Below are 109,140 nucleotides of genomic sequence, written 5' to 3' on the forward strand. Positions count from 1 at the left end.
AAAAAAGTCAAAACTAACTCCAGTGTTAGTTAGAACTACTGTAGTTTAGCAGCACATGTAAAAATTAATTATGAAGATGAGGCCCTTTGGGATAAGTTCCATGACTTGGAGCCAGTAAAGAAAGAGCTAAACTTTTCTATCAGAAAAAAGAAATTTGAGAATTAAAGGAATAAAGACAAGTAAGTTAGCAAGGTAAGAGGGCACAGGGACTGCAATTCTGCCGTGAGTTATAAGGCCTTCTGGAGGTGGGGTGACTTTTTCTTCTTTTTATTTTTTTTTTAGAGACAGGGCCTTGTTCTGTCTTCCAGTCTAGAGTGTAGTGATGTAATCATGGCAGCCTCAAACTCCTGGTCTCAAGGGATCCTCCTGCCTCAGCTTCCCAAGTAGCTGGGACTATGTGTGCACACCACCATGCCCAGCTGGGGTGCCTTTTTTCTAAATGTGCACAAAGGCACCTTATGGACCAGCTGTGACCCTGAGAGGGACCTGGTACAAGAACTACAGTTTAAATGAAAGAGACACAGGATGGCTTCTCCATAAAACCAGTGGATCAGACATTTTTAAGTTCAGAAATGTTAAAATCCAATGAAGGTCAGTTTGTGTTACAATGTTATCCTCTCTGTGGCTGCCTTCCTTCAATGATAATACAGTGTGGATAAGTGGTGTTTCCGAGAGAAAAGACTGATATCGTCTTTAGTGAGAGGACGAGGTGGGAAAAAAAGAGAGGAGAGACGCTGAGCAGTGGAGCGATAGCATTGCTGGAAGCAAGACCTCCGAATCAGAGGACGCCCAGAAAAAATTGAGCCCCAGAGTATCCCCCAAGAAGCTGGGGATGGGCATTTGAGCCAAACGTTATTTGAATTTCAAAGGACTTGGGACATCTATGAAGCCGATATATGTATTATACACATATAAATATCATTTTAAATCATTTGCTGACGTGAGTTCTGAGAGGTTAACTGATTTGCTCAGGGGAAAAACAGCACATCCATAATTGGACAGCGGCTCTTGGAACTTCTGCTTTCTTCCATGAGAGAGTAACAGGCACTATATTTGCTATCCTGACTTAAAACATTTTTTAACTGGAAAAAGTATCCGAAACAATTTCAGACAGCACTGGTCAGTGACCCCTGAAAGGAAGTGGCAGAGCTGAGCCTCCCAGCTGTCTTCACCTACTTCCTGGAGAAAGTTTCCAGGCAGCAGCACACAGAGTGGGGGAAGTAAGTGGAGCCCTGAGGTCTCTGAGTTAAGGAGACAAAACTGAGAATTTGAGAAAACCTAAGTGGCTAGAATTTGCAGAACTGAGCTCTGGGGAGAGAGATGGAGAGAGAGAAAGTGTGTCTGCACCAAAGATTGGAAGAGCCTTCCCCTCAAGTGTTCAGCTGAGTTCTGATCAGCTCATGCTTGTAAGAAAACTAACAAATCCAGGGGAAAACCACCAAAAAAGAGTAGTTGGAATGATTGCCAAAGCTCACCTACAGGGCTGGTAATAGTGTATGTTCTCAAAAACCTGAGTAGAGAAATCTCACAATCAGGGCAACCACAGAATACTCAGAAGGGTATTGCCTCAATATTGGGATCAAGTTAGGCTGGGCACACTGGCTGACACTTGTCATCCAGCACTCTGGGAGGCCAAGGCATGTGAAATTCCTGAGCTCTGGGGTTGAAGACCAGCCTGAGCAAGAGCAAGACACTGTCTCTGCTAAAAATAGAAAAACTAGCCAGATGTTGTAGTCGGTGCCTATAGTCCCAGCTACTCAGGAGGCTGAGGCAAGAGGATCTCTTGAGCCTAAGATTTTGAGGTTGCTGTGAGCTATGATGCCACCACAGCACTCTACCTAGGGCAACAGAGTGAGACTCTGTCTCCAAAAAAACAAGGGGATCAAATTAACCTTAAATTGAAGGCTGTTCTTGTCCCACCAAGCAATGCTTAAAAGCAAGCCTCAAGTGAATCGGATTATTTCCAAGTTACTTAACTGAGGTGCATCAAAACAAAACAAAAGTATCCAGCATTAAGGTTAAAATAAAAAATATTTGGCATCCAACCAAACTATGCAAAGAAGTGGGAAAATATAATAGATATTGAGTAGCAAAATCAACCAATAGAAACATATCCAGAAATGAAATAGATGATGCAATTAGTATGAAAGAACATTATAAATATGCTCTATATGTTTGAAATGGTAGAAGCTATTATAAATATGCTCTATATGTCTGAAATGGTAGAAGAAGGTACTTTTTTTTTTTTTTTTGTAAAGACACAGTTTCACTCTATCAGCCTCAGTAGAGTGCCATGACGTCACACAGCTCACAGCAACCTCTAACTCCTGGGCTTAGGCTATTCTCTTGCCTCAGCCTCCTGAGGAGCTGGGACTACAGGCACCTGCCACAATGCTTGGCTATTTTTTTTTTTTTGTAGAGACAGAGTTTCACTTTATTGCCCTCGGTAGAGTGCTGTGGCATCACACAGCTCACGCAACCTCCAACTCCAGGGCTTAGGCGATTCTCCTGCCTCAGCCTCCCCAGCAGCTGGGACTACAGGCGCCCGCCACAACGCCCGGCTATTTTTTGTTGCAGTTTGGCCGGGGCTGGGCCTTGAACCCGCCACCCTCGGCATATGGAGCCGGCGCCCTGCTCACTGAGCCACAGACACCACCCAATGCCTGGCTATTTTTTTTTTTGTTGCAGTTTGGCTGGGGCCGGGTTTGAACCCTCCATCCTCAGTATATGGGGTTGGTGCCCTGCCCACTGAGCCACAGGCACCGCCCAAGGCACATTATTTAGAAACATGAAAGATATTTTTAAAAATACCCAAATTGGGCTCAGCATTTGTAGCTCAAGCGGCTAAGGCTCCAGCCACATACACCAGAGCTGGTGGGTTTGAATCCAGCCCAGGCCTGCCAAACAACAATGACAACTATAACCAAAAAATAGCCAGGTGTTGTGGCGGGCGCCTGTAGCCCCAGCTATTTGGGAGGCTGAGGCAAGAGAATCGTTTAAGTCCAGGAGTTGGAGGTTGCTGTGAGCAGTGATGCCAGGCACTCTACCCAGGGTGACAGCTTGAGGCTCTGTCTCAAAAAAAAAAAAAAATCCAAATTGAACCTTTTTTTTTTTTTTTTTTTGAGACAGGGTCTCACTCTGTCTCCCGAACTAAAGGTACAGTGGTGTTAGTTATAGCTCACTGCAGCCTGGACTCAAGCCATCCTTCTGCCTCAACCTCCTCAATAGCTGGGACTACAGATGCCTGCCACAACACCTGGCTGATTTTTCTGTATTGGTAGAGACATGGTCTCGCTTTGCTCAGGCTGGTCTTGAACTCCTAACTTCAAGAGATCATCCTGCCTTTGCCCCCAAGACTGCCAGGTGTGAGCCCTGCTCTTGGCCAGCAGTAGATTTCTCTCTCTTTTTTTTTTTTTTTTGAGACAGAGTCTTACTTTGTCACCCTCAGTAGAGGGCATGGCATCATAGCCCACAGAAACCTCAAATTCCTGGGCTCAAGTGAAACTCTTGCCTCAGCATCCTGAATAGCTGGGATTATAGGCACCCACCAAATACCAGGCTATTTTTAGAGATGGAGTCTCGCTCTTGCTCGGGCTGGTCTTGAACTCCTGAGCTCAAGGAATCCACCTGCCTCAGCCTCCCAGAGTGCTGGGATTATAGGTGTGAGCTACTGAGCCCATCCTGGCAATAGATTTTTCAACAGCTCATGTACTTTATGCTAAGGATGAGCATGGTATGGTTGAGGGGAATGTTCTATAAGTATCAATTAGGTACCATTGGTTGATAGTGTTCAGATCTGTTTGTCTACTTGTCTCAATTACCGAGAGTGGTGTTGAAATCTCTCTGATTTTAGATTTGTCTATTTCTCCTTATGGTTCTGTCAGTTTTCACTTCATGTGTTTCAAAACTCTGTTGCTAAGTACATAAACATTTAGAATTATGTCTTCTTAAGGAATTGACTCCGTTTTCCCTTATGAAATGAATCTCTTTATCCTTGTTAATATTCTGTGATCTGAAATCTATGTTGTCTGATACTGATAAAGCCCCTGCAGCTTTCTTTTGATTAGTGCTACTGTAGCATGTTTTCCCATCCTTTTCTTGTAACCAGTCTGTGTCTTTGTATTTGAAATGTCTTACTTGTGGTATCGTATACAGTAGAACACACAAAACATTTGTCAAAACACACAATTTTCTGGGCCATAAAACAAGTTAAATACATATTAAAAGTTTCAGCAAAGGCCAGGTGTAGTGGCTCACACCTGTAATCCTAGCACTGTAGGAGGCCAATGAGGGCAGATTGCCCTGAACTCACAGGTTCAAGACCAGCCTAAGTCAGAGCCAGACCCCATCTCTAAAAATAGCCAGGCACTGTGGCGGGCACCTCTAGTCACAGCTACTTGGGAGGCTGAGGCAAGAGAAGTGGTTAAGCCCAAAAGTTTGAGGTTGCTGTGAGCTGTGACACCACAGCCCTCTACTGAGGGCAACAAAGTGAGACTCTGTCTCAAAAAAAAAAAAAGGAAAATGGTATGAAGTATGTTCTGTGACCACGATAAAATTAAATTGGAAGTCAACAAATGTTTTTTAAAAATGCCCAAATATTTGGAAACCAAGAACCTACTTTCCAATAACCTATGGGTCAAAAAAGAAATCAGAAGAAAATCATATTTATTTATTTATTTATCTGTCTTGATCTTTAAAATCAAAGAGAAATTAGAACACACAGCTCCTTAATCTACATTTTAATTCAGTAAAATAATCTCACCTGTCAAATGCTGACTTTCATACTTCTTTAAATCCCTTGTATTTTTTCTGTACAATTATCGTACAGAAGAAATCTTGTCATGACATCTTCAGGGTTTAATATACATATTTTATTTCTGAAAGTCTGATTTCTGTTCCTAGTAAGGAGCATTGTTTGCTAATGAGTGACCTTTGAAATAGTTGCAGAAGTAGTAAAACCTAATTCAAACTAGCTTATGTAAAAAGGAGGATTTGTTGGTGGGATCCTGGAATAGCTCATGGAATTGAGAATGCCAGTTTCCTATCGCTGCTGTACCAAATTACCACAAACTTAGTGCCTTAAAACAATACAAATTTATGATCTTTCAGTTTTGAAAGTTAGAAGTCTAAAATCAAGGGGCAAAAATCAAGCTGTTGACAAGGCTGCATTCCTTCTGGAGGCGATAAGGGATAATCTGTTTCCCTGGCTTTTCCAGCGTCTAAAGGCTAGCCGCATGCTCTGGCTCATGGCCCACTTGTGTCGTCAGAGCCAGCAGTGTTGGGCCACGCCTTTCTACGCTGCCCTCTCTCTGTTCTCCTTTACCTCCTTCTTCCATCTATCTATAAGGACCTCTGTGATGGCTGGGCATGGTGGATCACGCCTGTAATCCCAGCACTCTGGGGGACCAAGGAGGGTGGATTGCTTGAGTTCAAGACCAGCTTGAGCAAGAGACCTCCATTTCTATTAACAATAGAAAAAAAAAAAACCTAGCCGAGTGTTATCGTGGGCACCTGTAGTCCCAGCTACTCGTGAGACTGAGGCAAGAGGATCGCTTGAGCCCAAGAGTTTGAGGTTGCTGTGAGCTATGATGATACACTCTAACCCATAGTGACGGAGTAAAACTCTGCCTCAAAAAAGAAAAAAGGACTCCTGTGGTTATATCGGGCTCACGGGCACTATCCATCTCAAGGTCAGCTTACTAGCAAATTTAATTTCATCTGCAAATTTAAATCCCCTTTGCCATGTTAGGAACATATTTATAGGTTCCAGGGATTAGGACACAGATTTCTAGGGACCATTGTTGCCTGTCATACCATATAAACTGTTAGGAATGCACTACTGCAATGCCATCTGTAATGAGGACAGGAAACTTGTGTTGCAAAGAGAAGCTTGAGACAACTTTGCTGGAAAATGAACTTTATATCCCCAGGGTGCCTAGAGCTGTAGAAATAAGTGAGTTTATGAGCACTTCTAGACCCTTTGGTAGGAACACTTAAACATCAGGTCCATTTATCCTGAGATTGTATTATTGCCAGCAAGTTTAATTTCTACAAAGGATTTGCAGAATATGCTCATGCTATTTCTTGTCCCTCGTGCATTTATTTTTTATTTTTTTGAGACAGAGTTTCACTATGTTGCCTTTGGTAGAATGCCATGGTGTCATAGCTCATCGCCACCTCCAACTCCTGGGCTCAGGTGATTCTCTTGCCTCAGCCTCCTAAATAGCCGGAACAACAGGTGCCTGCCACAATACTTGGCTAGTTGTTTTTTAGAAATGGGGGTCTTACTCTTGCTCAGGCTGGTCTCAAACTCCTGACCTCCAGCAATCCACCTGTCTCGGCCTCTCAGAGTGCTAGGGTTACAGACATGAGCCACCGCACCTGCCTGCAATTTATGGGACAATAAAATAATAAGCCAAGTGATACAAAAACACTTATCCATTAAATGTGTTAGTGGAAGCCACTTTTGCATTTGCATTTAATTATGTGGCCTTGTTGAACTACCCAGCCAGTGCCATAGTTCTTTGGTCCACTTAGCAGAAGCTCCAATATAATCTCACGACATCTGTGGTTTAATGGAGGCTACTCATTCTTCTTGTTCTGGGGGACTGGATTAGACAACTGAGATCATGTACAGTTTATCTTTCCAAGTAAAGATCTCACCTCCCAATTCCTACCCTTTTCATATAACAGGAAATAGGGAGAGATCTTCTGCTACTAGTTACTATTCTTAGGGTCATTCTAGGAATTCTAATTTTCCCCCAAATTACCTGATATCTAGCTTTTCAATCTCAAAACCGGTCACACAGGGCGGCGCCTGTGGCTCAGTCGGTAAGGCGCCAGACCCATATACCGAGGGTGGCGGGTTCAAACCCAGCCCCGGCCAAAATGCAACCAAAAAATAGCTGGGCGTTGTGGAGGGCGCCTGTAGTCCCAGCTGCTCAGGAGGCTGAGGCAAGGGAATCGCTTAAGCCCAGGAGTTGGAGGTTGCTGTGAGCTGTGTGAGGCCACGGCACTCTACCGAGGGCCATAAAGTGAGACTCTGTCTCTACAAAAAAAAAAAAAAAAAACCGGTCACACATGTTCAATAGTAGCTCAGGCATTTTGCTAGTAACAAGTCTTCCATTCTACCTAAAGTCCTGTCATTATTTTTGATCAGCTTATTCCCAGTGACCTTTGCCTACACTCAACATTGGCCACTTTCTTCCTTGGTCATGTCCTAGATCTTGCTGTCACTGGGAACTGCTATTCCTCTGGAATAATAGATTCCAACTTCTTACTTCCTGGCCACAGCATTTGATTCTCCCTGTTCTCTCACTCACTCTTCCAGCTCCCAATCTAGTTCAGCTGCTGTAATAAACAAATTAAAACCTCAGTGTTTACATTAGTCAATCATTGCTATGTGGTACATCACCCTAAAATTATTGGTTTAATACAACAGTCATTCATCATGAAGCACAGATTGGTCAGCTGGAGTCTGGCTAATGTAGATTGGGTTTGTGGTGATGGCACAAGAATGAATGAAGTGGAAGCACAAACAATGTCTTAAGGCCCAGGTAGACTGTTACTTCCACTAACATATGGCCAAGGGCAATGTCAAGGGGCCAGGAAGTACACTCGGCTCACAGTGAGGCCATACATGGTAAGAGTGTGGATGCAGAGAGAGTTGAAGAACTGGGGCCAATAATTCCACCTACCACACGTGCTTTGCACAGTAAGTGTTGTTTGCTCCTTCATTTCACAGTCCAGTGTGGTCAGTGAAGGAACTCTGCTCTGCCTAGTCACTCAGTATCCCAGACTCCTTCTACTGGGTGGCTTTCCCACCTCTTGGCTTCTTGATTCTCTGCATTCAGCTGGCAAATGTGGAAAGACAGAGTGTGTAGGATCACTGTGGTAGGCTGAACAATAGCCCTCAAAAAAGTCCACATCCTGACCTGCTCATCTTCAGAATCTGGGAATGTTATTTTACATTGCAAAGGGACTTTGATGAAATTAAGGTTCATGAGATGAGGAGATTACCCTGATTATCCTGTGGTGGGGGGTAATCACTAGCATCTTTATAAGAGAGCCACAAGAAAGCAGGAAAATGTTAAGTAGGAGATGTGAAGGTTGCAGACCTTGGAGTGATGCAAGGAAGGGGTTATGAGCTGAGGAATGCAGGAGGCTGGAGGGGCTAGGATTCTACAGAAGGAACCAGCTCTTGCCAATGCCCTAATTTTTTTATTTTTTTGAGTCTTGCTCTGTTGCCCAGGCTAAAGTGTGGTGGCATCAGCCTAGCTCACAGCAACCTCAAACTTCTGGTTTCAAGTGATCCTCCTGCCTCAGCCTCCTTAGTAGCTGGGACTGTAAGCACCACCATACGCCCGGCTAGGATTTCGCTCCTGCTCAGGCTGGTCTAGAACTCCCAAGCTCAAGGTATCTTCCTGCCTCCTGCTTCCCACAGTTTACATACTAGGATTATAAGCGTGAGCCACCTCACTTGGCCATGACTTTAGCTCTGTAAAACTGATTTCAGAATTCTGGCCTCCAGAAGCAAGAGAATAAATCTGTGTTGCTTTAAGTTACTAAGATTGTGAAATTTTTTTACAAAATCAATAGGAAACTAATATAATCACATAAGGTTTTTCGGGGGCCAATGTGTGCCCATTATATTCAGTCATATTCCACTGCATTTAGTCACACAGCCACTGTGTGGGGAGTGGGAAGATAGTCTCTCTGTGTGGTCAGGAAAAAAGAAAAAGAAGGTTGGAGAACATTGGGCCAGTCTCCTGCACAGTCCTCCACGAAGGCTTCCAGTCTGTGGGTCCTACCACCAGACTGACCATCTTTCAGGTCCTCAAGGACACCACACCCTACCCCACACCAGGCCTTTGTAATTACTGTGGTCTCTGCTTTTCAGTGAGTTCTGTAGCAGGTGTTGGCAATTTTCACTGGAATTTCTGAAATTCTCCTATACTAAGTTTACATAAGTTCCCTGTTCAATTGGATGCAAAAGGAGGAAAGAAATACGTCTAATAATTTGATCTTCAGTGTATGCTTTTAAAATGAAGATACACATGTTCTGTCTGACTTTCCCTTTTAGAAACTGCAAGGCAAAGGAAATTGTGTAAATAGCAAGGTCAGGAACGTGACTGAAAAATGTGGTTGTAGGATATGAAAGAATAAATAATTCAATACATTTTCTGAATCATAAAGCAGAAAGAATCCTCAAGATGTCCATTTGTCCAAATCTCTGCTTCTGAGAAGCCCCAATCTGAAATCATCCCTGGTGGGTGAAGGTGGGAGTTTGGGAGCAAGGGAGACAGGAATTTGGGCAGGAAGGAGAGGAGACAGGAATGGGGGCAGGAAGTCTGATCTGTTCTAAGATCTCTAGGCATGCGAAGGTTGTATAGACTTTTTCTTTCTTTCTTTTTCTTTTTTGTAGAGACAGAGTCTCACCTTATCGCCCTTGGTAGAGTGCCATGGTGTCACACAGCTCACAGCAACCTCCAACTCCAGGGCCCAGGCGATTCTCCTGCCTCAGCCTCCCAAGTAGCTGGGACCACAGGCGCTCGCCACAACGCCCGGCTATTTTTTTTTGTTGCAGTTTGGCCGGGGCCAGGCCTGAACCCACCACCCTCGGTATATGGGTCCGGCACCCTACTCACTGAGCCACAGGCGCCGCCCTGTAAAGACTTTTTCAAAGTACTGTCTGAGTCCTAAGAAGGTCTCTACATAAACAAAATATAATATTTGCTAAGATTTTTACCCATGCAAGACCTTCTGGCACCCAACTTAGCTGTCTTCTGACTTACAGGAAGGACTGACTGTTGGGGAAACTTCTGGGCCTCAATCATATCCCAGGGAAAGCTAAACCTCAAGATTTGTCTCTTTCTGACTGTGTTGAGCCACCAGATTAGTTGGCAAGGGGGCAGCCCTTCAGGCAACTAATTTCAGAGTCCTAAAATGGGAAATAGGGCAAGAGCCTTTCCCAACCATCAGCACGTGTCGCAAAGTGTTTGCTGCCCCCATTTGCTCCAGACCTAATGTCTGAAAAGAGGAAAGAAATAAAGCTGGCATGGTATCTCATAACCGTAATTCTATAATTCTAGCCCTTTGGGAGGCCACATTGGAAGGATTGCTTGAGGTCAGGAGTTCGAGAGCAGCCTGAGCAAAAGTGAGACTCTGTCTCTACAAAAAACAGAAAAAATTAAAAAATTAGCTGGACATGGTGGTAGGTGCCTTTAGTCCTAACTATTCAGAAGGTTAAAGCAGGAAGGTCACTTGAACCCAGGAGTTTGAGGTTGCAGTGAGTTACTGATGATACCACTGCACTCTTGCCGGGGGACAGAGAAAGACCCTAAAAAATAAAAAAATCAAGATCTTCATGTCCAGTCATGCCCTCCTTCTATCTCACTTCCCCCCTTTTCCCCCTCAGTCCTTCAAGGCTGAAGGGAGATAGTAATGCTGTCTCCTTCACTCCAGCCTTTTGGCAGGGTCTCAGGGGTAGGCAGGAATATCTTGTTTACATTTTCGGGAGCTCAATATTCTCACTAGTCCACCAGCCAAATGTCCTGCAAAAACAGGCCAAGTGACTGCTCTCTCTTGTTGTGGGCCAGTTAGGCTCTCAGCCCAGAGAAGCTAGAGAACAGAATTTAGGAAAGTGTTTACATTTATTATTTCAATTTTTACAAAACAAGTTCCATTTCACTAAGAAGTGGCAAAGCAAGGACTCACATCCAGTTTGTCTGACTCAAGTCTTTGCATTGGAAGAAGTCATTCTTTAACTTTCCTGCCCAAGGTCAGCCTTGATTTGTAGTCCTCAGTTTTTTTACTGTGTTTTATTGTAATTAATTAAGACTGTTTGTTGAGGGCCCATTAAGGACTCCTTACTGCTCTACTGCTAAGGTGGACTTATTCCTGCTCTCAAGGAGATTTAAATCCATTTCTGCTAGCCCTGCCCTTCAGCGTCATCTCCACCTTCTTTTTTTTTTTTTTTTTTTTTGAGACAGAGTCTCACTTTGTCACCCTCGGTTGAGTGCCATGCTATTAGCTGGAAACTTGAAAACTTGCTCGCAGAGATGAAATATTTAGCTGCTTCTGCTTCACAAAGTATTTTGCTGAGTTGTCAATGTATTTTTCAGTTTTAATATTTTATCTTTTATTTTCTTTTTTTTTTTGTAGAGACAGAGTCTCACTTTACCGCCCTTGGTAGAGTGCCATGACGTCACAGGACTCACAGCAACCTCTATCTCTTGGGCTTATGCGATTCTCTTGCCTCAGCCTCCCGAGCAGCTGGGACTACAGGCGCCCGCCACAACGCCCTGCTATTTTTTGGTTGCAGTTTGGCCGGGACTGGGTTTGAACCCGCCACCCTCAGTATATGGGGCCGGTGCCCTACTCACTGAGCCACAGGCGCCACCCAATATTTTATCTTTTCTCACTTCTCCGACCAAACAATCATATTTATCTTTATGTTGGGTTTGATAGTGTTGACGCAAATTGTATTCTTTGAACACAGACACTATATTCTGGCATATCAAACACACAGCTCTTTCCTTGTACTGCATGAAAAAGTAACCATAAGTCCACTGTTCTTTGAATATCCTACACTCCCACTCAATTTTTCTTTCTTGATATCATTGTTTCCTAGGGATTCCAAATTGCTATTAGTAAAATACCCATATATATGTACAGTGCTCCAAAAACAATATACCAGCAATAACTTTGTCCACACAGAGATATATAGATTGCACTGCCCATCAATGCAGTCTGATCAGTGCCAATCAATGCAGCCTTGCCAGTCTCACCAGTGCCCATATTGGTGGAAGTCAGCTTTTACCTCAGGCTCACACTGGTGTGGTGCAGGAACTGGCATGATTACAGAGACAGTTCCTCACCATCTTTCCAGTTCACACTACCCTGTGCAAACCACATTGTGATCTGTGAACCCGCACCGGAATCTGATTGCATGGGTCTTCTCACTCAAATTCCACTGCAGGAAAAAAGAAGGCATGTATTTTTTTCTTCTGAATGTAATGCAAATTCAGCCATACAAGTATATAGTTGAACTCGCTCTGCTCAGAGATCGCAACAGTGTGAACCAGGGCTTACACAGCACACAACATACAACATCATACACAACTAAATAGCAATCAGAATATAAATGCACTTACTGTCAACTAAATTGGGTTTTGTACTCCTCAGCTGTCTGCAGAGCCAGATTAAGTTCCCGTGGGGCCCTAGGCAGATCACCAGTTTGGGGCTCCCATGCGATAACACTGAGCACTGACCATTTGCATTAACACTGACCGCTGACCATTTGTGATAACACTGAACGCTGACAATTTGCGTTAATACTGAGCGCTGACCATTTGCATTACCACTGAGCACTTACAATTATCATTACCACTGAGCACTGACTATTTGCATTACCTCTGAGTGCTGACCATTTGCTTTACCTCTAAGCACTGTCAATTTTCATTAGCACTGAGCACTGTCTATTTGCGTTATCACTGTGATGCAACCCCCCTAGAAACTGCCTCCAACCAACTAACCAACTTTTAAAAAAGAGGCTCTCCTAACTTCAAAAAAAAAAGGTGCCCCCATACGCAAAAAAAAAGACCTCTTAACTTCAGAAAAAAAAAAGGCCTTACTTAACCTCAAAAAACAAGGCCCTACTGGGCAGCTCCTGTGGCTCAAGGAGTAGGGTGCTGGCCCCATATACCGGAGGTGGTGGGTTCAAACCCAGCCCCGACCAAAAAAAGGCCCTACTAACTGCAAAATAAAAAAGAATCGACCTCCTAACTTCAAAAAAAGAAATCCTGATTGTTCTTACTTTGGTCCTCAGGCAGCAGCAGGCTCTGCACAGGCAAGCTCGACTCGTCTGATGACATCCGAGACTGAGAGGAGGAGTCGAGAGACAGAGAGAAGGAGAGGAGTCAGAGAGTGCAGCACACATTCCACACATACACACTGCAGCCTGGGATGAGTCGGCCACTAAGCAGGACAGGCAGCTGTGGCAAAAACACGCAGCAGGCCAGATAAATGTCCTTGGTGGGCCACATGTGGCCCGCGGGCCGTAGTTTAAGGACCCTTGCTCTAGGGCAAACGTCCTGTACTATTTTGTGCTGTGGATGCCTGAATCCTTTCTCAGATTAATAATAACATTATTAATGTTATTACAGTAAATTAATGTTATTGCAATAATAACATGATTATTATTATTGAGACAGAGTCTTACTCTGTAGCCCTCAGCTCACGTAACCTCCAACTCCTGGGGTTAAGCGATTCTTTTGCCTTAGCCTCCCTAGTAGCTGGGACTACAGGCACCTGCCACAACACCTGACTATTTTATTTTTATTTTATTTTATTTTATTTTTAGAGACAGAGTCTCAGTTTGTTGCCCTCAGTAGAGTGCTGTAGCGTCACAGCTCACAGGAGCCTCCATTTCTTGGGCTTAGGTGATTCTCTTGTCTCAGCCTCCCAAGTGGCTGGGACTACAGGTGCCCACCACAATACCTGGCTATTTTTTTGTTGCAGTTTGGCCAGGGCCAGGTTTGAACCAGCCATGCTCAGTATATGGGGCCGGCGCCTGACTCATTGAGCCACAGGCGTGGCCCACCTGGCTATTTTATGTTGTTGTTGTTGTTTAGCAGGCTCAGCCGGGTTTGAAAAAGCCAGTCTCAGTGTATGTGGCCGGCGCCCTAACCACTGAACTACAGGCACCGAGCCAGAATAATTATTTTTTTTAAACAAACTTTTTTTTTTTTTTTTGAGACAAAGACTCAAGCTGTCTCCATGGGTTAGAGTGCTGTACCATCACAGCTCGCAGCAACCTCCAACTCCTGGTCTCAAGCAATTCTCCTGCCTCTGCCTCCCAAGTAGCTGGAACCACAGGCACCCACCACAACGCCTGGCTATTTTTTGGTTGCAGCCATCATTGTTGTTTGGTGGGCCCAGGCTGGATTCAAACCCACCAGCTCAGGTGTATGTGGCTGGCACCTTAGCCACTTGAGCCACAGGTGCCGAGACTAAACAAACTTTTCATTTTGTAGTAATTTTAGATTTACAGAAAAGTTATAAAGTCTAGCCTGGGTAATGGAGTGAGATTCTATCTCAGAAAAAAATAAATAAATCTATTCTGCCTGTGCTCTATCAATGGAATGACAAAGCCTGGGTGACAGCACATCTGTTTATAGCAGGGGTCCTCAAACTACAGCCCATAGGCCACATGTGGCCCGCTGAGGACATTTATCTGGCCCGCCAGGTGTTTTTGCCACAGCTGCCTGTCTTGCTTAGCAGCCAACTAGTCCCGGGCTGCTGGGTGTTTTTGCTGCCCTGCCTGTCCTGCTTAGCAGCCCACTCGTCCCGGGCTGCAGTGCGCATGTGTGGAATGTGCACCAACTCTCTGACTCCACTCCTTCTCTCTGTCTCTCCCCGCAGGGTGTTTTTGCCATCCTGCTTAGCAGCCCACAGTGCACATGTGTGGAATGTGCCCCACACTCTCCGACTCCCCTCCTTCACTCTGTCTCTCCACTCCTCTCAGTCTCTGGTGTAATTGGAGGAGTGACCAGGTTGCCTGTGCAGAGCCTGCTGCTGCCTAAGGACCGAGGTAAGAACAAGTTAGGATTTATTTTTTTCGAAGTTAGGAGGTCTATTTTTTTTTTTTATTTTGCAGTTAGTAGGGCCTTTTTTTTGTGGTTAAGGGGGGCCTTTTTTTCTGAAGTTAGGAGGTCCTTTTTTTTTTTGCATATAGGGGCACCTTTTTTTTTAAGTTTTTTTTTTTTTTGTGGTTTTTGGCCGGGGCTGGGTTTGAACCCGCCACCTCCGGCATATGGGACCGGCACCCTACTCCTTGAGCCACAGGCGCCACCCTTTTTTTTAAGTTTTTAAAAGAGCCTTTTTTTTTTTTAAGTTAGGAGAGCCTTTTTTTTAAGTTGGTTAGTTGGTTGGGGGCAGTTTCTAGGGGTGTTGCATCACGGTGATGACGCAAATAGTCAGTGCTCAGTGCTAATGCAAATTGTCAGTCCTCAGAGGTAATGCAAATGTTCAGAGCTCAGAGGTAATGCAAATAGTCAGTGCTCAGTGGTAATGATAATTGTAAGTGCTCAGTGTTAATGCAAATTGTTAGTGCTCAGTATTAATGCAAATTGTCAGTGTTCAGTATTATCGCAAATGGTCAGCAGTCAGTGTTAATGCAAATGGTCAGTGCTCAGTGTTATCACATGGGGGCCCCAAACTGGTGATCTGCCTAGGGCCCCATGGGAACTTAATCCAGCTCTGCAGACAGCCGAGGAGTAGAAAACCCAATTTAACTGACAGTAAGTGCATTTATATTCTGATTGCTATTTAGTTGTGTATGATGTTGTATGTTGTGTGCTGTGTAAGCCCTGGTTCACACTGTTGCAATCTCTGAGCAGTGCAAGTTCAGCCATATGCTTGTATAGCTGAACTTGCATTAGATTCGGAAGAAAAAAGGCATACATGCCTTCTGTTTTCCTGCAGTGGAATCTAATCACATGGGTCTTCTCACCCAAGCTATCAGATTCCTGTGCGAGTTCACAGATGGCAATGCGGTTTGCACAGGGTAGTGAAAACTGGAAAGGTGGTGGAGGAACCAGCTCTGTAATCATGCCTCTTCCCACACTGCACCAGTGTGAGCCTGAGGTAAAAGTGGAGTTCCACCATATGAGCACTGGCGAGGCTGAAATGATGTGGACTGGCAAGGCTGCGTTGATGGACACTGATCAGACTGCATTGATTGGCACTGATCAGACTGCATTGATGGGCAGTGCAGTCTATATGTCTCTGTGTGGGCAAAGTTATTGCTGGTATATTGTTTTTGGAGCACTGTATATATATATTGGTATTTTACTAATAGCAATTTGGAATCCCTAGGAAACAATGATATCAAGAAAGAGAAAAATTGACTAGGAGTGTAGGATATTCAAAGAACAGTAGACTTATGATTACTTTTTCATGCAGTACAAGGAAAGAGCTGTGTGTTTGATATGCCAGAATATAGTGTTCAAAGAATACAATTTACGTCGACACTATCCAGCTCAACATAAAGATAAATATGATTGTTTGGTCGGAGAAGTGAGAAAAGATAAAATAGTAAAACTGAAATATACATTGACAACTCAGCAAAATACTTCTGTGAAGCAGAAACAGCTAAATACTTCATCACTGCGAGCAAGTGTTCAACTTGCTAAGCTAATAGCATGCACAGTCAGACCATTCGTGGAGGGAGAATCTGTTAAAGAATACCTTATTTCTGTTGCCAAAGAGATGTGTCCAGAGAAAGCTGATTTATTTAGTGTGGTGAGTCTTTCAGGACCCTCAATTACACAAAGGATTGAAGAAATGGGAGACAATTTGCATCAGCATTTGCAAAACTCTGCAAAAAACTTTCCTATTTTTCCTTGGCACTTGACGAAAGTAATGATGTTCGTGCTTCTGCACAACTTGTAATTTTTATTCGTGGGATGAATGACTATTTTGAAGTCACAGAAGAGCTTGCTGCACTGCAAAGAATCAAAGGAACAACTACAGGAGAGGATTTTTATGAAAAGTTTTGCCAAATAGTTTGGAGCTGGTCTGGGCAAAACTAGCCAGCGTGACAACTGATGGTGCTCCTAGCATGGTGGGGTCTAAGAAAGGAGTAATTGCTCACATTAACCAAGAGATGGACAAATATAACCATTCTCATCCAATAGCCATACACTGCCTCATCCACCACCAACAAGTGCTGTGTAGTAAATCACTGAACTGGGACTCTATTATGAAAACTATGGTATCTTGTGTTAACTTCATTAGAGCTAATGCACTAAACCACAGACAATTTCATGAATTTCTGTCTGAGCTAAATGTTTCCTGTGAAGATGTTCCGTACCACACAGAAGTCTGTTGGCTGAGTCAAGGGAGAGTTTTGAAACATTTCTATGACTTACTTCCACAGATTACAGCTTTTCTGCTTTCAAAAAACAAAGAAGTACCAGAGCTCAATGATACAGAACGAAAATGGCACCTTGCCTTTCTGACAGAAGTAACAGAGCTACTCAACAGTTTCAATGTGCAACTTCAAGAAAGGAGAAGCGCATCTGTGATATGCAATCACATGTGAAAGCATTTGAAGTAAAATTAGGCCTCCTCATCAAACAAATGAAGGAGGAAAATTTCTGCCATCTTCCCCAAACTCAAAATCTGTTAGCAGAAAATCCATTGGTTGCATTCCCAAATAAAACGTGTGAATTCACTGGAAAAGTTGCAAAAGGAGTTCCAATTTATATTTAAAGAGCTTCATCTCCATGAACAGGACATACAGCTTTTCCATAACCCATTTTTTATTGACATTGAAAATGTGGATACAATTTACCAAATGGAACTGGCTGAACTGAAGAATTGTGACTCTCTGAAAGATGCATTCAAGTCAAGCAGCCTTCCTAATTTCTATGCATCTCTCCCCTCTGAGACATATCCTAATTTCAGGAACCATGCACTCAAAATGTCAACCATCTTTGGCAGCACTTATGTCTGTGAATGGACTTTTTCCAGAATGAAACATCTGAAATCTCCAACCAGATCTAGACTAACTGATGCATACTTGCATCACTTGTTACGACTAGCAGTGACAAATATGGAACCGGACATTGACCATCTCATTAGCTAAAAGCAGGCCCATAGTTCCCATTGAAATACTGGTAAGTTTTGGACAGAACCTGTGGCTCAGTCAGTGGGGTGCCGGCCCCATATACGGAGGGTGGCGGGTTCAGGCCCGGCCCCGGCCGAACTGCAAAAACAAAACAAACAAACAAACAAAAAATAGCCGGGTGTTGTGGCGGGCGCCTGTAGTCCCAGCTACTTGGGAGGCTGAGGCAAGAGAATCGCTCAAGCCCAAGAGTTGGAGGTTGCTGTGAGCTATGTGATGCCATGGCACTCTACCTAGGGCCATAAAGTGAAACTCTGTCTCTACAAAAAAAAAAAAAAAAAAGAAATACTGGTAAGTTTGTTGATTTAACTATAATTGTTCTTCATTTTAAATATTGTATTTGTTTCCATTTTGTTTTTTTACTTCAAGATAAGATATGTGCAGTGTGCATAGGAATTTATTCATAGTTTTTTTTTTTTTAACTATAGTCTAGCCCTCCAAAGGTCTGAGGGACAGTGAACTGACGCCCTGTTTAAAAAGTTTGAGGACCCCTGGTTTATAGTATGGTTTACTGAATATTTTATGTCCACTATTGAAACCTACTGCTCAGAAATAAAATTTTATTTTAAAATATTACTGTTCCTAGGATTAGATGCAACTGTGAGGAAAATAAAATATTACTGCTCTGTGACAATGCCTCTAGTCACCCAAGAGCTCTGATGGAGATTAATATTATTTTCATCTTGCTAACACAACATCCATTCTGAAGTCTATGAATCAAGGCGTAATTTTGACTTTCAAGTCTTATTATTTCAGAAATGCATCTCATAAGGCTATAGCTACCACAGATAATGATTCCTTTAAGGATTCTGGGAAAAGTTAGTTAAAACCTGGAAAGGATCCACCATTCTAGATGCTGTTGAGAACATTTGTGATTCATTTGTTGTGTTAATCAACATTAACAAGAGTTTGGGTCAGGTGTGGTGGCTCATGCCTGTAATTCCAGCACTTTGAGAAGCTAAAATGGGAGGATTGCTTGAGGCCAGGAGTTTGAGACCAGTCTGGGCAACATAGTGAGATTTTTCTTTCTACAAAAAATAGAAGAATAACTGGGTGTGCTGGCGTGTGCACGTAGTCTCACCTACTTGAGAGGCTGAGGCGGGAGGAATGATTGAGCCCAGGAATTTGAGGTTGTAGTGAGCTGTGATGATGCCACTACACTTCAACTTGGGTAACAGAATGGCACTCTGTCTCAAAAAAAAAAAAAAAAAAAATTGCCTTGGCTCAGTGCCCAGAGCTCAGTAGTTAGGGTGCTGGCCACCCGGTGTTGGCAGGTTTGAACACAGCCCAGGCCTGCTAAAACAAAAATGACAACTGCAACAAAAACTAGCCAGGCCTTGTGGTGCACCTGTGGTCCCAGCTACTTGGGAGGCTGAGGCAAGAGAACTGCTTAAGCCCAAGAGTTTGAGGTTGCTGTGAGCTGTGACACCACAGCACACTATCGAGGGCAACATAGTGAGACTCTGTCTCAAAAAAAATAAATAAATAAATAAATAGAAATTATAGTGCATGATTCAGTGTTTTCCAATAGCTTCACAAAGTTCTGCAATCCTCAGCACTTTCTAATTCCAGAACATTTTCACCACCCTGTATCCATTAGCAGTCACTCCCTATTTCTTTCACTCCAGCCCCTGACAACCACTGTTTACTTTTAATGGCATAGATGGGTGAAGGGACGATTTTCAATTGATTTCTGATCTTTCTCTTAAAAAAAAAGCATCAGGGCTCGGCGCCTGTGGCTCAAGTGGCTAAGGCGCCAGCCATATACACCTGAGCTGGCGGGTTCAAATCCAGCCCGGGCCCGCCAAACAACAATGACGGCTGCAACTAAAAAATAGCTGGGCATTGTGGTGGCTGCCTGTAGTCCCAGCTACTTGGGAGGTGGAGACAGGAGACTTGCTTGAGCCCAGGAGTTTGAGGTTGCTGTGAGCTATGATGCCACAGCACTGTACCCAGGGCAACAGCTTGAGGCTCTGTCTCAAAAAAAAAAAAAAAAAAAGCATCAGTTGGCCAGGCCTGGTGGCTCACACCTGTAATGCTAGCACTCTGGGAAGACAAGGTAGGTAAATTGCTTGAGCTCAGAGTTCCAGACCAGCCTGAGCAAAATCAAGACCCCTGTCTCTACTAAAAATAGAAAAACTAGCCAGGTGGTGTGGTGGGCACCTGTAGTCCCAGCTCCTCAGGAAGCTGAGGCAGAGGATGGCTTGAGCTCAAGTTTGAGGTTGCTGTGAGCTATGACCCCAGGGCACTCTACCCACTCTGTCCCTAAAAAAATAAAAATAAAAAAACATAAAGCAGGCAGCACCTCTAGCTCAGTGGGTAGGGCACCGGCCCCATATACTGAGGGTGGTGAGTTCGAACCCAGCCGAACTGCAACAAAAAATAGCCAGGCGTTGTGGCGGGTGCCTGTAGTCCCAGCTACTCCGGAGGCTAAGGCAAGAGAATTGCCTAAGTCCTGGAGTTGGAGGTTGCTGTGAGCTGTGATGCCATAGCACTCTGCTAAGGGCGACATAGTAAAACTCTGTCCCCAAAATAAATAAATAAAATAAAATAATATAGCTGATCAGGTGTGGTGGGTCACACCTGTAATCCTAACACTGTGGGAGGCCGAGGAAAGAGGATCCCTGAGCTCAGGAGTTTGAGACCAGCCTGAGCAAGAGCGAGACCCCATCTCCACTAAAAATAGAAAAACTAGGGCGGCGCCTGTGGCTCAGTGAGCAGGGCGCCGGCCCCATATACCGAGGGTGGCGGGTTCAAACCCAGCCCCGGCCAAACTGCAACCAAAAAATAGCCGGGCATTGTGGCGGGTGCCTGTAGTCCCAGCTGCTCGGGAGGCTGAGGCAAGAGAATCGTGTAAGCCCAAGAGTTAGAGGTTGCTGTGAGCCGTGTGACGCCACGGCACTCTACCCGAGGGCGGTACAGTGAGACTCTGTCTCTACAAAAAAAAAAAAAAAAATACAAAAACTAGCCAGGTGTCAGGGCAAGTGCCTGTAGTCTTAGCTACTCGGGAAGTTGAGGGAGAACGATTACTTGAACCCAGAAGTTGGAGGTTGCTGTGAGGGTTGTTGGTTCATTAATCAAAGTCCTTAACTTTCGGGACGGTGCCTGTGGCTCAAGGAGTAGGGCGCCGGTCCCATACGCCGGAGGTGGCGGGTTCAAACCCAGCCCCGGCCAAAAAAACCCCACACAGTCCTTAACTTTCAACCCAGAAAGTTTCTGGGCATGGTGGCTTATATCTATAAGGCTAGCACTTTGGGAGGCTGAGGTAGGTGGATTGCTTAAACTCAAGAGTTTGAGACCAGCCTGAGCAAGATCTAGATCCATGTACTAAGAACAGAAAAGGTAGCTCGGCACCCATAGCTCAGTGAGTAGGGCGCCAGCCACATACACGGAAGCTGGCAAGTTCAAGCCCGGCCCAGGCCTGCTGAACAACAACTACAACCAAAAAATAGCTGGATGTTGTGGCAGTGCCTGTAGGCCCAGCTACTCGGGAGGCTGAGGCAAGAGAATTGCTTAAGTCCAAGAGTTTGAGGTTGCTGTGAGCTATGAGGTCACGGCACTCTACCCAGGATGACACAGTGAGACTCTGTCTCAAAATAAAGGAATAGAAAAGCTAGACCAGCATTGGTGGGCGCCTGTAGTCCCAGCTACTTGGGAGGCTGAGGCAAGAGGATCACTTGAGAGCAAGAGTTTGAGGTTGCTGTGAGTTATGATGATGCCATGACATTCTACCCAGGGCAACAGAATGAGACTATCTCGACAACAACAACAAAAATAGTGTATATTTATGTAAACGTGGGATGGGCAAGATCTTTCCTGGCATTATCACTACAATAATAATCATGAAAAAAATAATAATCCTGAAAGAGACTGATGGATGGAACTGCATTAAATTTAGAAAGTTGTGCATGTGAGCAACTGAGTAAAGAAGAGGACAGGGAGAGCAAAAGGTCCTACCCAGTGCAATAAGGCACCAAAAGAAGAAAAAGAAAGAGAAGGAGGAAGGGGTGGTGGAGGAGGAAGCTGTAGATCAAGAATTAAGAAAGGGGGCGGCGCCTGTGGCTCAGTGAGCAGGGCGCCGGCCGCATATACTGAGGGTGGCGGATTCAAACCCAGCCCCGGCCAAACTGCAACAAAAAAATAGACGGGCGTTGTGGCGGGCGCCTGTGGTCCCAGCTGAGGCAGGAGAATCGTCTAAGCCCAGGAGTTGGAGGTTGCTGTGAGCTGTGTGACGCCATGGCACTCTACCGAGGGCAATAGAGTGAAACTCTGTCTCTACAAAAAAAAAAAAGAATAAAGAAAGGAAACTGTTATTATTTACAGATGATATAATTTTACCCATGGAAAACCCTGAAGACTATGGATTAATGATTAGAATTGATTAATTAATTTATCAAGATCACTTGATAGAAGTTTAAGGTACAAAAATCAGTTGTATTTATTTTATTTATTATTTTTTATTAAATCATAGCTGTGTACATTAATGCGATCATGGGGCACCATACACTGGTTTTTAGTTGTGTTTATATGTATGTATTTATACGGTAAAAATATGTTTTGGTGAAATCTTCTTTGATCAGAACATGATAAAAGGAAAAAAATAAACACTTTTCTTTTACAACTAATTAAATCCTTAAAGATTTCATACCTTAAAAGTTCTTCTCGAAAAAATCTTGATTTTTGACAAATGTTCAAGCAAATACTATTTTTTATTTTCAAAATTTAATAGTAATTCCCTCATTATTCTTTGAAATTTTACTCCCTTCTTAATCTTCCAATACATTTGTTTTGAAAGGCACTATTGAGAAAGGATTCGCAATCATAACATTTTACTTTCGTGCACTTAAATCTATCAAGTAATCAGACTGTGATTCAATTAAATTTGTTCATGACATTTGTATAGAAGTAGATAATTTCATAGAAATCAAAACATGATGAAGGGCGGTGCCTGTGGCTCAGTGAGTAGGGCCCCGGCCCCATATGCCGAGGGTGGCGGGTTCAAACCCAGCCCCGGCCAAACTGCAACAAAAATAGCCGGGTGTTGTGGTGGGCGCCTGTAGTCCCAGCTGCTTGGGAGACTGAGGCAAGAGAATCACGTAAGCCCAAGAGTTAGAGGTTGCTGTGAGCCGTGTGACGCCACGGCACTCTACCCCAGGGCGGTACAGTGAAACTCTGTCTCTACAAAAAAAAAAAAACATGATGAAAACTTGATTATTTGGTTAAAGTCATTTGAGGAGTGGATCAGCTATAATATCTTCTTTATTTCTTTTATAAGTAGTAGATCTGTAATGTGAGCTTATTTTAATTCCTTTCTTTTGAAATTCCTTAACTTTTATAACTTGGCTTTTTGATAGGCCTTAGTATAGGTTACTGATAATTCCTTTTTATCATTCACAAATATAGCTTGAGAACTTTGGTCAGAAAGGTAAGCTAAGGTATTAATTAACAACTTAATTAGGTTGTTAACTACAAACTAGGGTTCAAGTTCTCTACCTAGGTGAGTTTTCAGTTCTGAATGATTGCTTTGGTAATTACCCTATGTCTTTGTTGATAATTTTAGTACCTATATTTCACATCCTTTTTTTTTTCTTTTTTTTGGGGGGGAGGAGGGTTTTTTTTTTGTTTTTGAGACACAGTCTCACTATGTCGCCCTTGGTAGAGTGCTGTGGCATTACAGCTTACAGCAACCTCAAACTCTTGGGCTTAAGTGATTCTCTTGCCTCAACTTCCCGAGCTGGGACTACAGGCTCCCGCCACAATACCTGGCTATTTTTCTGTTGCAGCTGTCATTGTTACTTAACTGGCCCAGGCTGGGTTCAAACCCTCCAGCCTCGGTGTATGTGGCTGGTGTGGTAATCCCTATGCTACAGGTGCTGAGGCTTTTTTTTTTTTGAGATAGAGTCTCACTATGTCACCATGGGTAGAATGCCGTGGCATCAGAGCTCATAGCAACCTCAAACTCTTGGGCTTAAGTGATTCTCTTGCCGCAGCCTCCCAAGTAGCTGGGACTACAGGCGCCCACCACAACTCCCGGCTATATTTTGGTTATAGTTATCATTGGTGTTTGGCAGGCCCAGGCTGGATTCAGCGTATGTGGCTGGCACCCTAGCCACTGAGCTACAGGTGCCAAGCCTCTTTTTTTCATAAGTAGTGATTTTAAAGGTTTGGCAGTGTTGCTGGACTTTGTTAAAATTTAAAGCTGTAGGTTAATGATAGGAGGTATTTGAGGTAGATCTATGTGGAACAGCTCAACCTTTGTCCACAACCCTCTTATCAGGTGTATGCAATCCCCTCCCCCTCATTAATTGTAACTCAACTCCTTCTCTCCACCTAGGGAGTGTTTAACCTTCAATCTAAAATCCAACCATTATTGATTTGAAATATTGGCACGTTTTATCAGTAACAAATTACTGGAGCATTCCTCTTGACACTTAATCATACTACCCTGGCACGCATTATGCCTCATGACTCCTAGTAAAAAAAAAACTTCTAAAGGAGTCATTACAATGCAATGGGAAACAAGAAACAAAAGACAAAAATAAAGTTCCTCTCCCCACCCTTGTTGAAGGAGTAGCCTTTGTTAACTACTAGCCTTTCTCTGCCTCAGTTCTTATTACATACAAAATGAAAGCTTCAAGAGGTTCTTGTGAAAATATTGGTAAGTTTAATGGGAAGTGCCTGTGGTTCAAAGGAGTAGGGCGCCGGCCCCATGTGCTGGAGGTGGTGGATTCAAACCCAGCCCGGCCAAAAACCGAAAAACTAAAAAAGAAAAAATATTGGTACGTTTAAAATTATTGTCTTGAGAGCTGAAGTTCAATCAGATAGGATGGAGGGCCTAGAGAAACAGAGAGGGATTAAAATGTGGAGAGTCTGGAATTATAGGCTGAGGAGTTGGATCATGATGTAAGGAGGCTTGCTAAGATTATTGAACATAATCATCAATATCTGTATCTTAGTTGGAAAGCAGGCAGCAGGGTAGAGAATAGAGGAGAGAGATGGAAAAGGTCCAGACAAGAGATGTTGATGGTAATTGCTGTGAAAGTTGGAAAAACGGGATTAATTCAAGAGGTAAGGAAGAGAGTCCGTTGTAGAAGCGATAGGATTTGGCTAGATGTGAGAACTGAGGAAAGTATTCAATGGAATTAGCTCTTGTGGTCTCAAGAGCTGAAGATGCTGCGCAATTAACTGAATGGAAGCACAAGAACTGCGTGTGTGAGAGAGAAATAGGTAAAGTGGGGCAGGGAATAAAGAATGATTTTGTGGCTCAATGGGTGGGGCGCCGGCCCCATATACCGAGGGTGGCGGGTTCAAACCTAGCCCCAGCCAAACTGCAACAAAAAAATAGCTGGGTGTTGTGGCGGGCGCCTGTAGTCCCAGCTGCTTGGGAGACTGAGGCAGGAGAATCGCCTGGGCCCAGAGTTGAATGTTGCTGTGAGCTGTGATGCAACAGCACTCTAACGAGGGCGACAAAGTAAGACTCTGTATGTACAAAAAAAAAAAGAAAGAAAAGAAAAAAGAATGATTTTATCTTGTTTGAAATGCCTGAGGATCACACCTGTGTGATGCTTTCCAGCTGCACACTTAGGAGTAGTTCTGGGGAAATTTCTTCCAACGAAGGAAAGAAATACTCTTGTAATGAGAACAGCTCAATCATTTTTATAGTGCTCAACCATCAGCGCCCCAAAACCTGAGGTAGTTATTAGTTACTACCTTGCCAGCAATAAAAGCTTGATTACAGCCCCTGATGGCTTATTGCGGGAAGGCCTTTGGTTCCTCCAACTTCCATAGACAAAGTGATAATAATTGTGATTAATTATTGTGTGGCACAATACAAAGACTAGATGATGCATAGTGGTTTCCAGATGGCGCCTGCAAGGGAACTGGACAGCTCCTCCAATGGCCTTATAGGCCCTTTACAGATCAGGGCCTGTCAGCCTTGAGCTGCCCCCAGCCCTGTGGGTCTGGGTTTGGGCTTTAGTGTACTTCCTTTCTCAGCGCTATGACCTTGAGCATAAGCCTCACCGTCTTTCTTCCTGGCTCACCGACCCGGACCCCCAGCGCCGAGCAGGGGGCGGGGCTGCTCCGAGGCCTGGTGCCGCCCTCTGCCGGCGGCCCCGCCCCTCCCGCCGCCGCCAGCTCCCTCTGACTGGTAGTGCGACGCGCGCCTGCGCTGGCCCTCGCCTCGGAGCAGCCATGATGGTGGGTGTTCTCCGCAGGGCCGAACTCCGGGCGCGCGGTGGGGGCGGCGGGCGCGGGGCGGACGCGGGGACCGCGCGGACCTGGCACTAATGTTTTCCTTTGTGTCTCCCCCATTCCATCCTCTCCCCCGGCGCGCCGGGCCCGTGGACCCCGCAGGAAGGCCTGGACGACGGCCCCGACTTCCTCTCAGAGGAGGACCGCGGAGTAAGTTCTCTCTCCTCCTTACTCGCTGGACCCTCCCAACCCCCCGCCTCGGCCCGCGGGTGTGGTATGGGGAGGGGTCCACCCCGCCCGAGAGGCGCTCCCTCGGTGTCGTCCGCCTTTCGGTTTCTTTGCCACCCCGCGCCCCGCCCTCCTGCAGCGCGTCCTCTCTGGGGGCCGTTTCGATTTCTAGAGGACCCGGGCCGCTTTCACGTCCTTCGCTCTAGGCCCTTCTGTGGACCTACTCCCCGGCCTGGGGCGTAGTGCAGGTTGGGATGTGGAAACGGAGGCGGGAGCTGGAACGCCCCCCACCCTCGCCACTTGGAGCTAGGAAAACCCATTCTCAGACCTTCCAGGCGGCACCTTCAATTTTCTCCCGGTGTGGACCTCAGGAACTCGCTCTCTTTCTCACACACACACATACAGTACGGGCTTATTCTCAGTTACCCTTTGGCAGGAATTTTTACGGTCGTCGAATAGCAGCTCCTCTGTAGTGACCTGCCAGATTTGGCAAAGTGCTGGTAGCCCAGGATACCTTTAACTTTTTTCTTTTCTTTTTTTTTTTTTTTGGTTTTTGGCCGGGGCTGGGTTTGAACTCGCCATCTCCGGCATATGGGACCGGCGCCCTACTCCTTGAGCCACAGGCACCGCCCCAACTTTTTTCTAATATATTAAAAAAAAATGTCTTTTACAGAGTTTCCTTGATGTTTTTTTGCCCTTAGCTTTTTTGAGGGTGATGACAATAACCGTATTTGATGCATGTATACATTGTGCAATGAGTACCACAGTCAAGCTAACATATCCATGCCCCAGCCCAAGTCACCTTTCTGTAAGAACACTTGAGATCTACTCATAGCACATTTCAAGTATACGATATATTTTTGTTTTGTTTTGAGACAGAGTCTTAAGCTGGTGCCCTGTGCAGAGTGCTGTGGCCTCATAGCTCACAGCAACCTCCAACTCCTGCACTCATGTGATTCTCTTGCCTCAGTTTTTCTATTTTTAGTAGAAACAGGGGTCTCGCTTTTGCTCAGGCTGGCCTCAAACTCATGAGCTCAAGCAATCCACCCATCTCAGTGTCCCAGAGTGCTAGGTTTACAGGCATGAGCCACTGCACCGGGCCTAGTACACATTATTATTAAATTTAATCACTATGCCATACATCACCTCTCCAGAATTTACTCATTTTTTTTTTTTGTTTGAGACAGAGTCTCACTATGTTGCCCTCTGTAGAGTGCTGTAGCATCATAGCTCACAGCAATCTCAAACTATTGGGCTCAAGCCATTCTCTTGCCTCAGCTTTCCTAGTAGCTGGGACTACAGGCACTGGCCACAGTGCCCAGCATTTTAGAGATGGGGTCTTGCACTTGGGCTTGCTGGTCTCAAACTGCTTGCCTGAGCCTCCCAGAATTGCTAGGATTACAGGTGTGAGCCACCACTTCAGGCCCAGAATTTACTCATCTTAAAACTGAAAGTTTGTAATCCCCAAATTCCAGTAACTCTTTTTCTACCCTTGATGTTATTTGAGGTTGGTTGCATTCCACTTCAGAAAGGACCTTCAGGTCTCTGATCCTCCCTTTTTCACCCCCGCTCCACCCCCAGTTGCTTCTGCCCCACGTCTACTCAATAGCAGTAATATAGTGCCTTGTACATGTGAGCACTTTTTTTTTTTTTTTTTTTTAAGAGACAGAGTCTCACTTTATGGCCCTCAGTAGAGTGCCATGGCCTCACACAGCTCACAGCAACCTCCAACTCCTGGGCTTAAGCGATTCTCTTGCTTCAGCCTCCCAAGTAGCTGGGACTACAGGCACCCGCCACAACACCCGGCTATACATGTGAGCACTTGAAAAATATTGATACAAGATAATGGTTGCTCAGCAAGAATCCATGGTTCCTTAACATTTAATGTCCCATGTTTTAGTGTTCTGTTTTGCTTTTTGTTATCCATCTTAGATAATAGGAGACACATTTGTTAGTGGATGATGGGTGATAAAATATTGTAAGGTCTTTGTTTTTTCTTTGAGACAGAGTCTCACTATGTTGCCCTCAGTAGAGTGCTATGACATCACAGCTCACAGCAAACTCAACCTCTTGGACTTAAGTGATTCTCTTGCCTCAGCCTCCCAAGTAGCTGGGACTACAGGCGCCCACCACAACGCCCGGTTATTTTTTGTTGTTGTAGTTGGCATTGTTGTTTGGCAAACCTGGGCTGGTTTCGAATTCGCTAGCCCTGGTTTATGTGGCTGGCTCCCTATCTGCTAAGCTACAGGCACCTACCCAATATTGTTAAGTTTTATTGCTGTGTGTTATAAGAGATGTAGTAGTAGGGCCAGGTGAGTGGCTCATGCCAGAGTAATCCTATCACTCTGGGAGGCAGAGGTGGGTGGATTGCCTGAGCTCACAGGTTCAAGACCAGCCTGAGCAAGTGTGATACCCTATCTCAAAAAAAAGAAAAAAAAGCCAGGCATTGTGGCAGGCACCTATAGTCCCAGTTACTAGGGAGGCTGAGCCCATGAGTTTGAGATTATGTGTGCTATGTGTGCCATGAGTTTGGGATTATGTGTGCCACGGCACTCTACTCAGAGCAATAAAGTAAAGTGAGACTCTGTTTCAAAAAAAAAAAACAGAGATGAAGTAGTATGAACTGATGACCTTTTTAAAGTTTTAAGTAATAAGAAAAATGCAGGGTGGGCTAAGTGGCCCACGCCCGTAATCCCAGCACTCTGGGAGGCCGAGGCGGGTGGATTGCCTGAGCTCATGAGTTTGAGACCAACCTGAGCAAGAGTGAGACCCTGTCTGTAAAAAAAATAGCTGGATGTTGTGGCAGGCGCCTGTAGTCTCAGCTATTCCGGAGGCTGAGGTAAGAGAATTGCTTAAACCTAAGAGTTTGAGATTGCTATGAGCTGTGACACCATGGCACTCTATGGAGGACAACTCTTTTTGGACCCTGTCTCAAAAAAAAAAGAAGAAAAAATGTCAGGATAAATATGTGTACATGTCCAGTTCTTTAATTTTGTCTTAAGGAACTGGGTGATAATTACAGTAGTAATTATAGCTAAATACTGTGTTAAGCCCCACATAGGCATCATTTCAATACTTTTCATCATTCTTTTGAACCATGGGTGTCCAACATGGCCAGCTCCCATGCTAATTTTGTGAGGACTTTTTTGCTTTATCAGATATCACGAAAAGTATGCATGGACCTTTTTTTCCCTAATCAGCTTTTGTTAGTGTTTGTATATTTACTTTTTGGCCTGAGTCTTCCAATGTGCAGCAGAAAAGAGGTTGAATAAGAGAAGGTGGTTCCTTTAGTATGCCTGTTTTTTTTTTTTTTTTGTAGAGACAAGAGTCTCACTTTATGGCCCTCGGTAGAGTGCCGTGGCCTCACACAGCTCACAGCAACCTCCAACTCCTGGGCTTCAGCGATTCTTTTGCCTCAGCCTCCCGAGTAGCTGGGACTACAGGCGCCTGCCACAACGCCCGGCTATTTTTTGGTTGCAGTTCAGCCGGGGCCGGGTTTGAACCCGCCACTCTCGGTATATGGGGCCGGCGCCTTACCGACTGAGCCACAGGCGCCGCCCAGTATGCCTGTTTTTTCATATGAGAAATCTGAACCTCAGAGAAAGTAAGTAGTCTGTGAGGGGGATAGCTGGATTTTAAACCAAGCACACAGACCAGAGTCACTGTGTATGTGTTTCTCAAAGTATCCTTGAAAGGCTTGCATTAAAATCACCTGGGCTATTTGTAAAAACAAGTTTCTGGATTCCGCACCCTTAGTATATCAGAATCTCTTAGGGTGAAAAAAGGGCAGATAACTGCTTTTCTTTCCTTCTTTTCTTTTTTTCTCTCTTCTGAGACAGGGTCTTGCTCTGTCTACTGGACTAGAGTTCAGTGACATTATCATAGCTCAAGGCAACTTCAAACTTCTGGGTTAAAGATCCTCCTCGCCTCAGCCTCTCTAGTGGCTGGGACTATCAGAATGTGCCACGGCGCCTGGTTAATTTTTGTATTTTTTTGTGGAGATGAGGTCTCTTGCTCAGGCTAGCTTAAACTCTTGGCCTCAAGCAGTCCACCCTCCTTAACCTCCCAAAGTGCTAGGACTACAGAGATGAGCCACCATACCCAGCCATAACTGCCTCACCCCATCACTACCATGATGCCATGGTAGAGTGCCATGGCATCACAACTTACAGCAACTTCTAACTCTTAGGCTCAAGCGATTCTCTTGCCTGAGTTTTTCTATTTTTAGTAGAGACGGAGGTCTTGCTCTTGCTCAGTCTGGTCTCAGACTTGTGAGCTCAAGCAGTTCACTCATCTCAGCCTCCCAGAGTGCTAGGATTACAGGCATGAGCCACTGCGCCTGGTCTCATAATTGCTTTTTTTTTTTTTTTTTAACAAATACTCAAGAAGTTTCTGGTATTCACAGAAGTTTGATTACACTGAAGAAAGTTATCTTGCTATTTCCTCAGTTCAAGAACAGGAATATCTAGCTGTTTTAAATTTCCTTAGATTGTGTTTGTCCTGATGGAATTAGATTGCCACAATTAGCAACTTTAGGCATTACACTTTTAAAAAGTACTTAGATCATCTTGTTCAGCCTTTTAAGAAAGAGAGTCTTTTTTTTTGCAGTTTTTGGCCTGGGCTGTGTTTGAACCTGCCACCTCTGGTATATGGGGCCAGTGCCCTACTCCTTGAGCCACAGGCACCGCCCTAAGAAAGAGAGTCTTGATAGAGAAAATGCATAAAGTGCATATTTGATATGAGTTGCAAAGAGGATATCATAGATTCAAAAATAATACGAGTATTTCATTCCAAGCAGCAAATAAGCAAAATTAAAGTTACTGTTTTAAAATAAGTCTTCAAACAGCATTACATTTTCATAATGATATTTGGATCAGAACAAAGCTTAGAGTCTTAGGAAAAATACTGTTTTGTGAGAAACAGGCTTTAAGACTATACAGTATTGAAAATTACTGGCCACATTTTGATCTCTTCAGCCCCACTTCTACAATAATAGGTTTTTCTCTCCCTAAAAAAGGATAGTAATGTATTATTCAGTAAACAAATGAGCCCTTTGAACTGGACATATTTTGCTTTGATGTGCTTGTTAAATAAGAATAGTAGGGCAGCAGCTCAGTGAGTAGGGTGCTGGCACCATATACAGAGGGTGGTGGGTTCAAACCTGGCCCAGCCAAACTGCAACAAAAAAATAGCCAGGTGTTGTGGCGGGCACCTGTAGTCCCAGCTACTCGGGAGGCTGAGGCAAGAGAATTGCCTAAGTCCAAGAGCTGGAGGTTGCTGTGAGCTGTGACGACGCCAGGCCACTCTATTGAGGGCGACAAAGTGAGACTCTGTCTCTTAAAAAAAAAAGAGCAGTGCATGCCAGAGTGATGTCATAATTCTTTCTTAGCATTTAATTTCAATTCTAAATAATATGTTTATTGTTTCTAAAGTGATGGTAGGTGGAGTAACTACACCTTCTCTTGCACTCAGCCTTGCTCTTCCGTGTATATTCCTTATCTTCATTAATAACATCATTTTCCATTTGTGTAGGCAAGAAACTTCTGAATCATATCCTGCATCTTAATAGCAGAACAGTCACTGAGGCCAGTTAATTCACCTTGGAAATGTTGTCTAACGTGGGGTGGGGAACCTTTTCATGTTGGAAGGCCATATTAATTTTGCTCTAATCAGCCCAGGTGTGGTGGCTCACACCTGTAATCGTAGCACTCTCAGAGGCTGAGGCGGGAGGATCACTTGAGCTAAGTAGTTTAAGACCAGCCTGAGCAAAGGCCAGACCCCATTTCTACTAAAAATAGAAAAACGACCTGGGTATTGTGGCAGGAGACTGAGGCAGGAGGACTGCTTGAGCTTAGGAGTTTGAGGTTGCTGTGAACTAGGCTGAGGCTACAGCAACTCTTAACTCAAGTGACAGAGTGAGACTTTGTCTTTAAAAAAAAGAGCAGAGAACGTCTGAATCTTTTAATATTTTTTCTAATCTGTGCAGGAGGTGCACCATACATAACACTCACTACATTTTCCAAATTCAGTCCAACTTCATGACATTTATCTTCTTTTCTTTCTTTCTTTTTTTTTTAATAACATTTATCTTGAAAGTTGTCAAAGATATCTATTCTTTGGGTTCTGTTTGCAAGAGTACCCAAAGCAACTGAATCTTCTGTTATCTGAATGAAGTATAAAACCTGTGCTGAGTCAGTAGTATCAGTTGACTTATCCAAAGTTAGTGAATAATATATATTTTTCTTTTGAAGTGTTGCATGAAGTTGCTCTGTTAAGTTGAAGGTTGATTTATGCTGCTGATCAGTTATAGTTCTCCTTGAAAAGAGGCAGTTGTTAGTACTTTGAAATGTTAACAGGGTCTGAACATCCTACATCTTTAACAATGCTTTCGTTTACAATTTCTACATTACTGAATGGCTTCCTTTTTTTCCTGAGCATATAAGCTGCTTTATAAGTTGCTTCAGTGGCATTATTTCCAGGTCTTATTGCTGCTTCAAAGAATTGTCTTTGCTGTTGCTTTTTAGCTTTTAACTTCTGCAATAGAACCTTTTGTACTTCTCCCTCTTATTTAAAGTATTTGTGGTCCTTATGAGTGTTATAATGCTGATGAGCTTTGAATTTCTTTAATGTTGATATTGCAGTATCATAAAGCAAGCAAATCATCTTTAACAGAAACAAAATAATATTGAAATTCTCAATCCTCCTTAAAATACTTAACATATCTGATTTCTTCCATTAGCTTTCTCTTGGTCTTCTGGTCTTCTTTGACATGTCTGAGCTCATCAGACAGAATTAAAGAATACTATCGAACTGGGTGACTGTTCATAAATTCCACTTCAAACAGAAACACAGTGCACCGTCGTCAAAACTTGATACCAGACTGGTGTATTTGACCATCAGTATTTGCCATCCAACTTCCTGTGGTAGTGGCACCAGTCAGGCAGGGGAAGTGAGAACTACATCATGAGTGTAGCAGCCATTAGTTTAGCCCTTATGGCTTACTAATGTTCAAATTGTGCCTGTCCATCTGGGAGGATTATTTCATTGAAACTTACTTTATTCTTTGGTATTTTGATACATTCACTTCAAAAATAAAATTTAGAAGACAAAAATGTATTAATAAAAGTAAAAAGGATTTGTTCTGTAAAATTTGGCTTTGATCAAAAGGCCACATGTAAGGGCCTAGAAGGCCACAGGTTACCTACCCCGTCTAACCCATCTTTGAGTTACTTGGCCCCAGTTAAGGTCCTTGCTTCTTCTTGCCTGTTTTGTAGCAGAATCTGTCATTAGTTTCTGTCTTTAGTTTTCCTGCTTCCCAATCCAACCTTCACATTACTTATATTAATAATTAAAATGTAATTGGAAGTATGGCCTTCAAGGTCCTTAAGAAGGGCCTTTTGACTAAATTCAAATTTTATGAAACAAAGTATTAAAAGGGGTGCTACAGAGAAAGATGGAATTTTTCTTCCCTCATTTGGTACTTAAACAAGTGGAAGAGGGATAAAAGGGGACAGTCTTGAAATCAGAAGGCCACAGTTTCACCACCCCAAAAGGACTTACTTGGATCTCATTTTTTGGGGAGGGGGAGTAAGGTTCAAACTTCTTAGCATTCAACAGTGCTCTTAGCTGTTTCTGCTGGCTTCATTTGTCAGTCTACATGTCCCCTCCCCAGGTACTCTCCTCTACGTGCACATTAATGTGTGCTTTATACATGCATTTCAGTGTTGTAGAGTGCTTTTCTTCCTTAGCTTTTCTTTCAAGGCTCAGCTCAGATGTTTGCATTTTGTTTTGTACCTACAAGGCATTTAGCTTAAACATATTCTACCTTTATGGATAGCTGCTTTCATATAAAATGTGGCATACTTTGTGTTGGCTGAGGATACAAAGATGAGTGATATAGTTCCTGCTCTGTGTGGCCTGAGGCCACTCTGAGGGAGATGGAGTTATAATCCCCTTGTGATTAACTGCCATGGAAGTATAGAGTAGAGAGTTTTAACTGGGGGGTGGGGGGAAGGCCAGTAGGAAAGACAAAGTAATAGTTACTTACACAGCATTTACTGCATGCCAGGGACTTTTCATATGTTAAGTCAGGCCATACAACCAGAAGGAGTTGCAGCTAAACAGATGCAGCTCTAGGACCTTGGATGTCACTCAGCTTGCCAGGAAATAGGATGACATGTGTTGGTAAGGTGGTTCCACTTGGAGCGCCTATTCTTATTGGAGCAAGGGTCGCAAAGGTGTATGTCGAGTATACACCACATAATGATAAAGACTCCAGGCAGTGGGAAGTGCTGAGGGATTTCAAGCTGGGTAAGACATATGCCTAAATAAAATGAACTTTATAGGCTTGGCGCCCATAGCACAGTGGTTATAGCGCCAGCCACGTACACCCAGGCTGGCGGGTTCAAATCCAGCCTGGCCAGCTAAACAACAATGACAACAACAACAACAAAATAGCCAGGCGTTGTGGCGGGCGCCTATAGTCCCAGCTACTTGGGAGGCTGAGGCAAGAGAATCGCGTAAGCCCAAGAGTTGGAGGTTGCTGTGAGCTGTGACACCACAGCACTTTACCCAGGGCAACAGCTTGAGACTCTGCCTTAAATAAATAAATTAATTAATTAATAAAAATAAAATGAGCTTTGTAGATTATTGGAATGTGGAGGGTGGATTGATGCTTCCTTGAAGTAGCAACGAAAATAATTTTATGGTTGGGGGTCACCACAACATGAGGAACTGCATTAAAGGGTCGCGGCATTAGGAAGATTGAGAACCACTGATTTAAAGTATAGTAGATGGTGCAATGACAAAAATGAGGAAGGGATAGGCATTTGGGGGCAGGGATGGGATGATGGATGGTTTGAGCTGCAATTTTAGGGTGCCTGGGAAAGGCCTTCCTGAGAAAGACTTGAAGAAAAGTGAGCCATGCAGGTAGATTTTGGGGGCAGAATACACCTGGCAGAGGGCGCGGTAGGTACAAAGACTCCCGAGGTACCAGCATGAATGTGGGTTCAAGGAACAATGCGGAGCCCATATGGCAGGACTGCAGTGAGCCAGAGGACAGTAGATTAGTCAGAGAGATGATGTCAGATGGAGTTTTTACAGTGTATGGTGGGCCACTGTGAGGTCTTTGGCTTTTCTCCAAGTGAAAACCCGTTAGATTTTTGAGTAGAGGAAAGTTTACTAGTTTAATGAGATCATAGAGGTGGCTCTGTAGGGAATAGATTTAATTGGGGCAAGGGAAGAAACAAGACCAGTTGTGAGGGTATTGAAATAAAGTTATTTTCTTTCTTTTCTTATTTCCTCCTTCCTCTTTTTCCTATATACCCATCCATCTCTATACATTTACTTTTCTGGCAAATATAAACAACTGATTTTTTTTTTTTTTTTCTTATAGAGACAGAGTCTCACTCCATGGCCCTCGGTAGAGTGCCGTGGCCTCACACAGCTGACAGCAACCTCCAACTTCCTGGGCTTAAGCGATTCTCCTGCCCCAGCCTCCCGAGTAGCTGGGACTACAGGCGCCCGCCACAACGCCCGGCTATCTTTTGGTTGCAGTTCGGCCGGGGCCGGGCTTGAACCCGCCACCCTCGGTATATGGGGCTGGCGCCTTACTGACTGAGCCACAGGCGCTGCCCAACAACTGATTTTTTTTTTTAGGAATGTTCTAAGCTAGATCCTTTATGGTAAACTAGTCAGCTTAGTAACTAGTAGCGAATGTCTTCTTTTGTAAGTATATATGGTGAATTTAACTACCAGAAGCAGGTTAGGGTCATTAAATTATTTTTCTTTTTTTTTTTTTTTTTTTTGCAGTTTTTGGCTGGGGCTGGGTTTGAACAAGCCACCTCCAGCATATGGGGCCAGTGCCCTGCTTCGTTGAGCCACAGGCGCTGCCCTTATTTTTCTACTAGTAATGGTATTTGTATTGCTGAATTCACATTCTGTATCTTAGCCTTTCTCTTGCCCAGTGACACAAATATTTAACCTAGTTAGTCTCTAACAAAGTACAAAGTTCACTGGCCCAGATAAAGATTAAACCACTGAATATAATCTAGTTAGAAATTTTCTTAAACTGAACTTAGTGATTACAGAAAGTTAATTAAATTTTGTGGGTGGTGCCTGTAGCTCAGTGGGTAGTGCGCCAGCCTTTTACACTTGGCTGGAGGGTTTGAACCCAGCCTGGGCCAGCTAAAACAACAATGACAACTGCAACAACAACAAAAATAGCTGGGCATTGTGGTGGCACCTGCAGTCCCAGCTACTTGGGAGGCTGAGGCAAGAGAATCACTTAAGCCCAAGAGCTTGAGGTTGCTGTGAGCTGTGATGCCACGGCACTCTACCCAGGGCAATACAGTGAGACTGTCTTAAAAAAAAAAAAAAGTTATAATCAAAAAAGTCAATTACTATTGCTGTAATCTTAGCACTCTGGGAGGCTGAGGCAAGACAGTTGTTTAAACTTAGGAGTTCAAGACCAGCATGAGCAAGAGTGATACCATGACTCTACTAAAAGTAGAGGCAAGATGTTTGGTGCCTATGGTCCTAGCTACATAGGAGGGTGAGGCAGGAGGAACGCTTGAACCCAGGAATTTGAGGTTGCTATGTGCTAGGTTCAAAAACTGTATGATAAATGTACTAGTTTCCTATGGCTGCTGTAAGACATTAACTTGGTAGCATAAAACAACAGAAATTTATTTTCTCAAGTTCTCGAGGCCAGAAGTCGGAAATCAGGATCCTTGAGTTGGAATCAAGGTGTCAGCTGGCAGAGCCATGACTGCCTTCAGAGGCTCTAAGGAAGAATTCCTTGCCTCTTCCAGCTTTTTAGTGACTGACAGCAATGCTTGGTTTGTGGTTGTATTGTTTTAATGTCTGCTGCCATAGTCACATTGTCTTCTCATTATTAGAATATTTTGTCTGTGTCAGATTTTTGCCTTTTATAAAGATACAAATGTTTGGGCTCAGTGCCCGTAGCTCAGTGATTAGGGCCCGGCCACAATGAGGCTGGTGTGTTCAAGCCTGGCCCAGGCCTACTGAACAACAATGACAACTGCAACAAAAAAATAGCTGGGTGCTTGTAGGCCCAGCTACTTGGGAGGCTGAGCCAAGAGAATCACTTAAGCCCAAGAGTTTGAGGTTGCTGTGAGCTGTGAGGCCACAGCACCCTACCAAGGGTGACATAGAGAGACTGTCTCCAAAAAAAAAAAAGAGATGTTTGCATTTAAGGCCTACCTCAATAACCCATCCCAAAAATCTTTAATTGAAGCACATCTACAAAGTCCTGTTTTGCCATATATGGTAATTTACAGGTTCCAGGGATTTGGATGTAGGTATCTTTTGGAGAGCCGTTATTTGGCTGACCACAATAAACATCTTAAAAGCAGCCTGAATCTGCTGAATGAAGAGAAAAAAAGAAACATTTCTTGAACTAGGATTAAGGTAGGGAATTGGAAGAGGTAGGAAGGACAATATGAAGACATGATAAGACTAAATAGAAGCAAGAAAACCAAAGAAATATTCTTTAGTGTTTCCAATATTGCAAAAGCAATGAGATAGTGGGAAAATGAAAAGTTTTGAAACCTTTGTTATTTAAGGCCATTGTTAATTTCCTTTTTTAATCTTACAGTGTGCTACATGTAACATTGAGCACAATAAACATTTTAAGTTATTTTTATTTATAACCAGCCTGTACAACATAGCAAGACCCTGTATCTACAAAAAAAAACAGAAAAATTACCAAGCCTGATGGCATGTGCCTACTCAGGAGGGTGAGGCAAGAGGATCGCTTGAGCCCAGCACTATGATAACACCACTGCACTGTAGGCCAGGCAACAGAATGATATTCTGTCTTTAAAAAAAAAAAAAATTTTATGTGTAAGTTTAGGGTATATATGTTTAAAAATATGTTGCTGATTGAAATTTAATATGAACTTATTAGTAAAATTTTTGTTGAAGGCCATCATATGTATTATACCAAAGTAAAGTGATCAATTAATTGATTTTTTTGAATCTTTGGTTGTATTTTATGTAATGTGTTTATTTTCTTAACTTTTCTTTTTTGAGACAGTCTCACTTTGTCGCCCTCTGTAGAGTACCAGACTCACAACAACCTCAAACTGTTGGGCTCAAGTGATTCTCTTGCCTCAGCCTCCTGAGTAGCTGTGACTACAGGTGCCCACACATCATCTGCCTATTTTTAGAGATGAGGTCTTGCTCTGGCTTAGGCTGGTCTCAAACCTGTGAGCTCAAGCAGTCCACCTACGTTGGCCTCCCAAGTGCTAGGAGTGTTTATTTTTTTTAAAGCATGTTTATTCAATTGAGAACCATTACAAAAGAAAATGGATGTAAGTGAACATTTTTATTACTAGTAAAGTTAACCCTATTTAATAAGAAACTGTAAAATTGTTTGATGCCACAAGATTTCACAAGGCTTTTCTCCTATTTATGAAAGTACTACATGCATATAATGGAGAATAAGAGAATATATAAAGAAAATTCATTATTTTTCACATTTTGGTATATTTCCTATAAGTCTTGTGTATTTTTTTTTTGGTTGTTTGTAGAGACAGAGTCTCACTTTATGGCCCTCGGTAGAGTGCTGTGGCCTCACACAGCCCACAGTAACCTCCAACTCCTGGGCTTAAGCGATTCTCCTGCCTCAGTCTCCCAAGCAGCTGGGACCACAGGCGCCCACCACAACGCCCGGCCTTTTTTTTTTTTTTTTTTTTTTTTTTTTGTGGAGACAGAGTCTCACTTTATGGCCCTCAGTAGAGTGCCGTGGCTTCACACAGCTCACAGCAACCTCCAACTCCTGGGCTTAAGCGATTCTCTTGCCTCAGCCTCCCGAGTAGCTGGGACTACAGGCGCCCGCCACAACGCCCGGCTATTTTTTGGTTGCAGTTTGGCCGGGGCCGGGTTTGAACCCGTCACCCTCGGTATATGGGGCCAGCGCCTTACCGACTGAGCCACAGGTGCCGCCCCGGCCATTTTTTTTTGGTTGTAGTTTGGCCGGGGCTGGGCTTGAACCTGCCACCCTCGGTACATGGGGCCAGCGCCCTACCGACTGAGCCACAGGCGCCGCCCAAGTCTTGTGTATATTTTTAAACATGTAATTGAGATCACTGAGTATAAACAGTTTTGCTTCTGGCATTTTTTTCATTTATATTGTAATTAAAATTTGAAGTACTCATGAATAGGTGAGATTTCCAAAGTCCTGGATTTACAACTAGAGTACTATATTTGCAACAGGCCAATTGGATTTTAAATATTTTATATTTTTGTAGCTGGCTAAGACTTTATCTGTTGGCGTATTTGACTCTTGTAAGTCTTCAAATTACCTATTTTTCAATAGTTATTGCTTGGGAAAAAATACGCGGGAGTGGGACATAATCCTGGCACTTTGGGAGGCCAAGGTAGGAGGACTGCTTGAGGTCAGGAGTTTAAGCTATATAGTAAGACCCCATTGTACAAAAAAACTTGAAATTAGCTGGTCATGGTATCATGCGCCTGTAGTCCTGCCAGGAGAATAGCTTGAGCTGTGGAGTTGGAGGTTGCAGGGAGCAGTGACTGTGCCACTATGCTCCACTATGGATGACAGAGCAAGACCCTGTCTCAAAAAAAAAAAAAAAAAAAAAGGATGAAATTTAAAAATTATAAGTGGAAAAGTCTTCTCATAGATAAGTAAGTGGAAGCACTAAATAGGGAACATATCTAGTTCTTCACTGTATTGTAGCTTGTAGGGTTATTTGAGTATTTACTATATTAATATTTTTCTTAGTAATTTATATATATGTAACATATTTAGCTATATTCGATAGTTTCACTGTATATTCCTGAATTGAAAGAAGCAATAGAGATAAAATTATTGCTCAAAATTCTTTTTCTTTTTTTTTTTTTTTTTAGAGATAGGGTCTTACTCTGTTGCCTGGGCTAGAGTGCAGCAGTGCTATCATCACAGCTCACTGCAACCTCAAATTCCTGGGCTCAAGTGATCACCTGCATCATCTTCCTGAGTAACTGAGACAACAGGCATGTCCTACCAGTCTGGGGCTAATTTTTAAATTTTTTGTGCTAGGATTATAGGCATGATCCACCATGCCTAAGACTCATTTCTTAATTTTAGAACATTGAGCTTTAATGGACCATCTTCTTAGAAGATAGTTTTCATTTTGGATGGAACTATAATGAATCATGGTTAGCTCTGTGACTTATATAAAGCAAGAGTATAATTGAATGGGGTAGAATGAAAATTGGTTATGATATTAGCATAAAAAGCACCTGCACTAAAAAATATATATGGTGATTAAGTTAATTGGACTACTTTTTTTTTTTTTTAGAAACAGAGTTTCACTTTGAAGTCCTTGGTAGAGTGCAATGGTGTCACAGCTCACAGCAACCTCTAGCTCTTGGGCTTAGGCGAGTAAGTGGGACTACAGCGAGTAACTGGAACTATAGGTGCCTGCCACAATGCCCAGCTATTTTTTTAGTTGCAGTTTGGCTGGGGCTGGATTTGAGCCCGCCACCCTTGGTATATGGGGCCAGTACCCTATTCAGTGAGCCACAGGTGCTGCCCCGGACTACCTTTTAACACTTGAGTCTTTTGTTGGTTTGGTTTGATTTTTGCATTGTCTTATTGGGTAGAAGAAGGAAATTATATAAAAGCATACAAAATTTTTATTAGGATATTTTCTTTTTCTAGCTTAAAGCGATAAATGTGGATCTTCAAAGTGATGCTGCTCTGCAGGTGGATATTTCTGATGCTCTTAGTGAGAGAGACAAAGTAAAATTCACTGTTCACACAAAGGTAAATGTGATTTTGTGCTTTGTATTATTTTAACAATTTCTTGTGCTAATGTTACATATGTAATAATATGTTGAGTGGGACTTAGGTTTTGAATATAATTAGAAAGAGACTATATTTTAGTTTATAATTCACTGCTATGGTTTTTCTTCTGGGGTTTGTTTGTTTGAGACAGAGCCTCAAGAGTAGAGTGCTGTGGCATCACAGCTCACAGCAACCTTCAACTCGGGGGCTCAAGCGATTTTCCTGCCTCTGCCTCCCAAGTAGCTGAGACTACAGGCATTCGCCACAATGCCCGGCTGTTTTTTGCTTGCAGCTGACATTGTTTGGCGGGCCCAGGCTGGATTCGAACCCGCCAGCTCAGGTGTATGTGGCTGGTGCCTTAGCCGCTTGAGCCACAGACACCGAGCCTGTTTTTTTTTTTTTTTTTTTTTTTGAGACAGAGTCTCATTTTGTCACCCTGGGCAGAGTACCATGGCATCATAGTTCAACAGCAACCTCACACTCCTGGGCTCTAGTGATTCTCTTGTCTCAGCCTCCTGAGTAGCTGGGATTACAGGTGCCCACCATGGTACCCAGCTATTTTTAGAGTCTTGATCTCGCTGTAGCTCAGGCTGGTATCGAGCTTGTGAGCTCAGGCATTCCCCCTGCCTCAGCTTCTCAAGAGTGTTGAGATTAAGGCATGAGCCACCATGCCGGGCCTGTTTTTTGTTTTTTGGGTTTTCCTTCTTTTTTCTTTTTTGACAGAGCCTCACTCTGTCACCCCAGGCTAGAGTGCCCTGGTATTAGCCTAACTCACAGCAACCTCAAACTCCTGAGCTCAAGCAGTCCTACTTCAGCCTGCCTACTAGCTGGGCCTACAAGCATCCACTACAATACCTGGCTAATTTTTCTATTTTTAGTAGAGACAGGGTCTCACTCTTGCTTGGGCTGGTCTGAAACTCCTGGCCTCAAGCAGTCCTCGGGCTTCACCTTCCCAAAGTGCTACGATGACAGGTGTGAACTATCGTGCCCACCTATTTTAACTGCTATTTTACCAAAAAAAGTTTTAGAGAAGTGTATTTTTAAAATTAATATTATGGGGTGTGTCTTTTTGGATTTTTGCTTTTTTTTTTCTTTGCAGTTTTTGGCCAGGGCTGGGTTTGGGTTTGAACCTGCCACCTCTGGCATGTGGGGCCAACGCCCTACTTCTTTGAGCCACAGGTGCCACGCTGGATTTTTGCTTTTTTTGAAATGGAGTTTTGCTCTGTCACCCAGGCTAGAGTCTAGTGTCATCATCATACCAACCTCAAATGTCCAGGTTCAAGCATCTTTCTTGTTTCAGACACCCACGAAGCTAGAACTACAGTTGTGTGCCATCATGCCTAGCTAGTTTTTCTATTTTTTTTTTTTTTTTTTGTTGGTAGAGACAGAGTCTCGCTCTGTCACCCTTGGTAGAGTGCCATAGCATCACACAGCTCACAGCAACCTCCAATTCCTGGGCTTAGGCGATTCTCTGGCCTCAGCCTCCTGAGTAGCTGGGACTACAGGCACCCGCCACAGTGCCTGACTATTTTTTTTTTTTGTAGAGACAGCGTCTTACTGTACCGCCCTCGAGTAGAGTGCAGTGACGTCACAGCTCATAGCAACCTCTAACTCTTGGGCTTACGCGATTCTCTTGCCTCAGCCTCCCAAGCAGCTGGGACTACAGGCGCCCACCACAATGCCCAGCTATTTTTTTGTTGCAGTTTGGCAGGGGCTGGGTTTGAGCCCGCCACCCTCGGCATATGGGGCCGGTGCCCTACTCACTGAGCCACAGGCACCGCCCCTAGTTTTTCTATTTTTTTGTGGAAATGAAGTCTTGCCCAGGCTGGTCTCAGACTCTTGGCTTCAAGCAATCTTCCTGCCTCGACCTCCCAAAGGTGTGTACTGCCAGGCCAATATTTTGAGAATTAATCATAGAAGCTAGACATGCTACAAATTTAATTTTCTCTAGATTATCTTTTACCATTTTTGTTGTTTTCAATTTTTCTGTGTTCTTTCTATTGGTCAGATGACTATTTTACAAATTATTCTATTTTTTTTTTTTTTTTTTGAGACAGAGCCTCAAGCTGTTGCCCTGGGTAGAGTGCTGTGGCATCATAGCTCACAGTAACCTCAAACTCCTGGGCTCAAGCGAGTCTCCTGTCTCCATGTCCCAAGTAGCTGGGACTGCAGGCGCCCGCCACAACGCCTGGCTATTTTTTGGTTGCAGCCGTCATTGTTGTTTGGCGGGCTGGGCTGGATTTGAACCCTCCAGCTCAGGTGTACGTGGCTGGTGCCTTAGCTGCTTGAGCCACAGGCGCTGAGCCTTACAAATTATTCTTACTAGATCTCAGTTCTTAACGCACATTTTCAGATTGCATGTATATTTTCCTTTGAATAGTTGAATTTGAAATATGTTAATAAGAAAATTTTTTAGTATGGTAACAGCAGGGCTGGGTGCGGTGGCTCACACCTATACTCGGGGAGGCCGAGGCGGGTGGATTGCCTGTGCACGAGCAAGACCTCCGTCTCTAAAACTAGCTGGACGTTGTAGCAGGTACCTATAGTCCCAGCTACTTGAGAGGCTGAGGCAAGAGAATTGCTTGAGCCCAAGAGTCTGAGGTTGCTGTAAGCTATGATACCATAGCACTCAAACGGGGATGAAGAAGTGAGACTCTTCAAAAGAAAAAAGTAGTGGTAGCAGTACAATATAAGTCTGTTAACCATCTTTGCCACAATCTGAGGACAATTTTATCTGGGTATCTCAGTGTTCAATAATAGACTTTAAAGACACTGTATGGTTTTTCATATAAGACTGATTTTTTTTTTTTGTTTTTTTGAGACAGGGCCTCAAGCTATGGCCCTGTGTAGAGTGCAATGGCATCATAGCTCACAGCAACCTCCAACTCCTGAGTTCAAGCGATTCTCCTGCCTCAGTCTCCAAAGTAGCTGGTACTACAGGTGACTGCCACAGCACCCAGCCATTTTTTTTTGGTTGCAGCCATCATTGTTTGGTGGGCCTGGGCTGGACTTGAACCCTCCAGCTCAGGTGTATGTGGCTGGCGCCTGAGCCGCTTGAGCCATAGGCGCCAAGCCATAAGACTGATTTTTTAAAAATAAGAAATAAAATGTTTATTGAAAGCTTTTTAAGCTCAGCGCCTGTAGCTCAGCGGCTAGGGTGCCAGCCACATACACCAGAGCTGGTGGGTTCGAATCCAGCCAGGCCTGCCAAACAACATTGACAACTACAACCAAAAATAGCCGGGGCTTGGGGTCTGTAGCTCAGTGGCTAGGGCGCCAGTAGCTGTAGCTGGCGGGTTCTAATCCAGCCCGGGCTTGCCAAACAGCAATGACAACTACAACCAAAAAATAGCTGGGCGTTATAGTGGGCACCTATAGTCCCAGCTACTTAGGAGGCTGAGGCAGGAGAATTGCGTAAGCCCAAGAGTTTGAGGTTGCTGTTAGCTGTGATGCCACGGCACTGTACCCAGGGTGACAGCTTGAGACTATCTCAAAAAATAAAAGAGAGTGGCACCTGTGGCTCAGTTGGTAGGCACCGACCCCATATACTGAGGGTGGCAGGTTCAAACCTGGCCCTGGCAGGACTGCAACAAAAAAAATAGCCAGGCGTTCTGGCAGGCATCTGTAGTCCCAGCTGCTGGGGAGGCTGAGGCAGGAGAATCGCCTAGGCCCAGGAGTTGGAGGTTGCTGTGAGCAGTGTGACGCCACAGCACTGTAGCAAGGGCGATAAAGTGAGACTCTGTCTCTAAAAAAAAAAAGCTTTTTAGCGTAACTTTGAATTTTATTCAAGACAATCTCTATCTTTGCAGAGTTCATTGCCAAATTTTAAACAAAACGAATTTTCTGTTGTTCGACAACATGAGGAATTCATCTGGCTTCACGATTCCTTTGTTGAAAATGAAGACTATGCAGGCTATATTGTAAGTATCAAGATTGCATTTCAATCTCAATTACTAGGAGAGTTTTAGATAATTACATGTTGAATCTTGTTTAGGAGTTTTAGTGAACTGATGTGATTTTTAAAAAAATTTCTGGTTATAGGGCGGCGCCTGTGGCTCAAGGAGTAGGGCGCCGGTCCCATATGCCGGAGGTGGTGGGTTCAAACCCAGCCCCGGCCAAAAAAAAAAAAAAAAAAAATTTCTGGTTATAAAACATTTTGGCTGCCACCTTTTATCCTAAGTTGTTTTTCATGTAGTGGGGACATGTTATATTCCCTAATTTAAACTTAAATTTTTCCTGTTCAGAGTTGAAATGGGCTTGTCTTAAGGATTAAGGCAGTGGTTCTCAACCTACGGGTTGTGACCCACAGGAACTGCATTAAAGGGCCACAGCATTAGGAAGGTTAAGAACCACTGGATTAAGGGGACATTACAAATCATACTAGTCTTTTTTTTTTTTTTAATCATACTAGTTTTGAACCCTTAGGTTGACCAATACTTAAAGTTGGAATGTCTCTTAAGAGGTTATCTAAATATGCACTAGCTGTTGCAGTCAAGAATAGATGGTCATCCTGTGTTATTGTTGGCCACATTCAAATTTCTGAAATTTAGGGCTTTTTTATAATCTAGAAGAAACTTCCAGATAAAATTCAGTTTCTTGGGTGGCGCCTGTGGCTCAGTGGGTAGGGCACTGGCCCCATATCCCAAGGGTGGCAGGTTCGGCCCCGGCCCCCTAAAAAAAAAAAAAAAAAAAAAAAATTCAGTTTCTTTGGCCGGTTGCCTGTGGCTCAGTGAGTAGGGCCCCAGCCCCATATACCAAGGGTAGTGGGTTCAAACCCGGCCCCGGCCAAACTGTAACAAAAAATAGCCAGGTGTTGTGGTGGCTGCCTATAGTCCCAGCGACTCGGGAGGTTGAGACAAGACAATTGCCTAAGCTTGAGAGCTGGAGGTTGCTGTGAGTTGTGACACCATGGCACTATACCAAGGGTGACAAAGTGAGACTCTGTCTCTAAAAAAAAAAAAAAATTCTGTTTGATTTCCTTGAAATTGCCATGGCCTAATTCCATCTCCATCCTGTGACTGCCACTCCTTTTCAGCCATTTGTTTCTTTTTCTTTCTATAGCTTAGATTTTGGTGAATGACTGGTAGTGCATTCTTTTTTTCTTAGGTTGTCTTCTTGTCTGATGGTACTTTCTTTTCTTTTCTTTTTTTTTTTTTTTTTTGAGACAGTCTCAAGCTGTTGCCCTGGGTAGAGTGCTCTGGCATCATCATAGTTCACAGCAGCTTCCAACTCTTGGGCTCAATTGATCCTCTTGCCTCAGTTTCTTTTCTATTTGTAGTAGAGACGAGGGTCTCGTTTTTTACTCAGGCTGGTCTTGAAGTCATGAGTTCAAGCAATCCATCTGCCTCAGCCTCCCAGAGTGCTGGGATTACAGGCATGAGCCACCTTGCCTGGCTTGATTGGTGGTACTTTCTATTTATTACTTTCTCCTTCCATAGGCTGAACAATCCTTGAAAAGTAAGACCATGTCTTAATTATCAGTGATTGTGTGCCGAACTGTACTTGATGCTCTCTGACCCTATTGCTGTATGTGATGTAACCTTTTTCTTAGATTCATTCTTTTTTTTTTTGAGATAGAGTCTCACTATGTTGCCCTGGGTAGAGTGCTGTGGCGTCACAGCTCACAGCAACCTTCAACTCTTGGGCTTAAGCGATTCTCTTGCCTCAACCTCCTGAGTAGTTGGGACTACAGGCACCCGCCACAACGCCTGGCTATTTTTTGGTTGTAGTTGTCATTGTTGTTTAGTGGGCCGGGCCCAAACCTGCCACCTTAGGTATATGTGGCCTGCACCCTACTCACTGAGCTATGAGTGCCGAGCCTTGAGACAGAGTCTTACTATGTCTCCCTCAGTAGAGTGCTGTCATGTTACAGCTCACAGCAACCTCCAACTCTTGGGCTTAAGCGATTCTCTTGCCTCTGCCTCCCTAGTAGCTGGGTCTACAGGTGCTCGCCACAATGCCCAGCTATTTTTTGATTGTAGTTGTCATTGTTGTTTGGCAGGCCCGGGTTGGGTTCCAACCCGCTATCTCCGGTGTCTATGGCTAGCACCCTAGCTGCTGTAGGTGCCAAGCCCAATAGTTCTTTTTTTTTTGCTGTTGAGACAGAGTCTCATTTTGTCATCCTTGGTAGAGTGCTATGGCATCATAGCTCACAGCAACCTCAAACTCTTGGGCTCAAGTGATTCTGTTTGTCTTGGGCTCCCAAGTGGCTGGGATTACAGGCACCTGACATAACACCCAGCTATTTCGTAGAGTGGGGTCTCGCTCTTGCTCAGGTCCTTAATAATTCTTAAAGGCCCTAGGCCCTTCTTTTTTTTTTTTTTTGGAGACAGAGTCTCATTGTGACACCCTTGGTAGAGTGCCATGGTGTCATAGCTCACAGCAGCCTCAAACTCTTGGGCTCAAGTGATCCTCTTGCCTCAGCCTCCTAAGTAGCTAGGACTGCTGGTGCTTGCCACAGCACCTGGCTATTTTTAAGAGATAGAGTCTTGCTGTAGCTCAGGCAGGTCTCAAATTCCTACGCTCAGACAATCCACCCGCCTTGGCCTCCCAGAGTGCTAGGCATGAGCCACCACACATTGCCCCATCCTAGGCCCTTCTTCTTAAGATTATTTATTTATTTGTGATAGTGTCTTACTTTGTCACCCTGGGTAGAGTGCTGTGACAGCGTAGCTCACAGCAACTTAAACTATTGGGCTTAAGCGATCTTCTTGCCTCAGCCTCCTGAGTAGTTGGGACTAAAGGCACCTGTCACAATGCCTGGCTAGTTTTCTTTTATTTTTTAGTAGAGACAGGGTCTTGCTCTTGCTTAGGCTGGTCTGGAACTCCTGAGCTCAGGCAATCCACCTGCCTCTGCCTCCCAGAAGGATTATTTTTTCTTTTTCTTTTTTGTGTTTTTAAGACAGAGTCTCACTTTGCTGCCCTGGGTAGAGTGCCATGGCATCATAGCTCACAGCAACCTCAAACTCTTGGGCTCAAGTGATTGTCTTCTGTCAGCCTCCCAAGTAGCTGAGCCTGCAGATGCCTGCCACAACACCCGCCAGTTTTTAGAGACAAGGTCTTACACTTGCTCAGGCTGGTCTGGAACTTGTGAACTCAGGCAGTCCATCTGCCTCGGCCTCCCAGAGTGCTAGGATTACAAGCATGAGACACTGTGCCCAGCCAGGATTGCTTTTTCTTATATTTATTTCTTGAATTCTGTATCTCTTCTAGATCTTATGTTCTTTGTTTTTTTTTTTGTTTTGTTTTTTTTTTATGGGGCCGGCGCCTTACCGACTGAGTCACAGGTGCCGCCCCCCTTTTTTTTTTCTTTTTTTGTAGAGACAGAGTCTCACTGTACTGCCCTCCGTAGAGTGCCGTGGCATCACACGGCTCACAGCAACCTCTACTCTTGGGCTTACGCGATTCTCTTGCCTCAGCCTCCCGAGTTGCTGGGACTACAGATGCCCGCCACAACGCCCGGCTATTTTTTTGTCTCAGTTTGGCCGGGGCTGGGTTTGAACCCGCCACCCTCGGCATATGGGGCCAGCACCCTACTCACTGAGCCACAGGCGCTGCCCTGAGACACAGGCGCCGCCCTAGATCTTATGTTCTTATTTAAGGTAAGTGTTTGCTTACTTATTCCCTGACTGGATGAGTAGAATGAAGTTAGTCATTAATTCATGTCTTGTTCCCAAAGTAGTTCTGTTTTGGGTACATTCCTCTAATCTAGGACCCTTTTAACATCCTTTGCTGGATCATATTCTTAGTATTCATTAAAGGAAAAAAAAATACAGTAGCATAAAGCTATTATGAATTCATTAATTTTTCTTTTCTTTTTTTTTGTTTTTTGAGATAGTGTTTCACTCTGTCACCCAGGATGGAGTACAGTGATACAATCATAGACCACTGCAACCTCAAACTCCTGGGCTCAAGGGATCTTCCTGCCTAAGCCTCACTGAGTAGATGGGATTATGGACATGCACTACCACACCTGGCTAATTTTTTTTTTTTTTTTAATTTTTCTGTAGAGATTAGGTCTTGTTATGTTGCCCAGGCTGCTCTTAAACTGCTAGCCTCAAGCAGTGTTCCCACCTCAGCCTCTTAAATTATAATGATTACAAGTGTGAATACCCATGTCAGGCCCTGAATTCATTAATTAAAAAAAATTTGTCTTTAATCGTATTATTTGCATATAAAACTTATGAAAAATGATATGTGCGTTTGCTATACATATTCAGTCTATAATCAGAGCTTAGTGTACATACAAATTTGAGGACTCTAGGTTGCCACGTGGGAGTCTATAGATTGAAGTTTGAGAACTGCTGTTCTAATACCAGAAATGAGTGCTGTGCTGTATTTCTTCTTTGGTGTGAAAGGACCTTAATTTTTAGAACTAGTCAAGTTCTCTACTCAGAATTTGGGTGTTCTGGGTGCTCAGCTCATTCAGGATACTTTTAGCTTTCCCAGACACAGTTTTTTATGGTGACAGTAATACAGTGCTTCAGGAAATCAAATAATCCCTTAAAATTAATTATTTGGTTCTGTTATAGATCCCACCAGCACCACCAAGACCTGATTTTGATGCTTCAAGGGAAAAACTACAGAAGCTTGGAGAAGGAGAAGGATCGATGACAAAAGAAGAATTCACAAAGATGAAGCAGGAACTGGAAGCGTACGTGATTTTTTTTGTTGTTGCTTTTGTTAATTGTACTATTTTAATGCTTTTTTTTTTTTTTTTTTTGTGCTCTCTGATATCCCATCATTTTAATCGTTTTACCATAGGGACCCTTTCTGGAAGATACAGGTTTATGTCACACAACCAGTGTTAATGATCATGATCAGAGCCTACAGGAAAATTATAGAATAATTATCTCCCTTGTAAAACAGGGTTTAAAGCTTATTTTAAAAAAGCTTATAAAAAAAAATAGAAATGGAGGGCAGTGCCTGTGGCTCAAAGGACTAGGGCGCTGGCCCCATATACCAGAGGTGGCAGGTTCAAACCCAGCCCCAGCCAAAAACTGCAAAAAAAAAGTTAGAAATGGAACATGATTTTTCTTTTTATTTTTTTATTTTTTTTTAATTTGGCCGGGGCTGGGTTTGAACCCACCACCTCCGGCATATGGGACCGGCGCCCTACCCGCTGAGCCACAGGTGCCGCCCTGGAACATTATTTTTAAAAATAGAATGTAAATTTTTTTTTTTAATTTACAAGTAACCTAGTTCACTTGTTATCAACATGTACATACTACTAAAACATCTATTTCTTATAGGAAAAATGTGCTGAGCAATCCCTTGCATACATTGTTTCCTTTAAAAAGTGTGTATAGGGGGTGGCGCCTGTGGTTCAGTGAGTAGGGCGCTGGCCCCATATACCGAGGGTGGTAGGTTTGAACCTGGCCCCGGCCAAACTGCAACAACAACAAAAATAGCCGGGTGTTGTGGCGGGCGCCTGTAGTCCCAGCTACTTGGGAGGCTGAGGCAAGAGAATCACCTGAGCCCAAGAGCTGGAGGTTGCTATGAGCTGTGACGCCACGGCACTCCACCGAGAGTGACAAAGTTGAGACTCTGTCTCTAAAAGAAAAAAAAAAAGTAAGTTTGTGTAGGGGCAGCGCCTATGGCTCAGTGAGTAGGGCACCGGCCCCATATACCAAGGGTAGTGGGTTCGAACCCAGCCCCAGCCGGACTGCAACAAAAAATAGCTGGACATTGTAGCGGATGCCTGTAGTCCCAGCTACTTGGGAGGCTGAGGCAGGAGAATTGCCTAAGCCCAAGAACTGGAGGTTGCTATGAGCTGTGAAGCCACAGCACTCTACCAAGGGTGACAAAGTAAGACCCTGTCTCTAAAAAAAATTTTTTTTAATTTAGTAAGTGTGTGTATACAGTATAAATTATCACAGTTTTTCCAGGGGTTTAATACACTTCTTATAAGTATATGTGAAACTAATAGTTCTAATGAAAAATGGCTTTTAACTATTCTGCAGTTACTTTGCTCCCATATTCTTTTCCTTTTGGCCAGAAGCCATAGGCAGAAAAAAGAAAAGGAGGAAGTTACATACAGGTTGAGATTCCTAATCCAAAATGCTTGGGAATGTGTATTTCAGATTTCAGCTTTTTAGGAGTAGTCAGAATATTTGCATTGTACCAACTGAATATCCCTAATCCAAAAATTTGAAATCCAGAATGATCTAATGAGCGTTTCCTTTGAGTATCATATTTGGTGCTTAAAATTCAGATTTTGGAACATTTTGGATTTTCAGATTGGGGATACTCAACCTGTATTTCCTTTTAGCATATTTGCTAAAAATACAGAATCTTTACCCTTTTACTAAACAATTGAAGTAAATTTGGATTTGCTATGTGTTGTTTCTGTATATTTTGAAACTTGTACAAGGAAATAATTTTCCTTGCATTATCATCACCTCCATCACTCTTTTTCTGGTCATTTCTTCCCTTCATACATTTCCTTTTCTTTCACTTAGTTTTCCAACGTATATTCACACTGCTGTAGACTCCTCTTCAGAATACTAAACACTTGAAAAGATAAATTAGATAAGCAGGTCTCCTTTGTCAAAGTATATGGTGACAGGTATTTTAAGAATTTTGTCAGTTCTGAGTATAAGCAGTAGTCTAATAGCAGACATACATACTCAAAAGTTTTTAAGACTGAAAACTGGAAATTAGCAGAACACATAAATATTGAAGAATCTATGATTTTCCAGTGGCCCTGATCATGATTCTTTTGTGGTCTGGTTAGGGGTTGGATAACAGAGAACCTTGGGTTTATTCTACTGCTACCTCCATCCTCTGCATCCTTCTTTTTTGTCTTCACTGAATGACTACCCTCACTGAGATCAAACTTCTCCCAACATTGGTCCTGCTGGTTTGCTGGTATGTAAAACTTATCCTTCTTGCACATAGTTGAAGCAAGAATATCAAGTCTTTTCCTTGAGTGTTTTTTTTTTAAACTGATGTGTACATGTGCTACTATATGGTTACTGTGATTTAAAGATTGTAGTAAAATATCTTAAACACATTTCTTCAGGTCAGTGGCAAAAATCAATCTCTTCAGAGTGGGTTTCTTGTGTGTTTTGGGAGCAATTAGACGGAAGCAATTATTAACATTGAAAATATTTTTACTGAGTTATGGCTTTAAATATTTTTTTTGTAGTAAGGTGTTTACAAGCAGTAATTATGTAGTAATTGAATATTAAGGTTCTATCAAATAATTTGTAGTATACTTACTCTGGAGCTAAAAGCGAACACCCCTTTAGTAACCTTTAACATCAACTCGCATAGTAAGAAAAGTTTACAGAACTTAAAAATATTAACATTTAGATACAGTAAATCTTATTAACTGGCATGAGGTCTTTTTTCAGAGTTGAGTTTTATATATTTCATTAATAGTTCAACTAAAACCTTTGTTTACATGAATTATATCTTTTTATCTCTAATTTTGCATTTGGAATAATCCAAAGTATATTTGCTAAAAAAAAATTTGTTGCAGATGACTTTATAGTTGATGGAATTTTTTACCTTTAATTTTGTGTATTGTTTCTAGTGAATATTTGGCAATATTCAAGAAGACAGTTGCAATGCATGAAGTGTTCCTATGTCGAGTGGCAGCACATCCTATTTTGAGAAAAGATTTAAATTTCCATGTCTTCTTGGAATATAATCAAGATGTGAGTATTGATTAAAATAGTGATCAGTGTTTCATTTTAGAGATATTGTAAAAGGCAGGGAGTAGTTAGAAAAGGCTTAATGTTCATGTTTTTCAAGGCAGTTTAAAGTGACACTTTTTCAGTAATAATGCATTATTCAGTTAAACTTGAGTAGATTAATTTTTGGAATAATGGTAAATCGTGTTACTTCTTGGGATGTTGATTTTTTTCATCCTTAATTGTGAACTTCTCAGGACATAGGATTTATCAAATTGATTAATGTTTCTTTTTTGAGACAGTGTCTCACTTTGTCGCCCTCAGTAGAGTGCTGTGGTATCACAGCTCACAGCAACCTCCAACTCTTGGGCTTAGGTGATAGGCCTCCCCAGTAGCTGGGACTACAGGCACTCGCCAGAACGCCCGGCTACTTTTTGTTGCAGTTTGGCCGGGGCCGGGTTCGAACCCACCACCCTCAGTATATGGGGCTGGTGCTCTACTCACTGAGCCACAGGCGCCGTCCTGATTAATGTTTCTTAGGTTTGAGTTTGGAGTCTTCTGAAGCCTTATGGAAGAATGCTAGAGAGGTGCTTAACCTAAAAAAATTCCTGATTACTTAGGGCAAATCATTGGCTCTACATTTGTTTAACTGACCTTTAGTACTGATTGCTCCTAATTTTCCTCCCTTCCTTCCTACATACTTATTTACAGTCACACAGAGATTGAAGTATGAGCTTTAAAATTCTTCATTCGTAGTGCTGGCAAAGATTTTTTTTTTTTTTTTTTGAGACAGTCTCACTATGTCGCCCTCACTATGGCATCACAGCTCACAGCAACCTCAGACTCCTGGGCTTAAGCGATTCCCTTGCCTCAGCCTCCCAACTAGCTGGGACTACAGGTGCCTGCCATAATGCCCGGCTATTTTTTTGTTGCAGTTGTTGTTTAGGTGGCCCTCAGCATTGTTTAGTTTGAACCCTCCATTCTCGGTGTACATGGCCAGCCCTGTAACCATTGTGCTACGGGTGCCGAGCCAGCAAAGATTTTTTTTAATGGATAGCTGATACAGTTCTTGGGACCCATATTTGGATGACAAACTATGTTAGCAGAAAACAGTTATAGCATAATCCCTACTTACAAGTTAACATCAGGAACAAGAATTTGGTGCAGGGGCAGTGCCTGTGGCTCAAAGGAGTAAGGCGCCAGCCCCATATGCCGGAGGTCGTGGGTTCAAACCCAGCCCCGGCCAAAAACTGCAAAAAAAAAAAAAAAAGAATTTGGTGCAGGCCAGGTACCTGTAATCCCTGCACTTTGGGAGACTGAGGTGGGCAGATTGCTGAAATTCACGAGTTAAAGACCAGCTTGAGCTAGAGTGTGACCCCCATCTCTAAAAATAGCCGGGCGTTATGGTGGGCGCCTGTAGTCCCAGCTAGTTGGGAGGCTGAGGCAAGAGAATTGCTTGAACCTGAGAGTTAGAGGTTGCTGTGACACCAGGGCACTCTACTGGGGGCAACAAAGTGAGATTCTGACTCAAAAAAAAAAAAAAAAAGAATTTGATGTATATAAATTTACTTTTCTGGTTTAGTTTTAGTAGATATATTGATTAATGATCCTTCAGTCTTAATAGAGAGGACGCAGTTTTTTTTTCTTCCTTTGACAACAGAGCTTAGACACAATTTTTTAAATAAAAGGGTATGAAGTAACTCAAGGTCATGGAAATACAGCACTTTTTAATCACAGGTACTTTCTTTTTTTTTTTTGAAACAGAATCTCAAGCTATCACCCTAGGTAGAGTGCTGTGGCATCGTAGCTCACAGCAATCTTAGACTCTTGGGCTCAAGAGATTCTCTTGCCTCAACCTCCCGAGTAGCTGGGACTATAGGCGCTTACCACAACGCCTGGCTACTTTTTTGTTGGCAGTTATCATTGTTGTTTTAGCTAGCCTCAATGTATGTGGCTGGTGCACTACCTACTGAGCTATAGGCGTCACCCAAATCACAGGTACTTTCACAGTGATATGTAACCTTAGTAGTAGGTTGGTAGAGCAGCATAAATAAGCAGTGAGACGTAGTAAAATCCATCAAGCTGGGTCACTAGAGCTAGAGTAGCCTCACTCTCCAAGTATTCTATCCCACTGTCATAGCCCTTGGTACTAAGGGATATTTACTGAAGTTAAATATCTATATTTTAAAAATTAGTTTGTAGGGGCAGTGCCTATGGCTCAAAGGAGTAGGGTGCTGGCCGCACATGCCAGAGGTGGCGGGTTAAAATCCAGCCCCGGCTAAAAACTGCAAAAAAAAAAATTTAGTTTACATATTTCTTATCTATCTCTCTCCTCTAAAATGTAAGGTCTGTGAGAGTAATACTTTAACTTTTTACCATTGTTATTTTCACTATCTTAGAGCAATGCCTAGCAATTGGATGTAAAATAAATATTTGTTTATTTTAGTAAATAAAAGGTTATTAAATGTTTAAATCAGTTTTATAAATAGCTTTCAGATATCTTAGGATTTCTTAAATTTTCTCCCAATAAAGTAGATCTATTTAGGGTTCTTCCGAACAAACAAACATATGCTTAGTGGAGATAAAGATGATGATGCATTATAATAGGGCTTTTAGTATCAGCACATGGTGTTTTGGAAAAAGCCTCAAAAGATCATGTGAAAGTTTGGGTGTCTTATGAGGGTCTGCTGCTACTTCATAAGTGGTATCTTCTTATCCCTTCCTCAGTTGGCAGAGGAGGAAAGTAGGAGATAATAAGCTCCCTTGGACCTCTTTTATAAACGGACTAATCCACACCCCCACCTTTTTTTTTTTTTTTTTGGAGACAGGGTATTGCTCTGCCACCTGGCCTGGAGTACAATGGTGTTATCATACCTTACCACAACTGCAAATTCTTGGCCCTCAAGCCATCCTCCCAACTCATCCTCCCAAGTAGCTGGAAATACAGGAGCACACTACCATTCCTGGCTGACCTGTCTAGTTTTTTGTAGAAGTGGGGGGTCTTGCTATATTGCTCAAGCTGGTTTCAAACTCCAGGCATGAGCCACCATGCCTGGCCTTTTTTTAATTTAAAAATAATTTTTTTGACTGGGTCTTGTTCTATCGCCCAGGCTGGAGTGCAGTGCCATGATCATAGCTCACTGTCACCTCAAATTCCTGGGCTCAAATGATCCTCCTGCCCTTATCCTTCTGAACAGCTAGGACTACATGTGCACACCAGCACCCCTGGCTAATTTTTTTATTTTAACTTTTTTAGAAACTAAAGTTTTGCTTTGTTGCTCAGGCTGGTCTCAAACTCTTGGCCTCGAGTGATCCTTCTCAAATGAACCACCACTCCAGGCTACTAATCACATTTATGAAGTCACCACTGTATGACCTAATGACCTCCCCAAAGGTCCTACCCTTTTTTTTTTTTTTTTTTTTTGAGATAGTCTCAAGCTGTCGCCCTGGGTAGAGTGCCATGGCGTCACAACCTCCAACTCTTGGGCTTAAGCAATTCTCTTGTCTCAGCCTCCCAAGTAGCTGGGATTACAGGTGCTCACCACAATGCCCAGCTAGTTTTTGATTGTAGTTGTCATTGTTGTTTTGGTGGGCCCGGGCTTGATTCAAACCCGCCAGCTCCAGTATGTGGCTGGTGCCTTATCTGCTTGAGCTACAGGTGCCAAGCCTCTTTTCTATTGTTTTTTTTCTTTTTTTTTAAGACAAAGTCTCAAGCTGTTGCCCTGGTTTGAGTGCTGTGGTGTCATAACTCACAGCAACCTTCAACTCCTGGGTTCAGGTGATCCTCTTGACTCAGTTTTAATATTTTTAGTAAAGACAAGGTCTCGCTTTTTGCTCATGCTGGTCTCCAACTTGTGAGCTGAAGCAATCCACCTGCCTCCGCCTCCTAGAGTGCTAGGATTACAGGTAAGAGCCACCACACCCAGCCCACCCTTTTCTTTTTTGAGAGACAGGGTCTCTCTCTTTTGATCAGGCTGGAGTGCAGTGGTTATTCACAGGCATAATCATACTGCACTGCAGACATGAACTCTTGGCCCCAGGTGATCCTCCCATCTCAGCCTCCTGAGTAGCTGAGACTATAGGCATGAGCCATCATGCCCAGGTTAGGCCTCATCTCTTAATACCATCACCTTCAGGGTTAGGTTTCAACATTAGAATTCTGGAGAACACATACATTCAGAAGGTAACAGGTAATGATGGAGATGGGTGAGTCATTTACATAAAGGTGGGCATTGCAGGCATGGCAAGAGATAAAGGGATTAGATGGGATGAGAGAGTCAATTTATTGTTACTAAATACCTCTTTTATGTCCTAGAGTTAGAAAATCATTGATACACATGATAAAATTGCCACTTACATTATATTTAAAAACTGGGCCTTTTTTTTTCTTTTTCAGACGGAGTCTTGGTCTGTTGCCCAGGCTAGGATTAGAATGCAATGGTATCATCATAGCTCACTGCATTCTAACCTGCACTCAACCTCAAACTCCTGGGCTCAATCAATTCTCCTGCCTCAGCCTCCTGAGTATCTGGGATCTACCACCATACCTGGCTAATTTTTTCTGTTTTTAGTAGAGGTGGGATCTCTCTCTTGCTGTGGCTGGTCTGAAACTCCTGGCCTCAAGAAGTCTTCCCGCCTCAGGCTCCCAGAGTGCTGGGATTACGAGCATAAGCTGGGTCCAAAAACTGGGATCCTTTTGAGTTTGACTGCCATTTAAATACCAAAGGAGGCAGTACTTTCCATTTGTAACTAAAAAAAAAAAAAAGCTAACTTAAATTATTTTTCTTTCAGTTGAGTGTGCGAGGAAAAAATAAAAAAGAAAAGCTTGAAGATTTTTTTAAAAACATGGTTAAATCAGCAGATGGAGTGATTGTTTCAGGAGTAAAGGTAAGATTTCATGCAATTAACAGTGGTATTAGTTGAGAATTTACTACTTTTAAAAAGGAAATAAATTGAGATTTTTGTGCAGAATTAGAGTAAAAGAGAAGTTTAAACAGTAGAATCCTTAGCCCATGGGAAACTATGCCTCTTGCCCTGGGTTCCTCTCTCTAGACAACTCCTCCGAGGGGTGAGAAGTTTATAGTTTGTGGGTATTTGCTCACCTGAAACCCATGCCCAATCCCTCCAAACTGTTATGTTCCAAGTACCTAGAACCAGTTCCCTACCCAACTCCCAAGCCTTTCAAATCCTGTGTAGACATCTTCCCTGAGTTTATGCCATTTGTGTAACACGTTGGGGGCAGGGAACCATGGTGTAACTGGGTAGAAAAGACAGGACAGATCATCAGCGTGTAGGATGTGCAGTCCTCCTATGTGCAACAGCTGCCTCTGTTTGCCACCATCTCTTCCCTTGTTTGCCTTGCAAATATGAGGGGCAGACTCCAGATTTGGAGTTAGAAGATTTCAGTTAAGGTTTGGTATTGTCTCAAGGTAGCTACATGTCCTTGGAAAAAATCACTTTGTTTTTCTCAACCTCAGTTTTTCCATTTTAAAAATGGGGTTAATACTATCTAGCTCACAGGATTGTTGGAAAGATAAGATTGAATGCGATAATATGTGTGGAAAAGCTTAGAAAGGCAATTATTTATTTACCTAAATAATACTTAAAACTTAATGTTCTAAAAATGGTAGAATTGATTTATTGAAGACTTACCTTTAACATGAAAAAAAGTTAATATTACATTGTTAAGCAAACAACAAGATAAAGAGTGTTGTTTTGTTATCATTGCCTGCTTTTATAGATACATCTGTAGTAAAACTTTAGGGTACTATTTATTTGATTCATAGGCTGATTTTTTCAGAGACAAGTCAGTCGATAGGTTGGCAATGCATGTGCTGTGCTGTGGCTGCTTCACCATAGGGACTCAGTTCACTTCCATTTTGATGTTGCTTATGCATTAATATTAAGCATTTTTCTTAGCTGTTAAATGTAAACCACCAAGTCAATTGTGACTTTGATAATTTTATTAGTAAAGTAATAATTTAAAAAAAAAATTGGCTTGGTGTCTATGGCTCAAGCGGCCAAGGCACTAGCCACATACACCTGAGCTGGCGGGTTCGAATCCAAACTGGGCCCGCCAAACAACAATGACGGCTGCAACCAAAAAATAGCCGGGCATTGTGGCGTGCGCCTGTAGTCTCAGCTACTTGGGAGGCAGAGGCAGGAGAATCTCTTGAGCTCAGGAGTTGGAGGTTGCTGTAGCCATGATGCCACAGCACTCTAACCAGGGCGAGAGCTTGAGACTCTGTCTCAAAAAAAAAAAAAAAAAAGAATTTATCAATTTTATTTATGGAAAAGCCAAAAAAATAAAAAGAAGAATGTAAAGAAGTTTATTCTAAACCAAGTATGTGTGACCAGCCCAGAGCACATGGCCTCAAGAGAAAATGTTCCCCATAAAGTAATAACAGTTTTAGCCGAGTGCAGTGGCTCATACCTGGGAGGTTGAGGCAATCCTGAGCAGCCTGAGCAAGAGGGAGACCCCATCTCTACTAAAGACAGAAAAATTATCCAGGCATGGTCCCATTTACTTAGGAGGTTGGGACAAGGGGATTGCTTGAGCCCAAGAGTTTGAGGTTGTTGTGAGCTCATGCCACTCTACAGGACAAGAGTGAGACTCTGTCTCAATCTATCAATAAAGTGATAACATGTTCAAACATTTATAATGGGTTCATCGATCGGTAGCCCACAATTTGTTACTTAATCTTCATAACAGTCCTGCAAGTTAGATAGTTTTATTCCCATATTTACAGTTAAGAAGACGTACATATACTTACAAAATTTAAATGACATTTTGTCAGTACTAACTCTTGCTGGTGTTCTCTTGTTCCAGTTACATCATGTCACCTGATGCTTTTTCAATGGATTGTTACTAGTTTATTTTATTTTATTTTAATTTTTTTTAGAGACAGAGTCTCCCTTGACAAAGAGTGCCGTGGTGTCACAGTTCACAGTAACCTTCAGCTCTTGGGCTTAGCCAGTTCTCTTGCCTCAGCCTCCCGAGTAGCTGGGACTACAGGTGCCTGCCACAATGCCCGGCTATTTTTTGTTGCAGTTTGGCCAGGGCTGGGTTCAAACCCGCCACCCTCAGTATTGGGGCCAGCGCCCTACCCACTGAGCCACAGGTGCTGCCCTGTTACTAGTTTAAAAGGAAAAAAAGTACTGTTTATTCTTTTTTTTAGTCCCAACATTGATAAAGGCAAATAATTTTTATTTTTAATGTATATCTGGCCTTGTTCTAGCTCTCAGCTGGTTTGTCAGGATTCTCCAGAGCAGTCAGGGAGGGGCCTAAAACCTAAGGACAGGCAGCATTCAGGAATGGCCCATGGAGTACACATAATAGACCAAGAAAAATAAATTATTCTCTCTATCAGAATTTTTTTTCTCAAAAAGCAATCGATCATTCCTGCTGGTAGTAATGTATTTTTTTGAAAGCGGGATTGTAGTAGCAGAGCATAAGTAGGAACATATTTCAGAGCATAACATGAACATTAACTATATGGGGAGCTCTAAGCCTTCAGCTATTAAACCATAGAAGAGTTCCTAGTAGGCTCAGCACCTGTGGCTCAAGTGGATAAGGCGCCAGCCACATATACCTGAGCTGGCGCCAGGGGTTCGAATCCAGCCCAGGCCCACCAAACAACAATGACGCTGCAACAACAAAAATAATAGCCGGGTGTTTTGGCAGGCGCCTGTGGTCCCAGCTACTTGGGAGGTGGAGGCAGGAGAATCACTTGAGCCTAGGAGTTAGAGGTTGCTGTGAGCTGTGATGCCACAGCACTCTACCCAGGGCGACAGCTTGAGGCTCTGTCTCAAAAAAAAAAAAAAAAAGAGTTCCTAATAGGCCAGGTACGGAGTCTCATGCCTGTAATCCTAGCACTTTGGGAGGCTGAGGTGGGTGGATTGCTTGAGCTCACAAGTTCAAGACCAGCCTCAGCAAAAAGTGAGACCCCCATCTCTATTAAACATAGAAAAACTGAGACAAGAGGATTGCATGAGGCTGAGTTGGAGGTTGCTGTGAGCTGTGATACCGCAGTACTCTACCGAGGGCAACAAAATAAGACTCTCTCTTGAGACAGAGACTGAGGGTGACAAAGTGAGACTCTTGTCTCTCTTTTTTTTTTTTTGTAGAGACAGAGTCTCACTGTACCGCCCTCTGGTAGAGTGCTGTGGCGTCACACGGCTCACAGCAACCTCTAACTTTTGGGCTTACGCGATTCTCCTGCCTCAGCCTCCCAAGCAGCTGGGACCACAGGCGCCCGCCACAACACCCGGCTATTTTTTTGTTGCAGTTTGGCCGGGGCTGGGTTTGAACCCGCCACCCTCGGCATATGGGGCCGGCGCCCTACTCACTGAGCCACAGGCGCCGCCCGAGACTCTGTCTCTTGAGACAGAGACTCAAACTGTCGCCCTGAATAGAGTGCTGTGGTATCACAGCTCACAACAACCTCCAGCTTTTGGGCTTAGACGATTCTCTTGCCTCAGCCTCCCAAGTAGCTGGGACTACAGGCACCTGCCACAACACCCGGCTATTTTGTTGTTGTTGTTGTTGCAGTTTGGCTGGGGCTGGGTTTGAACCCGCCACCCTCGGTATATGGGGCCGGCGCCCTACTAAGTGAGCCACAGGCGCTGCCCAAAAGAAGCGTTCTTTTTTTTTTGTTTTTTTGTTTCTTCTTTATTATTATTATTATTTTTTTTTTTCCAAAAGAAGCGTTCTTAATAGATAGAAATGCTTGTCTGTTAACATCTTGGTGAAATCAACGTACCATCTGATTATTGGAGGATAGCTGTGTTATCTTTCTGATGATCTTTTATATTTATAACAAAACAAAGTGATTTACATGTTAAACTAAAGCAAATAAGTAAAAAAGTTCATTTTTTTTCTTTTGCTCTTATAGGATGTAGATGATTTCTTTGAGCACGAACGAACATTCCTTTTAGAATATCATAACCGAGTTAAGGATGCATCTGCTAAATCTGATAGGATGACAAGATCCCACAAAAGTAAGATTTCTCTGTGGCTAAAGCTTACTTTTTTTTTTTTTAATGGAATAATTACAAAGTTGATATTTATGGTTTGAAAAGGTCATAATACTATGCAGCTTTTTGCCATTTTCACCAGTGTTAACATGTACATTCATGATGAAAAAGAAGTAATGGCTAAGGGCGGTGCCTGTGGCTCAAAGGTGTAGGGTGCCGACCCCATATGCCGGAGGTGGTGGGTTCAAACCCAGCCCCAGCCAAAAAAAAAAAAAAAACAACTGCAAAAAAAAAAAAACTCTTCATAAAAAAAAAAAAAAAAGAAAGAAGTAATGGCTGAAATTGCTGGTGCTGGCTGGGTATGGTGGCTCACACCTGTAATCCTAATGCTTTGGGAGGCTGAGGCAGAAGGATTGCTTGAGCTAAGAGTTTGAGATCAGCCTGAGCAACATAGCATGACCTGGTCTTGACAAAAAATACCAAAAATTAGTTAGGTGTGGTGGTGCATACCTATTGTCCCAGCTACTCAGGAGGCTGAGACAAGAGGATTTCTTGAGCTCAGGAGTTGGAGGTTGCTATGAGCTAAGATGATACCACTGCATTCTAGCCCAGACAGCATAGCAAGACCCTCTCTCAAAACAAAAACTGTTGGTGTCTTAGTACAGGTCAAGGCAATGTAATAAAGTCTACATTCTTCATTGTCATGTGACTGTCACTCAAGAATATCCTTGAGGGGGTGGCACCTGTGGCTCAGTGAGTAGGGCGCCGGCCTCATATACCGAGAGTGGCAGATTCGAACACAGACCAGCCAAACTGCAATAACCACAAAACAGCCGGGCGTTGGGGTGGGTGCCTGTAGTCCCAGCTACTTGGGAAGCTGAGGTAAGAGAATCGCCTAAGCCCAGTAGTTGGAGGTTGCTGGGAGCTGTGATGCCACAACACTCTACCAAGGGTGATAAAGTGAGACTCTGTCTCTTAAAAAAAAAAAAAAAAAAAAGGAAAGAATATCCTTGAGGAAGCAATAAAAATTAATGGTAATCTCTACCCTCGAGTACACATTTTTTTAATATTTTGAGAGATGAAGTGGGGAAGTGGCTGCACATTTTAGTGATTGAGTTGTGACTAAACTAGCATCTGTTTTCCTTTTTTTTTTTTTATTGGAGACAGAGTCTCACTTGGTCCCCTTTTGTAGAATGCCATGGTGTCTTAGCTCACAGAAACCTTAAACTCTTGGGTTCAATTGATCGATCCTCTTGCCTCAGCCTCCCAAGTAGCTGGGACTACAGGTGCCCGCCACAATACCCGGCTATTTTTTTATTTATTTATTATTAAATCATAGCTGCGTATATTAGTGCAATCATGGGGCACCATACACTGGTTTTATATACCATTTTACATATTTTCATGACACTGATTAACATAGCCTTCCTGGCATTTTCTTAGTTATTGTGTTAAGACATTTATATTCTACATTTAGTAAGTTTCACATGTATCCTTGTAAGATGCGCCATAGGTGTAATCCCTCCAATCACCCTCCCTCTGTCTTCTCCCTCCTTCCCTCCCTCTCTCCCCTCCCCATATTCTTAGGTTATAACTGGGTTATAGCTTTCATGTGAAAGCCATAAATTAGTTTCATAGTAGAGCTGAGTACATTGGATACTTTTTCTTCCATTCTTGAGATACTTTACTGAGAAGAATATATTCCATCTCCATCCATGTAAACATGAAAGAGGTAAAGTCTCCATCTTTCTTTAAGGCTACATAATATTCCATGGTGTACATGTACCACAATTTATTAATCCGTTCGTGGATTGATGGGCACTTGGGCTTTTTCCATGACTTAGCAATTATGAATTGGGCTGCAATAAACATTCTGGTACAAATATCTTTGTTATAATGTGATTTTTGGTCTTCTGGGTATATACCTAGTAGAGGAATTACAGGATTGAATGGCAGGTCTATTTTTAGATCTCTAAGTGTTCTCCAAACATTTTTCCAAAAGGAACGTATTAATTTGCATTCCCACCAGCAGTGTAGAAGTGTTCCCTTTTCTCCACATCCACACCAACATCTCTGGTCTTGGGATTTTGTGATATGGGCTAATCTTACTGGAATTAGATGATATCTCAAAGTAGTTTTGATTTACATTTCTCTGATGATTAAGGATGATGAGCATTTTTTCATATGTCTGTAGGCCACGTGCCTGTCTTCTTCAGAGAAGAAGAAGTCGCTTGCCCAGCCTGAGATGGGATCACTTGTTCTTTTCTTGCTAATATGTTTGAGTTCTCTGTGGATTCTGGTTATTAAATCTTTGTCGGAGAATAGCCTGCAAGTATCTTCTCCCATTCTGAGGGCTGTCTGCTTGCTTTACTTACTGTGTTCTTGGCTGTGCAGAAGCTTTTTAGTTTGATCAGGTCCCAGTAGTGTATTTTTGAAGCTGCTTCAATTGCCCGGGGGTTCCTCCTCATAAAATATTCGTGCCCGTCTATTTTTTTTTTTTTTTTTTTGTAGAGACAGAGTTTCACTTTATGGCCCTCGGTAGAATGCCATGGCATCACACAGCTCACAGCAACCTCCAACTCCTGGGCCTAAGTGATTCTCTTGCCTCAGCCTCCCCAGTAGCTGGGATTACAGGCGCCCACCACAACACCCGGCTATTTTTTTGTTGCAGTTCGGCCAGGGCCGGGTTTGAACCCGCCACCCTCGGTATATGGGGCCGGCGCCTTACCGACTGAGCCACAGGTGCCACCCGCGCCCGTCTGTGTTTTAAAGACTGGGTCTCGCCCTGGCTCAGCCTGGTCTCAAACCTCTGAGCTCAGGCAATCCACCCACCTCGGTCTCCCAAATGCTGAGATTACAGGCGTAAGCCACTGCGCCCAGCCTACTAGCTGCTGTTTTCATAGAACTCTACTTTCACTTTTGAGAAAATGACACACAAACTAGGATTATTCAAATACAAGTTTTTGGCAGATTTTTTTTTAAGAGTAAGTGAGGCTCTTCAAGGAAAACAAAGAAAGTGTATGTTCCAAGTGATAAAATTCAAGTTTTAAAGCAGTAATTAAGAGGGTGGTACCTGTGGCTCAGAGGAGTAGGACGCCAGCCCCATATGCCAGAGGTGGCAGGTTCAAACCCAGCCCTGGCCAAAAAAAAAAAAAAAAAGCAGTAATTAGAATTTTGGAAAGCTTGTATCTGTCACCACGAGCTTGCTTCCTAATAATTAAAGACTTGTCTGATGGTGATAGGGTGAGGACAGGGGCTCATCACACCTGTGATCCTGATGGTGATAGTAACGAATGTAATGTTTTGTTTTGGAACAGAGTTTCGGTTTTTTTGCCCTCAGTAGAGTGCTCACAGCAATTTCGAAACACTTGGGCTTAAGCAATCCTCTTGTTTCAGCCTCACAAGTAGCTGGGACTGGGCGGCGCCTGTGGCTCAAGGAGTAGGGCACCAGTCCCATATGCCAGAGGTGGCGGGTTCAAACCCAGCCCCGGCCAAAAACCAAAAAAAAAAAAAAAGTAGCTGGGACTATAGGGACGCACCACAATGCCTAGCTATTTTTAGAGACAGGTCCTCACTCTTGCTCAGGCTGGTCTCAAACTTCTGAGCTCAAGTGATCCACTTGGCCTTGGCCACCCAGAGTGCTAGAATTACAGGTGTGAGCCTCCGTGACCAGCCCTGTGCCTGGCCTTGAATGTAATTTTTTAAAAATATGATATATTGAAGGAGGGGTACAGTGGCTCATTGCCTATAATCCTAGCACTCTGCGAGGCCAAGGCATGTGGGTTGCTTGAGCTCAGGAGTTTGAGAACAGCCTGAGCAAGAATGAGACCCTGTCTCTACTAAAAATGAAAACTGAGGCAAGAGGATTGCTTGAGCCCAAGAGTTTGAGGTTGCTGTGAGCTACGACACTACGGTACTCTACTTAGGGCAACAAAGTGAGACTCTAAAATAAATAAATAAATACACACACACACACACACAGATATATGCTATATTGAAGTGTGTTACCATTTGTAGAAATGCATAATTAGAAAAAACTAATATTTTCTAAATGGCCAGTGCATGATGCTGCAAAATCATGTCTCTGAAAAATCTGTTCAAAGTGCAAGATTAACTAATGTTTTTTTTCGTTTGTTTGTTTTTTGGTTTTGTTGTTGTTGTTGTTGAGACAGAGTCTCACTTTGTTGTCCTTGGTAGAGTGCCATGGCATCACAGCTCACAGAAACCTCAAACTCTTGGGCTTAAGCAATTCTCTTGCCTCAGCCTCCCAAGTAATTGGGACTTACAGGCGCCCACCACAATACTGGCTATTTTTAGAGATGGGGTCTCACTCTGGCTCAGGCTGGTCTTGAACCCGTGAGCGCAGGCAATCCACCTACTGCGGCCTCCCATAGTGCTAGGATTACAGGCGCATGCCCAGCAAACTAATATGTTTTTTGAGCAGCATTATTAAGTATAATTAATATTAACAGGCTGCAATAATAAAACTATACAATTTGATAAGTTTTGACGTGTGTGAAATCCTAATCACAATCAAGGTAATAAACATACTCATCAACCCCCAAAACTTTTGGCCCTTTGTAATATCTTCCTCTGGACCTGTCCCCACATAAGTACAGATAGGTTTGCTATCACTATAGTTTGTATTTTCTACAATTTTATATAAATTGGCTTTGAAACTCAACAAAACTATTGTGAGATTCATCCAAGTAGCGTTATCAGTAGTTCATTCTTTTGATAAGTAATATTCTCTTATATGGATATACCACAGTTATTTATCCATTCACCTGTTGGTGGACATTTGGGTTTTTCTAGCTTTGGCTATTACAAATAAGACTTACAGGAGCCATCTATATATAACTCTTTGTACAGACATGTATTTTCATTTCTCTTGGGTAATATTTAGAAGTAGAATGGTTGGGTCATGTGGTAAATATATATTTAACTTTTTAAGAAACTGACAAACTTCCCCTCCCCCACCCCCAGTGACAGTACATGTACTATTTTGCATCCCCATGAGCAGTGCATGAGAGTTCTAATTACTCCATATCCTTGCCCACAAGGATAGTCAGTCTTTTAAATTTGAGCCCTTCTAATAGGTCAGTAGTGGAAACTTAGTGTAATTTTGATTTATGTTTCCCTGGTGACTAATGGTGGCATTTTGTTCTTGCATAACTCCTCTAACTTTTTCTTCTTTATCAAAGTTTTGGCTCCTGTAGAGTCTTTATATTTTCACGTGAATTTTAGAATCAGCTTGTCACTTTCTACAAAAGTGCCTACTGGAATTTTGATTTGGATTGTATATAATTTATAGATTCATTTGGGAAGAATTGACATCTTAATATTGATTCTTCTGATAGGTTAATATAGTATATATCCTTTTATTTAGGTCTTCTTTTTTTTTTTTGGAGATAAGAGTCTTACTCAATTGCCCTGGGGTTGAGTGCCATGGCGGCATAGCTCACAGCAACCTCAAACTCTTGGGCTCAAGTGATACTCTTGCCTCAGTCTCCCAAGTAGCTGGGATTACAGGCACCCACCACAACTCCTGGCTATTTTTTAGAGACAAGGTCTTGTTCTTGCTCAGGCTGGTCTCGAACTCCTGAGCTCAAGCAGTCTGCCTGCCTTGGCCTCCCAGAGTGTTCAAATTACAGGCATGAGCCACTGCGCCTGACCCTAGGTCTTTGTTAATTTCTTTCAGCAGTGTTTTATAGTTTCCATTGTATAGATGTTATATATTTATAGTCATATTAATCTCCATATTAAGTCAAATTCATCTAAGTATTTTTTTGGGGGGAGGGAGTACAGAGTCTCACTTGGTCTCACTTGGTCACCCTTGAGCATTTTAGCTCACAGCAGCAACCTCAAACTCTTGGGCTCAAGCGATCCTCTTGCCTCAGCCTCCCAAGTAGGTAGGACTCATGCCAAACACCTGGCTGTCTTTTTTTTTTGTTTGTTTTTGTTTTTGTTTAGCAGGCCTGGGGCAGATTCGAACCTACCAGCCCCAGAGAATGGGGCCAGCGCCCTGACCACTGAGCTATGGGCACCCAGCCCCTAAGTATTTTTCGACGCTATTTTAAATGTTACATTTTTTAAATGTAAATTTCTAGTTCTTTGCTAATATAGTAAGTTGACCATCCAAGGGACTGTAACAAAGAGGTCAACATACAGAGGTAGTCAGCATAAGGAATGAGGCCCACTGTGCTGATATGTACATGTGGTGTGTGTCTGGTCTGTGAAATTAGGTAACCTTATGGAGGTGGTCAACTAAGGAGTTCTCCTATCTATAGAAATAAAGTGTATTTTTCTTCTCCCCCCCCCTTTTTTTTTATTGTTGGGGATTCATTGAGGGTACAATAAGCCAGGTTACACTGCTTTTTTTTTTTTTTTTTTTTTTAGAGATAGAGTCTCACTTTATCGCCCTAGGTAGAGTCCCGTGGCGTCACAGCTCACCGCAACCTACAACTCCTAACTCCTGGGCTTAGGCAATTCTCTTGCCTCAGCCTCCCAAGTAGCTGGGACTACAGGCGAATGCCTGGCTATTTTTTTTTGTTGTCGGAGTTTGGCCGGAACTGGGTTCAAACCTGCCACCCTCAGTATATGGGGCCAGTGCCCTACCCACTGAGCCACAGGCTCCGCCCACAAAGTATTTTTTAATGTCAATATTGTATCATGTAACCTTGCTAAATAAACTCACTTGTTCTAATAACTATTTTGTAGATTCCTTAGGATTTTTTTATATTTATCATAGATGATCACATCACATCTGCCAATGAGGACAACTGTACTTCTTCCTATATAAGTTGGATGCCATTTATTTCTTTTCCTTGCTGCATTGCACTAGCTAGGCCTTCTAGTATAATGCTGAGTGGAAGTGGTGAGGGAAAGGATGTTTGCTTTCTTCCTTATCTTATGGAGAAAGCAGGTCGCTTCAACCATTAATTATAATGTTAGGTATAGGTTTTTCCTATGCCCCTCTACCTCTTTTTTTTTTTGTAGAGACAGAGTCTCACTTTATCGCCTTCGGTAGAGCGCCATGGCATCACACAGCACACAGCAACCTCCAACTCCTGGGCTGAAGCGATTCTCTTGCCTCAGCCTCCCGAGTAGCTGGGACCACAGGCGCCCGCCACAACGCCCGGCTATTTTTTGGTTTGCAGTTCAGCTGGGGCTGGGTTAGAACCCGCCACCCTCAGCATGTGGGGCCGGCGCCCTACCGACTGAGCCACAGGCGCCGCCCTCCCTCTACCCCTTTTTAAAGACAAGGTCTTGTTCTGTTGCCCAGGCTAGAGTGCAGTAGCTTTGTGATAGTTCACTGCAACCTAAATTCTTGGACTCAAGCAATCTTCCTACCTCAGCCTCCCATGGAACCGGGACTGTAGGCACATGCCACCACACCCAGCTAATTTTTGGGTTTTTTTGTTTTATTTGTGTGTTTGTTTTTATTTTAAGTTTATTACTTCCTCTTAATTTTTATTAAATTATAACTGTACTTTTTGGGGTTTTTGTACAGATGGGAATCTCACTATGTTGCTCAGGCTGGTCTCGAACTCATAGCCACAAATGATCCTCCCACCTTGGCTTCCCAAAGTGCTAGAATATAGATGTGAGCCAGTTTGTCCAGCTCTTAGATGTCTTTTATTCAGTTGAACTTTTCTTACATTCCTAGTTTTGAGAGGTTTAGTGGGCTTTATTATTATTATTTTTACTTTTTTGGAATTAGAAATGAATGTTGGATTTGGTTACTTTTTTTTTAACAACTACTGAGGAACCTCTGTAAGTTTACCACTCAATGGACTGTACCAAACTAGTCAACCTACTGGGATAGTTAAAATAAGGAACTAGGCCTGCCGTACTGATACATACATCTGGTATATGTCTGGTCTATGAAAATTAGGTCAACTTGAGGTGGCCAATGTAAGGAGTTGGTCAACTGGGGAGGTCCTACTGTTTGGAGATAATTGCCATACGGTTTTTCTCTTTGAGGGGGAAGATTTTTTAAGAGATTGTCTTACTCTGTTGCTTGGGCTGGAATGCAGTGACATGATCATAGCTGATCATTCACCCCAGCTTCAAACTGGGCTCAAGAGATCCTCCTGCCTAACTCTCCCAAGTAGCTTAGATACTGACTTATGCCACCACACCTGGTTAATTTTATGAATTTTTTTGTAGAGACAGCACCTTACTGTGTTGCTCCAGCCTCCAGCAATACTCCCACCTTGGTTTCCCAAAGTGCCAGGATTATAGGCATGAGTCACTGTGCCTGGCCAAGTAATTATTTTTAAGTCAATGAATAAATACGTTCAATCAGCTTGGCGCCTGTAGCTGAAGCAGCTACGGTGCTAGCCACATACACCAGAGTTGGCAGGTTTGAATCCAGTCCAGGCCTGCCAAACAGTGACAACTACAACCAAAAAATAGCCAGGCGTTGTGGCAGGCGCCAGTGGTCCCAGCTACTGGAGAGGCTGAGGCAAGAGAATTGTTAAAGCCCAGGATTTGGAGGTTGCTGTGAGCTGTGATGCTATGGCACTCTACCCAGGGCAACAGCTTGAGGCTCTGTCTCAAAAAAAAAAAAAAAAAAATACATTAAATAATTAAAAATTTCTCCATAGGTGCTGCAGATGATTACAATAGAATTGGTTCATCATTGTATACTCTAGGAACTCAAGATTCTACAGATATATGCAAGTAAGTATTCTAATTAAATATAGATCCTTATATGCCCTTCTTACCCTTCTCTTCCCGGAAAAAAAAAAAACAAAAACATAAATACAGCAGAGAAAAATTTCTGTTGGCATCCTGGGTGTGCACATTTCTTACCCCAATAGAAATTTTGTAACATTTTTGTCAAAACACACTGGTAATAAGGAGCATTTTCTTTTTTTTTTTAGAGACAGAGTCTCACTTTATCACCATCGGTAGAGTGCTGTGGCGTCACAGCTCACAGCAACCTTCACCTCTTGGGCTTAGACAGTTCTCTTGCCTCCGCCTACCGATTAGCTGGGACTACAGGCACCTGCTACAATGCCTGGCTATTTTTTTGTTGCAGTTTGGCTGGGGCGGGGTTTCAACCCGCTACCCTCAGTATATGGGGCTGGTGCCCTACTCACTGAGCCATAGGCGCCGCCCAAGGAGCATTGTCATAAACCTAGCTTGACACCATTTTCCTTCTCCCTTTCTCTCATATTATTTATTTATTTATTTATTTAGAGACAGAGTCTCACTGTGTCATATCTGTTAGAGTCTGCCCTGGTGTAATAGCACACAGCAACCTCTAACTCTTGGGTTCAAGCAATTCTCTTGCCTCAGCCTCCCAAGTAGCTGGCACTACAGGCGCCCACCACAACTTCTGGCTATTTTTAGGATGGGGTCTCATTCTATCTAGCTCAGGCTGGTCTCGAACTCATGAGCTCAGTTGATCTGCCCACCTTGGCCTCCCAGAATGCTGGGATTATAGGTGTGAGCCACCGTGCCTGATTGTTTTTTTTTTTTTGTTTGTTTGTTTGTTTGTTTTGAGACAGAGTCTGACTTTGCTGCCCTCAGTAGAGTACTATGGTGTCATAGCTCACAGCAACCTCAAACTCTTAGGCTCAAGTGATACTCCTGCCTCAACCTCCCAAGTAGCTAGGACCACAACACTCAGCTATCTCTTATATTATTTAAATATGAGGAATAAAAATGGACTGAAATATATAATTTTAATATTTACTATGTTTTATTTGATGCAAATGGGCTGATTAGTGTGTATATAAGAGAAAGGAGGAGAGACAATTTATATCAGATTGTTCTTAGGTTTCAGTAAAGCTTCCAAGTAAAAAATACCATTTGGGAATTAGAATGTATACAAGAGGACTTCAGAAAGTTCATGGAAATGCTGAATGTGGTGGCGCACGCCTGCAGTCCCAGCTACTCAGGAGGCTGAGACAGGAGGATGGCTTGAGTCCAGGAGTTCTGGGCTATAGTGCACTATGCCAATATGGTGACCTCCTGGGAGTGGGGAGCCACCAGGTTGCCTAAGGAGGGGTGAACTGGCCCAGGTCGGAAATGGAGCAGGTCAAAACTCCCATGCTGATCAATCAGTAGAGGGATCACGCCTGTGAATAGCTACTGTACTCCAGCCTGGGCAACATAGTGAGACCTCGTCTCTTAAAAAAAAAAAGTTTATGGAAAAGAGAGATTAAAAGATAAAAATAAAGGGCGGTGCCTGTGGCTCAGTGGATGGTGCACCGGCCCCATATACCAAGGGTGGCTGGTTCAAACCCAGCCCCAGCCAAACTGCAACAAAAAATAGCTGGACGTTCTGACGGGCACCTGTAGTTCCAGCTACTAGGGAGGCTGAAGCTAGAAAATCGCCTAAGCCCAGGAGTTGGAGGTCACTGTGAGCTGTGACCCCATGGCACACTCTGCCGAGGGCAATAAAGTGAGACTCTGTCTCTAAAAAAAGAGTAAAAAATATAAACTTTATTTATTAACATACAGAGAACATTTCGAGACACTTTTTGCAAGCAATGATACCAGCCGTGTATTCCATCCCTACTAAAAGTAGAAAAATTAACTGGGGCTCATGGTACATGCCTAATACTTCCAGGTATGTGAGAGCCTGATGCAGGGAGATCACATAAGCCCAGGAGTTTGAGGTTATAGTGAGCTAGGATGATGCCAGTATCATCTGGGGGTGACAGAGTGAGACTCTGCCTCAAAAACAAAGCAAAACAAAACTATCAAATAACTTCAAGAACTGTTCCAGCTTTGGTGTTTTAAATCAGCCTTTGCTCTTTCAAGGTGATTGGTTTGTATTTCTTTAATAATTTTGAAGGTGTATGTTTTATTTAGTATTATATAGCATAATGATGAAGAATATCAAAATAGGCCAGGTGCAGTGGATTGTGCATGTAATTCTAGCACTTTGGGAGGCTAAGGCAGGAGGATTGCTTGAGGCCAAGAGTTGCCTGGGCAACAAAGTGAGATCCCATCTCTACAAAAAAAATTTAAAAATTAGCGAAGCATAGTGGTGTATGTCTTTAGTTCCAACTACTCAAGAGACTGAGGCAGAGGGATTGCCTGAGCCATGAATTCAGGGCTGTAGTGAGCTATGATTGTACCACAGCACCTCTAGTCTAGGGTAGGAGAGTGAGACCCTGTCTTCCCAAGAAAAGGCTCAGCGCCTGTACCTCAGTGGTTAGGGCACCCACCACGTACACTGTGGCTGGCGGCTTCGAACCCAGCTCATGCCTGATAAACAACAATGACTACAACAAAAAAAATAGCCAGGGTGTTGTGGCAGGCGCCTATAGTCCCAGCTACTTGGGAAACTGAAGCAAGAGAATTGCTAAACCCAAGAGTTTGAAGTTGCTGTGAGCTGTAACGCCATGACACTCTACCAGTGCAACAGCATGAGACTTTGTCTCAAAAAAAAAAAAGAGGCGGTGCCTGTGGCTCAAGGAGTAGGGCGCCGGTCCCATATGCCGGAGGTGGCAGGTTTAAACCCATCCCCGACCAAAAAAACCACAAGAAGAAAAAAAAAAAAGAATACCAAGATAAATTTTAAATTTACATTAATGGCTTAAACTGTCATCTTGAAATGGACAGATACTCTGTAATAACAAATTTCAAATCATCTGTTAAATGGATGAAAGTTGGGGCGGCGCCTGTGGCCCAGTGAGCAGGGCGCCGGCCCCATATACCGAGGGGCCAAACCCAGCCCCGGCCAAACTGCAACAAAAAAAAAAATAGCCGGGTGTTGTGGCGGGCGCCTATATAGTCCCAGCTACTCCGGAGGCTGAGGCAAGAGAATCGCCTAAGCCCAGGAGTTGGAGGTTGCTGTGAGCTGTGTAAGTGAAACTCTGTCTCTACAAAAAAAAAGAAGAAAAAAGTTAACAAGACTATTAGGAGACAGTGTTTATTATAGATATGATTTGGGGGCATATTCTTTGTTTGAAATGGAAAATTATTTCGAATGTAGCTTCTGATGAAAATATTTTTCTCTTCTAGGTTTTTCCTCAAAGTTTCAGAACTGTTCGACAAAACAAGAGTAAGTTCTGAATTCTAGAAAATTTAGCACAATATTGTATCTACATGTTAATTTTTTTTTACTATAAAAAAATTGTATAAAAAGGAATAATTACTATTAGCCTTTGGGAATCTAAATCTTTGCCTATAGTAGTGTTTAAATTATGGTTGTGTTTATGTTTATTGAGGAAGAAGAACCTACTGACTTCAGAAGGATGAAGAGGCAGATTTAGATTTCTTGAGTTTTTCATGAAATTAGATTTTGTTTTGTTTTGTTTGTTTGTTTGTTTTTGATACAGAGTCTCAAGCTATCACCTTGGGCAGAGTGCTGTGGCATCACAGCTCACAGCAACCTTAAACTCTTGGGCCTAAGTCATTCTCTTGCCTCAGTCTCCCAAGTAGCTAGGACTACAGGTGCTCGCCACAATACCCGGCTATTTTTTGTTCAGTTGTCGTTGTTTAGCTGGCCTGGGCCAGGTTCAAACCCGCCATCCTCAGTACACGTGGCCGGCACCATAACCACTGTGCTATGGGTGCCAGAAATTGGATTTTTGTTGTTGGCCTTTTGGTATTTATTTAAAAGTCATATGGGTATTATCAATCAGAAGACAATATGGGAACTGGGTTTATTTTTACAAAGTATAATCCTTTTGGGAAGCTTTTTAAACTCAAAGTCTTAGATTCATTATAACTTTACCAAGATTGTATCACCACATACTGTGGAAAGGTTGCACTCATGCTAGTAATACTTTTTTTTTTTTTTTGAGACAGAGTCTTACTATGCCACCCTCGGTAGAGTGTCACAGCTAACAGCTGCTTCCAACTCGTGGGCTTAAGCGATTCTTTTGCCTTAGCCTCCCAAGTAGCTGGGACTACAAGCACCCGCCACAATGCCCAGATAATAATTTAATGATAAAATCGTCTTGATTTTTGTGGATCAGACACGGCTACAATAATAGTTAAATTTTTAAAGTTGCTAGAGTAGTGGAAATGTTATTAGACGTTCAGTGGTACTTAGCTGAGATGATGGTGTAGCAGTTGATTTCTCCATGACTTTGCTAACTGTGATATAAAGTAGAGACAAGTAAAAGAGAAGGAGATAACTCTCACAAAGGAAAAATAAATGTGGTTATATTGGGTCTAGATCGCCTGTTACTCTGCCAGGTAACTGGTACTGATGTTTGTACCAATAAGCATTCTGTGGGAAGACAGAGAAATTTTTCTGTTCATTTATATCAAAAAAGAGGGACCTATCACAAAATAGCCTTTTGTCAATTCAGGTCCTTTGAGAAACAGACATCAAGATAGAATTAGATCTAAAAGAAATTTCTTGTGAAGAACAAAGAGGAAAGAACAGGAGCAAATAGAGCTTTCAGGCTACAGGTCAGGCCTTCACCTGTAAAGGAAATAGCAGAGGATGGATTGTGGGGAAGAGTCTCAGACAGCAGTGAGATCCCATCTTTAGGAGAAATAAGCTGGGCGTTTTGCTTAGGAGGCTGAGGCAAGGGGATCACATAAGCCCCCCAAGAGTTAAAAGTTGCTGTGAGCTATGATGCCACTGTACTCTGTTCAGGGCATGGAGTGAGACTGTCTCAAATAAAAATAAAAAAACTAGCCAGGTGTTGTAGTAGGCACTTATAGTCTTAGACACTTGGGAGGCTTGAGGCAAGAGGATCATTTGAGCCCAAGAGACTAAGGTTGCTGTGAGCTATGATGATGCCACAGCACTCTACCCAGGGTAACAAAGACTCTGTTTCAAAAAAAACAGAAGCTGGGTGCGGTTTCTCATGCCTGTAATCCTACCACTCTAGGAGACCGAGGCGGACGGATAGCCTGAGCTCACAGGTTTGAGACCAGCCTGAACCAGAGTGAGACCCTACCTCTAAAAATAGCCAGGCGGGCTCCACACCTATAGCTCAAGCAGCTAAGGCGCCAACCACATACACCAGAGCTGGGGGGTTTGAATCCAGCATAGGCCTGCCAAACAACAACAACTACAACAAAAAAATAGCCAGGCATTGTGGCGGGTGCCTGTGATCCCAGGTACTTGGGAGACTGAGGCAAGAGAATCGCTTAAGCCCAGGAGTTGGAGGTTGCTGTGAGCTGTGATGCCATGGCACTACCCAGGGCAACAGATTGAGGCTCTGTCCCAAAAAAAAAAAAAAAAAAATTAAATAAAAATAGCCAGGCATTGTGATGAGCAGCTGTAGTCCCAGCTACTCAGGAGGCTGAGGCAAAAGTTTGAGGTTGTTGTGAGCTATGATGCCATGGTACTCTACCAAGGGTGACAAGTGAGACTCTGTCTCAAAAGAAAAAAAAGGTCTCTCACCTTTTCCCCTTCACGATAGGGACCCATTTCCAGCTCTTTGGAAGTGCTCTAAACTTTCTCTTTGTTCTTCCTAAATGAAACCTTTCTTTGTTAGCCTGGAAAAAAAAAAAACCCAACCAACATTATTTTCATGAAATTGATGTATGCTGTTACATGTAGGTGTAGTTCCTTCGTGGTGTTGTATAGTATTCCATTAATTCATTTACATCTCTTCTACAATTGGCAGGCATGTGGATAGTTTCTAGTTTGGGGTTCCATAAAATAATACCACTAAGATCATTCTTGTATATCTTCTGTTGAACATAAGTATGCATTTCTCTTGGGAATATTTAACTAGGAAGGAAATTGATAGGTCATGGAGTAAAAAGCTTCAGTGGACATTGCCCAACTGCCATGATTATACCAGTTTACAATCTCACCAGAATGAATATGAGCATTTAGGTTGCTCCACAAATTTATTAATACTTGATATTTTTCACTTTTTAAATTTTAGCCCTACTGCTGAGTATGTAGTGTGTTTTTATTTTTGTTTTTATCTACTTTTTTTGAGGGGGGGAGAAGCAGCTAAAGTTTTATTTCAGGGTCTCTGATTAGGAATTTTAATATAGTCCGGTCAAATTATTTTTGATAAAATCAAAGTGAAGAAAAAACATTTCAGTGTGGGGTCTTCCCATCCAAGAAAAGAAAGACTGAGAAAACAACTTGTAAACAGATTACATAAGCAAATTACATCGGGCCAGAAATACATAATATATGCAATATAAAAATAACTCTTATCATTTTTGTAACACGTATCATTTCCCAGCCATTATGCTTGATGCTTTACAATCATGATTTCCAATTCTAAAAACCATTTTTTGGTAGATGGATAAAGTTGTTATTTTTAATTTTTTTTTAAAACAAAAAGAAAATAAAGCTTATTAAAGCTCAATGACTCATCCAAGCCCATACACTGGTAAGGTCTGAATGGGGTCTGAACCCATTTTTCTTCCACATCACATAGCATTTAATGTACAGAATACCTGGATGAGCCAGGTACAGTGGCTCATACCTGTAATCCTGGCACTCTGGGAGGCCGAGGAGGAAAGATCCCTTGAGCTCATGAGTTAGAGACCAACCTGAGCAAGAGCCAGACCCATCTCTACTAAAAATAGAAAAACTGGTGAGACATTGTGGTGGGGGCCTGTAGTCCCAGCTACTCGGAAGGCTGAGGCAAGAGGATCACTTGAGCCCAAGAGTTTGAAGTTTTTGTAAGCTGTGGCGCCACAGCACTCGACCCCAAGGCAACTGAGACAGCCTCAAAAAAAAAGGGGGGGATGAATTGGCCAGACATGGTGGCTCATGCCTATAATTCCAGCACTTGGGAAGCTAAGACAGGTGGATTGTTTCAGCTCAGGAGTTCGAAACCAGACTGAGAGAGAGTGAAACCCCATCTCTGAAAAAAAAAAAAAAATAGCTGGGTTTTGTGGCAGGTGCCTGTAGTCCCAGCTGCTTGGGAGGCTGAGGCAAAAGAATTGCTTAAGCCCAAAAGTTTGAGGTTGCTGTGAGCTGTGATGCCACAGAACTCTACCAAGTGTGACATAATGAGACTCTGTCTCAAAAAAAAAAAAACTGGATGAATTGCTTAGTATTTTTTAAAAATTTCCATTTGTAACATCCCAAATATTTCCTATTAGTTAGATAATGGCAATATCTACCTTTCATGATATTAATAAATAACATAGAAAATCCATTGTGTTCTTATCAGAAGTTTAGAAAACAAAGTGTTATCACAGATAACAATAATAAGCTATTTTTGTCCTCAGTTCCATAGATTCAGAATGTTACCCAGAATAAGAAGCCTACTGATTCAAATATATATTAAACAGAGTATAGTAGTCACAAACACAAGATCTGAAACCCCATTTTGAGTCATTTCCGTATAAGAATCTAGCTTGCATTTGTCACTGATAGAATATTAAACTAAGAAGTCCCTGAAGATGTCACAGTGTTGACAAAATTCAACATGATGGTGGAGTCTACACAAACACAGGAAATAAAGCTTGACCCTTCCATACAGCCCAGCTATAAAGTCCTTGCAACTAACTTCTTTTTAAGTTAACATCTCAATGTCACACATAGTCCCCAGTGTCTGCTTGATGAAATGCCACAATCACCATCGGGTCTACTTTCCTGCAGTCTTGTGTTGATTTTGCTGCCACCCCAAAACCCAAAGGGATGTCTGCCATGGAGTACACCACCACTCCATGAGAAGTATTTTTAGTGATTCGACCCAGACCAGATTTCAACACATGGTCCCCATACAGGAAGGATTGCTCTGCTCCAGGCTTTATCCACACTTTATACTTGGCATAGGGTGCAAGGTAATCCAGAGCCACGATGTGCACCCGAAACCTGTGGGTCTTAGTGAATTTTCTGAAGCAGGTCCCCAAAGACACCAGCTTCTCTCCAGAGATATTGGCAGCCAGTTTCAGAATCTTCTTGCTTACATAGTACACACCAGTCATTGTGCAGCTGGAAACACTAGGTGCCATCAGGCCTGTCGACCAGCAGCTGAAGATTCTCCCCGATGTATTTCGCGATCTTCTCAAACATTACACAGGTTTCTTCAGTCAAAAGCCGCATTTTCCAGCTGGGGTAGGGCACTGGAACCTCGTGCCTCAGTAGCCGGACTGTTTTTATCTACTTTTTATTTGGATGGTAATTTCTTTTTTTTTTTTGTAGAGACAAGAGTTTCACTTTATGGCCCTCGGTAGAGTGCCGTGGCCTCACACAGCTCACAGCAACCTCCAACTCCTGGGCTTAAGCGATTCTCTTGTCTCAGCCTCCCGAGTAGCTGGGACTATAGGCACCCGCTACAACGCCCGGCTATTTTTTTTGTTGTTGCAGTTTGGCCGGGGCCAGGTTTGAACCCGCCACCCTCAGTATATGGGGCCGGCGCCTTACCGACTGAGCCACAGGCGCCGCCCTTGGATGGTAATTTCAGACTTATAGGAAAGTTGCAGGAATAGTACAAAAAATTCGTGTATATACATCACCTAGATTTCCTGAATATTAACATTTTCTGAATTGCTTAAAGTTTTTTTATTCCGAAAAATCCATACTCACTGTTTTGTGCCTATTCAGCACAACTTTCTTTTTTTTAAAGATCAGGATTCTTTCTTTCTTTTTCTTTTCTTGTGATAGAGTCTCAAGATGTCGCCATGGGTAGAGTGCCATGGCATCACAGCTCACAACAACCTCCAACTCTTGGGCTTAAGCGATTCTCGTGCCTCAGCCTCCCAAGTAGCTGGGACTATAAGCACCTGCCACAAATGTTGTACCCGGCTATCCAGCTATTTTTTGGTTCTAGTTGTCATTGTTGTTTGGCAGGCCTGGGCTATATTCGAACCCACCAGCCTTGGTATATGTGGCTGGCACCCTAGTGCTTGAGTTACAGGTGCCTAGTCATGATTAGGATTATTTCTAAGATAGCCAGGACTATTATTAATTATTCACTTTTTTTTTTTTTTTTTTTTTTTTGGTAGAGCGATAGAGTCTTTTTCTGTTGCCCCAGCTAGAGTACAGTGGTGTCATCATCATTCTATGAAACCTTGAATTTCTGGGCTCAAGCTATCCTGCCTCTGCCAAGTAGCTGAAACTACAGGCATGTGTCACCACACCCAGGCTGAGTTTTTCTACTTTTGATAGAGATGAGGTCTCACTCTTGCTCAGGCTGGTCTCTAACTCCTGAACTTCAAGCAGTCCTCTTGCATGGAGCTTCCAGAATGATGGGAAATTAGATGTGAGGCACCTTACCCAGCCAATGATTCACTCTTAACGTTATCAAATAACCAATATACAGATCTTCCCAAATGTCTTATAAATGGTGTTTCATAGTGTAGTTTCTCTCTTACTGTGTTTGATTGATATTCTACATCTTTCCCTTTGTCTCTCCATACTAAAGAACTCTCATCTTGGGTGGCGCCTGTGGCTCAGTGGGTAGGGCGCCAGGCCCTATATACCAAGGGTGGCGGGTTCAAACCCGGCTCTGGACAAACTGCAACAAAAAAATAGCCAAGCATTGTGGTGGCTGCCTGTAGTCCCAGCTACTCAGGAGGCTGAGGCAAAAGAATCACCTAAGCCCAGGAGTTGGAGGTTGCTATGAGCTGTGTGACGCCATAGCACTCTACCGAGGGCGATAAAGTGAAACTTTGTCTCTAAAAAAAAAAAAAACTCTCATCTTTTTAGTCTCACATGGCTACTTACCCATCCATCCCAGCTAGGCCTTACCACATCTGTTTATCACTCTTTGGTGTCTTCAACCACATGTCATTAATGCTTTGACTAAGTTCTCTAGTTTTCCTCAGCAGGATTGGTTGGAATTACGTAGTCTACCCTTGCCAGCTGTTATTACTTTAAAATCATGTGTTGGCCGGGCATGATAGCTCACACCTGTAATCCTAACACTCTGGGAGGCCAATATGGGTGGATTGCCCAAGCTCAGGAGTTCAAGACCAGCCTGAGCCAGAGTGAGACCTTGTCTCTAAAAATAGCCAGGCACTAAAATGGGCACCTATAGTTCCAGCTACTTGGGAGGCTGAGGCAAGAGGATCACTTAAGCCAAGTGAAGTACGCTGTGAGCTATGATGCCATGGCACTACCAAAGGCAACAAAATGAGACTCTGTCTCAAAAAAATCATGGGTAGTGCCTGTTGCTCAGTGAGTAGGGTGCCGGCCCCATATACTGAGGGTAGCAGGTTCGAACCTGGCCCTGGCCAAACTGCAACAAAAAAATAGCCGGGCGTTGTGACAGGCACGTATAGTCCCAGCTATTCCGGAGGCTGAGACAAGAGAATTAGCTAAGCCCAAGAGCTGGAGGTTGACAAAATGAGATTCTGTCTAAAAAAAAAAAAAAAATCATGTGTACATATTAATTGTTAATTGAAATGAATACAGAGGAAATATCAGTGGAGCTAAAAGATGATATTGGAACTCATCATAGCCAAGCACTACAATGAAATATATATTTCTTCTATAAATTTACAAATCTCATTTGTACTAATCGTTTTTTTCTGTTTGTCAGAATTGCATGGCTCGGCACTCCTAGCACAGTGGTTATGGCGTCAGACACATACACCAAAGCTTGGAGGTTCGAACCCACCCCAGGCCAGCTAAAACAATAGTGACAACTGCAGCAAAAAATAGCCGGGCATTGTGGTGGGCATTTGTAGTCCCAGCTACTCGGGAGGCTGAAGCAAGAGAATTGCTGAAGTCCATGAGTTGGAGGTTGCTGTGAGCTGTGACACCATGGCATTCTACCAGGGGTGACATAGTGAGACTCTGTCTCAAAAAAAAAGAAAAAAGAATTGATGGGCAGCGCCTGTGGCTCAGTCAGTAAGGCGCCGGCCCCATATACCGAGGGTGGCGGGTTCAAACCCGGCCCCGGCCAAACTGTAAAACCAAAAAATAGCCGGGCGTTGTGGTGGGCGCCTGTAGTCCCAGCTACTTGGGAGGCCGAGGCAAGAGAATCACTTAAGCCCATGAGTTGGAGGTTGCTGTGAGCTGTGTGAGGCCACGGCACTCTACCGAGGGCCATAAAGTGAAACTCTGTCTCTACAAAAAAAAAAAAAAAATTGCAAAGAAAAATAACAGTAAGAAGGAAAAGGCGAGGATACCTAGAGGAAATAGGAATGGATACTGTAATTATTTATAATTTCCATTTTCTTACAGAACTTATTAGGAAAGAAAACACTGAGAGCAGGGCAGTGCCTGTGGCTCAACGGAGTAAGGCGCCAGCCCCATATGCCAAAGGTGGTGGGTTCAAACCCAGTCCCAGCCAAAAAAAAAAAAAAAAAAGAAAACACTGAGAGCAGAATGATTGCTGATTAAATACTCCATTTCTCCCCCTTTTTTTCAGAAAATAGAGGCACGGGTGTCTGCTGATGAGGACCTCAAACTTTCTGACCTTTTAAAATATTACTTAAGAGAATCTCAAGCTGCTAAGGTAACTTCATTGTTTGCTGTTTTGTAAAATGAACTATTTTAGAAAAGCATTTTTTTTTTTTTTTTTTTGAGACAGAGTGTTACTTTGCCACCCTCAGTAGAGTGCTGTAGTGTTATAGCTTACAGCAACCTCAAACTCTTGGGCTAAAGCAATCCTCTTGCCTCAGCCTCAAGTAGCTGGGACTACAGGTGCCTGCCACAATACTGGGCTATTTTTAGAGACAGGGTCTTGCTCTAGTTCAGGCTAGTCTCGAAATCCTGAGCTCAGGCAATTCATCTACCTCAGCCTCCCAGAGTGCTGGGATTACCAGCATGTGCCACCATGCCTGGTCCCAAATGCCATTTTTGTTTAATATGTTTTCTTTTCTTTTCTTTTTTTTTTTTTTTGAGACAGAGTCTTAGTATGTCACCCTCGGTAGAATGCCGTGGCGTCAAAGCTCACAGCAACCTCAAATATTTGAGCTTAAATGATTCTCTTGCCTCAGCCTCCCAAGCTGGGACTTTAGGCCCCTGCCACAATGTCCAGCTATTTTTTTGTTGCAGTTGTCATTGTTATCTAGCTGGCCCGGGCCAGGTTCAAATCCATCAGCCTCAGTGTATGTAGCCATAACCACTGTGCTACGCACACCGAGCCCAAAAGCCATTTCTTTAGGAGACCGAGGCAGGAGGATTGCTAAGCCTGGCAGTTGAAGGTTGCATTGAGCTGTGATTGCACCATTTACTGCATCCTAGGGTGACAGATTGAGACCCTGTCTCTCCGTCCCCCCCAAACCCCCCACCAAAGACATTCTTAGAAGAGAAACTGGCATGTAATAGTCAGTGTTGTGTAAACCCTCCTGGTGGTGGGGTGGTGGTTGGGTGGGACAACACTACCAGAAAACTTCCAGCATCATTTACTGTGAAGCATTCTGTCTTACAGGATCTCCTCTACCGGAGGTCTAGGTCACTGGTGGATTATGAAAATGCTAATAAAGCATTGGATAAAGCAAGAGCGAAAAATAAAGATGTTCTGCAGGCTGAAACTTCCCAACAATTATGTTGTCAGAAATTTGAAAAAATATCTGAATCTGCAAAACAAGGTACTGCTATTGTTATTAATATTTAATTGCAAGGTATGCTTTATGACTATTGTGTAAATTAAATTACATAGTTAACCCTGATTTATTTTGTTCACAGAACTTATAGATTTTAAGACAAGAAGAGTTGCTGCCTTCAGAAAAAATTTAGTGGAACTGGCAGAGTTGGAACTGAAGCATGCTAAGGTAGTGTATTCAAAATTTCTAAAATTAAGTATAAAAGAAAAAAATTGTTTTTATTTTAGATAGTCTTACTTATGTCACTCTTCGTAGAGTGCCATGGCATCACAGCTCACAGCAACCTCAAACTTTTGGGCTAAAGCAATTCTCTTGCCTCAGCCTCCCAAGTAGCTGGAAATAAAAGTGCCCACCACAATGCCTGGCTATTTTTTGGTTGTAGTTGGCCCAGACTGGATTCTAACCCGCCAGCTCCAGTATGTGGCTTGTGCCCTAGCCACTGAGCTACAGGCGCCGAGCCAATATAAAAGAAATTAAGATGAACTTTTTTTTTTTTTTTTTTTTTTTGAGATAGAGTGATAGAGTCTCACTATGTTGCCTTCGGTAGAGTGCTGTGGTGTCACAGCTCACAGCAACCTCCAACTCTTGGGCTGAAGCGATTCTCTTACCTCAGCCTCCCAAGTATCTGGGACTACAGGTGCCTGCCACAACTCCCGGCTATTTTTTGTTGCAGTTTGGCCGGGGTCAGGCTTAAACACACCATCCTTGGAATATGGGGCCAGCACCCTACTCACTGAGCCACAGGCGCTGCCCCTTTTTTTTTGGTTTTCTTTTTGAGACAGAGTCTCACTATGGTCGCCCTTGGTAGAGTGTCGTGGCGTTATAGCTCGTAGCAACCTCAGACTCTTGGGCTTAAGCGATTCTCTTGCCTCAAGCTCCTGAGTAGCTGGGACTACAGGCACCCGCCACAATGCCTAACTATTTTTTTATTGCAGTTGTCGTTGTTTAGCTGGACTGGGTTGGATTCAAACCTGCCAGCCTTTGTGTATGTGGCTGGTGCCATAACCACTGTGCTATGGGTGCCAAGCCCAAGATGAACTTTTAAATGTTACTTTTGGGGCTTGTGCTCCTGCATATTTTTTCTCCCCCAGGTTAGACATCCTTAAGGCTAAAAATGTTACATTCCCTATCCCTCAACAAGCATTTTCTTTTCTTTTTTTTTTTTTTTTTAGAGTTAATGGCAGAGATTTATTTATTATTATTATTATTATTTTCCTCAACAGGCATTTTCTAATACTGTCCTCCTTGTCTTTGCACTTTTAAAACATTGCATCCAGTATTGGAGATGCTTTTCCATATGTAGACTGATTGTTGTACACATTTCTTATTACAGCATTTTTTCCATGTTTAAGGTATAGCTGTTTCACTGCCATAATGCACTGGCTTGATTTGGCTTATCAGTCAACCCTTTTTTTTCCTTCCCAGTCAGTTCTTGAATTTCCAACCTGTAGTTACGTATTTTATTTTTATATTTATTTATTTATTTTTAGAGATAAGAGTCTCACTTTGTTGCCCTCGGTAGAGTGCTGTGGTGTCACAGCTCACAGCAACCTCCAGCTCTTGGGCTTAGGTGATTCTCTTGCCTCAGCCTCCCGAGTAGCTGGGACTACCAGCACCCACCACAGTGCCTGGCTATTTTTTTGTTGTTGTTGCAGTTTGGCCTGGGCCAGGTTTGAACCCACCACCCTCGGTATATGGGGCCAGCACCCTACTCACTGAGCCGTAGGCACCGTCCACACATTGAATTTTTAAAATTATGCTTCTGGGGCGGTTCCTGTGGCTCGGTGGGTAGGGCACTGGCCCCATATACTGAGGGTGGCGGGTTCAAACCCAGCCCTAGCCAAACTGCAATAAAAAAATAGCCAGGCATTGTGCCGGCCGCCTGTAGTATAGTCCCAGCTACTTGGGAGGCTGAGGCAAAAGAATCGCCTACGCCTAGGAATTGGAGCTTGCTATGAGCTGTGTGACACCACGGCACTGTAATGAGGGAGATAAAGTGAGACAGTTTCTCTACAAGAATAAATAAATAAATAAATAAAATTATGCTTCTGGCTCAGCACCTGTAGCTCAGTGGTTATAGCACTGGCCACATATGCTGGGGCTGGCGGGTTCGAACCCAACCCGGGCCTGCTAAACAACAATGACAACTACAACAAAAAAATAGCCGGGTGTTGTGAGCAGCTATAACCCCAGCTACTTGGGAGGCTGAGGCAAGAGAATCACTTAAGCCTAAGAGTTTGAGGTTGCTGTGAGCTGTGATGCCATGGCACTGTGCTGAGGGTGACATAGTAAGACTCTTGTCTCAAAAAATAAATTAATTAATTTAATTAAATAATGCTTTTGGGGTGGAGCAAGGTGGCTCACGCCTGTAATCCTAGTACTATGGGAGGCCGAGGCAGATGGATTGCCTAAGCTCACATGTTTGAGACCAGCCTAAGCAAGGGCAACAAGACCTTGCTTCTAAAAATAGCCAGGCATTGTGGCGGACACCTAAGGCAAGAGAATTGCTTGAGTCCATGAGTTTGAGGTTGCTGTGAACTATGACGCCACAGCACTTTACCAAGGGCGACAAAATGAGACTCTGTCTCCAAAAATTAACAAAAAACAAGGACCAGAAGGCTGGGCGCAGAGGCTCAGACCTGTAATTCTAGTGCTGTGGGAGCCGGAGGTGGGAGGGTTGCCTGAGCAAGAGCGAGACCCTCATCTCTACAAAAAAACTAGAAAAAATTAGCCAGGAATAGTGACTCACGCTTATAGTCCCAGCTATTTGGGAGGCTGAGGCAGGAGTATCACTGGAGCCCAGGAGTATGAGGTTGCAGGAAGCTAGGCAGATGATACGGCACTCTTGTTGGTGTGACTAGAGCTAGGCTCAGTCTCAAAAAAAAAAAAAAAAAAAACCAACCCAACATTTATTAATGTTAATAAAACACCATTATTTAATCCCCAGACCTTATTCTCATTTTGCCAGTTGTCTCAATAATATCCTTGATGGCAAGAGGAAGTAGAAGATAACACACTGCATTTAGGGCATGTATCTTTTTAGACTAATCTGGAGAAGTTCCTGAGTCAAATGCATTTAAAAACATTCACATTTTTGAGAATGTCAATTCAGTTTATAGAATGACCCTCAATTTGGGTTTGTTTGAGGTTCCCTGATCACTGGATTCGGCTGTGAATTTTTGGCAGAACACCACATTCTCATTGTATCACATCAGGAGGCCCAGGCCCTGGATGAGTTGTCTTGGTGACAAGGGTTAACTGCAGATTTGTCAGTGGCAAAGTTCCTTTTTTACACTTTGGAATTAAGAAGTATTCTGTGGGGACATACTTTGGGACTGGGCAAATATCCATCCCTAACCAGCGCTTTCCAGAAGTTTGTGCAACAAGGAAAATGCTCTACAGTCAGCCCTCCTTGCTATCATAGCGATGTGGCTGTGGAACACCTGAGATGCGGATAGTGCCACTAAGGAACTTTTTTTTTTTTTCCCCCCCAGAGATGGAGTCTCACTCTTATCACCTTTGGTAGAGTGCCGTGGCATCACAGCTCACAGCAACCTCCAACTCCTAGACTCAGGCAATTCTCTTGCCTCAGCTTCCTGAGTAGCTGGGACTACAGGCGCCTGCCACAACACCCTGCTATTTTTTTGTTGCAGTTTGGCCGGGGCCAGGTTCGAACTCACCACCCTCAGTATATGGGGCTGGTGCCCTACCCATTGAGCCATAGGCGCCACTCTGCCACTAAGGAACTTTATTCAGTTTTAGTAGATGGATCTTTAAGACTTAAATAGCTACACATAGTGAACAAGTGCAGCTCCACGCTGATTTTAGCATCCATTGATGATTCTTGCCTGCATCAGTTATAATTATGATGGTTACCAAATGTTGATTTTCTCATTCCATCATTCTTTATACTTGTTAGTTGACTTTCTGCTATATTTTTATTTATTTATTTATTGAGGTAGAGTCTCATTATGTCGCCCTCGGTAGAGTGCCACGGCGTCACAGCTCACAGCAACCTCCAACCCTTGGGCTTAAGTGATTCTCTTGCCTCAGCCTCCCAAGTAGCTGGGCCTGCAGGTGACAACCACAACGTCCGGCTATTTTTGTTGTTTTTGTTGCAGTTGTCATTGTTGGTTAGCTGGCTTGGGCTGGGTTCAAACCCACCAACTTAAGTGTATCTGGCTAGCACCATAACCACTGTGCTACGGGCATCTAGCCAATACCTGGCTATTTTTTTGTTGTCGTTGTCATTGTTGTGTAGCAGGTCCGTGTTGGGTTTGAACCCGCCAGCCCTGGTATGTGCCTGGCGCCCTAACCACTGAGCATGAGGAGCTCTCTTCCTTTTGCATATTAATGTAACCTAAACGTATTTGCCTTTATGTGTGGCTCTAAATTTGGATGAACATTCATGTGCTCTGCAAATGGTTACTTACCTGTGAATTTTACAGGATATTTTTGTATGTAATACTTTTATTAAAGCTTCTATACATCTGTGCTAATGATGTATTTTAGTAGCTAAAAAGGGGGTAGGAGCCCATCACACAATCAGAAACCTTTCTGCAGTTGAACTTGGACACAGAGAACATGTTTTATCCTCACTAGAACCTGTCAAGTAATGCAAAACACTTGTAACAGTCTAGACAGAAAAAATTATCTACTGCAGAATCTGGTATGTAGAAAATATCATTGTATAGGACCCAAATTATGTAATTATCTATCTTTTAGCCTTTATGTGTATCTAATGAGTGTCTACTCTTTTTTTTTTTTTTTTTTTGGCTGGGGCTAGGTTTGAACCCACCACCTCCAGCATATGGGACCGGCACCCTATTCCTTGAGCCACAGGTGCCGCCCGAGTGTCTACTCTTGACATTCTGATAGCTTGACACACTTAAAGTTATGTGGTTGCTAACACCATATATTTTTAGAAGGCCTCCTTCAGAAGGGTTCAACTCAAGACATTCATCCTGTACTTTCCCTTCCTTTTCAGGGTAACCTACAGTTGCTGCAGAATTGTCTGGCAGTGTTAAATGGAGACACATAAGCCACTCTCCGCCTTCCTGTTACAAAGGGCTGCCTTCCTTCAAACATTATTTTTCTTCATAATTTAGGCCTTTGTGCTCACTGGAAACAAAAAACAGCTGACAAGAGTGCATCTCTTTTCTGAGCAACAGTGGTGTGGCGCTGTGCACAGACGATGCTAGTCTATGTGGGGAGCAGCTTTGGTCCTGAATTGCCGTCCATCACTGTCCTACTCAGAAGTCCAAAGTTCGTTCTTTTCCAGAGTAGCCTCTGTAACTGTGTTTATGTTATGAATGGTATTCCTTCTGGTTGCCAATCTTATTTACCTTTAAAATAATTTCTGAAGTTTAACCCTTTCAAAACGCATCATTCAAATAAGATAACAAATGCCTTTCTTGAGTTTGGGGGTTTTGTTTTTGTTTGTTTTTTTTACTTCGTTACTTTGTTTTTAAAAGGCATTGTATACTACCTTAGTTCATTCACGTATCCTGGTAAAGCATTCTAACCAGACTTATTTTTGATTAATGAATATTTCCTAGATGTTTTGGGACAGACTTTATGTAATCTTTATGATTTCTGAAGCAAAGCAAATGCATTATTAGTACGTTTGCCTTAAACTTGTAGACTAAACCAATTATTGTAAAAATAAACAGCGATAACATTGACGGTTTTTAACCATATGGTCATTGTATCACTCTAAAATGTGGAGTAGCTGCAGTAAATCTACTCCCAAACCATGCGTTCTAGTGCAAGTCTTAGTTATTGTCTTTCTTTTAAAAGGGCATATGGGGGCTTAGTGCCTGTAGCTCAGTGATTAGAGCACTGGCCACATACACCAGGGCTGTCAGGTTCTAACCCAGCCGGGGCCAGCTAAACAACAGTGACAACAACAACAAAATAGCAGGGTGGCTCAGCGCCTGTGGCTCAAAGCAGCTAAGGTGCCAGCCACATACACCTGAGCTGGTGGGTTCGAATCCAGCCTGGGCCCGCCAAACAACGATGGCTGCAACCAAAAAAATAGCTGGGCGTTGTGGTGGGCACCTGCCAGTCCCAGCTACTTGGGAGGCTGAGGCAGGAGAATTGCTTGAGCCTAGGAGTTGGAGGTTGCTGTGAGCTGTGATGCCACAGCACTCTACCCAGGGTGACAGCTTGAGGCTGTCTCAAAACAAACAAACAAAAAAAAAAATAGCAGGGTGTGGTGGTGGGTGCCTATAGTCCCAGCTATTTGGGAGGCTGAGGCAAGAGAATCATTTTTAGCCCAAGAGTTTGAGTTTGAGGTTGCTGTGAGCTGTGACGACACGGCACTGTACCAATGGTGAAATAATAAAACTGTCTCAAAAAAAAAAAGGGCTTATGGGCTAAGGTCCTCTATTTCTTCACAAAGAAACAAACTGCTCCTCTGGAGCTATTTCACAGAAGGTGGAACTGGGCAGAGAGGCAGGTTTCAAGAGGGCTCTTTCGAAGTGGAGGAGCTGTGATTCCCTCCAGGCTCAGCCAGTTGACTGAGAGACATGCCATTGAGCCACTCGGTGGTGTCATGCTGGTAAATAGATGGGTCCCGAAGAGGTCTGCTATAAGGAACAGCACTTATGGGGGGTGGGGGCAAATGGGATAGTAGAATGTTTGGGATAAAAGCTGGTGTACAGACAGGATGCTGGCCAGCAATCGTTAACATTACAGATACAGTGGCCCTGCCATATCCTGAGTGTACATAATTGTCACACCTGGTCCAAAGTTAGATTAAGAGATTGGATCTTTTCCACTTGTCTCATTTTTCTCTCATCTGGGCTGGTCACCCTGGGATTGGGGTTACCCCTTGGATCAGTTCCTAGTTTGTTTCCATTTTACCAAACCATCCCAACTGCCTGGTCTGGGTCCTGTTGGCTGTCAAGCTTTTCCAGCCTCTCAGGGGCATGACAGTTACTGCTTTGTCTATTTAAGGGACATGTTCCCACTGCCATGTGAACTGATGATTTTCTTCTTGTTGGCTGGGAGAGATCTGTGTGTTTTGTCCTTTGTGTGACCCTCACCAGTGGGTGAAAATAGGCCCAGAGCCCAAGCTTCTGATTTGGGTGGGCCCTTTCACTGTAACCCACTGCCTTGTGGCCTCAGGTGGCAGGGAGGAGGAAGGTGCTTGCCTGACCTCCCACCTCAGTGCTCTGCTAGGAAGGACACGCCAACCTACCTCATAGGAGTGTTGTTAATAAAAGTTGGTACTGTGCTTTGGAAATGCGAAGAAGCCGTGTGAATGCTGAGAAGCCGTGAGTTTGGGGCCAAAGCTGCAGCACAGATTTGGTTTATCCTTCAGCTGCTCCCAAGAGACCGGGGAGGCCAGGTGGAAGGTGCTGGCCAAGCCCTCCCAGGCAGCTGTGGGAACCCACCCTGGCAGACTGGGAGCAGCCACACCACACTGCATCTCAGTCCCCCCTTGTCCCCAGCTTCACTTTCCACGGTGTCCATGGGCCATGCAGTTAATGGAGGCCTGAAAATATTATATGGAAAATCCCAGAAATAAACAGTCCATATGTTTTCAATTTCATGCTGTTCTGAGTAGCATGATGAAATCTCTTACCGTCTCCCTGAGATGCTGAATCCCTGGACCCACTACCTGCACATTAGTCACCAGGCATTTGGTTGGTGGGTCTCAAAGAAGGAAGAAGACTACAATACAGTCAGATACTTTTGAGTGGGAGATCACACGACTTCGGATGATGTTCATTACAGCATATAAAAGTGTTCTATTATTCAGGTGAGCATTAATCACTTCCTGTGCTTGATAACCTTTGTTCATAGCACACAAGTATAGGAAACAACACAGTACACAGGTTTGGTCCTCTGAGGTTTCAAACAAGCATCCTCGTGGGGAGCTGACAGTCTTGCTATGCAAGGCCACTTCATGAAACACAGGAGTAAAAGAATATATATTATTCCCAAAGGCTGGTTCTCTGTGTCTCCAGAACAGCTGAAAACCATGTATTCCACAGCTCACTGCCAGTCCCTGATAAAACTGGCCAGCCCAGGGTTCACTGCTGTTCAGACATTTCTTTTTTCTTTTCTTTTTTTTTTTTTTTGAGACAGAGCCTCACTTTATCGCCCTTGGTAGAGTGCTGTGGGATCATAGCTCACAGCAACCTCCAACTCCTGGACTTAGGCGATTCTCTTGCCTCAGCCTCCCAAGTAGCTGTGACTACAGGCGCCCGCCACAACGCAAGGCTATTTATTTTTTGTTGCAGTTTGGTGGGGGCCGGGATCGAACTCTCCACCCTGGGTATACGGGGCCGACACCCTACCCACTGAGCCACAGGCGCCGCCCGAGACATCTCATTTCACACTTTTTTTTTCCTTTTTCTGAGACAGGGTCTGGCTTCCTTCCTGGGGGCTAGAGTGCAGTGGCATCATCATAGGTTGCAACCTCAACCTCCTGTGTTCAAGCGATCCTCCCATCTCGGGCTCCCAAAGTGCTAGGATTACCGCCACCGCACCCCGACCCCAACCCATTTCACTCTTAATTGACCATCTGTTGGGTCGGAATAGGAAGACACCGAGTTGGGGGGGGGGGGGGGAAGCTGTAGTTTAGTAGTTGCTCCGCCAGTTTAGAACTGCATTCCAAAATGGTCCTCCTTCGGGCCCCCCAGAAGCTGACCGAGTTTCCCGCGTGGGAGGGCTGGGGCTTCCCTCTCGGTGGAGCCATGTTTCACGGAGGATGGAAGCACCCATGCTTCAGAAGGAAGGGGAGCGCCCCGGCAGTGGGTATAGGTGGGGAATGAGGGTTGTTGCAGTCAGGGGGAGGTTGGCGGGAGTTGAAATTGCAAGAAAGTGGGTCTCTTTGCAGGCCAGTACGGCTCAAAGGCTGGCTGCGATGTCTGTACCTGATTCGGAAAGGTTCGGGAGATACTCTCGCTGCCTCCTCGTGAGACGACAGAAGTTGAGCCTGGACTGACCTCTCGGAACTGGTCACGTTGCAGAAAATAGAATGAGTAAGACCTAGAGCCGGGCATGACTATTTGCTTTAAGGGGGGGAGGGGCGTGGAAGAAGGAGCGATTCAGGGATTTAAAGCAAGGGAGTGAAATCCTACTTGAATCTTAACCTTGTTTCTGAGTAGCGATAACAAATGTCCACCTCCACCCACACCCATCCCCTTTTTCTATGGAACTGGCACGCGGTGGAACTCTCTATACGTGAGATAGGATTAGACCTTGGCTGGCGGTGACCGAGCAATGAGCAGCTTAGACAGGCAGGGCTTTGTTTTTCTCCGGTACCCAGAACGTCAGGGGGAGCGTTTGGGGGCTGGGGTTTGGGGCTGCCGGGGCTGCTCCTCTCCCTCCTCTGCCCTGCCCTGCCCTGCCGGTTGTAAGGTATACGCTCTCCCCTTCGGGACTGTTGGCTAAGGGTACGGAGCCGGCTGCTACTGCCCCGGGGCCTCCCTCAGTCTGACTTCTGTCTGAGACAGGGTCGTTCCTGGAATAGGGGGGTACGGAGGAAAGACTTGAAAGAGGCTTGACCTTTTTGTTCCCCCTGGAGATGCCCTCCTTGGGGACCTGTGTGTAATCGGGGTCAGAAGTGTGTCCTGTGGGGTCCGGAAATTGAGCCGGGTGTGTTGAAGCTCTGGGCAAAAGCAAGGGTCTGCGAGATGAGTCTGGACCGGAGGGAGAGTCGAGCGTCACCTGTGACCGACCATAATTTAAGAAAAGGTAAAAAGGAAGTTTTTACATCAGAAGTAAATAGGCTGAGCTGACTAGAGGCAGCCTGAGGAGAGCAGCCAAAGAAGTATTCGACAAAGATAAACTGAGGGACAGGGATCACGGTGACTGGCTACCGGATCCGATGCCACCACCCGTACGTGCGTCCCCGACAGAGGTGAGATCCCTTGGATCCAAGGGACTTAGGACTGTAAAACATTATGACTGCAAGAAAGTTCCACGTCAGAACGGTAGCCCCAAACATCACTGACAGTCTCTCGCTTCCTCCTAGGGACATGTTGGGAGGCGGCCAGGAGATTCTCTCCTTCCAGCATTAGTGAAAGACCTTTCTTAGATGGTTGGAGTCTTGCCTCCCCGTTGCAGCAGGTGAGTCTACACACTCCTGGGGCCTGGCAGGGGAGGTGGTCTCCCCTGGAAGGAGACTGAACCAACCCGCACAGACCCTTCTGTGCTTTAGCGCCTCGTACCTTGCCGGTGCCAGGATCAACCACCCACCCTGTTTTACTCCTGGAATGTTTAAACCACCTTTACTGGTTAGACTAAGAATCCCAGGATGGCGCCCATAGCTCAGTGGTTAGAGCGCCTGGCCACCTATGCACCCAGGCTGGCGGGTCAGCTTAACACGGCCGGCTGTTGCGGCCGGCCGGCACCTGTAGTTCCTCCCAGCTACTGGGGAAGCTGAGGCAAAAAAATCGCTTAAGCTCCCACAGTTGGAGATTGCCGCGAGCCGAGCCCATGGCACTCTACCAGGAGCACCGCACTGAAACTCCACCTCAAAAGGGCAAAAAGAAAAAAAAAACATAATAACAATAATCCCTAGGCCCGGCCCGCGAAGCACTCTCCCCGTATCCCCGGACCCTTTCTCTAGACCTACACTTTACTCTCTCTTTCGATGCCCTCGCCATCCTGACCCATCCTCAAACTTCCAACGAAGCGAACTACACGTTAACCATTCACTACCGACAAGCGTCACAAGATCATTTACTCCAATCTTCCGTTAACACGTTACCAGGGGAGAGCGCGAACGCAGTCCCCCACTACCACAAATTATGCAGTCGAGTTTCCCACATTTGGGGAAATCGCAGGGGTCAGCACATCCGGAGTGCAATGGATAAGCCTCGCCCTGGGAAAACCACCTTCGTGATCATGGTATCTCCCCTGCCAGGTAAGTATGAGTTGCAGCTCCCGCCTCCGCACGCACCCTCGCGCCCGCCCCGCCTTCAACACACGGTCGCTCGCCCCGCGCCGCCCTCACACCCTCACTCCCGCGGGACCCCTCGCTCCAGCCGTGCCGCTCAGGAAAACGGCCCCGGCACCGCTCCGATTTCGCCCACGCGGGGCGCCCAGGCCCAGGCTGTGTGGGACCGGCAGGCTCTGCGCGCTCCGCTCATCTACATACGCCACGCCCCGGCGCGGAGGGGAAGCATCCCGCGCTCGGATCTGTCCCCCGCCCTGACGCCGGACTCTCTCTCCCGGGAGTCTCGGGCCTGGGTGGGCGCGCGGCCCACCGGACTGGGACCCGCGAAGACGAGAGCCCCGCGGCCCCCCAACCCCTCCGCCCAGCCCTTGAGGGACGCCACCGCGGGGCCGCGTCAGGACTCGGGTTTGGTCTCACTTTCCTTTCAGCCAAAAGCGACCAGAGACATTTTCGGCCCCTTCTGTCCTCGCCAGCTGGAGCTATCTTCAAGTGACGGAAAACTCAGGAAAGGCCTTTTTGCCGGTTGACGTTGAGTCGTGTCTTCCGGAGTAAAAGCGGCGCAGACCGCTCCAGAATAGGTAGCAGCCCAACCTCCTAACGCTGGAAGAACAACTCGGGCGTCTAAGTTTGAAGGAAGAAAGCCAGGACCAGGCGCGCCCACGCCCCAGTCCCCATCAGCCCCAACGGCGGGGCGTCCCTCCCCGGTAGCCTTTCGGCCCCGGCTCCCTGGCCGGGCGGCCTCACCGAGTGCCGCCCGGTCCTTTCTGGCGTGGACTGGAGAAGGTGCCGGCGTTGTGATGGAGCCAGGCAGCCCTGCGCCGGCGCCTCGGGTGGACCCCGCGTGGCTCCTGGCTCCGCGTGAAATCTTCCGAGTGCCTCCGTCGCTCCGGCCGCCCTTTACGGTAGCGCGTGGCCTGCGCCGGACGCGGTGCTGGCACCCGGGAGCCAAAAGGCCTGTTTGGAGGAGGAGCGCAGGTGGGAGAAATATCGACGCCAGGCACAGCGAGTAAATTAGAGTGGTGGGTGCTGGGGGGAGAACACGGAAGAGGCTGCCCACGGTGAGAAGGCACCAGGTGAGCGGGAGCCTTGAAGAAGGTGAGGGAGTTAGCCGCGAGGATCAGGTGCGGCCGGGGGTGGGGGTGGGTGCTACTGTTTCCGGAGCCCCACTAAAGAGAGGTGTGAAATCTAAGAGAGGTAAGATCGTAAATCTGGGTGAATCAGGTTTTGAGCAGAGGAGTGGCTTGGTCTGATCCAAAAACCTAAAATGAAATAAAATCACTCTGGCTGTCAGGGTGACAAGGGGGCGGGGGGAGTAGGGAGACCACTTAAGAAGACTTGCACAATCCAGGCAAGATAATATTAGTGTAGGAGAGAAAACATAGCTTATCTTCTTTTCCTTGTTAGGTTTTTAGTCGAGACGCTCTGATGAAAACAAAAGTCAAATCAACAAAAGAAAAACAAGCAGAAGTTTATTAATTCGTGCTCTGCTCTACCCGCCACGCAGGAGAGGCCTCGAGGTTCGAACGTATCTGTCTGTTGAGGCAGTGGCTTATGGGCCTTGCTTAAGTAGTATGTTAACAAAGAGCCATAAATCCTATTTAGTGACCAGAGGAGAGAGCAAGTCCAGTCTTTGGTAAGACAGGCGAGTGCCTCTGGTGCCCACTGGGCCGTATCTAAGCCGTCTCCAGTCAAGAAGGGTTTATGTCCTGCCGTCAGGGCCGGGAAAGGCCGAGACAGAGTGTCGCCTTACGTTTCCGGTGTCTTTTAACACTCCTCAATCTTTTGGGGAGGGATATTTTGGTTTCCTTCATTGGCTTAACCCAGACTGAAGCCATGGATAAACAGAAGGGGCAGGAGAGGAGCGTGAGGCAAATAAGGTGCTGACTGCTTACCCTTGACTTGCCTTTTCCTGCTGTTTGTATTACGATCAACAGTGTCCTCAAATGAGAAGGGGCTGACGGCTGGCTTGGAGATAGATGGTGTGTGGACTGGAGGTCCCTCCCCCGTGGGCTGGGGGACTATATTTGTATTACAGCTCTCACCCAGGAGCTCAAGCAAGTGGTATTGAGAGAAATTACTGGTGGAGCTGAACAGGGAATGTGTTTCCAACCCGTGATTTGTCTGATAGGTAGGATCTTGTGCGGGCTCAAAACCAGAACCTGGGAGCCTTAATCCAACAAATGTACTAAAGGCCTCTTATCGTAGCCAGGCATTATTCTAGCCATCTGTGGTTGGAGCAGTCCACAAAATAGACAACGAACCCCTGACCTCATGGAGTTTACAGTCTAGCGGGTGAGGTTAGGTACAACATTTTGTAAGACTGGCCTGGCGGGGTGGCTCCCGCCCGTAATCCCAGCACTCTGGGAAGCCCAGGGGGGTGGACTGCTTGAGCTCAGGAGTTCGAGACCAACCTGAGCAAGAGCGAGACTCGGATCTCGACTAAGAACAAAAACTAGCCGGGTGTCCATGACGGGCACCTGTAGTCCCAGCCACTCCAGCGGAGGCTGAGGCAGGAGGATCGCTTGAGCCCAGGAGTTTGAGGATGCTGTCAGCTAAGCTGACACCACTGCACTCTACCCAGGGCGACTAAGTGAGACTCTGTCTCAAAAAAGAAGAAGAAAGAAGAAAAAGAACCACACCTAAGCAGCAGAGAGATGAGCACTGATCGAGGGGGAAAAACAGAGAGAGACAGACAGGAAGGATGGGCGCCCACTGTGGAAGTGGAGATGAGAGACAAGACATCAGGCAGGGGCCTTTTCCTTCCTCGCGACAAAGGAGGCCGTTCGCCGTCTAGGGTGAAGGTATCTTGCTCTGTAACCCAGTATCTTGCTCTTGCTCTGAAAACCTGTCTTTGGTTTCCGCAATAAACTTTGTTTCACGCCTGCCTTGCTTTGTTGAGACTGGTCTTTTCTGGGCTATAGAGCACACCAAGAACGCAGACAACTGCCTGAACCCCCAACACTCCCTTCTCCCCTGGTTCATGGGTTCAGAACCTGGAAGCAGGCCAATACCTGCCCTCAAGTCCAGGGGAGCTGAAAGAGCTGAAGAACGAAACGAAGAGTCTGCACCAAGATCTTCCTGCAAGAACGCGGCGGGCCTCTCAGCAGCTGCTGTGGGAAAAGGAGTCCCTGTCAAGGGAAGCTTCTGCGGCAGACTCAGGCCATGGAGCAACCCCAACCGGAGAAAGCTCGGGGCGTAGTGGCCCCGAGTTGCGGAAGACGCAGAAACTCCCAGAAACCTTCCGGACAGCAGAAACGACGCCTTCGGGTCGGGCGGAGACAGTTGCCGCCTGAGAAGCAGGAGAAAGAGAAGCAGGATTAAATTAGCGTCATCGTTTGTTTGGAGAGCGTGCTACCCAGACTTACAGAAGAACCGCGACTAAGGGCGGAACCTGTGGCTCAAAGAAGTAGGGCGCCGGCCCCACCTACCGGAGGTGGCGGGTTCAAACCCGACCCCGGCAAAAAAACTGCAAAAAAAAAAAAAAAAAACAACAGCAATTGGAAAAGCGCTGGGTGGACACCCACTTGTTGACTTGACGGAGCTAGCAGTAACCGCGCGCGTGGTCAGTCCTTGTGATCCGCGAAAAACCAACGCCAAACAAAAGCTCGACACGCAGCTTGAAACTCGCAGCGAGATTGCCAACGAGAAACAAAAACCCGCACAGAACTCTGATATTTCAAAACCACCATTATCAGGGGAAAGCGCGAACGCAGTCCCCCACTACCACAAATTATGCAGTCGAGTTTCCCACATTTGGGGAAATCGCAGGGGTCAGCACATCCGGAGTGCAATGGATAAGCCTCGCCCTGGGAAAACCACCTTCGTGATCATGGTATCTCCCCTGCCAGGTAAGTATGAGTTGCAGCTCCCGCCTCCGCACACACCCTCGCGCCCGCCCCGCCTTCAACACACGGTCGCTCGCCCCGCGCCGCCCTCACACCCTCACTCCCGCGGGACCCCTCGCTCCAGCCGTGCCGCTCAGGAAAACGGCCCCGGCACCGCTCCGATTTCGCCCACGCGGGGCGCCCAGGCCCAGGCTGTGTGGGACCGGCAGGCTCTGCGCGCTCCGCTCATCTACATACGCCACGCCCCGCTGCGGAGGGGAAGCATCCCGCGCTCGGATCTGTCCCCCGCCCTGACGCCGGACTCGCTCTCCCGGGAGTCTCGGGCCTGGGTGGGCGCGCGGCCCACCGGACTGGGACCCGCGAAGACGAGAGCCCCGCGGCCCCCCAACCCCTCCGCCCAGCCCTTGAGGGACGCCACCGCGGGGCCGCGTCAGGACTCGGGTTTGGTCTCACCTTCAGGAATAATGACACGCAAGAGTATCGATCAGACGCAAAATATTTAGTATCAAGACTTTCGTCACCGATCTGATCTGAAATTGTTTTAATACCCATTCGTGATAGTCGCTTAACCTCTAACAGAAAAAGGAAAACTGGAACAGAGTATCAAGGCAAGGCGTCCGTTCACTGTGTTGTGTGGGGCGGGGAGGGGGTGTACACTAAAGGGCCTCTGAAAATCAAGCGACTGGCAATGCCACATTTCCACCGTAGGGGACTAGGTTGCCTGTTACAGACCGGCTGGACTTGCCTACAGAGGTTTTGTTCTCGAGGTCTGTGGAGGTGAAAGGTAACCAGAGGTGGCCAGTTGTGGCTCCTCTTTTCCAGGTGTGAACGGAATGATGGACCTGTTGGGAGTTCCTGTTCGTGGGTGGTCGGTGCTAAGCGGCAAAACAAGGCAGGAGAGAAGTCTGGAGATTAGAGGCCCTAGGTCTTCGTGGGGTTCTAGCTTGTCAAACTCAAAGAGAGCAGAAAACATAGAAGCATTCTTTTAAACTGTTGGTTGTTTCAAGGAGAGTTTCCCACCTCGGTGTGCATTTGCTAAAAAAAGAAAACAAGGGATTCTCTTAAACGGCTCCCCCCCCCCCCAGTACACTGATGGAGATCAGGAAATTAACATTGACACAACATTAATATTGCAGACTTTATTCCCTTTCCACCAGTTGTTCCAGTAATGTCCTTTATAGCTAAGGAAATTTCAAAATCATGCGTTGTATTCAGTTGTCATGTCTTTAATATGAAAATGGTTCCGGGGTCCTTCTTTATATTTCATGATGTAGGCGTTTTGAAGATGACAGGCCTGTTATTTTGTAGACTGTCCCTAAATTTTTGGCAGGTCCTGTGATTCCTCAAAATCACATTCGGGAATGCATTTTCCCTCCAGGGTAACAAAGAGAGTGTATTTAAGAAGAACAAAGAGAAAAATCTACAGCCCTTCCAGAGTTGGAAGTGGATCCCTCTCGTGGAGGAGAAAAGGTGAGAGAGAGAGAGAGACCATTTGGGAATGTATTTTTGACATGAATACTACATAAATGTTATGTTTGGGTCTGGTGCGATGGCTCACACCTGTAATCCTAGCACTCTGGGAGGGCGAGGCGAGTGGATCCTCTGAGCTCAGGTGTTGGAGACCAGACTGAGCAAGAGGGAGACCCCGGTCTCTACTATAAAGGAAAACAGCTAGCCGGGTGTTGTGGCGGGCGCCGGTAGTCCCAGCTATTTGAGAGGCTGAGGTAGGAAATTCTGTCGGCCAAGACTTGGTTGATGTAGGGCGGTGCCTGTGGCTCTGTAAGGCGCCGACCCCATAAGAACTAGGGTAGCGGGTCCCTGTATTCTCATCTGCTCGGGAGGCTGAGGCAAGAGAATCGCCTAAGCCCAAGAGCTGGAGGTTGCTGCAAGCCGTGACGCCACGGTACTCTACCGAGGGCGACAGAGTGAGACTCTGTCTCTTAAAAAAAAAAAGAAAAAAAAGAAGACGGTTGACGTCAAGTTTATGGTCCTGCGTTTTACACCCTGGCGATAATGTCGAAGAGGCGGATCTGTGAATCCAGTCCAGGCCATGTCTATGTTATTATATTGAGTGCAAAGTGGGACTAACTGTACTGGAAGTCATTACTGGAAGTCCAGAAAGGAAAATTGAAGTCAGTATTGAGGTTATTGTTCTGAGTTGTAATGTTTGTTTTAATTTTTAAAATCGACATAATTGCATACGTTTATGGGGTATGTAATGGTAAAGGGCAAGCTTTGGTGTGCCCCCCGCTGAGGAGCAATCCCAGAAGGGTGGGATCCAAAAATGGGATGGGAGAACGCGAACGAAATCAACCGACTTTCCGCAGGGCTCAGCACCTCGGGAGTACAATGGATAACCCTCGCCCTAGGAAAGACACCTTTAGGATGCCACGGGAAGTACATCTGTTAGGTATCTCCCATGCCGCTGGCAACTGGTTAGGGTTCTACGGGGTCTTTTACTTGTTTCCGTGTTCGGGCTCCCGGCGTTTTTTCCCCTCCTTTCACATTTTTCTGGCTCTCTCTTCGGAGAAGCGGGTGAATTTCATGGAACGTTACACCGACAAAGCCCCTGACTTTTAGCGCGGTCTTACACTCGACCTTTTCTCTTCGTCAGACTCCTGCCCAGCCAAGTGAGAGAACTAAGATAATCGCTAGTGGGCTTGCTTCTAATTTCCACTGTTCTGTCTATGGTGGAAATTCTGTCGGCCAAGACAGAAGGGTCCAGGTCTTGAATCTTGGGATCCTGGATGTGTTCCTGCGAACATCCTCTTCTCACCTGGCGCTTGGGCTCAGCAGGGGGCGCCGCCTCTGTAGGCTGGGGAAGGCTCGGTCCCCCTTAGCCCAACCCCGCTGCCCTGACTGGGATGAAGATCTCAGACATCCGGATAGGCCGCTACCGCATGATCAAGCATGAGCTGGAAAAGCATAATGAGCCCAACCCTCAATGTTTAGGGTCAGCATGTGCTCTAAACTCTGTCTGGCGAACTCTTCCCCTTGCCCTCGACATGTTATCACACATGCACGCCTTTCAGGGCAGCCCTCAGGGTGCCGCCCTGGCGTCTTGTCTTAGCTGCCTATACTAGAGAAGCAGACTTGCCTGAGGAAGGACTCGTCTGTCCTGGCCTTGACTGTAGCTCTTTGCTCAGAGCACAGCTCCCTTTACCAAGATTCAGAACACAAAACTGACCATGAAGGGAGATGGCATAGGGTCAAGTGCAGTGCCAGGTCTAGGAGGTATCTCACTCAGCAACCGCTCTGCACCAACATTACAATGGACATTGAGCCGGCCCCCATGATGGCACCCTGAGGGCTGACACTAATGGACAAAGGTTCTCAATTCTGAGGATTGCCTGCCAGAGGATTGACATATAGCCTGGCTGGTGGCTGCTTTATGGTGAACCCTTAGGACTGAAACTGGGTTGTTTCCTGAGGGTATTTACCAATCCCACCCCCAGCTGCACTTATAAGTTTCAGGACCCACTTTTCAGGGCCAGATGTGTTGGCTCACGCCAGTAATCCTAGCACTTGGGAGGCCCAGGCGGACAGATCACCTGAACTCAGGGAAAAACAGCTGGGTGGGGCAGTGCCTGTGGCTCAAAAGGGGTAGGGCACCGGCCCCATATGTTGGAGGTGGCGGGTTCAAACCCAGCCCCAGCCAAAAACTGCAAAAAAAAAAGGAAAAAGAAAAATAGCTGGGTGCTGTGGCAGGCGCCTGTAGTCTCAGCTACCTGGGAGGCTGAGGCAAGAGAATCGCCACAGCCCAAGAACTGAAGGTTGCTGTGAGTGTGATGGCATGACACTCAACTGAGGGCAACAGAGTGAGACTCTGTCTCTAAAAGAAAAAAAAAAAAATTAAGGCCTTCAAAATCTTCCTCAGATTCTAGAGACCAAATCTGAGGGTGGACATGTGGCTACTTTTTCTCCATTCACATTCTTTCCTAAAGCACCCACACCAATGTACAAACAAGAGCTGGCCCTGGGGCTACTGGTTCCTTTACTTATGACAGAGAGGCCGAAACCAGAATGACTGATCCTAGCACCCCCATACAAAGGCCAACCCCAAAACCTCAGGAAGCAAGTAACACAGCACCCACCCTTCTGGGATTGCTCCTCAGCGGGGGGCACACCAAAGCTTGCCCCTTACCATGTTGAATGAAAAAGTTTTCCCCTTTTTTTGGAGTAAGAGGTTCCTCAAATCTGAGAAATCCTTCTGGAAGAGACACTGCCCTCTATTCACAACTCCCACCCTTCTAGGCCCGAGGGAACTCAAGAGGGGGAAACCGAGGCACAGAGAGGGGGGAAGAGACCTACACCACTCCACAAGGCAGTACAGAGCCTGGCCTGAGACTGACATTGACCTGGGCTGGGCTGGGGTGAATGGGGTAGGAAGGAGGGTTGACCACAGAGAGGGCCACAACTGAGGAGCCTGCCCAGGCATGAAGTCCCCAAAAGTGGTGGGTTTTGTTTTTGTTTTTGAGACAAAGTCTCACTTTGTCACCCTTGGTAGAGTGCTGTGACTTCATAGCTCATAGCAACCTCAAACTCTTGGGCTCAAATGATTCTCTTGCCTCAGCCTCCCAGTCCGAGTAGCTAGGACCACAGGCGCCCACCACAACACCCGGCCATCTTTTGTTGCAGTTTGGCCGGGGCCGGGTTCGAACCCACCACCCTTGGATATGGGGCTGGCACCCTACTCACTGAGCCACAGGTGCCACCCCAAAGGCCTTAAATTATGAACAAACCCATGAAGTGGGGGTTCACTGCTGCTCATTGCACTGAAGCCAATTACTGAGACAAGGACAATTGTCAAGGGAGAAAGGATTTGAGGCACAGGCTACCTCGAATCTACCTCCCAGAGTAGCATGGTCAAAGTGTTTTTATGGAAGTGAAAATGAATAATGTATAAAGGGAGTGAACCCCATTGCATGTTTGGGGTAGAGTGCAGGGCACAAAAACACAGTGAGGAATCAGGCGTGTATGTGCATCCCATGAACAAAAATGGTAGACAAATCCCTCCCCAAGGTGTGGATTTTAGTATGATAATGAGTTAAGGGTTAATATGGTTCATTCTTTTAGCCTTGTGTGCAGGCTGAGTGGCTCTTGAGCACAATCTGCAGTGGCATGTGGCTTGTCTTTCTTCAGGGGTCAATCTGGTAGAGTAAGGGGCTGTAGTTATCTTAGGCCTGTAACAAGAGTCTGCTGTTACTGGGAAAAACTTGAGACTTGCATCAGTGTACAGAAAGTTACAAAGTTCTGTTCAGCAATTTGTGCTGAGACCTCTCTTATCTCTACTTTTTCTAAGACTGCGTTGCTATGCCAACAGAGCTGAGATAACCCTATTTCATCCCTGTCAAGTCAAGGCCACTTAGCTGCCTGCTTCAATTCTGATGTGAACACTGAAAACTCCTTTGGAATATGAGGGGGCTAAGACACATGAGAATTGTAAAATTTTGGTTGTAAAATTGGTCACAAATCAAATATAGTTACTCCCTCAACTTTGGAGCTTTTCCATTTGTTTTGTCATGAAAACAAAGGTGCTACTAGTGGGATTTTTAACTAAAGTTGGAATCATTTACATTATTACATACCCCATAAACGTATGCAATTATGTCGATTTTAAAAATTAAAACAAACATTACAACTCAGAACAATAACCTCAATACTGACTTCAATTTTCCTTTCTGGACTTCCAGTAATGACTTCCAGTACAGTTAGTCCCACTTTGCACTCAATATAATAACATAGACATGGCCTGGACTGGATTCACAGATCCGCCTCTTCGACATTATCGCCAGGGTGTAAAACGCAGGACCATAAACTTGACGTCAACCGTCTTCTTTTTTTTCTTTTTTTTTTTAAGAGACAGAGTCTCACTCTGTCGCCCTCGGTAGAGTACCGTGGCGTCACGGCTTGCAGCAACCTCCAGCTCTTGGGCTTAGGCGATTCTCTTGCCTCAGCCTCCCGAGCAGATGAGAATACAGGGACCCGCTACCCTAGTTCTTATGGGGTCGGCGCCTTACAGAGCCACAGGCACCGCCCTACATCAACCAAGTCTTGGCCGACAGAATTTCCTACCTCAGCCTCTCAAATAGCTGGGACTACCGGCGCCCGCCACAACACCCGGCTAGCTGTTTTCCTTTATAGTAGAGACCGGGGTCTCCCTCTTGCTCAGTCTGGTCTCCAACACCTGAGCTCAGAGGATCCACTCGCCTCGCCCTCCCAGAGTGCTAGGATTACAGGTGTGAGCCATCGCACCAGACCCAAACATAACATTTATGTAGTATTCATGTCAAAAATACATTCCCAAATGGTCTCTCTCTCTCTCTCACCTTTTCTCCTCCACGAGAGGGATCCACTTCCAACTCTGGAAGGGCTGTAGATTTTTCTCTTTGTTCTTCTTAAATACACTCTCTTTGTTACCCTGGAGGGAAAATGCATTCCCGAATGTGATTTTGAGGAATCACAGGACCTGCCAAAAATTTAGGGACAGTCTACAAAATAACAGGCCTGTCATCTTCAAAACGCCTACATCATGAAATATAAAGAAGGACCCCGGAACCATTTTCATATTAAAGACATGACAACTGAATACAACGCATGATTTTGAAATTTCCTTAGCTATAAAGGACATTACTGGAACAACTGGTGGAAAGGGAATAAAGTCTGCAATATTAATGTTGTGTCAATGTTAATTTCCTGATCTCCATCAGTGTACTGGGGGGGGGGGGAGCCGTTTAAGAGAATCCCTTGTTTTCTTTTTTTAGCAAATGCACACCGAGGTGGGAAACTCTCCTTGAAACAACCAACAGTTTAAAAGAATGCTTCTATGTTTTCTGCTCTCTTTGAGTTTGACAAGCTAGAACCCCACGAAGACCTAGGGCCTCTAATCTCCAGACTTCTCTCCTGCCTTGTTTTGCCGCTTAGCACCGACCACCCACGAACAGGAACTCCCAACAGGTCCATCATTCCGTTCACACCTGGAAAAGAGGAGCCACAACTGGCCACCTCTGGTTACCTTTCACCTCCACAGACCTCGAGAACAAAACCTCTGTAGGCAAGTCCAGCCGGTCTGTAACAGGCAACCTAGTCCCCTACGGTGGAAATGTGGCATTGCCAGTCGCTTGATTTTCAGAGGCCCTTTAGTGTACACCCCCTCCCCGCCCCACACAACACAGTGAACGGACGCCTTGCCTTGATACTCTGTTCCAGTTTTCCTTTTTCTGTTAGAGGTTAAGCGACTATCACGAATGGGTATTAAAACAATTTCAGATCAGATCGGTGACGAAAGTCTTGATACTAAATATTTTGCGTCTGATCGATACTCTTGCGTGTCATTATTCCTGAAGGTGAGACCAAACCCGAGTCCTGACGCGGCCCCGCGGTGGCGTCCCTCAAGGGCTGGGCGGAGGGGTTGGGGGGCCGCGGGGCTCTCGTCTTCGCGGGTCCCAGTCCGGTGGGCCGCGCGCCCACCCAGGCCCGAGACTCCCGGGAGAGCGAGTCCGGCGTCAGGGCGGGGGACAGATCCGAGCGCGGGATGCTTCCCCTCCGCAGCGGGGCGTGGCGTATGTAGATGAGCGGAGCGCGCAGAGCCTGCCGGTCCCACACAGCCTGGGCCTGGGCGCCCCGCGTGGGCGAAATCGGAGCGGTGCCGGGGCCGTTTTCCTGAGCGGCACGGCTGGAGCGAGGGGTCCCGCGGGAGTGAGGGTGTGAGGGCGGCGCGGGGCGAGCGACCGTGTGTTGAAGGCGGGGCGGGCGCGAGGGTGTGTGCGGAGGCGGGAGCTGCAACTCATACTTACCTGGCAGGGGAGATACCATGATCACGAAGGTGGTTTTCCCAGGGCGAGGCTTATCCATTGCACTCCGGATGTGCTGACCCCTGCGATTTCCCCAAATGTGGGAAACTCGACTGCATAATTTGTGGTAGTGGGGGACTGCGTTCGCGCTTTCCCCTGATAATGGTGGTTTTGAAATATCAGAGTTCTGTGCGGGTTTTTGTTTCTCGTTGGCAATCTCGCTGCGAGTTTCAAGCTGCGTGTCGAGCTTTTGTTTGGCGTTGGTTTTTCGCGGATCACAAGGACTGACCACGCGCGCGGTTACTGCTAGCTCCGTCAAGTCAACAAGTGGGTGTCCACCCAGCGCTTTTCCAATTGCTGTTGTTTTTTTTTTTTTTTTTTGCAGTTTTTTTGCCGGGGTCGGGTTTGAACCCGCCACCTCCGGTAGGTGGGGCCGGCGCCCTACTTCTTTGAGCCACAGGTTCCGCCCTTAGTCGCGGTTCTTCTGTAAGTCTGGGTAGCACGCTCTCCAAACAAACGATGACGCTAATTTAATCCTGCTTCTCTTTCTCCTGCTTCTCAGGCGGCAACTGTCTCCGCCCGACCCGAAGGCGTCGTTTCTGCTGTCCGGAAGGTTTCTGGGAGTTTCTGCGTCTTCCGCAACTCGGGGCCACTACGCCCCGAGCTTTCTCCGGTTGGGGTTGCTCCATGGCCTGAGTCTGCCGCAGAAGCTTCCCTTGACAGGGACTCCTTTTCCCACAGCAGCTGCTGAGAGGCCCGCCGCGTTCTTGCAGGAAGATCTTGGTGCAGACTCTTCGTTTCGTTCTTCAGCTCTTTCAGCTCCCCTGGACTTGAGGGCAGGTATTGGCCTGCTTCCAGGTTCTGAACCCATGAACCAGGGGAGAAGGGAGTGTTGGGGGTTCAGGCAGTTGTCTGCGTTCTTGGTGTGCTCTATAGCCCAGAAAAGACCAGTCTCAACAAAGCAAGGCAGGCGTGAAACAAAGTTTATTGCGGAAACCAAAGACAGGTTTTCAGAGCAAGAGCAAGATACTGGGTTACAGAGCAAGATACCTTCACCCTAGACGGCGAACGGCCTCCTTTGTCGCGAGGAAGGAAAAGGCCCCTGCCTGATGTCTTGTCTCTCATCTCCACTTCCACAGTGGGCGCCCATCCTTCCTGTCTGTCTCTCTCTGTTTTTCCCCCTCGATCAGTGCTCATCTCTCTGCTGCTTAGGTGTGGTTCTTTTTCTTCTTTCTTCTTCTTTTTTGAGACAGAGTCTCACTTAGTCGCCCTGGGTAGAGTGCAGTGGTGTCAGCTTAGCTGACAGCATCCTCAAACTCCTGGGCTCAAGCGATCCTCCTGCCTCAGCCTCCGCTGGAGTGGCTGGGACTACAGGTGCCCGTCATGGACACCCGGCTAGTTTTTGTTCTTAGTCGAGATCCGAGTCTCGCTCTTGCTCAGGTTGGTCTCGAACTCCTGAGCTCAAGCAGTCCACCCCCCTGGGCTTCCCAGAGTGCTGGGATTACGGGCGGGAGCCACCCCGCCAGGCCAGTCTTACAAAATGTTGTACCTAACCTCACCCGCTAGACTGTAAACTCCATGAGGTCAGGGGTTCGTTGTCTATTTTGTGGACTGCTCCAACCACAGATGGCTAGAATAATGCCTGGCTACGATAAGAGGCCTTTAGTACATTTGTTGGATTAAGGCTCCCAGGTTCTGGTTTTGAGCCCGCACAAGATCCTACCTATCAGACAAATCACGGGTTGGAAACACATTCCCTGTTCAGCTCCACCAGTAATTTCTCTCAATACCACTTGCTTGAGCTCCTGGGTGAGAGCTGTAATACAAATATAGTCCCCCAGCCCACGGGGGAGGGACCTCCAGTCCACACACCATCTATCTCCAAGCCAGCCGTCAGCCCCTTCTCATTTGAGGACACTGTTGATCGTAATACAAACAGCAGGAAAAGGCAAGTCAAGGGTAAGCAGTCAGCACCTTATTTGCCTCACGCTCCTCTCCTGCCCCTTCTGTTTATCCATGGCTTCAGTCTGGGTTAAGCCAATGAAGGAAACCAAAATATCCCTCCCCAAAAGATTGAGGAGTGTTAAAAGACACCGGAAACGTAAGGCGACACTCTGTCTCGGCCTTTCCCGGCCCTGACGGCAGGACATAAACCCTTCTTGACTGGAGACGGCTTAGATACGGCCCAGTGGGCACCAGAGGCACTCGCCTGTCTTACCAAAGACTGGACTTGCTCTCTCCTCTGGTCACTAAATAGGATTTATGGCTCTTTGTTAACATACTACTTAAGCAAGGCCCATAAGCCACTGCCTCAACAGACAGATACGTTCGAACCTCGAGGCCTCTCCTGCGTGGCGGGTAGAGCAGAGCACGAATTAATAAACTTCTGCTTGTTTTTCTTTTGTTGATTTGACTTTTGTTTTCATCAGAGCGTCTCGACTAAAAACCTAACAAGGAAAAGAAGATAAGCTATGTTTTCTCTCCTACACTAATATTATCTTGCCTGGATTGTGCAAGTCTTCTTAAGTGGTCTCCCTACTCCCCCCGCCCCCTTGTCACCCTGACAGCCAGAGTGATTTTATTTCATTTTAGGTTTTTGGATCAGACCAAGCCACTCCTCTGCTCAAAACCTGATTCACCCAGATTTACGATCTTACCTCTCTTAGATTTCACACCTCTCTTTAGTGGGGCTCCGGAAACAGTAGCACCCACCCCCACCCCCGGCCGCACCTGATCCTCGCGGCTAACTCCCTCACCTTCTTCAAGGCTCCCGCTCACCTGGTGCCTTCTCACCGTGGGCAGCCTCTTCCGTGTTCTCCCCCCAGCACCCACCACTCTAATTTACTCGCTGTGCCTGGCGTCGATATTTCTCCCACCTGCGCTCCTCCTCCAAACAGGCCTTTTGGCTCCCGGGTGCCAGCACCGCGTCCGGCGCAGGCCACGCGCTACCGTAAAGGGCGGCCGGAGCGACGGAGGCACTCGGAAGATTTCACGCGGAGCCAGGAGCCACGCGGGGTCCACCCGAGGCGCCGGCGCAGGGCTGCCTGGCTCCATCACAACGCCGGCACCTTCTCCAGTCCACGCCAGAAAGGACCGGGCGGCACTCGGTGAGGCCGCCCGGCCAGGGAGCCGGGGCCGAAAGGCTACCGGGGAGGGACGCCCCGCCGTTGGGGCTGATGGGGACTGGGGCGTGGGCGCGCCTGGTCCTGGCTTTCTTCCTTCAAACTTAGACGCCCGAGTTGTTCTTCCAGCGTTAGGAGGTTGGGCTGCTACCTATTCTGGAGCGGTCTGCGCCGCTTTTACTCCGGAAGACACGACTCAACGTCAACCGGCAAAAAGGCCTTTCCTGAGTTTTCCGTCACTTGAAGATAGCTCCAGCTGGCGAGGACAGAAGGGGCCGAAAATGTCTCTGGTCGCTTTTGGCTGAAAGGAAAGTGAGACCAAACCCGAGTCCTGACGCGGCCCCGCGGTGGCGTCCCTCAAGGGCTGGGCGGAGGGGTTGGGGGGCCGCGGGGCTCTCGTCTTCGCGGGTCCCAGTCCGGTGGGCCGCGCGCCCACCCAGGCCCGAGACTCCCGGGAGAGAGAGTCCGGCGTCAGGGCGGGGGACAGATCCGAGCGCGGGAT

The 109,140-nt window shown here is 44.9% G+C and overlaps 1 protein-coding gene, 3 non-coding genes and 1 pseudogene across 5 annotated transcripts; 2 read left to right on the top strand and 3 right to left on the bottom strand.

Annotated features, from left to right (window-relative positions):
• Nucleotides 1-25,096: 25,096 nt before the first annotated feature.
• Nucleotides 25,097-88,722, top strand: SNX6 (sorting nexin 6). Of its 2 annotated transcripts, XM_053594691.1 has the most exons (14): nucleotides 25,120-25,891; nucleotides 26,048-26,095; nucleotides 40,803-40,907; nucleotides 44,738-44,848; nucleotides 49,460-49,581; nucleotides 52,468-52,591; nucleotides 57,359-57,454; nucleotides 61,462-61,567; nucleotides 70,156-70,231; nucleotides 73,535-73,574; nucleotides 81,781-81,867; nucleotides 82,786-82,945; nucleotides 83,043-83,128; nucleotides 87,948-88,722. In XM_053594691.1, exons 1-14 carry the CDS (start codon nucleotides 25,886-25,888, stop codon nucleotides 87,999-88,001), a joined length of 1,221 nt encoding a protein of 406 aa, XP_053450666.1. In that variant the 5' UTR covers nucleotides 25,120-25,885; the 3' UTR covers nucleotides 88,002-88,722. The 2 variants fall into 2 exon arrangements, with proteins under 2 accessions (XP_053450667.1, XP_053450666.1); XM_053594692.1 differs by lacking the exons at nucleotides 81,781-81,867; nucleotides 82,786-82,945; nucleotides 83,043-83,128; nucleotides 87,948-88,722 and adding an exon at nucleotides 81,594-81,771 and having other exon boundaries at nucleotides 25,097-25,891.
• Nucleotides 73,587-81,575, bottom strand: LOC128588070 (60S ribosome subunit biogenesis protein NIP7 homolog; annotated as a pseudogene).
• A 4,967-nt stretch (nucleotides 88,723-93,689) lies between the features above and the next one.
• Nucleotides 93,690-93,853, bottom strand: LOC128589436 (U1 spliceosomal RNA). Its single transcript, XR_008381013.1, has one exon. It is a non-coding gene; the product is annotated as a U1 spliceosomal RNA (small nuclear RNA).
• Nucleotides 93,854-97,570: 3,717 nt separating this feature from the next.
• Nucleotides 97,571-97,734, bottom strand: LOC128589412 (U1 spliceosomal RNA). Its single transcript, XR_008380998.1, has one exon. It is a non-coding gene; the product is annotated as a U1 spliceosomal RNA (small nuclear RNA).
• A 7,777-nt stretch (nucleotides 97,735-105,511) lies between these two features.
• LOC128589424 (U1 spliceosomal RNA) lies at nucleotides 105,512-105,675 on the top strand. Its single transcript, XR_008381006.1, has one exon. It is a non-coding gene; the product is annotated as a U1 spliceosomal RNA (small nuclear RNA).
• The last annotated feature ends 3,465 nt before the right edge of the window (nucleotides 105,676-109,140 follow it).

The sequence above is a fragment of the Nycticebus coucang genome, chromosome 6, assembly GCF_027406575.1.
Source record: "Nycticebus coucang isolate mNycCou1 chromosome 6, mNycCou1.pri, whole genome shotgun sequence".
Classification (NCBI taxonomy): Eukaryota; Metazoa; Chordata; class Mammalia; order Primates; family Lorisidae; genus Nycticebus; species Nycticebus coucang.

What these genes read in the sequence shown, in the direction of transcription:
- SNX6 (XM_053594691.1), top strand. An exon ending in AAGACTATGCAGGCTATATT is followed by an intron (nt 44,849 to 49,459) that starts GTAAGTATCAAG and finishes GTTCTGTTATAG; the next exon opens with ATCCCACCAGCACCACCAAG. An exon ending in ATGAAGCAGGAACTGGAAGC is followed by an intron (nt 49,582 to 52,467) that starts GTACGTGATTTT and finishes TATTGTTTCTAG; the next exon opens with TGAATATTTGGCAATATTCA.